The sequence below is a fragment of the Ursus americanus genome, chromosome X (genome assembly GCF_024610735.1).
Source record: "Ursus americanus isolate L20-20 chromosome X, mUrsAme1.1.p, whole genome shotgun sequence".
Taxonomy (NCBI): Eukaryota; Metazoa; Chordata; class Mammalia; order Carnivora; family Ursidae; genus Ursus; species Ursus americanus.
The window spans coordinates 20154377-20292500 of NC_142164.1; the positions used below are offsets into that span (position 1 = coordinate 20154377).

General features: G+C 51.7%; 2 protein-coding genes across 9 annotated transcripts; one reads left to right on the plus strand and one right to left on the minus strand.

Moving 5' to 3' along the window:
• The first annotated feature begins 12674 nt into the window (after positions 1–12674).
• On the plus strand, positions 12675–51629 carry ELF4 (E74 like ETS transcription factor 4). 2 transcript variants are annotated; one of them, XM_045793827.2, is made up of 9 exons: positions 12675–12812; positions 37599–37880; positions 41720–41891; positions 42312–42404; positions 43783–43974; positions 44884–44967; positions 45043–45235; positions 45782–46159; positions 47060–51629. In XM_045793827.2, exons 2-9 carry the CDS (start codon positions 37809–37811, stop codon positions 47862–47864), a joined length of 1989 nt encoding a protein of 662 aa, XP_045649783.1. In that variant the 5' UTR covers positions 12675–12812; positions 37599–37808; the 3' UTR covers positions 47865–51629. The 2 variants fall into 2 exon arrangements, with proteins under 2 accessions (XP_045649783.1, XP_045649784.1); XM_045793828.2 differs by lacking the exon at positions 12675–12812 and adding an exon at positions 12968–13111.
• Positions 51630–55739: 4110 nt separating this feature from the next.
• Positions 55740–118012, minus strand: BCORL1 (BCL6 corepressor like 1). 7 transcript variants are annotated; one of them, XM_087860205.1, is made up of 15 exons: positions 117177–117332; positions 116544–116623; positions 99111–99240; positions 94366–94456; positions 90802–94080; positions 85521–85686; positions 84172–84252; positions 81791–82180; positions 77669–77892; positions 73379–73600; positions 71142–71308; positions 70087–70232; positions 62673–62750; positions 61557–61710; positions 55740–57796 (listed from the first exon to the last, which is right to left on the minus strand). In XM_087860205.1, the coding sequence occupies exons 3-15, from the start codon at positions 99194–99196 to the stop codon at positions 57514–57516; spliced, it is 5367 nt and encodes a 1788-aa protein (XP_087716331.1). In that variant the 5' UTR covers positions 99197–99240; positions 116544–116623; positions 117177–117332; the 3' UTR covers positions 55740–57513. The 7 variants fall into 7 exon arrangements, with proteins under 7 accessions (XP_087716331.1, XP_087716333.1, XP_087716334.1 ...); XM_087860207.1 differs by lacking the exons at positions 116544–116623; positions 117177–117332 and adding an exon at positions 117896–118012; XM_087860208.1 differs by lacking the exon at positions 116544–116623.
• Positions 118013–138124: the final 20112 nt, after the last annotated feature.

Sequence of the window (138124 nt, forward strand, 5' to 3'; positions counted from 1 at the left end):
CCCCCCAAACCCCAGCAGAAACCTGAACAAGTCCTCGGTCGCTTGGTTGGATGATGCTAGATAACAGGGCTTACTGCAAAAATGACCCTCTGCCTTGTAACCTCTGTTCTCTGTAATCCAGGTTATCAGACCCCCATCACTTCACCCACTGCTGAGACTTGCCACAGATACCCAGCATGCATTTGATCTCTCCAGGCCCCCAAGGATTGCAGGGACCTATTTCTAACCAGACAGACAAGGAGCAGTACCAGTTGAATTCTGGCCCTTGAGAGCTGGTCTGGGAGCAGCTGGGCCACAGCACAGTGCGATACAGGGCCAGCCACACCCTGCAAAGAAGGGTGGGGGCTCCGCCAAAACACTGGGTGTTGGGAGCCCACCCACTTGACTTCAATTTCACTTTTCTTTGCCATTTTACAGATGATATCCGATGGCACCTCAGCACCACATCATGGTGGTACTAGCCTTTGCCTGGCCGCCTGTAAGGCACCCAGGAGATGTCCTCATACTTTAGCTGGAGAGATGGACCTGAGTGAAGGAAGCACGTGTGACTGGAAAGGAGTCAGAGTAAGCCTCTTAGTGGAGGATGAGGTCAACATACATGACTTTGTTGTCGTTGTTCTAATCAACAAGGCTCATTTGGGAGACAAGAGGCCTAAAGCAGAAGGGGATGGGGGTGGGGAGTCACAGTGACCTACTGCAGGCTGCTTCCTTGAAGGAAAATCAGCAGCTTCTCTAGAGACCCATTTATACAAAGGAACTCTCCCCTCCCTTCCACCACTACCCCTTCCCTTTCCCGCTCCTCTAAAGTTTGGCTGCTGCAATATCCCCTCTGTCCTTCCCTGACTCCACCTAAAGCAGGGCACCCTTGCTTCCCTGGAGATTGTTGGGACTCAATCCCAGTGCCTTGCTCTCTCGGCAGAGGGGAAGTCCTGCTGGGCCCAGAGGTTGAAGTAGAACCGCCTCTGGACTCTTCCCCGACTTATCAGGGAATTTCTGGCGGGCACAGGCACATGTACACAAAACCACACACATAGACACACAGCCCAAGCCAGTGATGACGTTCCCTTGCCTGGCTGGTTCTACAGATGGGTGTGACCGGGTCAGAGTACAGGGAGGGTCGAAATATTTAGATACTGGACTGCCAAGCCCTGGTTGGAAAACAGGGATCGTCTCAAAACAGATAGTTTGAGAAAGAGAAATGCAGCCCCTGACATCCGGAGGCTGACCTGGGACTGTCGGGGAGGCAGTGGTGTTGCTACAGAGGGCCTGGCACTCACTGTTAGGCCCGGGTATTCTGTTTAACGTAAAAAGATTCACAAGACGTTAGCATCACACATGGCCACTCTGACCATGGTGGATGCAGACAAAAACAGGATCACTTCATAATCATGTGTGAATACAGACAAAAACATGAACGTTGCCCAAACCACAGAAATGACCAACACCCGCCCACCCCCATCCTGTCTAATGTGAGTGATCCCTGCTGCCTCACCAATTACAGCCTGAGCCTCACTCTCGTCTGCCCTCCTCTAGGATAAAATTTATCGAATAAGGCACCCAATCGTTGGATTATTCGTGCTTCTTGACAGCATCCAATCCAAAGCAAAGTCCTGCTTCCTTCAGCCTTCCTCCAAATCACCCAGCCTGGCCCAAATCCTCTAATAAATCCTTTTTAGTACCCTTTTCCTGACACACCCTGTCATTCCCCATGTGCATTCCCCGTCAGGGCAGTGAGCAGTAAACCTAACTTGTCCAACCCCAGGAGTGTCCTGGTGGTCTTTGGCTGCTGGGTGTTGGCAATTTGGAGACAAAAAGCCAAAATATCTGCCAGAAGCCCACTACCAGGCAGAGACCCTCATGAATTTTGCCTCGTCTTGTACCTTTCCCAAGACGCCCCAGTGGAGCCTCCAATGTCTGTGTGTCACTTGGGAAAAGCCCAGGAGTCACATCTGGTGTCTGTGGACAGAGGTGCCTGGCTTCCCAGGCAGGCTCCCACCTACTGCGATGCCTTGGCACTTGGCACGTAACACAGAGATGCTTCTGGAGGAGCCCCAAACATGGGCATTGAACTTATAAATACACAGACTCCTACATGGAGTTATTGATCAGCTAGCAAACATGTGCCGCACGGTTACTGCATGCCACAGTACGATAGGCCCCGGAGATAAGAGGATGAGTAATAAGTAAGAGGACTCCTGCCCTCATGGCCATATAACCTAGTGGTGGTCGCAGGCAGAGCAGCAGGAACCATCAGTGCAACACTGGTGCTGGGACTACGCTGTGTGAGTTCAGATCGGAACTTTGTGACTCCTCACAGTGCTTTACTCTCCTGCTTCTATCTAGTCTAGGCTTTTCTTTCACTGACCAAAGCATTCCATCCTATAGTTGTATCCTGTCATCTCTATGAACAAAAATACGAATATGTTTACTATGCTTAAGTGAACATGTGTAAGATGCTTATTACAGAGGATGGAGCTGATGTTCTTTGCTAAAGAGAATACACCTCTTTCTCTTCACTTTTCCTCAGCCCCTTCCTCCTTCCTTCCTCTCAGAATGTCTACAGTCTCCCCCGCTTGTTTTCCTCCTTCTTGTGGGTCTTCCTCAGGTTCCAGTAAGTGCTCTCTGCCCATGGTTTGTTTTTTTTTTTTTTTCTCCCAACAGTGGAGCGCAGTGGAAAGGGCACTCCTGGATGTGAGTCTCAGCTCTGCTGTTCGAGCCTGGATGGCCCAGGGCAGCTACTTACCAAGGTCTCCGTAGCTTCATCTGTAAACTGAGGGGAACAGAGTAGATTATCCCTCCACCCTCAGTTCTTTTTTTTTTTTTTAAAGATTTTATTTATTTGACAGAGACAGCCAGTGAGAGAGGGAACACAAGCAGGGGGAGTAGGAGAGGAAGAAGCAGGCCCCCAGCGGAGGAGCCTGATGTGGGGCTCGATCCCAGAACGCCGGGATCACGCCCTGAGCCGAAGGCAGACGCTTAATGACTGAGCCACCCAGGCGCCCCTCCACCCTCAGTTCTAACCTCCTGCGTATGGAAAAGTCTCTCAGGTGCTTGTTCACCTTGCCATGGGCTCAGTTGCCTTTCATCTCTAAGGTCTAGAGCAGATGCTAATGGGACTCAAAGCTTTTGGCAAGTGTCTCCCCATATGGCCTCTGCTCTCCCTTTGGCTCAACTAGATTAACAGGTTTGGTTTTTTGGGTTTTGTTTTTTAGTTTATGGCTTGTGATTCGTCTCTGACCCGGCAAGTTACAATCAGAACCCCTACAATCCCTAGAAGTTGCACTTTGCCTTATTTGCTCTCCATGGAGAGGTTGACAGCCTGAAAACTGGGATCCATGAAAGGTGGCATCCTTCAGCCCCTAAAAAATCTTGACTTCAAGCCCAGAATTTCCCCAGGAAAGCTTTATGGCAGGACTATTCTTAGCCATGATCCTACCACATACATCCCTACCCAACCATTTAATGGTTCCCAATCCCCAACAAACACACCCTGCAGAGCTGGTGGCTGGATAGCCACCATAACCCAGGGCAGCCATCAACTTGATGCCGATGGAAGAGCTCACAACACCGCCCCTCATGCCACATAAGCCCTGAGCCCCTAGACCAGCCTGTACACCCACTTCGCTCTTGGTCCATGGCCATTTTCACATGGTTATGGCCTTGGCAGAAACCTGCCCTGAAGTGCAATGACAAGCAAGCCAAGAAGCTTGCAAGTTTACCACCCAGCTCTTACCGTAGAGACAGCTGGAAACTGTATATACAGGGAGGGAAAGAAAATCCAGTAACATGATTTGCTGGGTGGACAACTACCCCTCCAGAGGGGAAGGGGAGCTTTAGGTGTTTCAAAGGAGACCAGCAGAGCTCCTCCAGCTTGAAGCCTACCCTGAGCAGGCCTTGAGGCCCTCAGCCACCTTGTTAAGACTAATATCCCAAGCAACTGGTGTGGGATTCTGGTCTTCCACTCCAGCGGGAGTCCTCAAACTAATGGCACAGTGGGGGTGGGGGGGGAGAAGGGGAGTGCTGCAAACAGGGTATCCTTGGTCTCAAAGTCACTGCCACCTCAACCTGGACTGGCCAGTACCAAGTCCTAGGAGGAAGGGCCACAGTGACCTTTCAGGTGATCAGCTTGATTTAATGCAGGGGTGGAGGGCAGCTCAAGGCTCAGAGCACTCTACACTTGTCCCTTTGGTGGCACAAGCCCTTGTGCAGCCATTCATTCCAACAGGAGGTTCCAAAGAGACCTCAGCTATCAAGGAACTCCCGGCCCAGAGGAGGTCCCCAGACGCCCCGCTCTCAGCAGGCGTGCGCTGTGTGAGGTGGATAATTGCCAAAGAATACCTTGGTGGGAATTTTGCCGGAGGTTGCAAACATGCAGCTCCCCCAGGGCACTCCCTGTGCGCCCCAGAAGAGCGCGGAGTGGCCGGGCTGGGACAGAAGCGCGGAGGTCTCGGTGGGAACTCTCGCCCGCCACTTCTCTCCCAGCTGCCCCACGAAGTCCTCCCCGGGAGTCCTCCCGGAGCCGCCCCTGCTCGCCAGACGGGACGGGAGGAAGGGGGGGCGGGAGCAGGAAAGAAGGGATTGAGGGGGAAGTTTCAAGGGGTGTGCCGGGGAGGGGGGAGGATTCTCATGAGTCAGCGGAGCGGGCTCAGTGTGACTTCATTGCTTCCCGAGAAGAGGCGCCCGGGGGCAGGAGGCCGCTCAGTGTGCAGCAGCAGGAGTGGAAGGTCGGAGCCCCCGGCCGCCTGCGCCGGGCAGGACGTGGGACAGAGCTCAGGGATGGCCAGGTCGCTCGGGGCTGGGGTGGCGAGGGGAGGCCGCGCGCGGGCCAGGAAAGCTCCGGGCAGAGGAGCGGACCTCTCCTCTCCTCCTCCTCCACCCTCGCGGTCGCCAGTTCCCGCCTCGGCCCGAGACGCTGCGCAGCACGCGTTCCGCCTGCAGGTGGCGCCGCAGAGGCACCTTGGGCGCACTGCTGGGGGTCGGGGGTGGAGCTCAGCCCCAGCGGGGATCCGGGGCTCGGAAGGCGCGCGAGCCCAGAACCGGGGGGAAGCGAGGGAAAGGCGGGAGGGGCCGCCAGAACCTCCACAGCCCCTCGGGCCCTGCGCTCCCACCCAAGTGGCGGGAGAGTCCGGAGATCCGACCTGCTGCGCTAGCGCCGCGGCGTGGGGCTGGCTCCTGCGTGCTTCTTAATAGTCCCTTGGGCTACCTCCTGAGCCCCGCAGAGCTTGGGGCGGCTCACCTTCAGCAAAGAGATTGTGGCTGAGGGGCCGGCTTTCCTCTTCGGGGATGGCGCTCTTGACCCGCGGGCAGTAGAATGGAAACTTTGAGTCGCGTCTCGGGCGTTGGGGGTGGGTTTCCCTGAACAGCCACTCTCTAGCCTGGCTCCCCTGAGACCCAGAATGCATCTCCTGAACAGGGGTAGACTGGGGCTGGGGCTGGGGTGCAGTCTGGAACCAGGGCTCAGCCTAGGTGAGGGGCAGGGGTTCAGCTTTGGGCTGGATGTAGGCCGATGGTTAGGGATTCCGCGCGTCTCAGTCCAGTTTTTGGCAGCTATAGAAGGAAAAAAAAAAAGCTAAGAGGCCCATTTGGGGCTCAAACTTGCAACCTTGTTCTTAGTAGATAGGGCTTTGTGTTCTACCTCCTTGCAGGCCCTGAGCTCTAGAAGTCATGATACTGCTGACCTTCCCGTGTTGGTTGATGGTTATGTGGTGGCTCTTTAGTTAACATATTGAGAGTATCAAGGCACAAAAATAACCTGTGGCCAGACACCTTTAAGCTGAAAAAAAAAGAGTTGTTTGGGGCTCCGGCCTCATCCTTTCCAGAGGCTCCAGTGGCTATTCCCATGATACAACTTCACATAGAAATCTATGGGTAGAGTGTGTCTCCCATTTCTGTGCCAAGCTATCAAAGCTATGCCCTGTGCCAGGACACCGCTTCTCCTCTGTCAGTCAGTCCGGCTCCCCTGCTTTCAGGATGTCCAAAGCCATCTGAGAAAGTTATCCTTAGGATTTTCCATAAAGAAGAGGAAAGGGGTAAAAAAAAAAAAACACCAAAGCATCCTAAACGTTTCACTGTGTCTCACTGTGTGCCAGGAGAAATACCATCTGTCTCCTGCCCAGACCTCAGAGCCGGGGCCTCCTTCCTACTGGGCGGTGCCCAGCTATTCCTGGAAACCCCCTCCTTTGGACTAACCCCCTCCCCAAGGTGTCTCCTCCCAGAGCACGACCTAGGAAAAGGATCATATTGTCAAACTTGGTGTCTCCAGCCCCTCTTTGGGTTCCTAACCTGACCTGTGGCGGTCCTCAGCCTGCCCACTCGCTTGATGCCCTCATGCTGGCTTCTCCTCTGGGGAGCAGGGCCTGAGCTGTGGCCTCTCCCTCCAGCCTGGCCCTGCGCCCCACTAGGTGACTGGGAGAGGATCTGATATACTAATTTGTGTTAATGTGATAATGGGCGCTAATGGGGTCATGTGCTAACCACAGGCCAATTTCTAGCCCGGCCTCACAGCCTCAACCCGGAGTCGAGGCTGTGGGGATGGGAATTTCAGGCTGACTAATCTCCACAGCCCACTGGAGGGGGCGGGGGAGTGGGAGGAACCGAAGCCCTGGGAGGAACCGAAGCCCGGGATGATCCCAGAGTGCTGGTGCCTCGGTTTCAGTTTCATCCTTGGCTGACACTTTCCTCCGATGAGTGGAATTGCTTTGGTTTTCCTCCAGCCCCTCTCCCCTCCCCAGCTGCCCCCCTTTTGGATCACTAGCTTCCCTCGGCCAGCCCTTCACTTTGGAGGGGAGAGATGGGAAGATAATTTGGCAGTGATGAGGAAAAAAATGTACACGTAGACACCCTCAGACACACAGACTCACATACCATGCTGCCTTGCAGACACACACACATGCGCACGCCCTCCACAAACACACACGCACGCATGAGGGGACTTGCCACTCACATCCAAGAGTCAAGCTCACATGCGTGCATGGGTGCACACACACACACACACACACACACACACACCCTCCCTGCCATGGTTGCACCCTCACTCATGTCTGAGAGACCCACACGGACACACACATAGGCCGGCAAGGCCCCACAGAGACCTGTTCCACACACAGACCCACACACACACACTCTCACACACTAACCAGCAGCAGCAGCCGCCGAGTTGGATGGCTTCCTCAAAAGAGGGCTGGAAAGTTTGTTTGCTGCCAACGAAGGGGCCTAGACATTCCGTGAAATGACTCATACTGCACCTTTATAGACATTAAGTGTTGTGTTTTTCTGGATGAAACAACAACAACAGCCCTCGACCCCCGTTGTGATGGCAGGGTGGGGAAGCTGCGTGGCTGCGTTCCTGTTGGGTTTCCTTCTGGTGCACGTCTCCGGCTTGCCCTTGCCTCCTGTGGGATGGGGCAATCCCCAAAGAGCAGAATTCCCTACCTCCTGATACAAAGCTCAGCCCCGAACCGCCCCTTGGCAGGATGTGGAGTGGGGGAAATTCGGGCTCTCCAGGCCCCCTCACAGCCTCTCCCGACTCCTCTACTTCATCCCCAGACCCAAGGATCTGGTCTGGCCTGGTGCCCCCATTCTGATGTCCCAGTCGGAGCCCTTCCTGATCTCTCCTTCCATCCAAGCACCCCATCCCCACCTCTCCTGGGTCTGTGCGTACTGCCACTTCCGAACACAACTCCAGGGGGCGCCATTCACCATGTGTATAATATGTAGCACCCCATGCCATGTGACTGGTGCCTCACTCCCTCCCCTGAGCCTCTTCTCCATCTGAGAAGGGAACACCCAGCTTAATGGCTGCCTGTTCCCTGTCCCCCAGCACACTCAAGGGGCCACAGAAATCAGTTGGTGCCCTCCTCCAGGAAAGACTTTCATGTTGACATCCCTCTGCACCCCCATCCCAGTCTCTGCCCCCTAGCAGCAGCCCCTTGGGCCAAGGTCCCCTTAGGCCCACTCGTTTTTCTCTTGCAGGCGGTGAAGGGAGGCTCCTTTGGAGCGTCATTTGGAATCTCCAGAGGGCTATGGAGTACAGTGAGGCTGCCAGCCACACAAGATGAGTGTTGGCCTAGCAGATGGCAGAGGTTGAGGAGTTAACTCTGGCTCACTGGACAGTGCCCCAAAACTCCGGATGCCACGCTGCCTCTGATAGGTGCCCCAGAGTAAGTGCCTGCTCTTGGCCCTGGTCCCAGGGACTTTTCCATGCTGATTCCTGGCTCCAAGATAGGGGCTAGAGGCCAGTAGGATTAGACTTCAGGGAACTTGTCCTCATTTGCTGAACTCTGCTCGAAGCCACTTCTTCCTTATCTTTGGCAAATGAATCAAATGATTGGGTCCCTCCTCCTCCCCCCACCTCAAAAATCTCCCACCAACCCAAGAGCGCTGGCCTGAAGGGCATTGAATCTCTTTCCCAAACACTAGGCCCACTCCCAGCAGTGCATGCGGTGCGGACAGCGCCTCCTAGCAGCCACTGCATCCAGGATGGACATACGGAGCCCTGACTCAAGGCCCACAGCACCTGCTAGGTCAGGTTGTCATCTCATTCCAGGCAAACCACCGGAACTGCTGTCCAGCCTCCAAGAAGTGAAACCCGGGGGTCCTCTGAAGTTTTGTAGGGGATCTTATGGTGTCAGAGCCTGTCCGGGCCAAGGCCTGGAGGGGAAATGTGTAACTCTCCATTTTAATGAGAGCAGCGTGGGGGGGGGGAACCAAGTGACTTTCCAAGAGCCTCAGCCAAAGAAGGTGGCTGGCCAGATGAAAGTCATTATCTGGGAACTCGCTCCCAACTACACCTTCCCATCTGCATGCCTGTGCTTTCGCCTGGGCACAGCAGCTCCCACCCCCATCAGCTCCCATGATGGACCTGGGCAAGAGACGGCCATCTGGGGAAGGAGCACTTTGGTATAACCTATCTCAAGGAATTCTTATCTTTTGCAGCTACCCAACAATCTTTTTTTTTAAGATTTTATTTATTTATTTGTCAGAGAGAGAGGGAGCACAAGCAGGGGGAGCGGCAGAGAGAGAAGCAGGCTCCCTGCTGAGCAAGGAGCCCCATGTGGGACTCAATTCCAGGACCCCGGGATCAGTCCTGGAATCATGACCTGAGCCGAAGGCAGACGCTTCACCGACTGAGCCACCCAGGCGCTCACTACCCAACTGTCTTTTTAGGAGAAACACTTTCTATGCTGCTCAGTCACAACCTGGGACGTAGAGATTTCTGTTTCCCATTTGGAGCTTTCTAGGGCCTTTTCATGTAAGCCCAATAGAGACAAATCCGGAGTTATTGAACATATCAACAGAGGAATGGTTGCTGTTTGCACAGAAAGGATTATAGGGGGCTTCTCAGCTTTACAGGCGGGAGGATTTTTTTTTAAACTATAATTTCTCTCCTGGCTTTTGAATATGCATCTCATTCTGAAAGTCTGATTGATGGGTGACTTTTCTAACTTGTGTCTGTGGTGGAAAGTAAGGGCCATGGCTACAGAGGCTGTGGCACTGTGGTATTTTGTTCCAGCCACAGGTTTGAATAGAATTTGTTGAGGCCGAGGGGTTAAAGGAGGGGGGAAGCAAACAGCCACCTTGTCTGTAAAGAACCTGGGGTGATGTGCAGAGGAACATAGGCACTGCTTGAAAGAGGGGACAAAGAGGGGCTGAGAAAGCTGACAAGGTGGAAAGGCAAGTTGAACACAGGAGTGACTAGCGAGCTAGCCCGGCACAGGCTATGGGCAGCCAGGAGGCCCTCTGCTCTTGGAAGGACACAGGTTCTGAGGCTTGAGAGGACTGAATCAGAGTTGGAGGGTGGGGGTGGGGGTGGGGCAGGCTGGAAGCAGAGAGGCTGAGAGTGCACACACTGGATGGTGCAGCATGGCCTGGGCATCCACGGGCAACTCGAGAAGGGGAATTCCTGCCAAGTCAGGGAATGAGCCATTGGCAGAGACAGCATGGCTGTCGTCAGGAGTAGTGATCTCAGTCCGTGGGCCCCACCTGGCTGGGGCTCACCCAGTGGGCAAATGGAAGAGCTGAGAGCCAGGTGGGGAAGGGCTGGCAGGCTGGGGAGCAGCAAGGTCATGGAGAAGGGCAGCCTGGCTGACCTGGAGCCATGGAGCCGGGGAAGTCACTCCTGTGGACCATGGCTCCCCAAGGGGAGGTCAGCACAAGATTTTCATCAAGGGAGGGTGGGGTTTGCTTTGGCAGCAACTCCGAGATCCTGGGGCTGTGGTTAGTTCCCAGCGTCTGGGGAAGGTAAGAACTTATGGGATTCCCACTAGTGGGCTCCAGATCATTGGCAGGTATTCAGGCCAGTCCCCGGTTAGCTGTTAGCTGGTCGGTACAGTGCCCTCTCCCCCTGCCCTTTCCAAGAGGAAGACCTCTCCTCTGGCTTTTCCATGCCTTGAGGCTTCAGCTCTGGTTTAAACCACAAACACTCTTAGGAGGGATCCACCATTAGTCTTCAGCAGCTTCTGGCCTGGCCTTATCAGCCTTCCTCCTGGAGAGCTGGGGTTGAGAAATTTGAAATGAGGAGGACGATGCTGCTGAAGGCAGCTAACATGGACTGAGGGCTCACTAGGTACCAGGCACCACTGCCATAAACATAGGTCATCTCATTCAGTTGTCACCACAGCCTTTCTTTTCTTTTCTTTTTTTAAAGAGGGATAGCAGGGGTTGGGGGCAGAGAGAGAAACTTAAGCAGGCTCCATGCTCAGCCAGGAGCAGAGCTGGATGCAGGACTCAATTTCATGACTCTGAGATCAGGGCCTGAACCAAAATCAAGAGTCTCATGCTTAACTGACTGAGCCACCGAGGGGCCCAATCACCATAGCCAGTGTAGGTTCTTATTATCCCCAACTTAAAAATAAGGGAAGTGAGGCTCAGAGAGTTTAAGTGACTTGCCCAAAGACACACAGCTGGTAAATGGTGCAGCTGGAATAGGAAACCAGGTCTGTCTGATGTCAGGGACCATTGAACTCATTGCAAAATGGAAAAGTGTGTGTGTTTGTATCTATTAGTGAGTCTCAAGGTCAAGATAAAGGGAGCTTAGGGATGGCTGGGACCTACCACGATTTTGAGAGGGGAGCCTCACGGACAAGAGACCAGCAGAAAATGGTGTGGCTCCAGGATCAGGAATCCCCTGGGGAAAGCATGGCCACTTAGAAAAGAAAAAATGGAAATCTGCTCTTGGTGCTTATTCCAGGGACTTGATGTAGGTAGGCAAGAGATCTCAAGGGCCAGTGCCCCAGTCCAGCCCCTAGGTTTTTCCCTCGGAAACCTATAATCTGCAGCTGCCTTCACTGCCATCATCCACCACCATTCCTGTCCCCCAGTCTTGTGCCAGGGACCATCCTTTCCCAAGGCTGGGGAAGCAGGCTGATGCTGGTGATTGAGCAGGTCCCTGAACTTCAGGCCCTTTGGCCACCCCTGCCATTCATAGGGCCTTCCTCCTCTGAGGGCCCCTTCAGCTTTCCTGCTTTCTGCCAAGGAGCTGCCAGGGCTGAGACTTGGATGGGCCCTTCCTCCAGACCATGTAGAACCATAAGAAGTGACTATTTCTAGCCATCTCCCTCACAGAGCCTCCTAGCTGTGGGACCAGGTGGAGTGTGGGGGCTTGTATGGATGTGGAGGCAGGTCAGAGGAGAGGGTAAAGGGGAGATAGAATGGGAGCCTGGGGTTCATGTGGATGCCTCAAGCAGGGCAGCTTGGCTTTGGAGAGAAGGGGGGCACCAGCTTTTTCCCAGCACCCCAACTCTGGCTGCCTCTGCACCTGCTGTGGCAGTCCCCCACCCCAGCCCTTCCCCTAATTCATATCCGCCTAGTCTCCCCCACCAGGAGCCCTAGGATCACTTCCCTAAGAAGTCCCCCAAACTCTCCAGTCACCCCCAAGCACACGATGATACATTTGGCCCAGGATTCCCCAGTGTTTGGCATCTTGCTCCTGAATTGTACCCTCTGGGCATCTCCTGGCCTCACCACCCGCTCCGCCCGCCCCTGCCCTCCTGTCAGGTCCGCACACAGCAGGCGCTCAATAATCTGGAGTGCAAGGGTGTGGGCCAAAGGCGTCAAGCCAGTGGCGTGTGCAGGCCGAGCGGGCCGGACATAGCCATCCAGGGTCCCCGGGGAATAGATTTCTCTCCGAGGCATTGTGTGGGGGCTTCCCGCCGGGAAGGGCCCCGACAGGGAGCTGAGAGCCCCGGACCCGCCGCCTGCTAGTGGACCGAGGGTCGCGGGCCAAGAAAGGGGTGCGCGACGTGGGCTCTGCGGGGGCCCTGCTCTCGCGGTCGCGGGGGGCGAGCGAGCCGCGAGGTGAAGGAGAGGCCGCGCGGGCCCCTGGCACGGCTCCCCCTGCCGTGCTGGCGACCGCGGCGGGCCGGGGGTGGAGGGGCGCTGTTTCCACCAAGACGCCTCGTCCCTCCCTCGCTCCCTCACCCACCCCGCCCGCCCGCGGTCCCTCCCGTCGGTCCCTCCCTCCGGCTCTTCCCTCCCTCCCGCCCTGCCTCCTTCGCGCCCGCCCCAGCCGCCGCCTGCGGGGACGTGTGTGTCTCTAGTGCAATTTCCCCTTTCGCTCGGGTGTCTCAGTGCAGGTCTCCGCCAACTCGCGCCCCCTCCCCGGGCGCCCCCGCCGCCCCCTCCCTCGGCTTGGCCCTTCCCGGCGGCCACCCAGCTCCCCCCTGCACTCCACCCCGCCCCCCGGAGTCGTTTTATCAGGGGCGCCGCCGTCTCACCTGGTATTTGCATCTCGCCCTCCAACTTGCCATTGGCGGCGCGACGTGTGGGAGAGCCCTGCGCCTCGCCCGCCCGGACCAGCCTGCCCCGGCGCCGAGGTGAGTCACGGGCGCGGGGCCGCGGGGGCAGGCGGGCAGGGAGGAAAGAGGGAGGGAAGGAGGGAGGGGGACGGTGGCCCCGGCGGCCGCGGGGACCGACCGGGCGCCGCGCTCAACTTCCACTTCTCCTTTCGCCGGCGCCGAGAGCCCGGCGCCACTGGCCCGGCCCTGATTCCGAGGGGAGAAGGCGGGCTGGGGGAGGGCGGGAGGCGGCTGGGGACCCTCGCCTGGGCCCCCGGAGTGGGGAGGGGACCGCAGCTACTGACCCCAGCCCGGCGACCGAGCCCGCTTGGCCTCAGGTACGTCGATGGCGCCGGTTCTTCGAGCCTTCGGGGACCTCGAAAAGTTTGCCTGAGGGCGGGATCTGGGACGCTGGGGCCCCGCCGTGTCGGGGTTGGGGGCCCAGGGAATGGTGGGAGAGCCGCGGCGTGTTGAGTCCCGCCCTTGCCTCGCCCCACCGCGTGTGTGTTGGGAAAACCGGGCTTCTGAGCCGGGGTTAGAAACGGAATCGAATTCCCGAGCCAGGGTGGGAGGCCAGTTTTCCCGCGCCCCGGGCCGCGGGCGTTCCGTGACAGGGCCGATCGTGACAGAAGGCCCCCAAAAGCTCGGTGCTCGAGGGCGGGAGGTCAGACCGTGTGGTGGCGGGGCTGCCAGATTGATCGGGCGGCCCCTAGAGCCTCTGGGGCCAGGCGCCTTAGTGTAAAACACACACTCACTAGTGTAAAAGAGACGCGCGCGCGCGCACACACACCTATGACTTGGATGATTGGATCGCCAAAATAGAGACCTCTTGGCAGGGGCCAAAGTTTCCGTGTGAGCAAGAGGCCAGCCTTCCCGCTCCCGCGTTCCCGCTCTCCCGGTTTCTCCCGCCTCTCCGTTCCCTCCTCTGCTGCGGGCGAGGGGATTTAGCAGCCACGCAGCGCGGGGTGCCATGCCGGCAGCGCCTTGCTTTGGGGAACTGCTGAGGCGGTATCCGTTTTATGAATTTCTCGTCTCTCCGCCGCACCCTAATTCTTCTGCTCTTTCCTCGGGACTGTGTGTAGGTACATGGCCTTCCTGACCAGCGTCACCTCCTGACCCCTTGGTACCTCAGCTCAGTCGCGTTCTCCCTGGCTACCCCCCCACACACCCCGCCCTGGGATTTGATGGTAGTTTGATTCCTGCCCCTCATCCCTATGCTCGAGATAGAGGCCTGTCTGGTCCTGCAGCTTCTTCTGGTTAATGTTTGACAGTTCATTGTGGCTAATCATTTTAATTAGCTCTTAAAGTGGGGAGGAACAGTTAACCTTGGACTTCTCGATTTTGGCCTGGTGGGGCCTCAAATGGGAGGAGTGCTAGGGAGGTGGGGAGGTAGGAGCGGAAGTGAGGTCACCACCCCAGGGCCTGAGCCACCACTGCTTGGCCCCAACAGCTGGTGGGCACGCCCATCAGGGACTCACCCCCTGCAAGCTGACCCCTGGCCTGAGTGCCAGGTTGGAGAGGGGTGAAGGGAAGAGATCTAGATCTCCCCCTGGGGGAGACAGGACACTTTGGCACTAAAAATACCTAGGGAACACAGACGCCCGGTGAGAATGCAAATCCCTCTTCCCAGTTAGTTGCACAGGGTTTTACCGGTTAGAAGGCACTTTCTCAACCAATGATTCAGTGGACCCAAAGCAGAAACAGCCTAGTGAGGGAGCTGTCTTGAGTGAAGTGAAAGACTTAACAATCTTGGAGGACTTGTTATCCTGGCTGGTGTGGGGAAGAGGCTGCCTTGCATGTGGTTGTTTCTGGGGCCGGGTTCTGTTCAAAGCCTGGGATGTTTTTTGGGGGGGGGGTTGTTGAGCAGGCTCCACGTTGCCACCCTCACCCAGCCTCTAGCTGTGAGCCGAAGGAGTGGCTTGTTTGCAACTATGTCTGGCATTCCTCCCACTGCTGCACTGTTTGCTCGGTAGTTGCTCTGGAACTGGCGCCCACCCCTGGACAAGCTGGGGGCCTGAAATCCACTTTCCCCCTGCCTAGTGCTAAGTGGTGGCACAGTGGCTTCTGTCTTCTCCGTCTTATGTTGGGATCTAAAAATGAGGGTGTTGTGGTCTGTCATTCACAGACCTGATTGATAGACTATCGAAAAATGCCCCTAGCCTGCAAAATTCAGGGCTTTTGTCTCTGAAGAGGCCCCGCCAGGCGCAGGCTGAGGGGATTGCTTTCCCCGGGAAATCCCTGCTCCTAAGCTTGGCCTTGGCCCTTGCCACCCCCCACCCCCACCCCCAACTTTCTCATTTTACTTTCCATCCCTAGAGCCAGACTGTCTGGGTCTAAAACCCAGCTTTGTTATTTACTAGCTATGCAATCCCAGGCAATTGTATGCCTCAGTTTCCCCATTTGTCAAATGAGCCCTACCTCATAAGGTTGCTCCGAAGATGAAATACATCAATACACATAAGCTGCTTATTAGAACAGTGTATGGCGCATAGTGAGCACCAACCAGCATTATGGTATTACCTAATACAGTGCCTAAAACTCATTCCACTCAACAAACATTTGCCAAGAGCCAGTCCCCATAGCGGGCATCAGTGAAGTGGCAGCGAGAAAATACGGAGTTGAAGAAGATGCCACATGCCTTCCAGGGTTGCGTATAGCTTCTGTTGTAGGCCAGAGTTGGGGTGCAGGGTGTGGGAGGGAGCCAGGGAGAGCGTCTAGGTCATCTATATGAATAACCATAATTCTTTTTTTTTTTTTGACAGAGAGAGAGACAGCCAGTGAGAGAGGGAACACAAGCAGGGGGAGTGGGAGAGGAAGAAGCAGGTTCCCAGCGGAGCAGGGAGCCCGACGTGGGGCTCGATCCCAGGACCCTGGGATCATGCCCTGGGCCGAAGGCAGATGCTTAATGACTGAGCCACCCAGCCGCCCCATGAATAACCATAATTCGAAGTCAGGCTGGAATACATGAGCTAGTATGGGGATCCAGGCATCCCAGACTTGGAGGCTTCTCCTTGCCTGGGGACCCTAGCTGGGTTCTGGTCTGGATGCACCCTTTGAGCTGTTTTGGAAATTGGATAAATGGTGGGGAAAGGGGGACCTGGTTGCTTCATGGGCTGCAGGTAGCATGATTTGTTGGGTCCCAGGGCAGGACGGCATTACTTAGCACACCCCCCAAACATCCCTCTAGCCCTCTGGCACACCCCCACCACCTCTCGGAGGTCCCCTGCTGAGCTGAGAAGGGCTTAGGGCAGCCTTCTCTTCTCAAGCTTGGGCCAGACCCCAACCTGGGCTTGGTTATCTCTCCAGGATTCCTAAGCTGCAAAGAGGTTTTTGGTTTCACTGCCAATTTATTCCCTTTGTGGTTCTCAGACTGAAAACTAGTTCTGCAGGGGAGAAAGGAAGCTCATCCGAGGTACCCAGAATCCCATGGGCACTTTCCTAGAGGTCAGGGGCTTTTCTCATCAACACCAACCTGCCTACAAATCTCTGGCTGCTGAGCCTCGCATGGCCGGTAATAGTGGCTGCGCCAGTAATGCCCTCTAGCTCAGGCCCCAGTGCTGGTTGCCAAGGAACTGCTGGTCGGGGTGCTCATGAGGGTTCTGACCTCACAGGGGCTGCTGAGTTTCAATTCAACAGCCATTTATTAACACCTACTGTGTGCCCAACCTGTGCTAGGCGCTGTGGAGGAGACGAAGGAAGGAGGTGGTGGGGGAAAGATGACTAAGACACTGAAACAATCAGAGGCGAGGACAGGCAGCCAGATCAGTGGCTGGTCAGGTGCTAATTGTGCTTCTCGGAGCAGGGGCCAGAGGCGGCCAGGGCTCTGAGGCCAGGGCTCTGAGGTTGGCGGTTGGAGGAGGGAGGGAAGGCTTTGTGAGGCACGAGCTAGACCTTGAAGGAGGGGCGGGGCAGTGCGGGGGAGATTTGGCTGGGCAGAAAAGGGAGAAAAGACGCCTTTCTCTGTCTTCCCTAGCTACAGACTGACCTTCGAAGCCTGAATAATTGTTTGGCAAATGCATGTCACATAAAAGACCAGGTCAGCCAGTGTGGGTGGCTCAGAGCAAACCCCCGATCTCCACTCCAGGAGATAGAAAGTGGCCAGCCCAAGCCCGGAGCCCAGGGAGCCCAGCATGTATTGATAAGACACAAAGGATAGGCAGGCTTCCCTGCCACCCAAGCTGAGGGGATTTCATTTTGAGCTCCCCACCCCCACCAACACACACACACACACACACACACACACACACACAAGCCCTGGGGGAGGTGGGTGGAGAGAGGGGAAGAGAGGTAGAGGGCACTGAAGGGACAGGAAAACTGACAAACCAGTGGTGTTCACAGCGGGCATGGGCTGGTTGGGTCCCACCTTTCCCTAGGGTTCTGGGATTTCTCTGAAAGCCGGGAGGTTCCAGTGGAAGACAGATTTTCATTTCTTCTGTCAGTTGGGAACCCAGGAGTCTAGAGAGTCCCACATATTTCTGCTCAGACCACCTGGGCAAGGGCAAGGACTAGCCATATATTTGTTCCACTGCTTCTGTGTCTCCCATGGCTGAGTGTAGAAAGGAACCTATTTTTTGCTGCCTTTAACTGGAGAAAAACAGCCGGACACACACATATCCTTCCCTCCCCCGCATCATTTTTCCTCTCTCACTGCCCTCTTTCCCTGCCCCCTCCCCGGCACGTTGCAACACCACGGGGACACACTAGAGTGCCCTGACTTCTTGGCTGGGAAATCATGTCCTAAGGTGAGTTTTTTGGCAGAGACCCCAGCCTTCTATAGGAGGAGAAGGAGGCTCAAAGAAAGGTGTTTCATGCAAAAGGGTCTGCAACGGAAAGTGCTGGAACATTTCTTAAACCAACAAGAAGAAAGAGGTTAAGCAGCTTGCCCAGGTTGAGCAAGCTTTGCCTTAGGTTCCCACCTTCCTGGTAGACCATTTTATTGTTCCAATGCTGGTACTTCCTGCTTCTCAGTCCATCTGCCCTTCCTGAAGCTTCCTTTCCTCTTCTGGTCTAACCCAATATCCTTCCAGAGAAGTGTGTTGTCTAGAAGGGGGGACAGCACAGGCTCTCTGTGTTCTCATTCTAGACCTACTGCTGACTGACTGTGTGAGTATGGGCTAGTCACTTCACCACGCTGGGTTTCAGTGCCCACCTCACAAGTTCGCAATGAGGATTAAGTGAGATACTGCATGTAAAGCCCTCAGCATGGTGCCTGGGACATAGTTACTGTCCCACAGGTGTTAGCTGTTGTTATTCCTGTGGCTGTTGTTGTCGTCACTTCCCTTCACACACCCTTGACTTTGCCAACTCCAGGGATCAACCACTTCTCTGGCAGTGTTGGCAGGGCCTGCCATACCCATTCCTAAAACTGAGAGGGAGATTTTCCGTACCTTTCTGCTAACGCTTTGTTAAGTCTGCCATCACACAGAGGAAGGAAGGGACGTGGAAGAAGATGTGTTTGTGGAATAGTTTTTCCGAGTGGTGGGCAGTGGTCCTTAATGTTTTTATTAACATTGCCATCTTTATCTCTTCGCTACTCTCCTCTTGAGTATCATTTGCTGCAGGAATAAGAAGTTAGTTCCTTTGAGAGAAGGCCTCATGTTGCACCCCTGACAAGAATTTAGCAACCATCGGTCTGTTGTTATTACCCTGCTGAGTGTAGAGTTCTGGGAGCCAACTGACCAGCCACTCCTCACTTTCTCCTTCCTTTTACTAGAATTAGATGATGCGTCCATTCTGGGCCAATGCCCAGAGGCCTCAGGTTGGAGCTGGGGCACTGTGTTTGCCTAGAAGAGTTCCCAGGGGGCTGTGCGCCATCCCCATTCGAGGCCTCCCAGAAAGGTACTTTGGAAGTTCCATCTGCCATCAGTTGGATTGTGTTTGCCCAGGAAAAACTGGACCACCCATGGACCACCCCTGAGCTACTTACTCAGTCCCTTGGTCTCCGCCCCTCAGGTTAGAACTGCTAGGCCTTGGGGGATGGGAGAGTGGGCAATTAGTCTTAACCTCCCCAAATTCCCGATGACCTGATAGCAAGGAGGTACTTAGACATAGATTTAGGAGATAATTTGTCTTTTTCCCATAATGCCCCCAGAGGATAAAAGAGGCTAGTTCAGCTCTGCCGATTCTGTGAGAATCCATGCACAGAAAACACCTGTCTCATTACATTAGGTGACCACTTTCTTGGTGCCACACTGATCAAAAACAACAACAACAAAAACCACCACAGCAGTCTCAGCCTCCTGCTCTGAAGGATCTAAACCCCAGTTCTAGATCTGTAGTAATACACATGCACTTAACCCCATAGTGGGCTATTTGCATACTGTAATATGGTTGCCATTGTAATGATAATTAGCACCTCTATCTCGGTACATAATTATCCTTTCTTTGTAGTGATTAAAGAGCAATTCAAGACTGTGCAGGATTAAGAGACTCTAGTCTCCTAGCAAGTTTGATGATTATAATACAATATTGTTAGCTATATTTACTATTCTGTTTATTAGAGCTCTAGGGCTTATTTACTACTCATTGTAATAGTTTGCATCTTCTAGAGTTTTATGTAATGGAATCATATACTACGTACTCTCTTTTTTCTATGGCTTCTTTCATTCGGCATATTTAAGATCCGTCCGTGTTGTTACATACATCCATATTTTATTCCTTTTTATTGCTAGGTAGCATTCCATCGTATGGAGCTACCACACATTATTTATTCATCAGTTGATGGACATTTGGTGCCTTTCCCCCCCATGTTTGGCTATTACAAACAAAGCTGCTATGAACATCTGTGTACAAATCTTTCCATATAGCTACATATGTCCTTTTCTCTTGGTTAAATACCTAGGAGTGGAATGGCTGAATCATACAATAGTTGTAGGTTCAACGTTTTAAGAAACTGTCAAACTTTTTCCAAAGCGGTTGTACTCTTTTACATTCCGGTCAGTAGTGTGTGAGTTCCAGTTGCTCTGTGTCCTCACCAACACTTAGTGAGTCTTTTTAATTTTAGCCTTTCTAATAGGTGTGCAGTGGTATCTCATTGTGGTTTTAATTTGTACTTCCCTGAAGATGTACTTACTTGTCACCAATATATCTTCTTTGGTGAGGTATTTGTTTAAATCTTTTGCCCATTTTTAAATTGATTTGTTTGTTTTTCTTGTTGAGTTTTGAGAGTTCCTTTTAGATTCTGGATACAAGAACTTTATCAGATGATACGTGCTTTGTAAAGGTTTTCTCTGAGTCTGTGGCTTGCCTTTTCATTCTCTTCATAGTGTCTTTTGAGGAGCAGAAGGTTTTAATATCGATGAAGTCCAACTAATCAATTTTTACTTTTATGGATCATACTTTTGGTGAGGTTTCTAAGAAGTCTTCACCTAGCCCAAGGTCACAAATATCTTATGTTTTCTCTTATAAGTTTTATAGTTTTAGGCTTTACATTTTGGTCTTTGGTCCATTTTGAGTTAATTTTTCTATATAGCAAGAGGTGTGAATTCACATTCATTTTTTTCTTTTTACATATGGATATCCAATTATTCTAGTACCATTTGTTGGAAAAGCTATTGTTAGGCTACTGCAGTTGTCCTTATATATGTGGGCTTATTTCTGGACCCTGTATTCTGTTTGTTTTTTTTTTAAGATTCTATTGATTTATTTGAGAGAGAGAGAGCACAGGAGCAGGGGCAGAGGGAGAGGGAGAAGCAGGCTCCCTGCTAAGCAGGAAGGCTGATGCAGGGCTTGATCCTAGGACCCTGGGATCATGACCTGAGCCGAAGGCAGAAGCTTAACAGACTGAGCCACCCAGGCGCCCCTCTACATTCGTTCTGCTGATTGATCTGTTTATCTTTCCACCAGTGCCAATTTTTTTGATTACTGTAACTTTATAATCATTTTTGTTATTTTTCAAAGTCGTTTTTGCCTATTTTAATTCTTTTGCAATTTCATATGAATTTTAGAATGAGATTGTCAATATCATTTTCTTTTAATACTCAGATTTATCCTACTTACAATAATTGTTATAACAGGTATGTTTGGCTGTGCTTTTGTGATCTTATTTTATAATCATGGGTGACCCTGATGTAACTGTCACATTAGAAGATGCTTAATCTTTTCATTGATATTCTTCAGCTAAAGAGTTCCATAAGTTTACAAAGTTATGTATTTGCAAAATAGGACTGTATTATTTGTCCTTCATTTATGAACCACGTTTGGTGACTGGGTCCATAATTATCTGCTCCAAAAATCATTTTATAGATGCTAATCATATCCCTTTCCAACCTTTTCTGTCTAGACAACATAACACCTCTTTTTTAAAAAACCTGGGTGCCTCATTTGGTTAAGCATCTGACTTCAGCTCGGATCATGATCTTGGGGTCCTGGGATCAAGCCCCATATTGGGCTCTGTGCTCAGTGGGGAGTCTGCTTGTCTCTCTGTCCCTCCCCCGGCTAGTGCTCTCTCTCTTTCTCTCTCTCTCAAATAAATAAATAAAATCTTAAAAAAAATAAAAAAGGTTTTCTTCATATAGTTACCCTCACACCCCATTCTTTTTTTCTTTCAATATTTATTTATTTATTTATTTATTTATTTATTTATTTATTTATTTATTTTTGAGAGAGAACGCAAGCCAGGGGTGGGGGCAGAGGGAGAGGGATTGAGAATCCCAAGCAGCCTCTCTGCTGAGCATGGAGCCAGTCTTGGGGCTTGATCGCAAGACCCCAAGATCATGACCCTAGCTGAAATCAAGAGTCAGACTCCTAACCAACTGAGCCACCCAGGCACCCTACATACCCTATTCTTCTGAATTATTTTAGGTCTTAGACCTGATCCAGGATCATGAAATCTTTCCAGACAGTCCAGTGATGAGATCAGCACCTAATATTCCCAGGGTGGAAACACCAGGATTTTGTACAAAGGGAGATGAGCTGATTGATCATCAGCTACCTTCTCGATGCAGCTTGGAACAAATGACTCTAGCTGGTGTATGTTTCCCCAAACAGAGACAGGGAGCAAGAGAGGCCAAGTAGTATTTGAGGCTGGAGACCTTTGTCCCCCAACTCCATCCCTATCTCCACCCTTAGATTATAGCTCTCAGATCTGTCAGGACCTTGGGTCTCTATTGTAGAGATCTCACTTGGACAGACACTTTATGTGAACTTAATTCATGAGTGCCCAGATCTGTGCTAGAATCAGGAGAAGAGCTAGGTCTTGGTCCCATGGATTTGACTGCCTGTTGGGGAAACAAGTTACACACATGAAATAATTAAAGAACAGTTCAAGCCTCTGTGGCATTAGATCTTGTGCTCAAATTTGGGCTATCAGCATTTAGAAAAGGGGGCTCCATAGGTGTGCACTCTACTTATCAGGGTGCAACCAGCTCCATGGGTCTGGGGACCTTGGTTGGGACCTTGCTGGATGGGCATTATTTGATTAACCAAAACAGAGCAGCAAGGGCATGGCTGGCCTGAGAAACTCCATGAATGAGCCTGGAATGTTCCCTCAGGGGACCATGAGGAGACCACTGGGCTTCAAGCCCAGGCTTGAGTTGGGAAATCATGGGAAACAATGCTGAGTAGGTAGGGTGGGGTCAGACTGTGAAGGACCTTTGGAAACCAAGCAGATGAGTTTGGATTGTAAACCTCTGCCAAGTACGGCTGGTATGGCCACAGCCATAGATCTAAATGTGTGCCCTGGAGTAGGAGTTGGCGACAGCTCAAAGACTGAGGGAGGAGCTCGGCAGAGGCAGGGCCACGACTGGAACTTCATCTTCCTTACACCCAGTCAGTGGGCTTTCTGCTGCACCAGGCCTGGTTGTTAGCTTTTCGAAGGCTTTCACATCCACTCCATACAGCTTCCTAACAGGGACCACAGGCAGGGGGAGTCGGTGGTGAAGGCCAGATCGCTCCATGGCTGATGGTGTGAGGGGAGGCAGAACCCCTGAGAAATATCCACCTGGCCCCAGAGCCACTCTCTAGACTAAGGCAGGGTAGCTCCAGATGGCCTTTTTCAATGAAAATGTGTTAGGAGAGAGGTGATGCATTAACCTAGTATCACCCACTAACACATTAACACTAAATGGTTTGTGATTTTTCAGAGTGGTAGTGAAGTCATTCCTGGGGAGATGGGATGGTGGCCTATGGAGTCCGGGCTGCTACTAGGGTCAGTCAGAGAGCTCTGGGTAGCATGAGGTCTATACTGGAGAAGGGGACAGGAGGTCCGAGGCTGTGGGAGCCATGTGACTTGGCATGCCTGTGGTTACATAGCCCATTAATGGCAAAATTGCCTTAGCAGAGGTTTTCCAAACTTGCCCACCCAAGAGCCCCAAACTATTGATTTATATCCTAGAGGCCTAGAAGGACACAGTCTCATAAATTTTTTTGAAGTATGGCATTTTATCGTAAGTGTGACTGTTGCAAACTACTGCCTAAATATATTTAAATTGACTTATCAGCAAGCACCATGGAAGCTGCTGAAAGACTCACCGGGTTGCCTGCTGTGTGGCTTGGTCAGCTTTAGCAAGCAGGCCCTGTCTCTGTGTGACCTGCTTCTGGACAGATCAGAACTTACACTTTCAGGATCTTTGCCCAAAGTGCTGGAAGGCATATCCGCCACCTGCAGCGTGTTCATTTGCCTGCTGTCCCCATCCCTGTCCCCCTCAAACTTACTTGATGGAAAAATCTAAGCCCTTGTGTCCCTGGGGAAAGTCGTTGTACTTGCTCAGTGGTTAGCTCTGGCCTTATCGCAGCCTTTGGTGGGTGAGTGGATCCCAGGGTGGGATGGAGACAGTGTGGAGCTCATGAGACTCTGAAGTGGGTATGGATTGGCTGAGGCTGTGCCCACAGATTCCCTAGCCTTCCCTCCTCCACCACACTCCCCCTGTCGCCCCTCATTCTGTCCCTCCTTTAGCTTGGAGTGTTTACAGTACTTCCAGTTAGAAAAAAGAAAACCTGCCTGTACTCTCAGAGCCTAGGGTTGCCCCTGTTCATCTCTTGGTGGCTGAGAACAGAAGAGCCGTCAAGGCCTCCAGGCCAAAGTTATCCTTCTTAGTGACCCAAGCATCTCATTCCTGTCCCCATAGCCTGCAGATAGAGATGATGACAATATACAAAGAATGCATGCCCTCCCCCAGCTTGGGCAAGGTGGAGAAAGCGCTATGAATATTCAGATTTCACTCCGGCAGGCAGCAAGCCTTCATCCACACCCCCAGCCTGCCAGAGGTGCAAGGGGGGGTTCCAGGCTTGAGTGCCTGTAGTGACGAAACCACAGCAGGTAGGGCCCTGGGCAGGCTGTCTGGGCTGGGCGGGGCGGGGCAGCCGGCTGGGTGAGGCCCAGATTCCCCAGGCTGATAAGACAGCCTGTAAACACCCAGCAAGGGGAGGGGGCAGAGGGCAGGCGACCAGATGGCAGGAGAAGGGGGGAACCGGAGCCCAGGGCTAGCGGCAGGAAGTGGGGCTTGATGTGGAAACATCCTGTCCAGCAGGGGCTAGACCAGTGGCCATCAGCGATCACTCCCTCCACCAAGGAGGCAAGCTCAGCACAAGGTGGGGCTGCCTGGGCACCAGGCCAAGAACCTGGTTCCCCACATCTCCAAAGGACATGATCAATGGGTCTCTATTATGGGTTATTCTACCACCTAACACTGCTGGTGGGGGGGAGAAATCAGGACCGAGCTACCTGCCCCCGGCTCCCCCACCCCGACCATGGAGAAACTCAGCAGAGAATTTGACTCTCACAGGGAAGTCCCGGTCATCACTATCAGCGAGAGCATCGATTGGAACACCTAATTGTGTCCAAGACCTCCTGCAGCCCTCTGAGAAGAAGCACATATTTGACACGCCATTCTGTTTCATCTTGTAGTACTTTATAATTAGAACCTCAAAGGGTCAGAGCTTGTGGGGACTTCTGCAAGGGAGCACCAGACTCATTTGCTTGACTTTACAGATGGGAACACCGGGATCCAGAGAGGGCCAGGGACTTGGTGACGCTATGGCAAACCTAAATTAAAGCCCCTGGTCTACAGCATTTCCCACTGCCTACCCTATTGCTTTAGGCCCAACCACCAGCCCTCATGCATGCGGCTGGTCCTGCTTTGCACACTCGCTCAACCTCAGCATTTATCCTTGCTCAGGGTTGTGGGGAGGCTGGTAGGAGGAAAGATCCTCAAAATCAGAAATCAGAAGTCTGGAGTCTGCCCTGAACTGCTCTGTCAACTAGCACATGGCTTTGAGTGAGCTGCTGCCTCTCTCTGGGCCTCATTTTTGTTTGTTTTGTTTGTTTGTTTGTTTGTTTGTTTTAAATAAGAGTTTAATTAGGGGCATCTGGGTGGCGCAGTTGGTTAAGCGTCCGACTCTTGATTTCAGCTCAGGTCATAATCTCAGGGTTGTGAGATTGAGCCCCCAGTCAGGCTCTGTGCGCTGGGCATGGAGCCCGCTTAAGGATTCTCTCTCTCCCACTGCCCCTCCCACCCTCAAAATAAAAAAATAAAAATAGTAATAACAGTTCAATTAGATTTAGTTCATTACCATACAATTCATTATACACTCAAAGTATACAATTCAGTGGCTTCAGTATAGTCAAAGCATTGTACTTCCATCACCACAATCCATTATAGAATATTGTCATCACCCCATAAAGAGACTCTATACCCGTTAGCAATCACTCCCCATTTTCTGCCATCCTCTGGGCCTCAGTTATGAAGAGATACTTGCTACAGATGTATTTTGGGAGAAAAACCCAGCAATATTGATTAGGTAGATGGGCTAACCCAGCTTACTGGGAATTTAGATAGGAAGAGAACCTACCTCAAGAAGAATAGGGTGGGCCTGGTGATAAGCCCCTGACCATGGGCTTGCCATCTATGAGGTGCTTAGGGCTGACTTTCCATAAATATTTGAATGAACATGTGAATCAATACCCCGAGATAAGAGCCCAGACTTACATTATGTGTAAGCTGAGAGCAAGTGTATATTTATGGGGCAGGACCATGACATGGGCACTCCGGGTCTGGATCCAGGAACTCTCTGGAAACTGTAGGCTCCTTGAGGTAGGTATAGGAATAGAGTCAGCATCCTTCATCAACAGATCTGGAAGCCTCCTATTCCACTTCCTCTTCCTCCATAGTGGGCCACAGGGGCTCAACTTGTCACCATTTGGGTGCAGACATGGCCCAGAAAGTTAGGATTCACTTATTAGATGGAGCCTTGGTTGGGATTGAGGCCCTGAAGTGGTTGGGTTACAGTCCTGGGAAGCTTTTGTTGAAGGAGCATCACAGAGGTCCTGAGCCTTCAAAGTTGTGTGTTGTGAGTGAGCCCTGAACTAGGGATCTGAGCAAACGGTCACCAGCATGGGACAGTGGGAAAGGCACAGACTTTGAGATCAAGGGCACACAGCCCGGGTTGGAGTTCTGCCTCCATTCTTTTTTTTTTTTTTTGACTGGGAAAATTATTTTGTCTGGAGGTATGGACGGATGTCTAGTCTCAGAACTTCTGGAGTTGCTTCTTGATGCTGGCAGCCTTGCTGACCCTAAGCATGTTGAAGAGCACAGTCTTGCGCAAGGGCTGGCACTCACCCACTGTGACAATGTCACCAATCTGGAGGTCCCTGAAGCAGGGGACCGGTGTAAAGACATGTTCTTGTGGCATCTCTCAAAGCAGTTGTACTTTTGGATGTAATGGGTGTAGTCTTGGTGGATGACAGTGGTCCTCTGCATCTTCATCTTGGTCACCATGCCAGACAGAATCTGCCCTCAGATGGAGACATTACCAGGCAAGGGTCATTTCTTGTCAATATAGGCACCCTTAGTGGCCTCCTTGGGTGTCTTGAAACCCAGACCAATGTTTTTGTAATATCGCGGGAGTTTCTTGCCAGTTTCTCCAAGCAGGACCCTCTTCTTATTTTGAAAGATGGTCAGCTGCTTTTGGTGGACACCCTCTGTCCGAATGTCTGCTATCTTCTCCTCCTGAAAAAAGGTCTGCCTCCATTCTTGACAGGCGGTGTGACCTTGGTCATGTTACCTAATCTTTTCTGAGCCTCACTTCTGCTGTTTTTAAAACGGAACTATTAAAATAGGATTATTACTAAAAAAGATTTCACTGAAAATGAAGTTCAGAGAGCATAGTAGTTAGAAATAAATCTAGGTTCTAACCCCAGCTCCGCCACTGACTAGCTGCTTTGTAAGGATGTTGTAAGAATTAAAGGAGATAGCCTAGGTGAAGTGCCTGGCACAACGCCAACCCCCTAGCTCATACCCAACAAGTGTAAATCCCTGCCACCTTCCGTATGCACCACCCTGTCACCCTGTAATTTTTACTGTTTGGCCCCTCTCCCCAGATGCAGAGGGAACAACTTGGAAGTGCTATCAGAGGGCACAAAAGAAAATCTTATCCACATTTAAACAATACCCACACCCCTCTGCTCCTCCCCCAGTGGGCCCATGGCGAGGCCACAGTGGCCACACCCTCCATCCCAGGCCCAGCACTAGCTCAGATCGGTGCCAACCCCACAAGCACTTGCCCTGAGCTGGCACTGACCTCAAGTGCTTCCACACTCCACCCAGACTAGATGCGCTTTCCAGACACGTGCCACCAGCTTGGAGTCGGGCTTGTAACCAAACCCTGGCCCTGGGTTTGCACTGCAGATGTAGGGAGGGGCTGGCAGAAGCCCAGGTGCACATCCAGATGTTGTCTCCAAGGCTTCCTTGGTGTCCCCCATACCAGCTGTGAAGCAGTATTTACTCCGAATTGCAGGGGTGGAGAAGCAGGCTTGTGTGGGGCGCTATCACTGGGCCACTGGGTCCTATTTGCCCTGGGTGGGGGGTGGCGTGGAGGGAGAGGGGACAGGGAAAAGAGAGACTCTGTTCTCTTGACAGGAGGCCTGGCTGGGCAGGGCTCTCAGCCTAAGTCACAAAAGGATGACCTCTCAGAACTGAGAGAGGTATCAAGACCTCTTCCCATCCATTTTTTGTTGGCTCACCCAGTACCATCATGTCTAGGGGTCCCCTTAACTTCTCCTACTGCTGCTTGGACCTCATGGAACAATATCATTACAGGGGGACCAACGAGATTGTGCCTAGCCATACACGGCCCCCATCCCAGGCATCGGGGCTTCTAGAACTATTATCATGTACTTGTAACCTGTCCTCAGGAGGACCGGCAGCTAGGCAGAGGTCCAGGGCCTCAGGCTTCTCCTGCTCCTCTGACCCATTGCCTTGGGAAGGCCTGGCAGAGCTGGTCACATGCCTGCAGGATCCCTCACAGGCACATAGCCCCAGTGCTAGGAGCTCCACCTTGCCAGGGCAACTGGGAGGTTTTTACAAATACAAGTCACCACACCAAATCAGTAGCAGCTATGGAATGTGATAGCTTCCTGTTCCATCACCCAGAAAATGCGGCTACCCTTGACCCACATGTACTATAATACTTTGTTCTCCATTGTTATCTCTGTCCATTGGTGCTGGGGACAAAATTATGCAAAATTGTCAAGGAGCATTGATTTCAGTGTCACCAGCCCCTCCCAGTTAACCCTTATTGTCAGCCTGCTTTCCCCAAGCTCTTGCTTCAGCCCATCACGCCATCCTAAGACCCCTGGGGCTGCTCCTCAGCCCAGGTGGACATTGACCTGAGCACATAGTCCAGTCTTTCATCCCATCCTCGAAGGCCAGGAGCATTCTGCACCCGGCCCCTCAAGGTGATAGCTAGGTAAGGTTGATAAACCCACTTCTCTTCCAGTAACAGGAGAGGGTTTGGCAGAGACAGCCGCAACTCCCTCCCAGTCCCCACGCCCCCCAGCCCAAGCAGGCTGGCAGTGGAGCTGTTGGGGCGTCCCCTTGTGTAGACAGCTGTCTCCTCAGCCTTCCTGTGAGGGATCCTCCCCTCTTCCCCTCAGGGCCCCTCCCCTCCCTGCACTCTCTGACTTGTGTGGGGCAGGGGCGGGGCGGGAGGGCCTGCAGGCCCTGAAGGGGAAACTGCTGAAACCCCTGGGACAGGAAGTGGCAGAGAGGGGCTGTTTCCTCTGGCAGAACAGGGGTGCGGTGAGAGCTGGCCCTAACCCCTACTTGACTGCCTGTCTGCCGCGGGCCCTGGGAGGCTGGGGAGAGCTGAGCGCCCTTCTTTCCTTGGCTCCGCCCCCACAAAAAAATGGATGCTCCTGGCCCACGGGATCGGAGGGGTGGGGGGCTCTCAGAGGAAGCCATCTCTACTTTGATGGGAGAGGACTTTAGAGAGAAGGGTAGACAGGTCAGCTAGAAGGGTAGGGTGGGGCGGGGCAGGTGAGTGTGGGGTGAGGGGGGCCCACAGTGGCAGCGGAAAACCACAGCTGGGCAGGGGGAGCCTTCTGTAAGCTCTTATGCTGAGAGAAGACGATCGGGACCGTGTCTGCTCAAAACTGTGTGAGTTGGAAATGCAACAGATTGCTGACTCTGAATCATAGGGCTAGAAAGGACCTTAGAGCATCCAGTCCAACCCCCTCACTGTGCCGCAGAGGAAACTGAGGCCCACAAAGCAGAAGTGACTTGCTCAGGGTGACACCATGGGCAGAGCCGGGGCCAGGATTTTCTTTCTGATGAAAATCTGCCGAGTTTGTGTTTGGTGTTCCACATCTCCTTCCTGGCACCTCTGAGTGCTCTGTGACATTCTTCTCAGAAATGAACTTAATCTCTTCACACTGAAGGGGTGTGAAGCCTTTAGTCCAGGAGCCAGTAAACTTGTCCTGCAAATAGATTGTAAATATTTTAGGCTTTGTGGCCCATATGGACTCTGTCACAACTCAACTTATAATGCAAAAGCAGCCACAGACAGTAGGAAAACCAATGAGCCTAGCCGCATTCCAATAAAACTTTATTTGTGGACACTGAAATTTGAACTTTGACTAATTCTCATGTGGCATGAAATATTATTCATCTGTTTATTTTTTCCTAATCATTAAAAAATGTAAAAACCGTTTTTAGCTCATGGGCCATCCAGAACAGACAGTAGTCTGGATTTGGCATGTGGGCCTTAGTTTGCCAACCCGTACTTTAGTCTAAGAAGTCAATCTAAGGTGTCGGGAGGAGGGGGAGAGAATATACTTGGTGGGGAGGAAGCAGGTAAGGCTGTGAAAAGGAGGTGACATTTGCTTCAGATCTTGACCACTGTGTGGGAATTGGAGCTGCAAAAATTGGGGAAGGGCACAGCAGGCCTAGGGCATGGTGTGAACAAAGGCACGGAGGTGGGGAAGTTGCTGCAAAACTTAAATGTGTTCTGCACATGTGTGGCCTCATTGTTATTTGCCAGCCCTGGGTCTTTGGCTGCTGTCTGTTCTCACCAGAGGAAAGGGTTGGCTATATTGAGGATGCTGAGAGACAAAGAAGAAAGGTCCCCTGGGAGTCATAGCAACTGGCTGTGTGACCTTGGGCAAGTCATTTTTCCTCCCTCAGGAACTTGGTGTCTGCAGTTGGACGATAGGACGGGTAGATGCCATGATTTTTCAGGTCCCTTTTAACTTTGCTATCCTGGGACTCTGAGTCAGGAAGAGGCTTTGAGTAGTGTGGGTGAGGGGGAAGGAGGAACCCCAGGAGTTCACAGTGACATCAGAGCTCAAGCTGCCTCCCTGACTGCCTGAACCCTGATAGGCTGTCTTTCCACCTCCGCCCTGCACCCTCCTGTCCGTGCAGGGAACACTGGACTACCCTTTGCTTTTGCTGGCTTGGTAAGTGGCCAGTGGCTGGGGAGTGGTGGGGGTGGGGTGGGGAGGCATTTGGAAGGGGCACCAGAGCAGGCAACGAACTCAGCCCAGCCCCTGCCGTCTGGGGGAGTCCCAGATCTGAGCAAGGAGCCTCCGCGTCAGTTTCTAGGACACGGGCTGGCAGCGGCCTTGACAAAGAACATTGTCCCTTCAATAAAAGTTATCTGACTTAATATCCTGTTGGTGCCGAGTCACAGATTACCCCAGCTTCTAAAAAAACCCACTAATGAATTTAATTAGTCTCTGGTCAGTGTTTCTGTTACCCCCACGTCCCCCTACCAATGGAAGCAGGCAGGCCTTCCTGGGGGCAGGGGTGGGGTGTGTGCCATTTGAGGCCACCTTTCATTCATCACATGCCACTTTCTGCCACAGTCTTGTATCTGGGTTGCCAGCTTCACCAGCCAGGCCTGCTCCTTTGGCCACTGAACACCTGTAGAGGTCCCTCCTGCTGATGGGGTTTGTGTGTGTGTGTGTGTGTGTGTGTGTGTGTGTAGCAAAATGACTCTCCAGGTCCTCTTCTTCCACCTGGGTTTTTCAAGATAATCCCGACTTCAAAATGTCCAAGGCGAGCTCATCTTCTTGCCGTTATTTCCTGCCCCAATCACTTCGTATCTTTTAACAGTCTTTACAGTAAGAACAGGCTCCACATCTTGGGGTCCCTACAACTACTGTATTACCCCATACTCTGTCATTTTATTCCCTTGGGGTGGCTCTGGGCTTCACCTTCTGGGTTCCAGCTGCCCCACTGGGTCTCCTTCCATCTACTCCACTCATACACTCACACCAAACAGATCTGCCTAAAAAACTGCTTGCCTTAGGCCCCTCCCTTGCTCAAGAATCTCCAGGAACTCCCAGTAGCTATCTGTGTTAAGTTGAAATTCCAGCACCTGGTGGATCGTGGGCCTATGCACTTATCCATCTGATTTCCCTGACCTCCCAGCCAATCCCTCTCCCCCATAGCCAAGCTGGTTTCCTCTCTGTCCCGTGAGGTTTACAGTTGTTGGTTATGTCCTCCTTCGCCCTCATCTCACCCCACCATCTCCATGTCCCTGTCTTCCTACTCATCCAGGTAAAGATATGCTATTTGTCAAGTGACTGTAGTCAGAAGGACACAACTCAGACCAGGAAATTGAAAAACATGTTTGGGACATAAGGAGAGTTTTTACCTACATTAACTCACTGGCCTTGCACGACAACACTTTGAGCTAGGGAGGATGTCCCCATTTCACAGAGGAGGAACGTGACCTGGCCAAACCCCAAGGCAAAGCTGGATCTTCTCACGGGGAGGCTCATGCCCTTATGATCTGCAGGGACTTCTGGGGTCCCTTCCTAAGCTGTAGCTGGCAGCTCACCATACTGGGGTTCAGTAGCTGCTCTGGACTAGGCCCATAGCTTTCTTTCCTTCTTTCCTTTAGTGTGTTCTCCTTGTAATTGGCCTGTCCTCCACTTCCCAGAAGAGCTTAGTGACCCTCTTGGTGGGTCCCTGGGGCGGTAGAGATGAGGATGTGGATGTGGCCGCAGGCACCTCCAGGGGGTGCTCTTTTGGCTTTCTCAGGCAAGGCCCCTGGGAGTCAGGGCGGCTGGGGAAATAGGTTCACTTTGTCAGTAACCCTTCCCCCCTGACCCTCCTCCCCTATTGGGTCTTCTGTAGAGCTCTTCTTGCCACATAACCACAACCCCAAGGGCTGGGGCGGGGTGAAGGTGACGAGGACTGGGGACTGGGAGCACCTCTCCAACCAAAGTGGCCTGCCCCTCTCCGTGGGGCCCCCAGCCCCCACCAGGAGCCAGCCCCTTCAAAACCAACAACAAGAAGCCTCCAGCCCCACCCCGTCTATGTTCTGGAGCCAACGGGGACTTCCGGGGGCTTCACGGGGCTCCAAACCCCCTTTGCTCTCTGGGAGGTCACCTGAAACTCATCTTATGGATGAGTGATTTTTAATTTCCAAAATGCTTTCCCACCACCATCTTCATTCACCCAAGCCTCCCCAGTGAGCATCTACTAAACCTGGCTTAACCCTCAGCCGTCCCCCACTATAAGGACGACAGGAACCACAGCCCAGAAAGATGGCTGACTTTTCCCGGGTCTCACAGCTGGTTGGGATACAGCCAGGAGAGGGCTTCCTTCCTCCTCCCTGCAACCTGGGCAGCACACACGGTGGGTGGGGCGAGCTCACCGATCTCCTGGAGAAAGGGGGACCCTGCCACCTCCTACATCCCTAATCGCCCCCTCCACTGGGACACCTCAGGGCCTGGGAAGGTAGAGGCTAGACTGGAGCTACGAAAGGACAAGGGCAGTTGGAGATGAGCTCTGGGCCTCACTTACCATTGGAGTTGTGGCAAGCCCTACACTGGAAGCAGGCAGTGACCCAGGGCCGAGGAAGGAAACTGGGTTTCTTGTAAATAAGCAAAGAGAAACCCCAACCAACAGAGCTTGCAAAACCTTTATTTTTTTCCTCCCTCTTCCTGATTTCATTTCGAATGGAGGGGGTGGTGAAAAGGAATAGAGGAGAAGGAGCTGACAAAATAGTTGTGGCTGGGGCCCTTTTGCTGGGCATTTGCTCAAGGAGGAGGGCTCTGCTCGCTGATGGGAGTCAAGGCTGTGGGGGACTCCCACGGACCGATTACTTCTGCTCGTCCATGGCTACAGACTGGACCCCTGGCTCTGGCCCTCTGACTCTTACATACCGCTGGTCACGTGGGGCAACATGCAAATTTGCTTCTGGATGACTATTAGCCAGAGGAGGGGCTGTTTTTAAGTAGAGGGTACAGCTGTTCCTGGGGTAGTTTCCATTTTGTTTGTGGTTGTGGGGGAGGGGCGTTGAGAGAGTGGGAAATGGCATGAAGGAAATTGTCACTTCCTTTCCAGAGAATTCCAGAAAGGTTTCATGGAGGACTGGGTATTTCAGGAGTGAGGGCTGGCTCTGAGAGGATGAGGAACTGGAGAAGGAGAACTCCGCTTTGTGGCCTGGCTGACCATCTGGCCCCCATGTTTCCTGGCGTGCGTGAAAATACCACGGGTGTTACTAGCAATTCTGTGAGAGCCATTGGCTTAGCTGAATGGGTGTAGATTTAAACTCGCTCCACGGAGACTGTGGATGTGGCTTTCACATAGGGGCTGCTTCCTGTATGCAGAGGAGGCCCAGATGGGTGGGTGCTGGACACCGCTTGACGTGCTCCAGTGACAGCCCCAGCAAGGGTCTGTACATCTGAAGGGGGCCCAGCTGTGATGACGCAGGAGCAGCCCAAACCACTTCTATTTTGCTATTTTGGTTTTGAAATGCAGTCAGAACCACAGTGAGCCAGAGGTGTGCATTTGCAGCCTGGGGATGTAGGCGCCTTCGCTTGCTTGCTCCCTCCTGTGGCACACATTCGCTCACACAGAGTGTCCGGGGCCATCTGCTCTCCAGACGCTTTGCTTTCAGCGCAAGTAGGACAGGCCCTGGGAGCCAGGGATCCTGCCGTGGCCTCCAGGGGAGTGAAGGGAGTGGAGCTCTTGCCACCCTGGAAGCTGACTCTAACTGGAGCCAGCTGTGATCTGTACAGTGATGGGGTGGGTGGGGAACTTCCCAGGCAAGTCTATGACTTGAGCCAAGTGTCTGTGTGTACCCACCTAGCGCCCCGCTCACCGTCAAGGCAGTGTCCGGGGCTCGCCACCGAAACCGTGTCTCAATGTGTCTGTAAGGACATCAGGGAGGAGCGCCCCTGGTGTGGGCCTCTCTGGCCTCCAGCAGGGCGGGCCTTCTGTGGTGGTGGTTTTTTTGGTTTCAGGTTCCTGGGAGAGAGAGGTTATTTTGAGGGACTTGGGGGGGTGGTTCACTCCTCTGCTGGGGAGAGTGAGTGAACATGCAAATGAGCCTCTCCCCACCTCTCACTTTCAAATCCTCAAACATCTGAGGGGGGAGGGGCAAAACTTTCTGGACTGGAAGGTTCCATGGTGGGGCTGGGATGGGAGTTTTCCTAGCCTCGGCCAAAAACGTAGGACAGCTACTTCCTCCCCCCTAGCTGGAGGCTGGAGCTCCGGCAGAACAGGACATCAGGCTCAGCCTTGGGTCCTGGGTGCAGCAGCCTCGCAAATGCCCCCAGTCCTGGGTCAGCAGAACCCGCACCAACCAAGTCCTGAATTTAGGTACTTAGACGTGTGGACCCTTAAAGAATGCAATTGGATTCGTCTCTTCTTTTATTTCAAAGCTCTCTGCATCGATGGCCAAGGATTCCATCTAGTACAGTGCGGGGCTCCCTTCCCTCCCCCACCACCTCCATATTCTGCGGCTGACGTTTTCTTCCTGGGAAACATAGGACTGACTTTTCCGTGGCCGGGGTAGGGGGGAGCCGCGGTGGCAGCCCGTCCCAGCCCCCGTGGCCGCAGACTGCTGGAGCCAGAACTAGCTCGGCTTCGTTGTTCTTCTCACGAAGGCAGGAGTGGTGGAGGAGGAGCCCACGACAGAGCTTGTGGCACTGCTGGCCCGACCAGAGACCCTCGTGCACAGACCCCAAGCTCGGAACGCACGAGCACACCCTGCACACAAGTAAATCTGTGTGCACACCCACAGTGAGAACTGCTATTGTAAATTACAGTGCAAAAATATACAGTAACACACACAGAGCACACATTTCTCTCTCTCATAAGCCTGGGTATGCAGCACGCACCCCACAACCAATGTACGCACGGGTGTTTTTTTAGAGAGGGGCTGAGCAGGGAGAGGCTGAGGGGGGGAGAGAATCTTAAGCAGACTCCCTGCTGAGCACGGAGCCTGCCTCGGGGCTCGATTTCACAGTCCTGAGATAGCGACCTGAGCTGAAATCAAGAGTCAGATGCTTAACTGACTGAGCCACGCAGACGCCCCACATGGATATACTTCATGCCCAGAAAATACACCTCACTGGTACTGACTGACCAGTATCATTCATTCATTCATTCGTTCGTTCGTTCATTCATTAGTTCATTCATGTTTTTGTTCTGCAAACATAAATTGAGTGCTACATGCGAAGCACAGTGCAAGGTGCTAACGTTTCACTGATGACCAACACAGTTGTCCCTGCCCTCAAGGAAGCCACTGCCTAATGGGAGAGGTCAGGAAGGTGCACAGAAGGTCTGCAGGCAGAGAGCACCAGTGAACTCACAAACATGAAGTGCTGTCTGTGAAGAGAAGCCAGAGATGAGCAAACCTGGAGGGAAGGGCTGCAGCGGAATGACCTCGTTGGGGGGAGAGGGGGCAGACACCGGAGTTTCGTGTTTAGACAAAGTGGGATTAGGTGAAAGTGATCCCTTTCATTTGATTAGTATGAGAATGCTTCCTGGGGGCAGACAGCGGCTTGAGGGAGGGCGGGGAGCTGCGGAATGCAGGCCTTGGGGCGCTTTGGCTGGAGGAGACAGACCTTCCAAGCATAAATGGCCCTGGGAGGCTTCTCAGGCGGTCCACAGGAGACCGGGTCACAGGCAGGGCCGGGTGGGGGTAGGGTGGGGTGGGAGGGGTGGAGCTCAGGCCAGACGATATTTTCCCCAGGCCTCCTCTTCATCCTAGCAGGGCTGTCTCATTGACCCAGAGGGAGACTCAGACCTGACAGGTTGAGTGGAGCGACTTCTTGAAGTTTTGTGTTGGGGGGGTGGTGGAAAGGTACGGGGAGGGGGATGAGGGTGGGGGTGGTGAGCGGGCGGAGCCAGCCCTGTGGGCTAACGGAAAGGAAGTGGGAGAGGCCTGGGTGTCTCCTGTGGGGGAGAGCGGTCATCAGAGAGGTCACCCATGGTCCTCCTCCTTTTCCTCCCCTTTGCCCCTCTCTGAAGTTCCTCATTTCTTTCCGGGCCAGGAGAAGGCTTTGCCACCCTGGCACTGCCAGACCTGGAAGGAAGGTGTGTCAAGGAGGTAGGAGTCAAGTGTGTCGCTCCTGCTGTGGTGCGTGGACTCAGTTTTTCAGGTATTCGTGGTTGAACCGGGCTGTTCGGAGCCCCACCGCATGTCCGCACACACGAGGATACCATTAAAAACAACCTGAAGGGCCAGAGCTGTGGTACCTGCAAGTGGCAAAGCCAGGGTGCTCGGGAGGCGAGGAGCAGAGCGGGCCGGCAGGAGGGCCGTGGGGGTGGGAGCGAGACACGCGTGACACCACAGCAAACAGCTGGAGGCCCGGTGCCCAGTGAGTGTGTGAGGTGCACGCTGTCAGCACCAGAGGCACTGGGGAGAGGAGAGACATGTGGGCTGCGGCAGACAGGTTTCCTGGAAAAGTGAGGGGGGACTGAGCCAGCCCGGGAGGATGGGGAAGCTTCTGTGGGCCCCTCCCCGAGCTGGGGCTCTCCTCTCAAGTTCCCAGGGTGACAGTTCAGTCTTGAAATTGAAAGCAAAGCTGAACCAAGAGCGCAAGCCCACACAAGGCACAGAAGCCATCTTCTCCAGCAGGTGGCGGTGGTGGCGGAGCAGCGATAAGTGCGCAGGGCCTGTGGCCCACCTGTCTCTCTGTCTCGGGGCTCTCTGGGGGCGTGGCCAATTCCGAGAGTCTCCTCCCCAGGAGCAGGGTCAGACCTGCTCACAGTGAGACGTTTCTTCCTCTATAGACTCTGCCCTTCAGAGCTAAATGGCCCCCACTTCCAAGGTAGACGGAGCCAGGCAGGGTCTGGAAGAGCACCTGGTACCCATGTGTCCCTGACCCACACCCTCTCACACAAGATTTTTTCTGAGCCAAGGGAATTTTAAGGATTCTTCATGCTGCTGTCCCATCTGTAAGGACAGTTGGGGTGCCCTGATTTCCCCTGTGGCCACACCCTGGGGATTAATCTTCAGGGTGGAGAGAGCCCAGAGTCCCTCTATCTGTTACCTCCAGAGGAGGCAGGAGAGAACAGAAGGAGGATTCTTCACGGCCAGCTCAGGTGCAGACAGACAGCTGCTGACAGACTGACACTGAGGCTTGGCCATTTCCCACTGGATGCAACTCAGTTAACTTCCTCTTTTTCCTTTTTTTTTTTTTTTTTTTACCTGCCTCCTTTCTTCTTCTCCTCTCTTCTTCCAGCATCCTCCCCTTTTATCAGTCTGCTGGGTGGCAGGGTCCCTGCTGTTGGCTAGCCGTCCTGGGAACAAAGCTCAAAACAGGTGACTTACTCATTGCCCCTGTCTCTCCCTTCTCCCTAGGTCACTCCCATGGTTGGCCCAGCCCAGCATGCAGCCTTGAACCTGGCATAGGCCACCACCTACTCCAGGTCTCTACACCCCCTATTTGACTGTGACTCGGGGTATAGGCTCTAAGTTCCAAGGTACCTGAATAGCATCTCTTTGTCAAGAACACCCCCGCAGCTCCAGAGGGCCCTGCGAATCCTGCTGTCAGCTCTCTGAGAAGACAGCATGGCTATTACCTTGCAGCCCAGTGACCTGATCTTTGAGTTTGCAAGCAACGGGATGGATGATATCCACCAGGTATGGCCCCAGAGAACAGAGCCCGGTCAGCCAGGCAGACGATTAGATAGACGCAGACAGGCCAGCAGACAGCAAGCCACCCAGCACCCCCAACTAGCCAGGCAGCAAATATTGATCAAGCACCTACTAGGTCCAGGCCACTGGGCCCGCATGCCAGCCAGACTGTGCGCCGGCTCGTCACTCTTGCAGCCAGTCCGTAGTCCTCGGGTGGTCACTCCATGTGCAGTCACCAAGCCAGCCGTGCGGCTACGAAACACAGCAGCTGGGCTATCAGTCGGTCAGCAGTGTGGGCTGAACATGCAGGTGCGCATGGACCCTCATGTTCACGTCTGTCCCCTTCCCTTCACCTGCAGTGTCACAGTGAGAAAGCTGCCAGGACAAACACACAGCAAGAATGAGCTCTGCCAGCTGGCCTGACAGGGCAAAGACCAACCCCCGGCCCCTTCAGACTCACGTCTCTAGCCTGGTTGATGGGCCCTTCCATAACCATCTTTTCAGCCTCGATCTGAGGATTTAGATCTGGAAATGGGGTTCTCTGGTGGGGGAAAGGTGAAAAAGAGGACAGAATTTCAGCACTTGGGTCCCCACCGCTCCGTATCTTGCTCTGTACTGGGGCTGAGAGGGCAAGTTTTCCATGCACTGGGCTGTACCCACTGGATGGTGTCTTGGCACACCCATCGCTACCCTCCACTGGTCTCCTTCCACAAACTGGAGAGGAGGCAGCCAGGTACGGTAGAAAGAAGATTAAGAGTCAGGAGTCCTGGTTTCTGATCCCAGTTTGGCCACACTGTCACGTGGGCAAGTCCAGTGACCTACCCTATCTGGCTGTCGTCTTCCCCTCTTCACCAAGAGGAGATCCAGTTGGATTATCTCTAAGGGCACCCTAGCCTAGTACTGATGCTCTCTGTGCTGAATCCTTGTGAGGACAGAAAACTTCGTCCAACCTCTAGCAGCCTACCCAGGGCTGCCCCCTAGTGGGCATTGAGCACATTGTACTTTCTGTCCCTCTGAGTCTTAACCTCAAATTGTGCTGTCTTACCCAGTATGTGTGGTGTGCCTAGGCTCGTGGAAGGCACCATGGGAAGAGAAGGGAGGAAAAATCTAACCATACCTGGCTCTCGATACTACTAGTCATTTTTGCCTGTTTCTGGTCAGCTCAGCAACTGTTACTGTTCTTCATGGAGGCTGTTCTTCCCTCCCAATCCCACACCTGCCCCTCCACCCTCAGCAGACAGCTTCTCCTCCAATTCACAGAGAAGCTCAAAGCCAAGGACACCCTCTGTTCCCCTCCCTCCTCCTTTGTACTGATAACATCACTGTTACTGTTTCCTTCCTGCTGATCCGGGACAAAGAAGTATCCCTCTTCCTTCCAGCGGTATCTCCTACCCATACGTAATCTCTTCTCTCCTGCCTCTGAGACCTCAACCCATTGGTCACCTCCAATGTCTCTCTCTTAAATCCTTCAGATCTTCCAGACCTTTCTCCTCAACCTAGAACATCTTCAGGTCTCCCCAGCCCTAAAAGAAACCCTTCTCTCCCTTCTACCCACCTCCTTCAAGAAACCACCTTCTTAACTCCTTTCTGTTCATCAGTACGGTCTCCACCCTCTGTGCTTACGTTCTCACCTCCTTTCTCTCCCTTTTTAGGAAAAAAATTTGTATTGAAAAATGTATCATTAATACAAAAGAGTGTATAACTCATATGAATAATTATAAAACGAACACCCATGAACTCACCACCCAGGTTAAGAAATAAAAGCATTACTAGTCTCCTAGAAGTCTCTGATACCTACAACACTGGATGAGAGCGGACTCTACACCAGGCCTGTTCTATGTGCTTTTTGCACATTGATCTGTTTACACAACCCTATGGGGTTGTTTAATATGACCACCCCAGTTTTATAAATGAGGAAACCAATGCACAGCGAGATCAGTTAGCTTGCCCGAGGTCCCACTGCTGCTAAGTAACAGAACTTGCTTTCAAACCCAGGTTGTCTGGCTCTAGATCAGGACAATCCAGTGGAATTTTCAGAGATACTAGAAGTGTCCTGTATTTGCCCTGTCCGGTACAGGGCCACTGGTCACCGGAGGCTGTGGAGCACTTGAACTTTGGCTAATGCAATCGAAGGACTGGACTTTTAATCTTGAGAAAGTTTTACATTTACATTGAAATAGTCACTCATGCCTATGAGTACCATATCGGACAGATGGCTCTCAACTCCGTGGCCTTCATCACTACACCCGACTGCCTGTCTCAGTCCGTCCTCTCTGAGATCCGTTGTAATGTGCCTTGGGACCCCAGCAGTCCCCTGAAAGTGCTCTAGCCAGGGTGACTGCCCAGTGGTCAAACCCAACGACGTTTTATCAATTTTTATTTTTCTGCATCCTTCGGGAACATTAGGCAGAACTGAACATTCTCATTCTTTTTTCATGAAAAACGAATTAACAGCCCCATGAAAGAAAATTTGGAAAATACAGAAAATTTGAAAGAAGGGAAAAAAGTCACCCAGAGTCCCACAAACAAAATATAACTATTATAAACGTTCTGGTATAATTCCTTCTATACATAATTTTGAAAAAGAGTTGCAGGGCGCCTGGGTGGCTCAGTGGGTTAAGCGTCTGCCTTTGGCTGAGGTCATGATCCTGGGGTCCTGGAATCGAGCCCTGCGTTGGGCTCCCTTTTGAATGGGGAGTCTGCTTGTCCCTCTCTGTCGCCCCTCCCCCCTTCCACTCATGGTTGCTCACGTGCACTCTCTCTCAAATAAATGAATAAATTAATCTTTTTTTTAAAAGACAGTTGCAGTCACACTCCTTTTTTTAAAAAAGCTTTTATTTATTTATTTTAGAGAGCAAGAGCACGAGCAGGGGGAGGAGCAGAGGGAGAGGGAGATGGAGAGGGAGATAATCTCATGAGCACAGAGCCCTACACGAGCGCCCGATCCCAGGACCCTGAGGTCAGTACCGGAGCTAAAGCCAAGAGTTGGACACCTAACCGACCAAGCCACCCAGTCACCCCAATCACTCTCCTTTTTTCATTTAGGTTTGTTTGATTTGAGAACAACTATGTCCTCCAGGGGGCAAATTCTCATCCTGATCATTGTGTCCACGCTAAGGGATTTAGTGACCACCCTTTTGAGCTCTTGGACTCATATTTTTGACTCACCGATATGTATCTCCGTGTTAAATATCTCAAAGGTACCTCAGACTCACCATAGCCAGACACTGTTCTCCTTCTCTTTCTCCAAAAAGCTGTTTCTCCTTCACCTTCACATGAACAGTGTCCCCTGCACCCAGTGAATCAAGCTGGAAATTGGAACCCTCTCCCCCATCCAGACAGGGACTGGGCCCTAACCTTCTACCTCTATAATGTTTCTGTTCTTCTGTCTTCATTGCCAGAGACTAAGCCTTAAGATGTGCACAGTCAGAGCCTCTAACCCTGGATACCCAACCCTGACTGTAGGCTGAGTCCCTCACCTGGCTATAGATTGAGCCCCTCACCCTCGCCATTGACTAATCCTTTCCAACTGGCCTGAGAAGGAGCCTAACCATTCTCATAGACTGAGCACTAACCTTCGCCATGGATTAACCCAGAACTACAACCAACTAAAGATGCCCGCCCTTGATTGAGTGCAGGTGGTACAGAGCTAGCCCATCTCTGTTAATCAAGAATCCACTCAAAGCATCACCTAGTGAGGTTGGACCCAGAGCAATGTCATCCCAGACAAGGGAGAGCCTGAGGGCTCCAAGAATTAGGAATTGCAAGAAGGGCCAGATTCTGGTAGGGAGGGCTTCCTGGGAGAGGCAGGTGAGCCTTAAACCGGATCCCTGTCTTGTCCATAGCTGGAAGACCCCTCAGTGTTCCCAGCTGTGATCGTGGAGCAGGTACCCTACCCCGAATTACTGCATCTGTACTCAGGACTGGAGCTGGACGACGTTCACAATGGCATCATAACGGATGGGACCTTGTGCATGACGCAGGACCAGATCCTGGAGGGCAGTATTTTGCTGGCAGGTTTGTTTCCTTCCTGGGCAGGGAAGTGCAGAAGAGAAAGGGGTTCTGTCTTCAGGGAATATCGTAGCCCACAATGGCTTTCCATGACCCCACGCAGCAAGGGCAAGACCCGCCAGAGTGGGAAATTAGATAGGGTGGTTAGGACAAGCAAAAGGTAGCACCACTTCATAGAGGAGGAAACCATCCAGACGGATCCGTGGTCTTTCAAGATGGAGTGGGACTAGGAGTGGAGACCGGCTGGGGTGAGTGTAGAGAAAAGGGGGAGAGTTACAGTAGGTAGCACGCTAACCCCTTCCAGGTCCCTTGGCTCCTTAGCACTGTTCTCTGGCCTGGCCCCGATGATGGCTCTACCCCTGCCCTGAGCCCTGAGGGAACTTTTTTTCTGCCCCCTGCACCCCACACCGTGGAACCTGGAACCAGATGACAATGAAGCAACCTCACAAACCATGTCAACCACTGAAGTCTTGCTCAATGTTGAGTCTCCCAGCGACATCCTGGATGAGAAGCAGATCTGTAAGTGTGAACCCTGGTGCCTTAACTCAAGGCAGCAGAAGATGCCGTTTAAAAATATCACATCCGTGTACTGGATTCGCAGGCACATGTGTGCACAGGCATGTGTACTCACAGCCACTGACAGCCGTGTAAGCGTGCTCTTGAGCTGGGGCGGGAATGGGGGGGGTGCAGAGGGGCACTGTAGACAGGGGAGAGGTGGCCAGGGGTACTTTACTTTTCCAATTTTTAAATTGTAGTAAAATACACCTAACATAAAATTGACTACCTTCACCATTTTTCAGTGTCCAGGTCAACGGTATTAAGTACATTTGTATTGTTGGGCAACCATCACCACCGTCTATCTCCAGAAGCTTCCAGCTTGCAAAACTGAAACTCTTTGCCCATTAAACACTAACTCCCCATTCCCCCCTCCCCTCACCCCCTGGCAGCCACCACTCTCTGTCGCCATGAATTGGATTACTCTAGGGACCTCACAGGAGTGGAATCACACCGTAGTGGTCTTTGGGGACTGGCCTATTTCATTTAACATAATGATGTCAAGGTCTGTCCATGTTGTAGCATATGTCAGAAATTCCTTCCTTTTTAAGGCTGCCTGCGATTGGCCAGGGTGACTCTTCGGTCCCCTCTGCTCTCTTGCCGGGCCCCCCAGGAAGACTGTGCAGGGCTTGGCTCATTAGAAGTATGCCAGGCTTGGAGCTCAGCCCCTGTACCTCCCCAGAAGGCCCCCAAGGTGGGCTCCTGCCCCAGGCCCCCCTTAGGCCTTTGCCCGACTCATGGACAGGAGGACCTCTGGCCCTAACTGTCCTTCCCCAAGGGGGATGCTGGGATCCCACGGGGTGGGGCGGGGGAGAAAGCCCGAAGCTGCCAGTTAAGAGTCCCAGCACTTCTGTTCCTGACCCTGTCACTAATGTTCACTCAGGCTTCAGCAAATACTTACTGAATGCCTACACGTACCAGGCACCAACTTGCTGTGTGACCTTGGACACATGCCCTGCCATCTCTGAATCTCAGTTTCCTTATCAGGAAAGCAGAGGAGTTGGGCTAAGTGATATCTAAGGTGCCTTCCAGTTGTAGAACAAGTGAATGACTAAATCGAGGTGGCCCTTTACCCTGGGTGTTGCCTGGAACTCCCCCACTCCCAGCAGTGGCTGTAAATGTGGCAGCCGTGATTGGGGCCAGCTCATGCCCACAACCCTGCAGATGTTTCCTCTCCTCATGGTGTGAGACACATGAGGCATTTTCAGGTGTATCCTGTATCTGGGGCTGCGGGGACCAGCTCCTCCGCCCTCCCCAGGAGACTGCCATTCTCTTAAGTGCCGGGAGACCACACTCCCACCCTGCACTGGGCCTCAGGCACCTCAGGCCTTTCTCTTTGCAGTCAGCACCTCCGAAATGCTTCCAGACTCAGACCCTGCTCCAGCTGCCACTCTGCCCAACTACCTGTTTCCTGTCTCTGAGCCTGATGCCCTAAATGGGGCAGGTGACACTGATGACCAGGAGGGGCATTGTTTGGAGGAGAAGGTCCCCAGAGAGGAAAGTGCCAAGAAGACTGGAAAATCAAAGAAGAGAAGTAAGAGAGAGAGAGAGAGTGTGTGTGTGTGTGTGTGTGTCTTTGTGTCTGTGTGTCTGTCCATCTTGTCTGCCTGCGGGGGGTGGGGGTGCGGTAGGAGGGGGCGGGTCAGGGAGACAATAAGGGATGAGTGGGTGAAGGCTCACAGACACATTCAGAGGACAGCTCTCTGGTGTGACAGGGATGGATGAAAAGTCCTCCCTTCTGTACAGCCTGGCCTCATCGGTTGGCCTGCCCATGCCTCTCCTGCCAGCCCAGCATATATGTAAACGCTTGCAGAAATGCCAATGATCCCAAATGGGTTGAATCCTAGTCTGGGTGTTCGGACACCAGGCTTGGCCCCATGGCCAGGCGCTGGCCCTTTGGGGCCCCCTGCCTGTAAAAGACGCCTTATGCGGTGTGCTTATCTTCCTCTCAGACCTTGTGGAGCTTAGGCCATTTGTGGGAGAGGACTTTGGGCTTTCCCAAGCCCAATGTTATTGATTTCCTTAGGCAAGGACTGCTTGATAGTGCCTTGTCGGTGTGGCAACCAGAGCCCCAGTCTCACACTTACCTGTACAAAGCTGCACCTTTAGGCCGCCTTCTCATTTCCAAAATCAGGCTAGGCGGATTGGGTTCTTCGAAAGCTGACTCATTTGTCAGCACTACACTGGTTGGCCACATCGGCAGTGGTGTTCTGGTGTACCTTTGGGGCCTGAGCGTGAGGGCGGGCCACCAGGCGGGTACAGGAACCTGAGGGCTGTGGTTGCGGAGAGCGATCCTGGGCCTCTGGCCCTGGTGACCTGGTTCTTCCTTGTCTGCCGTGGCACCCCACTCGGTGAGCTCCATGGCCCTCCCTCTTGGGAGCCTGCCCTGGAGCACTCCTTGTGCTCTCAGCCTCATCATGCTCCCCCTGCCTTCCCCTCGCAGTCCGGAAGACAAAAGGCAGCCGCAGTACCTCCCCTGTCACTGACCCCAGCGTCCCCATCCGCAAGAAATCGAAGGACGGCAAAGGTACAGCTGGGAGTCAGGCCAGGTGGGAAGGGGTCGGGGTGCCCGGGCTGCTCCTCATCACCTGCCGCTCTACAGGCAGCACCATCTACCTGTGGGAGTTCCTCCTCGCGCTGCTGCAGGACAGGAACACCTGCCCGAAGTACATCAAGTGGACCCAGCGAGAGAAAGGCATCTTCAAGCTGGTGGACTCCAAAGCTGTGTCCAAGCTGTGGGGGAAGCAGAAAAACAAGCCCGACATGAACTATGAGACGATGGGGCGGGCGCTGAGGTAGGAGCTGCCGGGGCAGCGAGTCCCCACCTGCGAGCTTTGTCAGGCTCTTCTCGTCCAGCACGTCCCTCCTGCTTCGGGCCGGCTTGCCCCTAAGCCCGTCCCCAGACCCCTTCTGGGAGGCACAGTCCCCTCCCTCTGAAAGATCTGTGCTAGCCTTTTCTCTTTTTATAGCAGAAGAGCCTTTTAGGGCCTCCCACCCCCACGAAGGGCATTCCGCCGGCCCGAGCGCTAAGGAGACAGGCCCGAGTTACCCATCACTAATCCTGCAGGCTGGGGGATGGCTGGGCTCCCCACCAGCCAACCCCTCTCATCCTTCACTCCCCTTTGTCCTTTGCCCGAAAGCAGGGTGGGGCTAGCATTTGAAACCCCTTTTCATGGCCCTTTGTGTCCTCAGGGCGAGATCTCAGAAATTTCATAAAAACCTTCCAAGTCTAAGAGTTGGCCTTACCCCTTCGCTTGACCTGGGGCTCCCATCTGGCTGCCTGGCCCTGGAGGGCAGTGAGTCCCTGCCTCACTCCCCACTCCCCGCCCCTTGTCCCCCAGATATTACTACCAAAGAGGCATCCTTGCCAAAGTGGAAGGGCAGAGGCTGGTGTACCAGTTTAAGGAGATGCCCAAGGACCTGGTGGTGATTGAAGATGACGAGGAGAGAAGTGAAGTCACGGTGGCCTCCCCTCAGGCCCCCACTCCCTCCACCTCCTCCACCGGCAGCACCCGCCGAGCCAGCTCCAGGGTCTCAGCCAGAGCTGCTCCGCCGAGCAAGGGAGGCCCTTCCTGGGAGAAGCCAAAGGTTCAGAACGTTGGCTTACAGCCGTCTGCGAACCTGGAACTGGGACTGTCTGTAGATGAGGAGATCCCCACTACCTCCACCGTGCTGGCCTCTCTGCCAGAGAGCCAGGCCAAACTCACCAAAGCCGGGAGGTAAGGGCCCCAGAGTCATTGCAAGGCTTCCTGTGGTACCTCATATGGGAGGGTGGGTGTGGAGTTTTCAGTTTGCAACCTCTTGCCAATTTCTGCTGTGTCTCCAGTCTCACGGGAACCTGACAGAATCCCTGGGAAGCCAGTGGGGCGCTTGTTGGTCAAGAGAGGAAAAGTGACTTGCCCACAGTTGCACACCAAAATAATGGCAAAGCCAGCACTTGACCTGGGCGGCATCTGTCACCAGCTGGGGCTATTTCCAGTGATCTCAGAGTGCTCCCCCCGCAGCCACCAGGGACCTCCACATTGGGGCCCATCTCCCCAAGCCTCCTCCACTCCAGAAAAGAGGCAATGGAGAATGTGACAGAGATGCCCATTCTGCTTCCCTCACGCCCTCCAAGCCCCCCTGGAAAGCCCTCGCTGCTGCTTGTCCATGCCAAGCGTCTCCACATTTTCCCTGAGAAGGTTGGGTTTTGAGTTCCGTGTATGTGGCTCTCACCACACTTGAGGTTGAGGTGCCCTTCTGAGGAGGGAAGGTGATAGAGCCGAGTGGTGAGGAACAGGAGCTCTCGGGTCAGAAGGCCTAGGTGTGGGTCCCTGAGACTAGCTGTGTGGTCTAGGGTAGGTTACATAACCTCTCTGTGCTTCCCGTTCCTCAAACTGTAAAATCAGATTATTAATCTCATTCAGTGCGCGGGCTGTTTGGAAGATGGAGGGAAACACCGCATGCCAGTCCTTTAGGCTGACTCCTGACTTGTACTAAAGTGCTCAGCAGATGTTCGCCGATGCAGCAGCAAAGACAGAGAACGCCTCCAGCCAGCTCTGTTCCTCCCGTGCTCTCCTCCCTAGCCAGCTGGGAGACGCCTCCTGCCTTGACCAAATCTGTGTTCTGTTTCTTCTCAGTGCTTCTTCACTGGCCAGCAACATCCACCTAGGAGTGGCCCCAGTGGGGTCAGGCTCAGCCTTGACCCTGCAGACAATCCCACTGACCACAGTGCTGACCAGCGGGCCTCCGGCCAGTACTCCTGCTTCAACACAGCTTGTTCTCCAGAGTGTTCCGCCTGCTTCAACTTTCAAGGACACCTTCACTTTGCAGGCTTCCTTCCCCCTGAACACCAGCTTCCAAGAAAGTCAGGTGGCAGCACCAGGGGCTCCGCTGATTCTTAGTGGTCTCCCCCAACTCCTGGCTGGGGCCAACCGTCCGACCAACCCGGTGCCATCCTCCGTCGCAGGGGCTGGACCGGCAGGGCCCAGCTCTCAGCCCCCTGGGACTGTCATTGCTGCCTTCATCAGGACTTCCGGTGCCACCGCAGCCTCTGGGGTCAAGGAGGGGCCACTGAGGCCCTCCTCGTATGTGCAGGGCATGGTGACTGGAGCCCCCATGGAGGGGCTGCTGGTTCCTGAAGAGACCCTGAGGGAGCTCCTGAGGGATCGGGCTCACCTTCAGCCACTTCCAACCCAGGTGGTTTCAAGGGGTTCCCACAATCCGAGCCTTCTGGGGAACCAGACTTTCTCATCTCCCACCCGCCCCACTGTTGGGCTAACCCCAGTGGCTGAACTTGAGCTCTCCTCAGGCTCAGGGTCCCTGTTTATGGCTGAGCCTAGTGTGACCACCTCTGGGAGCCTGCTGACCAGATCCCCAACCCCAGCCCCCTTCTCCCCATTCAACCCCACTTCTCTGATTAAGATGGAGCCCCATGACATATAAATGAAGGGGTCGGGGGAAGTGTGCCTCACCAGGCCAAGTTGAGCAGCATTTTTATGTGGACTTCCTATAGCAGAGACTGACTGAAGCAGGACACTTGCCCTTACTTTTCGGTGGGATCTCAGTACACCAGATCCCCTGTCCCTGACCCCTGCCCAGTGTCACCATGGCCAAGCCATGCCCAGTTTGAGGGTCCCTGGCATCAGACCATGGCCTTCAAGAGCACTAGGGGATATGCTCTTGTCAGGGTAATGGGCTGACTGGGTGATGGAGGGAGTACCTCCTGAGAAGTTTGTGGCCAGGGTTGATGCAGGGGCTCCGCGGGGGCAGTCCTTTTGTGGGGCTGTTTCACCGTCTGCGTTCCCTCCACAGGGAATTTCCTATCCCATATGTGAATATCTCTGTATGTATTTGTGTGTACTCGTGGGTCTGTATCTTGGTTTCTTTGGGGAGGACGGGGGTGTAGCTGTGAGGTCTTCAAGGGTGTGTGTCTCTGTGGGTCAGCTGCAGAGATGGGGATTTTTTTTTTAAGGGAAAGCATTCTCTAGTTCCCTTTGGACAAACCATTCAGTTGCCCTGAGGCTGTGGGGTACAGGCTGGATACCCCAAATTGGGAGAGATGTCACAGAGCTGGAGCAGATCCAGGGTAGGAGAATTTCTATGGGCATGTGTGCTGGGGAAGACGGAGTTCAAAGGGACAGGGTCAGACCCGGATACAAAGTCCCCACACAGGGCTGGATTAATTGAATGTTTGTGCCAAGGGCCTGAGCTGTAATACCAGCCTTCACTGGCACATTAGCCTATCCCCCCTGATCCGGGGATCCCTCTTGATTTTCCCCCCAGTATCTCCCTGCTATCTGGCGTGGCTGGGGTAGTAGTGTAGCAGTGGACACTGGGGCTGCCTCCCTTCCTGCTCATGCATGCCTGCTGCTCAGCCTGCCTTCTACTCACCTTGTAGGTTTGCCAACCCCCACGATGGCTACCACAGACCTCGAGTGGACCGTTGGCCCTCATCTCCAACTCTTGCACCTAGCCCTCACTCATACACCGAGAAGACAGGAGCCAGCAGATGTGAGCCCCCATGACACTTCTGTCTCTACATGGTTCCCTGCTTCCCTCTTTCCTCTTTCCGAGGACGTTTCAACCCAACCTCTCTTAAGTGAACCCCTCGGCTTCACTCCTCCTTCCCCATCTTGGAATTAGCTTGCCTCTCTCCAGCCATATTTGGGGGCAAGGCTAAGAGCTAAGGCATGTCAGCCTCAGAAACGATTCTGTGATCTGGTGAATTTGGTTAATGTGAATCAGTGCCCCAGGACCTTGGCTATGTTCTCAGTAGAAAACCAACCACTTGACCCAACTACCTCCCCAGGTTGTTTGATCTCTCCTTCTGGTCGCTGCCTAGCCTCCTGTGTTCTCTCCCGCTCTTTTCTTGTTCTTCCTCCTTCTCTCCCTGGAACGGAACCATTTTTGGGTGTGCAGGTGTATTTATTACATGTCTCCAGCACTTGGCATTAAAATGACTTTTTCTAATCTAATCTGTTTATGATGACAAATTCCTGATGGTGGAAAGTGAAACATCCCGTGAAAGAGTCCCCTTCAAAAAAAAAAAAAAAAACATTGCACAAAGGCACTGCATGGGTTAGGGGTGGCCCTGCCCCCCCCCCAATTTCACAGAACTCATCATCTGAAGGTCATTGATACCGTTACCGTGACATCAAATGTCTTCTTCACAGTTCTCAGTCCCCGTGAGCCCTGGCGGCTCGTGACACTACTTGCAACCCCCCTCCTGCAGCGGCCGCACCCTGGTGCCATACCTGTGCTGGTGCCACACCTGCCGCTTTAAGTGTGGGCGCCCCCCATGGCTCTCTTCCATTCTTCTGGCTCTGGCTTGGCTCTTTGGGGACGGGTCTGAAGTCAAGAGCGGCAGCCCCTACTTTTCTCCTCTGCTCCTGCTTCCATTTCTAGCAGCCAGCTGGACATTTCCGTCCAGATGCCTATCGTGCCTCAAAGACAGCCCCTCTATCAAAAATGGATTTTAAAAAAATGGATTTTAAAGTCTTCACACACACACACACACACACACACACACACACACACAACCTTTCCCCTCAAAAAACAAACAAAAAGCTGTCATGACTTGCCTATTTCTGTTCATTGTACCACCATTTTCCTGACCTTCTAAGCTTGACATTTCAGAGCCATCTGATGGCTGCCTTCATTTGACCCTGTCCCCTCCCCCATCTCCTGAAGTCCAGGCCATTTGTCGTGTCTCTGAATCTGAAATCTCACCTTTCTTCCACATTCCGGGAGCCTGCAGACCAGCTCAGACTTACCTAGAGCTCATCCCCCCTCCCAGACGCATCAGCACGCACCACCGTGTGACCTGTCTCATCCCCTCCGATCTGCCACGGCCCCAGTTCTGTTCTTTCTCTGCTAAAAAGCCTTCAGTGGCTCCTCATTGCCTGTAGGTAGGAGTGATACTCAAAATACTGAGCCTCCCATCTGTTCTAGGCAGCTGGGCATTAACCCTGTATTTGCTGAATCTCGAGGCAGTCCAGGGGTCCTGGAGGAGGGAGGAGGGAGCACTTTATGGCTCAGAGCTGTAATTCCAAAAGCAAGGTCCCAAGTCATTGACCTGGCAAGGCCTTCACCATGAGGTCCCAACTGACTTCCCCAGTGGTCGCTCACTTTGTTTCCCTGACCCCCAAAGTACTGCTCCAGTCAGAGTTAGGGATTTGCTGGCCTTTCAGCTTGCCTCTGTTCGAAGTTTCCCACCTTTGAGGTTTTGCTTTACTTGGTTCTGCTCAACCAGAATGCTCTGCGCACCCTGCTAGTACTGATTAAATCGTATCCATCCTTTAAGACTTGATTTGTGGAAGCTGCTTCCCGAGACCAGCCCTACCCTTACGTGAGTTCTTCATTTTAAATTCGTGGCAATTGCCACTCTTTGGGCAACTGATTGCGAACAGCCTGTGACATCTCCTCTGTTATAATCACAAACTGTTACTTAAATCTTCAATGACCTGGACCTATTGTGTCTCCCCAGTTCGTGTGTTACCTTCTGAGGGGCGGAGGGGGGGCGTATCACCCAAAGAGCAGGGCACACAATGAAGCATCTAGTGAGCACCAGCGAATATTACTGATTGAGCTGGTGAGAGATGGGGACCATCTGAGGCTAGTGACCTCTGACCTCCCCTCTGCACAGGCACTCACCCCAGGTGCTCCACTGCCCAGGGCCAGCCCTCCCTGGCTCAGTGCCCTCATGGTACCCCCACTCCCAACCTTGCACCCAAGAGTTGTTACTACTTTGAACATCCCCTGACCCTAAAGAAACTTCCCTGTCCAGTTTCTTTTCCTAATTCAAAGTGTTAAATTAGCTAATCGGGTCAACTAACCTGTGCTGATCTAGTTATGGGAGAGGGCTGGAGGAGACCCTCAGGAGACAGGTTCGTGTTCACCAGAGTCATGTGGCAGCAACATCCTTGCCTTTGCCATGGTGTAATGGAGTCAGGAGACATGCTCCTCACCGCCTAGCAGCCGATGTATTGCTCCTTCCTCTGGGCTCCCACAGCACTTTGTGTATACCTCTTATTGTAGCACTTAGCACATGGTAGCTCCTTAGCTGTGTGTTTATGTATGTTGCCCCTCCAATAGACTGTGAGCTCCTCAAGGACAGGGACTGTGTGTTAGTCACTGATGTATCCCCAGCGCCTAGCACAGTGCCTGGCACACAGTAGGTGCTCAATAAATGTTTATTGAAAGAATGAATGAATCTTGTCTCTAATCATGGGGATTTCAGCCCTAGACTGTGGCAGGCAAAAGGGGGAGGAGAATAGTCCATACCTGGGGGCTTTCACAGCCTTTGGACCCCTCAGGTAACACTGCAGGCAGCTGCTTCCTTGCCCGGGTCTATGCTCCCCCCTCCCAACAAGGATCCACGAGGCGCCCGAGCCTGAGGCCGCTTCCAGCTGTGCTGTGCTGTGCAGTGCTGTCAGCGGGAGCCGCGGGCGACTCCTGAACTCCCGCCCTTTGCCCCGCCCCCTTCCCCGGGACAGCTTCAGCAGTGTTTCCTCACCCCTGGGTGGAACCGAGTGGCGGAAATGTCAGGCCCGACGGAAGGGGCGGGGGACAAGTTATTTTCACCATCAGAGGTCTTTCTGATGCCATAACGTATTTTAAAGGCGGTTCGGTTGTCGCTGGTTCCAAAGCTGCTGGACCCGAGGTGGGTGAGCTCATTCTCCTCCCGCGCTCTCAAGCCTGAGAGGCCCAGAAGGTCGCAGCCTCCTAGAGCTTCGGCCCCAGGCGCGCCGGACACGGGGACCAATGTCCAGCAGGTGGCGCCGTCGAGCTGGCGATGGAGGGCTTGACGGCCCAAGAGAGCCCGGGAAGGGAGAGGTGGCTGGGGTGGGGCCGGCTTCTGCCCGTCCCTCCATGCAGACTCTGCGTCCCCGACTGCCCCTGGGCGGCTCCGGCCCCCACCAAGGCCTTCCAAGACTCCGGAGCTTCGAACTTATCCTCCCCCCCACACACACCCCACCCCTCCACTTTCCAGGGGGAATTGAGCAGGACTCTGAACGCCCTCTCCCCATTGGCCCGCCGCTCCCGGCCCCGCCCCCCCCGGCAACCCCCTCCCCCAGCCTCCTGGAGCGGCAGGTGAGCACGCTGCGGACCCTGTCTGGCGCGCCGGCCGCCGCTCTTCCCCGGTGGCGGGGGGGAGCCGCCGCCGCCCCCCGCCGCAGGGCGCCAGGCCCGGCCCGGCCCGCCTCCCCACCTTGGCCTGCCTTTAGCTGCACGCCCGCGGGGCGCCGCTTTCCACCTGGAAATCGGAGAGCGAGCGCGGCGTCTGATTGCCAGCAGAGGGCCCCGACCGCCCGCAGCGTGAGCCCGGGCTCCCTGCGGGGCCGGTGCGGAGCCGGGTAGGCGTCCACACCCGGCGGCCCGACGCCACGGCGTGCCAGCTCCCCTCGCGGTGGAAACCCGGGTCTAGAATACGTGGAGTCCTGGCCCGCCCCGCTGCGGGGTCCAGAAGGCCCGAGCACCGCCCCTCCCCTGGGCAGCTAAGTAGGCCGCCCTTGGGGCGGACCCCGTTCCCCCTAAAACACACACACACACACCACACTCACACACACACGTCTTAGCCGGGGCGGGACACAATAGAACACCGAACAAGCTTCCCTGTCACAGGTTAGATTATGGAAGGGGCAGTTTACTGCCCAATTCGCCCCCCTCCAACTCAAATGCGGATAGCGGATGGTCCTTTCGCCGGAAATAGAGAGACTTGAACAGGGCCTCCCTTTAACCCTGCACCCCAAAGAGGAACGTTCTGGTAAAACCATCATTAACTGTAGGCCCATGACCTCGGCACGTAGGAGGAACTAACTTCAGCCAAACAGCCGTGTTTGCTCAGTACGATTCTCCTCCTTCGTGGGTAAATGGAGCCCTATTTGGCAGACGGAGGAATGAAGACAGAATGGTTAGGTTCTCACCCGAGGTCAGCCTAGGTGCTAAGTGGTGGAGCCGGCTCCTTCCCCTAGGCCGCATCAGAATAATGAGCAGATCCATTTAATAAGAGGGAGGCCACCGCCCTCAGCCCCGTCTGGAGCAGGGATGCAGACCATATCACAGCCCATACCCCCTGCCTTGGTCTTCCCACCCTGGCAGAGGGGCAGTGAGGGGTCTCTAGGAAAGGTGTGGGGAAAGGAGCCCAAAGGCAAGAGAACAAGGAACTGCTGGTTGGTTTTGCTTTTAACTTGCCTCCTTTCTGCAGGGAAGTAAAGGGCTGTGTGTGTCCACACAGCCAAACCCAGATGCCCATGGCTGTCCACGGCTCCCCAAAGGCCCCTCACCTATTCCTTTGGGGTCATTCTGACTCTGCCCGCAGCATCTTCCCTCCTGCCTTAAATGGAAAGCCTTACAGTTAAGTACCCTCACCACTCTCCCTTTGTCCTTTCTTCTGAATCTCAAGCGATTACCTTTCTTCCCCTCCGTCTGGCCCACCTCCAACACATTTTTACCAGTTTATTAAAACAAAAGCAAGAAACCCCTCTATCGTTACCCAGTTTAAAGTTTTCCCATGGTTCCCATCACCTAAGGCAAAAGTCCAAGCCATGCTCCTTGGCATGCCTGGCAGGACTCCTGCACCCTCCCTCCCCATCTGTCCTCTCCAGCTGCAGTGACACTCAAGCGGGTTGTAGTTTCCTGCACATACTACCCTCTTATTTGTCTCTAAGCCTTTGCTCTGATTGTCCCCTCAGTTCAGAGACTCTTCCCTGCCACCCCTAATTCCTATTTTTTATAAAGATTTTATTTATTTGAGAGAGAGAGAGAGAGAGAACACAATCAGGGGGAGCGGCAGGCAGAGGGAGAAGCAGGCTCCCTGCTGAGCAAGCAGCCCAACACAGGACTCCATCCCAGGACCCTGAGATCAAGATCCAAGCCGAAGGCAGATGCTCAACCCACTGAGCCACCCAGGTGCCCCTAATTCCTATTTTTCTACTGAAGTGTCAACTGGGCACCCTCTCTCCCAGGAAGTCCTTCCAACCACCCCAGTGCTCCTGCCTATGCACTGAATCCTTGCACTCACCATATAGCTTTCGTGACCTACTGACATATCTGATTTCTTAACTGCAAGTTCCAAACAAAGGACTGAGCTCAAATCAGTGCAGTTATATGGTTATTTGGGAACATGAGAAAGCAACTGTTCTAGAAGCATCAAGATCAGCAAGGGGGTAAGCAAAGGCCAATAAGGATTAATGCTGTGGCTCAAAGGAATGGATATTCCTCCATCTGGGCAGAAAGACCTGGGTTGAAGTGTGCTCCTAGGGCTTGAGCAAAGGGCAGCTCACAGTTCACTCCTGGGGTTGGCGAACCTCCAGCTGGCCAGACCCACAGATCCCCTCACCTGTACACTGACAGGGGTCTTCAGAGACTTAGGCCACAGTGAGAGGTCCTAAGAATATAGCTTAAACATCCCAGGCCTATCAAACATCTCCTTCCCCTCAACCAGTAACAGGCCCATTCTGGAGCCAGCAGTCAGAAGGAATTGGAACTTCTACCATGGTTTTTCAGAAGTGGGAAGAAAAGGTGTAAAATCCAGGATGGGCATCTTGCCTCCATAGTAGCTGGGTCTTAGGAAGCCAGAACCATGGAAGGACTGCACTGTGCAGGTGGGCAGGGGGAGCACGGGCACAACAGTGAGGGAGTAATAAGACTGTGGGGTCAGATGCGGGTGTGGGCGGCCCAGGGCAAGGGAGCCGGCGGGCAGGTGATTTCCTTGAGTTACAGAGGATCATTCCTTATAGCCACCTACGAGGCCTCCTCCTTCCAGTCCTGCTACCCCTATGGCAAACAAGGAGCGCACACACACACACACACACACACACACACACACACACACGCACGCAGGTACTCCATTCTCCCCACCGCTCCCCACCCCCCCAAGGATGTGCCCCTGCCTTGCCTTTTCTTTCCAGCTCTTGCCCCAGTGGCCCAAATGTTCACTAGCCCCGCCACCTTGTCCTCATTCGTTGTACCCAAACTGCAAGGCAGGATCAGGGGTTTCCCACTGACTTCATCAGGACGCCCATCTGCTTTGACCACAGAAGAGCCAGTACGGGGAGAAGAGTAAAGACCGGAGACAGAAGCCCTGACGCAGGTTTTCAGTATGCAAGTGTTTTTGACTCCACAGCCAGTTGCTTAAAATGAAACATAAAGGGCAGCCAGAGTACACACCCAAATGCAAAAAGGTAAAGGCAAACATAAAATAAACCACATAATACCATGAACCCCCACAAAACCAAAAATTAAAACCCAAAACCCCTCAACTTTATATATATATATATACATATACATATATATACATATATATGTATATATATATATATTTTTTTTTTTTTAAAGGGAGAACAACTGTTCAAAACCAACTGGGCAGTATGGTGGGGGTGGGGAGCAGTCCTACAGAAGGGGGCCTAGAACTTCCCCCTGGGAACAAAGAACAAACACAATACAAAGAAAATAACCACCAATGCTCCTGCATGGGTCAGGAGTCTCCAGAGAACAGATTGTCCCATCCTCAAACTGGCTTTTTTTTTTTTTTTTTGCCTTTTTTTTGTCTTTTTTTTTTTCCATTTTCTTCTTTTGTTGTTGTTGTTTTAGCACCTGTACAATAAAACTGTACCATCTCCAACCAGAGCCGGCCACAGCGAGGCCCTCCTGCCTTTGGATGGTACATACTCTCTACAAGGATTGTTTGGAAAAAATAGCAATTGGTAGAAAAATAAGAACAACGGTAGGAAAGACAATGCCACAGATGGGGCAGGGGCAGGAAACGGCCCAAGCTCCTCCCTCTCTCCCTCTTTCTCCCAGAACAGACCCAGTGCTGGAGGCCAGGAGGGAGGCCTGGCAGGGCCACACAATCAGCCCCAGGTCCCTTAGTGGGAGTGGAGCCCAGCTGCAGCCCGGCCTTCTGCCCTCGTCTAGGAAACAGCTGGGGCCTGGAGCTCACATCTGGCAATCCATCCCAGAGCCCTCTGCAGATTCCGAAGGAGAATGGGGGGCAGAGGGAGAAGCAGGGAGGAGAGAGGAAGGGGGTGCTGAGTCTGGCAAGGGGGAGAGGTGAGGGTCAAGGGCTGGGAGCTGAGGGGCTCAGCATCCAGAAAGGGTGAAGGCAGGAGAGGGTGGGTGGCTGGAGGAGGGGGCGGAGATGCGGAAACAAGCCCATATTGCGCACTCTGCGCTCTGAGGGAAGCAGTGAAGGAAGTGTGAGGAGGGGGCGACCTTAGTCTGCAGGCCCACTCTGGACTCTCCCCAAACAGTCACCCATTAACCCCCCACCCCTCACAATCCACCCCTCCCCAGACACACGAATCTCAAGACAGTAGGGCTGCTGCAAAGAGGGGGGTAGTGAAACAAAAACATGGGGGGGGAGCACCAAAACCTCAGGATTACCCTCAACCCCCAGCTCCAGGCCAGCACCAGCCGCCTTCATTAGTCACAGGTTCTCGCCGCCCGCCCCCCCCCCCCGCCCCTCCTGCCCCCTCCCCAAACCCGGGAGTCACTTTGTCAGAGGGAGGGAGCAGCTCCAGAGCTGATCAAGAAAGACAAAGAAAGGAGGTGAAGAAGAAAGTCCCTCAATACAACAAGTTGTCTCAAATCGTCACAGTGATACAGACTTATCAGAAACCAATGAAACAATACAAATTAAATACTAATAAAATAAATACTATGGAAGACAGAAGAACACAGGGGAACGGAGGGGGTGCTCAGAGATTTGGGCTTTTCTCATTTCTCCTCCAGACAGGCCGAGGCCACCCAGGGCCCAGGTGTGGTCTTGGTCACACACAAAAGAGGCCAGTCCAAGGCACCCTGGCGCCACCTCCCACCATCCCCGGGACCTCTTGTCCTCAGACGTGGAGTTCAACTTTCCACCCCCATCACCAACCACAACAACAAAGACGATGACAGGGAGATGAGAACTAATCATAACGGGAAAAAAAAATCCAGTCACTAATGCTGGCATTGATAAGGCGGCTTCTTGTTGGTCCGTATTATTGCCTCATTCTGCAGTCTGGTGCTCGGTGGGGGAAAGACATGGGAGGTGGGGAAGGGCGAACTTGGGAGAAGAAAGAAGAAAAGGGAGGGGCTGTTTCCCCGGTCAACTGTTCCAAGGCTGGAACTCCACCTCGGACCCCAGGAGCCGAAGGAGCTCTGGCTCGTACCGCACCAGCTCCACAGTCTCAGAGGAGCCTGGGGCCGATCTGTCCTCCATGCCTCCGGGCCTCTCAGCTGGGGTCAGAAGCTGACTGGAGGCCACCTGGCGGTAGAACTCGGCCTTGGGCAGGGTGGCAATTTCAAAGTGCGGGAACCGAGCCTGAAAGATCCTGGAGGAAAGCTTCAGCCTCTTCAGGACGTCGGTAAAGAGGAACCAGTTGCAGGGCCTGGAAGAGGGAAGAGTAGGAGTTAGGGAGGGGGTGCTGGCGGAAGCAGTGGGTTGCCAGGAACACTCCGGAAGGCCCAGGAAGGCTGCCAGTCTGGCTAGCCCCCCCACCAAACTGAACCCTGGCCTCCTTGGGTGGCACCAAGGCAAAACTCTCCAGCTCCAGCACTCAACCCGTGACTGACCTAGTCCCAAAAAGTGGGAGCAGGAGGAGAAGGGACCTTCCAGAACTTAAAGCTCAGAGCAGGCATCCCCAGGCCTTCCCCCGCACCACACAACCTGGAATTTACCATCTATTGGGACCAGTTCTTCCCCTGCAACCGACCCCTGCTACCCGGTCTGGTCTGGTTTCCCTTTCCTGTTCTCACTCCTGCTTCCCCTGCCTCCTTGTTCTCCGAGACCTTCCCCAACAGACGGGGAGCCGTGGAGAAAGGCCTAAACTGCGGGTAATCTAAAAGGCATTTCTCTTTGGCTCTGGAATGCATTAGACAAGTTTTTTCTCCAGCGGCAGCACCGTCCTTTCCGCAGGGCTGGAGCTCACATTACAGCCAGTCTGACTTTGCTGAGCACGGCCAAGGCGGCAGCCTGGGGACAGCTGGGAGGGGTGCTGGAGAGGCTGCTCAGGGGCCACACGCTTCTTGCTTTGACCAAACCAGGAAGACACGCTGCATCCCCACGTTAATGGTCCCCATTCCACGCCATTCCCTCCTCCCATGGCACTGTCCTGCTCCCAGTGGCTGCACTGGCCTCCGAACTGGCTTCCCTCTGCCAAGAGTCACTCTGCTGCTCCCCCACCCGCCCTCGCTGGATCCTCTGTTACTATTCGTTTTCTAAAAAGAAAAAGCCAACCTTCTCACTTCCTGAACTGCTTTCCATGGATTCTCAGTACCTCCAGCAAAAAACAAAAACAAAAAACTCCAGAAAACAACAACAAAAAAAAAAAACCTCCAAATTCTTTACCATGATATTATGGCAAGACCTTTCAAACATGACCCCATCCAACCTCTTCAGCCCAGTCTCCCCCCATAACACACACACACACACACACACACACACACACACACACAGAGACACACTCACACACAGTGTATTCCCCCCCCCCCCACCAAGTGCCAGCCATTGGATGAAGGACAAGCCCTGTTTTCTGAACTTGCCAAACTTGTGAGCCTTTGCTTGTACCACGCCCTCCATCCAGCTCTGGGGCCCAGCTCGGATGTCGGATCACTGGTGAGGCACACCCCCCCCCGGGAAACTGGCTGCTCATGCCATCTTCCACAGTCGCATGGCACTTGGTTCACACCCCTTTTATAATACTTCTAACACAGCCCATTTCAGAAAGGCTAAAAAAGCAATGTAAACTGTGGTTCTTGCTGTGGCACAGGAATGGGGCTCAGGGTGGATGGGAACGCCTGTTAGTCACTTGACACCCTGCTGAACTGTGTGACATTTTTGTAGTAATCAATCTGCTTTGGACATTTTGTCTTTTAGTCGAGCTAACTGTATACTCGTCTGTCTCCTCCACCAGACTGGAGAGGCTCTGAAGGCTGTATTCGGGCCCTCGGAGTTTGAGCCGGTGCGCCTGCTGAAGACACGGCTACAGGACGGCGTGTTCTGCACAACACACACCACTTCTACCCAGACTTCTCCGGAAAATGCAACGCTCTTCCCAGTGAGGGTCAATGCGCTTCTTGCACCATCAGGAAATGGAGAGCTCTGGGTTCAGAGAAAGGGACTAGAGGTACCATACACATGCACCATCGCTTCCAAAGAACGGAAAAGAACCCTCAGAACATTAACAGTCGGCAATCTGAATTCAGCTTTGCTCTGATGATTCGGAAGGCAGTTCCGAACCCTGCAGGGCCTCAGGGTCATCACTCTACACCCTCCCTACTTCTTTTTTTTTAAGATTTTATTTATTTGAAAGAGAGAGAGAGAGAGAGAAAGAGAGAGCACAAGTGAGTGGAGGGAGGAGCACAAGGGGAGGGAGAGGGAGGGGGAAAGAATCCCAAGCAGACTCATCACAGAGCCCAACTGGGAGCTGGATCTCATGACTCAGAGATCATGACCCCAGCCGAAACCAAGAGTCAGGAGCTTAACTGACTGAGCCACCCAGGTGCCCCTACACCCTCCCTACTTCTTGGAGAATCTGTATTTCCCTTTGTGTTGCAGCTGTGGGGAAGCGTAGGTTCCGAAGAGGCACGGGAGGATGGGAGGCCAGAAGGTCAGGAGAACCAGCTTTGCCCGGACCAAACTCTCAACTTAAAACCTGCTCGCTGCCTGGCTCACTGTGTGCCTAGTGGCTCTTGGTCACCTCGCGTTCCATCCACACCTGACACACACTACCCTGGTCCTTTTACTGCCTACGGCCCAACATCCTGTTTCAGAGAAGGAGGTGCTGAATACTCTGGAGGAATTAATTAACTGTGCAATACTAGATCCCAGAGGCCCTGCCCCACCCTCAGGAATCAGCTCATGCCCAGAAGAATAAGGACCAAAAGCCCCTGAAACTTGATCCCTACCACTGTCATCATATCATATAGGCTATTTTTATTCTTATCAGGCCCTGGGGGAAGGGATGCACAGACACTTGTGGCCCAATGGTTAGAGTCGTCAACTTGTGGGACTCACTTGAAGGGCTCCCGATCCCTCGTCCTCCCCAATCTCTGCCATGTGCTCTTCATGTGCTTTCACTTTTTATTTTTAAGATTTTGTTTATTTATTTGACAGAGAGAGAGACAGCCAGTGAGAGAGGGAATACAAGCAGGGGGAGTAGGAGAGGAAGAAGCAGGCTTCCCGCCGAGCGGGGAGCCTGATGCGGGGCTCGATCCCAAGTCCCTGGGATCACGCCCTGAGCCAAAGGCAGATGTCCAATGACTGAGCCACGCAGGCGCCCCCATGTGCTTTCACTTTTAAACAAAAACAGGGTCTGGTATTTTAAAAATAGATATCAAAGGAAAAGTACCCTTAAGAGTGTTTGCAAAGGTATTTGAACTATGTGAAGACACCAAGAAGAAGAAAATACTGAATGATGGAGGCTAAGAACAAAAGGACAGGTCATCCAGCATCCTCCTAAGCAGCACGGCCACATGCTACCACCAAGTGAAAGCCGACCAGAACCACGGCCCCGCGGGCTGTCCAACTCCCTTCTGGATCATCAAGTAAAGATTAAACCGGGTTCAGTCTAATGGTGTCAGGTATATTCTAGTCTTCAGAAATGGGTGACGCCTGTTAATAATATACACAGTAATCTGAGATGACAGCGCCTGTGCCATCATGTCACCAACATGAAGGCTACAAGAAAGCAGCCCGTGGATTACTTAAGGACCCCAAGCAGCCCCTTAGCTATGGCAACCATATGTCGTGGCTTTTCCAAGAATCTCAATTTCAAATATTCTGTCTGGCTGTTCCCAGAAACCACAAAAATGTTTCAGAGATTCTAATAGTTCATTAGCCCAAATATCTCCCAGATCATCTCTTACACCCAGGAACAGCAGCAGAACCCTTCAGAGAACGAATCTAGATTTAGGGTTTGGGAAGAACATACAATCAATATATCTAGAGCTTACAGCCTCTGTTCCGAACATAACTGAGCAGGGTGGGAAAGCCAGGCTGGCCTTGTTCATATGTCAGCTTTCCCAAGCTCCAGTGTTTGCTCACCAGGTCTCTGCTTCCTTCTGGAGAGCTCCACCCTTCCCAGGGAGGCAGGCCAGGGGTTGCCAGGATCCTGGCACTCGGTCCCTGTAGATCTCTTAGACACTTACCCGCGGGACACTGACACTTGAAGGTTGTAGCAAGGGAGAAGAGGCTTGTCTGAGAGCTCAAACATAAAATCATCCTCTTCCACATCATCTCCTTCTTGATCAGAATTCCCGGGAGGATTATGTAGGAGGTCACAGGCAAAGCCATCTTTTTCCTCTGTAAGGACAGCACATAGGATATTAGGACTTAGCTACATGCACAAAACTGAAGAAAAGAAATGCTCCAACAAGAAAAGGGGCCTGAAGGTGGGTGGGGCCCAGTTTTGCTGATCCTATGGCTCCCACCTTGGGAGAGCCCATGGAAGTTCTATCCCTGGAAGACATTATTTTGTGGCCAGAAATTCATTATACTCCTCCACCTTTCAGCTGGAAAAAAGCCAGGTGATAGGAAGGGTGAGCTGCTCGGCTGTTAGAGATGAAGCCTGTCGATACTACCAGCAGTCAAAGACAAGGTAGAAACACCTGCCTGGCCTGCTGGGCTCTCCGAAGCCCAGAGGGGCCGCTCAGCCAGTTCCCTTCCCCAGCCAGCATGTCTGGGTGTGGCTCACTTCATTCCATCCCAACCTTCTCCTGCTCCAGCCTCCCCAGGGCTTCTGGGGTGGGCACCTCCCCCAAGCTGCAGCCCTGGCCCAAGGGGTGAGTGCTAGCTGACGGTCACAGATAAAGACTCTTTCAGGAGAGGAAAGCCTGGGTCAGAGGTTAAGGGCTTGGGAGAGGGCAGCTGTCTCAGAAAGTGTGCACGGTTGGGTAGGGCAGGGAGGGAAGGAGAGCAGCCAGGTGAGGGGCTGGGCCAGAAGAGAGGACGATGCACAACAGGGGCTTCTGGCAGGGTTAAGACAAAGCGAGGGAGGAGAACGCCCCTTGGGGGACAGAGAGGGGAAACAACACCCAGGGCAGAAGTGGGAGAGGGCTGCTAATGAGGGGTGGCTTTGTGGCATCTGAGTCTTGGGGGAGCGTGGGCTACGGTTTGGGTTGCAAGGGTCTGTAAGTTACTAACAGGTGGAGAAAGGCTGCCTCCACAGGGTCACTCCTGTCTTTGAGAAGAATCCATGAAACCCAAACCAATCCCCCATCTCTGAACCATAGACTAGCATGGGAGGAATCCAACTCCAAGCTTACCCAACACAGAACTGCTGTAAAAGTCCCAGGACACACCAGGGTCACCCTCTGCCCGGCCCTGAAGATCCGAGAGGTGATCTGATGGAAGAAGAGAACGCAGTAAGACGAGGGTAGGCTGGAGAAGGATCTAGAAACAAAGTATGTCCATAGAAGGTTAGGAGGACGGGAGAAGGGAAGAAAGGACCACAAGAGGGCCTGGGAGCTACCATAGAGAGATACGTTTCCTGCTGTTAATCAGAGGTTGCCAACCAGCAGCCAGGAGCCAAATCTAGCCCACTGACCACCTGGGGTTTGGCCCAGTGTTTTAAACCCAAAAAAAAAAAAAAAGTTAATTAACATTGAAGTTCTTAAAATTGAGAGATTTCACCTAAAAATCCGGATTTCCAACTTTTCTTGGAAAAAAAATCAGAAAATCTGGCACCATTGTGTCCCACATTCCTGCATGTCAACAGTTGGACATGTGCGCTCTCTGCTCCACTGTCCCCACCCAGCCTGCTCCCCTCTCCTACACCATCAGCCTGAAGGCATGTAGGTCTGCGATCCCTGCTCTCAGTGGTTTAAGGAACAGACTCTGCCAGCAGAATCTTAGACCTTTCCCAAGATTTCAATTCCCTGCAGGTCACAATGTTCATATAGCCAATCAGGATCTCTCCAATTCAAAGTAAGATAAGGAAGCATAATTCCGTCTGTTTCATCTTTGGAAAACATGGGGGAGAGGGCCAAGTTTATCCTCATTAAAACCTTTTGCTTCCAACTCCTAGGTATAGACTCAAAAGAATTGAAAACAGGTGTTCAAACAACTTACACACAAATGAATGTTCATAGCAAGTCTACTCACAATAGCCAAAAAAAAAAAAAAAAAAAGAAAGAAAGAAAGAAAGGAAGAAAGAAAGAAATTAAGGAAAAAAAAGTGGAAACAACCCAAATGTTAAGCTGATGAAGGGATAAACAAAACACGGTCTAGCCATATAATGGAATATTATTTAGTTATAAAAAAAAACAAAGTACTGACGTATGTTACAACATGAATGAACCCTAAATACATTACACTAAAAGAAAGAAGCCAGACACAAAAGGCCATATACTGTGTGATTCCATGTATATAAAATGTCCAGAACAGGCAAATCTAGAAAGATAAAAAGCAGACTGGTAGTTGGAGGGAACAGGAAGTGACTGCCTAATGGGCACACGGTTTCCTTTTGAGGCGATGAAAACGTTCTGAAGCTCAGCGGGGATGGTTGCACAACGTTATGAATGTACTTAATGTCACTCAATTGTACACTTTAAAATGGTTAAAATAGTACATGTTTTGCTCTAAGTAGTTTGCCACAATAAACACATTTTAAACCACCTGCTGCTTACTTGACCTGAGGACTGACAGCAGGTTGCCGCTTCGCCTCCTTATTTCCTGGCTAAGCAGCATCTATGCAGTTGTCTCACCCCACGTGGACAAAAAGCAGATTTTCATGACAAACTCAACTGCGTCATCTGTAGGCACGTGGCCCGGTGGTTGCCAACATGCCACCTAGCACCGCTGGCAAGCTGACTTAGCTCTGTATGCTTGCTACCTGCCCTCAAGCGACACCTGGGCAAAAGGACGGGCCAGAGTCTAAAGGGCACAAACGACGTGAGGGTGCCCTTGGGAAGCCAAATCCCAAGAGGACGGTGGCAGCCCCTCCTAAAGGCACGAAACTAGTTTCCCCCTATGAAAGGCACCACCGCACTCCAATAGCCTCTCCTTTTGGGTCACACAACCTATCAGCAAAAATGCCTATTAGCTGTTGTGAGCTACTGAAAGAAATAACTTTTTAGCAACCTTCTAGGAGATGACGGCTTTCTTCTGGCAGGAAAAAGCAGCCAGAGAGAGCTTTCAAAATAATGGCTGAACAGTTACAGTGGAAAACCTTTAGTCGTGTACATTAGATCTTTTCTATGGACTCTGCAAAATAACTCTGAGGTCATGACGGGCAGTTTGGGCACTTTTCTGTACCCTGTGCCCCTTGAGCCTTGGAAGGAGTTTCTTCCAGAAGCATCAGTTAGGTAGGTGCCCGTTCTGTGCCTGGCCTTGTGCTAGGTGTCATGGGAGATGAAGGCGTGAGATCGTCAGTTTCCAGAAGGCGGGCACCACGTCTGTCTCGTTCATCATTGTCTCCCCATGGCCTAAGCCCAGGTTCCTGGCACATCATAAGAGCTCAATAAATATACAGGGAAGAAAGGGAGGGAGGGATTACTATAAGGTGAGACCAAAAGTAGTGTGCTTGCTTAACCAGCAGGCTGAAACATGCCGGGGGGGGGGCAGGAGGTCACACGATGACTCTGTCAGAGCAGCCCTCGCTCACCACATTCCTGGGGCTGCTCTCTAGGGACTGCCTTCAGAGCCCCCGGCTTGGCACAGGCCACTAACTTTCCTCACCGACAGCTAATCTTGGTCATCTGCAGGTGAATCTGCCTTTCTGAGGCAGCCCAATGTGAATCGGCGGGAGCAGAGAGGCGGCCGTCGGAGCAGGCCCACAAGCTGCGCACCAGAAGCAATTGCCCGGCTTCTGGGATGCTGCAGCTTCTGGTCCCGCTGCCTCACAGGCCTCCACGTACCGTCAGGACGAAGAGTGCCTTTCCTTTCCCTCCACCGGCCCTTGCCCACTTTCAGTCCTTTACTCTTTTCCTCTCCTCCAAAAAGTGCCCTCAGGCCGGCCACCCTGCTCCTGGGCATATATCCACAGGAACTGACAACAGGTCCTCACAGCACTATATGCGCACACGCGTTCCCAGCAGTGCCAGTCACCACGGCAGGAAGGTGGACAGCACCCCAACATCCCTCAGCTGGTGAGGCACTGAAGACAATGTAGCAGAGCCACACGATGCCATACTATTCAGCCTTCAAACATGCCACCACGTGCATGGACCTCGAAAACGTGATGCCATGTGAAAGAGGTCAGACACAAAAGGCCCCGTGTTGTACAAGTCCATTTATATGTCATGTTCAGAATGGGCAAATCCACAGAGACCGGAAGTAGATGGGTGGTTGCTGGGGGCTGGGGAGGTTAGGGGAATGGAGAGCAACTGCTTAGTGGGTGTGGGCCATTTTGGGGGTGATGAACATGTTTTGGAACCAGATAGAGGCAGTGGTTGTACAATGTTGTGCATGCACGAAATGCCACTGAATCGTTCCTTTCAAAGTGGTTGATTTTAGGGGCACCTGGGTGGCTCAGTCATTAAGCGTCTGCCTTCGGCTCAGGGCGTGATCCCAGAGTCCTGGGATCGAGCCCCACATCGGGCTCCCTCCTCCACTGGGAGCCTGCTTCTTTCTCTCCCACTCCCCCTGCTTGTGTTCCCTCTCTCGCTGGCTGTCTCTCTGTTAAATAAATAAATAAAATCTTTAAAAAAAAAAAAGTGGTTGATTTTATGTTCTGTGAATTTCGTCTCCACAAAAGAAAATGTTAAAGTACTCAGTGTAAGCATTCACCCTGGCATCAGAGTTTCTCTCTTTCTCAGGGTCCCACCATACCACTCCCTGTGTCCTCCAACCAAGTCACCAGCTGAGGGACATGAAAGGGGAGAGAACCAAAAACAAGTGGTCTTCGACACAGGGTCATATGGCAGAGGTCTCGGGCAGGAAAAACAAAACCTGTGATTCCGTGACCTCGAGGGGTACACTGCTAACCCTTTCATCAGTGGAAGAAAAAGCAGTCCCATCCTTCCTCGGATGCCCCAAACCAAAATGCAACAACTCCCCTCGGCCGCCACATTCTTTCTGACAGAGGAAGGACACGAATCTGTTTTCCCTTGACTAGCCTGGATATTATTCTTTTCTTCAAAGGGTCAAAGGCAAATCGGTCACATGCCTGCCTGTAATTTGGCCCAAGGAGGAGGTCTTCCAAAGGCCTCTCCAAGAGTCTGGATGGCTTGGCGCTCCAGCCTGAGGACAAGAGGGAAAGGGCTCCGCTGCCTGACCTCCAGTACCCAGTGCCCTACCTGAAACCCAACAGGAGTTCAATAAGCACACAGATGAATGGATGGATGAGGGGCGCCTCCATACCCTTCCTGATCTCAGGAGAAATGGGCCTCACCTTAAGCCAACTCAATACAGAAAAATCTACACTTACAACCCAGATGAATTGCCAGCATCTTCTGCTTTGCCAAAGGATTCACTACAGGATATTTGTAAATAGTGACATTCCTTTGTGTATTTAAAAGAAGATTGAATTCTCAGACTTTTCCAAAACAGGGGCCTCGCACAAGGAGAGGGAAGCTGTACACCACCAGCAACACTGAGGCTCTCACTCGTCTTTTCCACCTGCAGAAAATGGAGCCCTACAGGGATTCGCCTTCATCTTCTGCCCAGTGGGATCTCCACGGGGGGGAGGAAGAAGACAATTAATCTACAGAGAGTCTGGTCAGGCAAATGCTTGGGGATGAAAAGCAAAAAGCTTTTTAAATACCTCAGCCAGCCAGGTAAGGTTAAAAAAAATAAATCCAGAAGTCCACCCAAATGCATCCAAATTTAGAGGCTGGGGAGGTGGGGCAGTGAGGGAAACGCCTCCCAAACTTCCAACCCCATGGTGCCTCCTGCAGCCACTATGCAGCCCTATCCAGTGGTTCTGTGAGATTCGCTGGGGGTCGGGGGGGGAGGGTGTGTCGCAATACAAAAAGAGAGAAAATTACTCGTTCAAAGAATTAAGCTCCTGGCAATGTGCATACAATATTGTGAATACACTAAGTACCACTGAACCATTCACTTCCAAATGGTTATATGAGGTGAATTTCACCTCAATTAAAAAAAAAAAAACCTGAGTACTGTCTTCTCATCCCTCTAAAACAAACTCTGGGCCCAAGTCCCCTCTCCCAGGAGCCGCTGACCGCTGCCAGTGCCTGCCTCCCTGGGGTGTTGGGCCGAGGCCCTAGGCCTGGCTTGCTAGCACTGTCCCAAACAGCCAGCCAGAGATCTGCCTTTGATGGGCACTTGATATCTTCGTGGAAAAGAGGTAGCCCTGTTCTGACACTCCTTACTGTACCCCATTATGAAGCTAAAGCTCTATGCCTATGAATTTGAGAAGCAATGTTAAGATTTCAATGAAGGTGTTTAGCCTGGACAGGCAACCAAGTGCCAGAATTAAGAAAAGTCTTCTCTTGGGGCGCCTGGCTGGCTCTGTTGGTAGAGCATGCGACTCTTGATCGCGGGGTGATGAGTTTGAGCCCCCACACTGGTTATAGAGATTACTTTAAAATCTTAAAAAAGAGAGAGATAAGTCTTCTCCTGACTCTGCAACATGGGCTGGCGTTCGGGTTAGTTTAAGGAGGCATCGAAAGGGTGGCTAGTAGTTGGGATTAGCTAATGGAAATGAGAAGGAAAAACGTGTTTGCTTCTAAATTTTTAACTACTGAAAATGGTTTCAACATTTGAATCCCTTTGGGATTTTGGAGAAGGGGTCAGGGAAGAAAAGAGTTTGTCTGCTCACAAAGGTGGTCAGAGGTAGCTTTATTTGGATCCAGAGGGCCCCGAGGCCCTCAGAAGGGCAGTTTCTAGCCCTAAAAGAAGCCCCTGGGTTAAACCTATTGATCAGAGACAGAGCTTCATGCAGTGTTTTTATCATATTGAGAAGTTCTGGGTGTTCATCTGTGCCAGCTTCTTCTGGGAATCGAGTGCAAACAGTATGTGTGTATGTGTGTGTGTGTGTGTGTGTGTGTGTGTGTGTGTGTGTGTGTGTATAAGATAGTGCACGTAGCACATGGTATGGGAGAAAAGGCCACAAAGGGTGGCTTGCCCTGAGCCCTGTGCCCCCATGACAGTGCAGCCAAAGTGAACAAGAGTCATCACTAGTTCAGGACAAATGACTAAATGAGCATCCCCAAGCTGCTCTACCTTTCCTGGACAGGGGCCCGGGACCCCAGGGCTAGGAGGAGGGAAAAGGCAGTACTGCCCCTAGCCAGAAGGGCTGGGTCCCAAAGGGAGGCCTGAGGTTTGTACACGGTGACCAGTGACTGCAGGGTTTAGTTGGTTTGACTGGGGACTGGATGGAGGCTGGCTGAGCAGGAGTCAAGGCCTCCCTCCACAGCCTCCCATCACTTCCCCTTTGCCTTTTATTAGTATCCAGGTGGTGCTTCCCATCTAGTCCTCCTCCCATGGGGACCTTTAGTTCATGTTCCTTTGTGTCTCCCTCCATCATCGCTACCTAGTTAACCTTTGTTCGAAAAATAAATGATCCCCTGATTGGGAATCCAGAAATGCATCTTCAGGGAGGTGGGGACTAACAAGGGCCAGGCAAGAATGAGTGGCCTTGAGCAAACCCTTGGTCCTGTGGGCTCCTGGTCTGAGAAGGGCTCAACCACAAACACGGAAGCCTCCACAGAGGGTCAACGAGATGACTGCCAGCTGCTTCGCCTGTCCAGCACTCTGGCAGTCTGAAGAAGAAACTGCTAGAACAAGGGCTGAGCTGTGATGCACTAAGGAAGTGGGGTTCCTTCATTCAGTCAAGTCTGAGGAGATTCCCACTGAGCATGCGCATTCTAGACTTCCCTCCTTCCCTCTGCCCTGCTGCCCAACTCGGTAGAGCTATCTAACTGCAGACAGACAGTGGCTATCCACTCATGAGAAAATAAATGCACATCTTCTTGTGGCCCTTGCCATGGCCCTGAACACCGGACACTTTTCCAGAGGGGCCAGGTGAGGGAGGAAGAAAAAGGAACAGGGGGGTGCAGAGGAACGTCAGTTACCACAGGCAGGGGCTGTGAGAAACAGAGCATCAGGGGGCGCCTGGGAGGCTCAGTCGGTTAAGCAGAGTCTGCCTTTGGCTCAGGTCATGATCTCAGGGTTGTAGCACTGCACCCTGCATCGGGCTCCCTGCTCGGCAGGGAGCCTGCTTCTCTCTCTCCCTCTGCCCCTCCCCCCTACTCATGCGCCAGCACGTTCTCTCTGAAATAAATAAATAAAATCTTTAAAAAAAAAAGAAATACAGCATCAGGAGGGGTCCCAAGGGTTCTACTCTGATCATCAACAAGGAGAAAGTACAAAGACAAAAGCAAAATGCTAAGTATCATTTCTTTGTAACGAACATCCCACTCAGAACAGGGGTCAACACATGTTGCCCCTAGCTCAATCTATTAGCAGGGTCGCTGTCTCCCAAGGAGGCCTTCCCCACATACCTCGCTGGGAAATGGGTCCCTGTGGGCTGCCATGGCCCTGAAGAGGATGCGTGCGATATGGGCACTCATGGCATGGGAACAAGAGGAAGTGGACCTCTGGGCTTTTTAAAGTGCATAGAGATTTCTGAGACAATTCAAGGAAAGCCTGTAAAGAGGGCTGACGCCCCTCATGGGAGCTGTTTGAGATGGAGGGAGATGAAGAATATCTCCTCAGGAGTTCAGGAATGAGAGGCCAGCCCCAAGGATGATGGCTTCAAGCCTGGGCTATGCTTACCACTGAGAAAGCGCTTCATGGTGTCGCTGCTGGCCAGCTTCATGGCTGTCTGTCCCGAGTAGGTGGCCAGTGTGGGGTCAGCTCCATAGGACAGCAAGAGCCAGATGGTCTCCAGGTTGTCATTGACCACCGCGTCATGAACTGGCCTGCGAAGGTGATACAGGATGAGGACAACGGGGCCCAAGTGGGAACCTGGGTGTCTAGCCTTGGGCTACTTCATCAGGGGAAAGTAACATAAGATGAGCCTAGAATAATGTGGGTAAGAGTTAGGGCAGAAGAACCACCTCTGGACTGCACCCCCCATCAGATCTCCCCACTTCCTTGTCCTCTCTCTGCCTCTTTCTCCTCCCTCCCGTTTCTCTCTTAGGTTCTCCCTATATTTTGGGACAGGCCCTAAGGTACCCTTAGCTGCACTGGTTGCTCTGGAGTTTGGGAGAGAACGGGCCCCCCTGACCGAGGATAAACTTAAAGCAGATGCTGGGGGTATGAACAGAAAGATCTGGATGACTGCCTTGGAGCCAGGATCAGTGGAGTGGCCTGCATCCTCTGACCCAAGTCCCCTTACTTGGTAAGCAGCTCATGTCTCAATCTGGCCCAGGAAGTAGGCCCTCCGACAGAGGTGAATGGGTGCAATTTCTTTAAGACACAGCAGGTGTCTTTTGTTTTTAAAGTGTACAGACATCAAATCAAGAATCAAATCTGGGACGTTACCCTAAGGTCAGCCTCCCAGTTCCTAAAGCCCAAGACTCTGCCAGAGACAGATGCACCACCAGGAGGATGTGAGGGACGGCTGAGTGGTGCTCCTGGTAAAGCTGTGTTTGACAGGATGATCCCTAGATAACCCCAACCTCTCTTTAGTAACCAGTGTGGGCTGGCCGGCCAGGAACTCGTCCACTCCTGCCCTAAACCGCTTCCCCCTGCAGTCTATAGCCGTCTTCCTGAAACACTTCCTGATGAGGCCTGCTGTGCTGTGAAGGTCCAGGCTGCAGCAAGTTCTCTGGAGTAAGGGGCTGAGCTGGGGGGGTGGGGGGTGGGGTGGGGAGTGGCCTTCTTGCCTCGTGCCATCCTGCGCGCTGCAGTTCACGTTGGCCCCGTGCTCCAGCAGGATGTTCAGGATGTCAGTCCAGCCTCTGGAGCAGGCCTCATGCAGGGCCGTGTAGCCAGCGTTGTCACGGTGATTCACGTCTTCGCTGTCCTTCTGGAGGCAGTAGAGAACAACGTCCTGTAGGAACAGGGACAGCTCCATGAGCAAAGAGAGGCCTAATTCTTGAAATCACCCGTTAGGCTTGAAGCTCTCCAAATGTCCAAAGAGGAAGTCTTAGAGCTTGCACTTTATTCCAGGGACTAATGGGCAAGTCTCACAATCTTTCGTCAACAAAGTCAGTCCTGAGGTGCCATGGCTAGGGCCTTGGCTCTGAGCTATTTCCTTTGCAGTGGGTAGATGTGTCTTATGGCCAAGGATACTCACTCATCCGGTTGTGGGTTGTTGGGGTGAGGTCCGCAGAGGCTCACCTGCCCACGTGGAGCTCAAACTCTCAGGTCTCAACTCCCCGAGCACTGGTTACCTAGTCTGGAGCTTTGCAAGACAGCACCAGACCAGAGAAATGAGGCATGTGGTGGCAAACACAGCCTCTAGTGTTAATTGGAGAACAAGGAAGAAAGAATTGGTTGAAGTCCTATCCCTGGACGCTGGTTTTAATTGTTTTAAGCACTGTCCCTGGATGTTTATCCCAGGGCAGGCAGTTCTAGCCCTCCCCTCAAATCAGGATTATTCTGAATACAACCCAGTGTGGTCATTCATTCACATAGTAAATGATTAGCTTCCCTGGGCTACATGATAGGACCAGAGGTGGGACTCCGGGATGAGAAGCACCCCAGCTAGTTGGGGGTGAATAAGCTGAGGGGGAGGGGAGAGGCAGCCCCTCTTCTGAGGGAAAGAGGCAGGCCACAGTACCAGGGGCCTATTATCCGCCCTCTCCCAGGCCCTGGGGACATGGGCGGCTCAGGCATCCTGACTGACAGCCAGCTCACAGGCTGGCTGGCTAGAACAAGTGAGAGAACAAGCAAGCAAGTGTGTGCCTGTATTGGAGGTATAGGAACTATCCCGCTCCCTGTACTCAGGAGAGCGCAAGGCCCCTACCCTCCTCACCAATGCAGACAATGTTCACCTCTTCCCTCAGGCCTCAGACTCCTTCTCCCTCCCTCCCCTGACGGGCTGCCCAACCTGCTCCTGTCCTGTCCTGGGTGGTTCTCCTAAGGTCTCCTACTTGCTGGTTTGGCCCCAAGTAAAGGAAGATTAAACTTGAGGGCAGGGGTTGGTCATCTTTTTTCCTCAGATCTCCCTTGGCACCTACCCCGGCCCCCAAACTAGGCACTCAAGAAAGATGGGCAGTTTGCCAGTGAGACACTGTCAAGGCAGTTCTCCTGTGCCAACCAGCCTGGCTGGGAATGCAACCATCTTTAAGTAAGTCAGTTATAGGGTTCGGAAGCCTTAAATCAAGGCCTACTCTAAAACCCAGCAGCTCCACCCTTAAGAGCAAATCCTTGGAAAATAATTGGGGTGGTGGGCAAAGATACATGGTCAAGGAGTTCATATCAACAAAAATGTCTAACAACAACATTTTATTATGGTCACCAAGTCAGGCTTCCACCCTACCCTGGCACTTGGAAATCAAAAAGACCCTGGTGGGAATTCAGATTCCTACATATGTAATAGTTGAATGGTCCTGGACACATCATTTAGCATTGCTATCCTTGATATTCTCACGTGTAAAATGGGGCTAATAAAACCTACCTCCACAGGTCAGTGGTGAAGATGAAATAATATGAAGCAATCAGAGCTCTTAACATGACAAGATCGGTCGGTGCCCAGCCAATGCCAGCTTCCTTTCCCGCTTGCTTTCCAACCCCTAGGGAAGTAGTGTGGGTGCAGGGAGCCCAGCCCCGCCCCGCAATGCACCAGACTCTTCGGCTACTGGAAGCCCAAATGAGGGCAAGCTGGAGGGTATGAAGTGTGAGCCATGATCACCCCTGTTCCCCTCTAAGTGGGGGAGCCACCACAAAGGAAAATTCAAGACGACATCAAAATCCCGTTTCTGGCCTAGGAATGGGTGGGATTATGAATGTTTCAATTCTTTTCATTCCCACACTCCCTGAGAGCGGCTAGGCGGCCCCAGAGGCCAACTGGGCAGTAGAAGTCCAGTGGAGGTTGAAGCCCCAAACAAAGCCCCACCCAGGCCGCAGAAGAGCCAATGGGGAGAAGCTTCTCCACCGATGCTCGGGCTCTCCCTACCTTATAGCCGAGACGCGCCGCCCGCTGCAGGAGGGTCTCGCCCGCGTTTTTGTTCACTATGAGCCGACGTGCCTCTGGGGGTATCTGCCGGGCTGTAGGTGACTCAGAGGCCTCCTCTGGGCCAGCACTTCGGGACTTAGAGGGTGTGCATGGTTCTGTGGGTTTCACTGGGGTGGGAGATTTGGGAGATCGTGTCTTCTGTTGGCTCCAACGACCTTTGCCCTGGAAAGATGAGATGAGGTCCCGGATCAGCTCAGGTTCCCATCCACTCCCAGCCAGACAGCAGATGCTGAGGGGCTCAAATCCTCAACCACATAAGCCAACGAATGACCAAGGGATCGGAAATCAGAGACTGAGGGAACTTCCCAGCTTCCCCTAAGCACTCCGCATGCCTTCTTTACGGGCCTCAATCCCCATTTGTGAGGTTTTGATAAGTCCTATTTCTAAATGAGTGAAGCAAACTGAGAGTAAAGAAAAGTGGAGACAGGTATCTTTGACTGAAGAGGCACAGCTGCTAAGGCCTTCACTCTTGTAGCAAAAACCTGCCTTCTAACCTGCCCTGGCCTCCTCCCACCTTCCTCCACACCACGGCCCTAGCTCACATTCATGCCCACCTTGGCTGGTGGAAAGGACTCGGGCTCAAGAGTCAGACAGACGTAGGTTTGGAATCTTGCCTCTGCCAGCCACTAGCTACAAGACCTGGGTTAAGGCCCAACCTCTGTGAACCTCACTTTCTCCCTTGTGGGTTCTTCACATGGGGAAGAACTGTGTTCGAGGAACTGTACTCAAGGAACCAGGCCCAAGGAGCCTCATTTGCACCTGGACCTAAGTTAAATGATGAGATTCTAAACTGGGAGCTGGGGACACCTGGGTGGCTCAGTCAGTTAAGCATCTGCCTTTGGCTCAGGTCATGATCTCAGGATCCTGGGATTGAGCCCCGTGTCTGGCTTCCTGCTCAGCGGGGAGCCTGCTTCTCCCTCACCCCCCACCCCCCACCGCCTGGCTTGTGTTCCCTCTCTCGCTGTCTCTGTCAAATAAGTAAATAAAATCTTTAAAAAATACAAACATAAACGAATTAAAAAAATAAACTGGGAGCTGATGTAACTGGATAAGACTCTGGGGGGCCTTGGGAGAGGTGGGTCTGCCTTGCATGTGGGAGGGACATGAATCATTGGGCAACCAGAGGGCTGACTTTGTCCTCATCAGATTCTAAGATGGCCCCTGATGATCCCTCCTGGTATTTGGGCTTTTATATAGCCCCTCCTACACTAGACAGGGCTAACCTATGGTAGCCAACAGGAGAGTGCAGAGGAGACAGTGTTTGACGTCCAAGACCACTTCCTAAAAGACAGTGTGGCTTCAGTCTTGCTCTCTTTTGGACCACTTGTCCTGGGGGAAGCCAGCTGCCACCTCATGAGGACACTCGCAGTCCTGTGGAGAGCACCACAGGGCAAGGGAAGGAGGTGTCTCCTGCCAATGACCAGCCATGCGAGGGAGCCCCGCTGGAAGTGGACCCTCCTGCCCCAGTCAAGCCTTCAGTTTAATGGAGTCCTGGCTGACACCTTGACTGCCACCTCATGGGAGACCCCAAGCCAGACCCCAGCTAAGCTGCTCATGAATCCCTGAACGCCAGAAGCTGTGGGAGATAATATGTTTGTTGTGTTAAGTTTGAGGGTAATCTGTTAGACCACAATAGACAACTAATACATACCACTTATCCAAATCCCTCAGAGCATTACCAAGGTCTCATGGAAATCCTATGTCTTCTATAACATTCTACAATACTCTAGTGTTCCTTCTCCGCATACCCAGGGCACCTAGCCTGAAACAAATAATCTGGTTCTTGATGCCAGACTTTTAACTTCTTTCCACTATTTCATGGACAAGTCTCCCCCCCCGCCCCGCCCGGCTAGGTTTGAAGCTCCTTTGGGGCAGGGTTTGTATTGTCATCTTCTCTTTTGTTCCTTACAGCACTTCACTCGGGGCTGGACACATCATCACAACAAATACTTGTTGCCTTGATTCAAGCCAGCTCTGTGCAGAGCCCTGGGCAGACAGAAAAGTTACCTAGAAAATCATGAAGCCCAGAAAGGGATGGCAGCAGGGAAAAGACCAGAGCCCAGGGCATTTGTCCCCTCTGGTAAATTCTAAGACAACCAGAGCTGCTACCCATCCGCATCCCCATCCCCAAAGGGCAGAGAGGTCCAGTCACCAGCAGAAAGGTACTGTCGATGAGGGTAGCGTGCCGCTCTAACGGCAATACTGGAGGGTACTGGGTAAAGTGCCTTGGCTTTCGCTAAGCCAAGCCAGGAGCCAAAGCGTGACTCTCCTTCTGAGGGCAAGAACCACCAGAGACAAGGGAGGCTGCCTGGGGGGGGGAGCAAGAACAAACGGGGGCCCCCACCCCCTCCCCTCTGCCTCCCTGGCTCAGAGCCCCTGTGGGAAGAAGCCTTTGGCCAATGCCCCAGCTTTAGTGTCACAGGCGCGTCCCCCGCCTTTCCCCCATCCTGCTTCCCACTACAAAGCATCGTGCCATGGGGGCATCCAGAGCAGGTGGTGGTGACTGGGAGAGGAAAAGAGGTGGGAGGGAGAAAGGGAGGCCCTGTGAAGGGATAAAACCTCTCTGGGAGGAACATTTCAGCAGACACACTGCCAGGCGGAATAACCAGACACAACTATCAGCGTGTGCTGCTGACTGTCAGGCAGCCAGTCACCTTTGTGTGGGACGGGGCCATCTGAGTGTCTGGGGAGGAGCGGGGGGAAGAAGAGGGGGATGCCCACCTTTCACCAGAGCTGCTCAGCATTGGAGTGTGTCCCTGCCTGGAGGCCCCCACCCCCAGCATCTCCGGGATACAGACAGAAGCCACCCATTGACAGGGTGGAGGCACATGAAAAGAGCCAGGGTAGTGAGACCTGCTTCACGTCCCCACTCTGTTACTCGTGACCACTGAGTAACCTCATGCCAGCCCCTAACCTCCTGGAGCCTCGGTTTCCTCACCGTAAAACGAGGACAGCAGTACCTACCTCTAACAGCCACTGTGGAAATTAAGAACGACCACGGGAACGGAGTACTCAGCACAGACCTGACTTCTTTATTCTCCCTGCCCCGCCCCCTCTTGGGGTCTGAGGGAACGGTCACTGCTACCTTGCCACTCCGTGCCTCTGTCCTCTCATCCCTGCCTCGACCTGAAGCTCAAGGATGTATACCAACCTCAAAGAGCACTTTACCATTATCAAAGCCCTTTACATCCATTGCCTCCTTTGTTCCCCCAAGCACCCTTGTGAGATGGAAAGGACATGGAGTATCATCTCCATTTTTAAAGATGAGGAAATAGGCTCAAGTACCTTGTCTGAGCTGGAACCAGATTCCAGGAGGGGGAAGGGAAAAGGAGAGGGAGACAAGCACCTGGGTCTCCCTCCTTGTGCCAGTGCCACTCAGAGATCCCTGCTCTGGAGCTGGAAAGAGCTGGAAAAATCACAACCACCAAATGAGCCCACTGTGACCTTTTTTTGTGCGTGTGTGTGGTTGCCAATGACATTGGAGCCTGGATCTTTGCTTCTCTCAAATGTAAAGCTCACTGAGGACTGAGGACCGTGTGATTTTTTTCAAATGGTATGATGTGGAACCCAAAACTAATGATGTGAACATCAGACCCCCCAACAATGTCAATTATGAACAGGGATTCTAGAATGCTGTCCTGGCTACTGATTGGTGAGTGCCCACTTACCTGCTCCTCTGCTTCCCTGAGAAGCAAAGGAATTAGTGAGTTGGCAGTGGGAGGGCAGCTATAACTCCTTCAGTCCTACCCTCAAGAAACCTTTGTCTGGACATCAACATCCTTGCTTCTACAAGTTGTTTTCTACCTTGACTGATTCAGAAAACTCAGTATGACTGGTTTCCAGGGAGTTAAGCCCAGACAAAAGCTTCTTGATTGGATGTTAACAAGCTATTCAGGCTAACATCCTGCCATATTCTTCAACTGTTCCTTAACTCAACGGAGATCCAAGGGCTGTTGAGGAAAAGCCATTAAGAACCAAACCTGAGAGTTTGCAGACTCTTATTGTTAACTGATAACTTTCGATCCCATTCTGCAAATGTAACCCCCAGCTCTTCTAGAACTACTTCAAAATACTTTAATAAATATGAGTTAATTTGGTCCTCCCCATCCACTTACTCACTCACTCACTCACTCATTCACTCACTCAGATGACTGTTGACCAAGGAGCCTGTGGAAAGCCTGCAGCTCCAGCCCGCTCCCTTCCCATCAACTCCCCTCACTGGCAACGCACCTTGGCCTCTTCTGAGACATTTGCCATGTGCTTGGTCTTGCACTTTCGTTTTCCTGATGGCTTTTCCGAATTTTCAAGGCAGGCTGGCTCCTCCAGGTTATTTGGGAGGAAACCGTTTGGTGAATCCGAGATCCCCTGGGCTTTGTTGGGCAAGAGAAGGTTCCTGTTCCTGAGGCGGTGCTCCGAACTTTGGGAGGAAGTCTTCTGCTTACGGGCCTTTAAATCTGAAGGCAAGAAACAGGAAAGAATGGATGTCAGGGAAATGGAACACACAAAAGCAATGCCTTCCTCTAAGAGGAATCACAAGGCTTTGGGGAGTCAAATCTCAGTGCCGAGTTGTGTAACAATCAGCTACCCATGTCTAGTGTGGTGCCGACAACCCACTAAATGCTTCTCCAGTGGACACTGCTTCAACATCCAAGTCCCTCCTCTCCAAGCCAGTGACGACTCCCAGCCCTGCCAGCAGGGGGCAGCCCATCTGGTAGTCCCCAAGATGAGGGTAATTTTAAAAGGATTTCCCCATAGCCCAGAGCAAATCAGAACTTTTTCTTCAGCCTTTCCCCCATCCCCTTTGTCTCTTTCTCCATTTCAGTATGAAAACAAATTTAGCGGCTCTGCTGAAGCGAAGTATGAAGTATACTGGGGTGGGACATAAACGGGAAGTCTTCCTTCATCGCCTCCGCTCACCCACCTGACTGCCTGGTTGGTCACTCTCTGAGGACACCAATATCGAAGCCACAGAAACTCCCTGAAACCAGAAGGCGCCTTGGGCATACATAGCTGATGTGCAGTCCCAGAAACCTGCTGCCTTCCCTGGTTGGAAATCAAGTCACTGGGATACACTGGGCAACATCTCTAATTCTAGCCACAGCTCACTAGACAAAGCACTTTCTAGTTTCAAAAAGCGTGGCTGTGATTCAAGGGGCGCCTGGGGGGCTCAGTTGGTTAAGTGGCTGACTCTTGGTTTCCACTCAGGTCATGATCTTGGGGTGGTGGGACAGAGACCTATGTCAGGCTCCACGCTCAGCACGGAGTCTGCTTGAGATTCTTTCCCCCTCCTTCTCCCTCCCTCTCTGATCCCCTCCCCAATCTAAAATAAATAAAATCTTTTTTTTTTTTTAAGTGTGCTGTGATTCTTACAGCTCTTTACAGACAGATCCCTGAGTGGTGCTGGGAACTTCATTGCCAATAGCCTCATCCCACAGGTCAGTCTTAAACCTCAGGTACAGGGGGGATAGATTGGGTTTCCTCTGACTTCTTCACTAATATTAGTGTCACGTGGTTTTGCCACTAGCTGTGTAATTGGCTGGAGGCAAGTCATAATCTCCCACAGCCTTGGTTTCTATGTCTGTAAAATGGAGAAGGTATATTCCACATCAGAGGACTGGTATGAGAATTCAACGAGGTAACATATACAAAAGCCCTTTATAAGATGTTATAAAGAGGGAGGCATCTTTATCATATGATCACAGTGCAAGTTCTTTAGGGAGAGCAATGCCCACGTGTTCTTTATTTCCCCCACAGGACTGAGCACATGGCAAAAGATCAGTATGTCTAGGAAACAAATAACTGCAGCCTCAGTTTCTCCAATTTGTGAACCAAGGGGGTTGAGCAAGATCCAAGAGTTCTTAGCTGGCCTCCCTCGACCGTGGCATATGTTCTCACATGTGACGTTACCAAGGGCAAATCCAGATGTGGGAGCCATCACTAGAGTATGAGGAATTGGCTCTAGGTTACGCACAGCTCTTAGAAGGCCAGCTATCATACCAGCGCTTTCTCCCAATTAGCCCCAACCCACCAGTGGGTCCCCACACCTGTCCAAGAACTGCTGTGTTAGATGGCTTCTAATGGCAATTCCAACCAGAACATTCGAAACTGGGGCTTTTGATGCAACAAGTCTGGGCTGAGGCAAAAGAGGAAGGAAACAGAACTGTGCCTTGTGAGGGAGGACCTCAGGAAACACAGGGAAGCCATATTACAGCATTCGCGGCCACAGGAAAGCAGCAGCTCCCTACTCCGTTTACCCAGGACAGGGCAGGCTCCGGAGTTTATTCAATTGCACTGGAGCAAGAACTTCATAGTAGCACAGAAAGAAACAGAGTGGAAGTAGTAGCTGGGTAAGTGGAAATGACTCTTCCTATCCTCTCTGCATGTCAAGGAGGGAGAGACCAAAGTCTAGGACAAAAGGAAAGGTCCTGAGGGCACCTGGGTGGCTCGGGAGGCTAAGAGTCTCACTTCAGCTCAGGTCACGATCTCAGGATCCTGGGCTGGAGCTCTGTGACAGGCTCCACGCTCAGTGGGAAGTCTGCTTCTCCCTCTCCCTCTGTCCCCCCACCCCCTTACCCTGACTCGTGCTCATGCTCTCTCTCAAATAAATACATCAAATCCTTTAAAAAGCCAGAATGGTCACGAGGCTCACAGAGAAGTACGGTGACCTGTCTAGTTTGGCCTCTGCCTGACTCCCTCATGTCAACCTGAAAGATAGGTAGTAATAGGAAGGATCAGAGCTTTCCTGAGAAGAGACATGTTTGCCAGGCAATCCCTTCATGAAGATGTCACCATTGGATCTAGACGAAGGTAACCAAACCATAAGCCAAAGCCAAAAAGCTTTGATTCAAAACCCTTAGACACAGGCACGGAGGGAGAATGACCTATGTTCCAACACCTGCAGCTGCCCCCAGTCAAACAGGACGCCTTGCCAAGCGGTGTTCCCCATGCTCCCAGAGGTGCTTACGGAAAGGCTACCTGTCCACAGTGCTACAGAGATCTCTGCTTTGGGTGGAAAATGGAACCAGGTAACCTTGAAGGTTCTTCTCATTCCAAAATGGCAAGTTCCGCGGGAAGCATCCAAGCTTGTAGGAAATCAGCTCTCAGTAAAGAAGACTGGGCGACACAAAAGCTCCTCTTCATCCTAACACAAGTGGCTAAGACTAACGGCCTGACGCCTCGTTCCTGACCAATCCGTTATGGCTCTGATAGGAAAAAGGGAAAATTAACCCCACTCTCTCCCACAGTTGATGATTAGCTCCATTACCGTCTGCAGTGTAGGGATGGTATCGTATACATCTCTACTTCAACTGAGCTGGAAGTGAGGTTTAGCCTTCTTTGCATTATAGCAAACCCAGAATCTACTACCCCCTCAGAAGGCAGTTACTCTGTTTTCAGTAACAGGGAGACTGTAGATATTTCCCAGCGGCTCAAGATAAATACATTATCAGAGACAATCAATTGTTGCTTCAAGGGCAGAAGTCAGAGAAGGAGAGATAGATATGCTCTTACAGAACCCAGAGACATACTTTTTGCTCATCTATAAATATGTTACAGAAATGGCGCCCCCCCTCAAAAAAACAACCAGAAATGCGTCCAAACAGTACTTAGCAGAACATACGGATATTAGCCTTGGTGACAGTCTGTACCTCCGTGATTACATATTATAGCATCTGACGTAGCCAAAGAAAGCCTGGTTTTCTCCTTGGTCTGCCTGCTCTTCCAACTCGGGTCCAACAAAACTGTTGCCACCTTGGGTCACCTCAAAGCTTCACTCTGCCTCTTAATAACCTTTGTAGCTTTAATTGAGAAAGCAAAGTTGTGCTGCTTCTACTTGAAGTTCTTCTGTTAAGTTGAGGAAACATTGTACTTCTTTTTAGTGTAGGGGCTGGAGGCATCCCAGGAAAGGCAGCCAATGCCTCTTTCTTCTTGAACCCAGGATTCTAGGAGACAGAACCCAGCCTCCCAAGACCCAGCTCCCTCAAGCCAACCGGAGAACTCCTTGGTATCGAGTTGTCCCATGCCAAGGATGCCACTGTGGCCTTGCCCAGAGGTTCAGACTCTTATATGAAATCGGAGGGCTCGGGCCTTCATGTCCTCCGCTCCCCTGCAGGTCAGTCCAAACTCATTCAATCTGAACCCCAAGCCAAAACCTGGGGCCTGGAGTTGAGTGACCCCCTCTGGCAGCTGGAGCTCACAGCACCAGGCTTTTATGGGTGCAGAGGCCTTTGGCTGGCGAAGAGAAGGCACAGGTGGGAACACCCAGGATGCCCGAGGGTCCCCAGGAGCCAAAGTCACATGGCTTGGGGATGAGTGACAGCAGCTCGCTGGGCAGCAGCCCGCAGCCAGCCTTACCTGCTCTCCCTTTCCGCCGCTGCTCTTCTTCTTGCTCTGTCAGGTACTCCCCAGTCTGGTATTTTCGGCTCTTCTGTCGTCTCCGCTTCTTCCTCTTCACCAGGCCCTCCTCCTCATCTTCCTCCTCCTCCTCATTGGTGTCCCACATTTGCCGGGCAGCCTCTGTCCTCCAGGGCATTTCTCGGGCTCGCCACAGGTGCCGGCGGCCCTGGCTCAGCAAAGTCTTGTCCTGGGCATGGTGGCTGCGATACTGGGTGTCCCGTTGGGTCTTTCTCACCTTTCGACGCTTAGCTGGGGTGGGGGTCACATCTTCTTCCTCCTCTGTGGGGAAGACTTCCTGGCTTCCCATGTCACTGTCTGCCATACCAGCAAAGGAGCTACAGATGCTTCCTGTGGACGGGATGCACAGAGGACGGTCAGGTACCTCTTCAAAGGACAAAGAGTATGGTGTCGAAGCAAGTGCCCTGGATTAGAAGCTTGAAGGTCTGGGTTCAAGTTCAGGCTCTGCCAGTTATTAGCTGTGTGCTCTGGGAAAGTTCTTTCATTTCTGTTTCCTCCTCTATAAAACAGGGAAACTGTTCTCTGCCTTACTGGCCTCACAGGACTGTTTGCAGGCTCAAATGAGATAATCGGCCCATAAGCACTTTACAGAGTCCGATATACCACACAAATATCGAGCATCCAAGCCACACCACACACCCTTCCTCATCCATGTTGCTGTGACTTTAATTCATTGCATGAACTCTTAGTGCTTACGAGGTGCCAAGCACTATGTGAGGAGCAGGAGGGGGCCACAGGTCCCTGCCCTTTGAGAAATTAGGGTTCAGTAGCAAGTGAGGGAGGGCAGATTGGCAGGGCACCCCCGCCCCTGCTCACTATGTGACCACCAGTCTCACTGACAGAGCCACCCTGGGCAAGCAGAATCATCACAAAAGAAGAGTCTCAGGAAAAGCAAAGCAAGGAGTCCCTTTCCTGTGACACAGTCTGGGTTAGTCCCGCCCAAATGCTCCTCCTCCACCAGTCCCTCTTCCCTTATGTTGACCCCACCTACTATTAAGTGGCCGAGAGTCCAGGGGTGGAGCTCTCTCCCTGCTCGCCCATCTCCTCCCCACCGCTGCTGTTCCTCACTGCTGGGCAGGCACTACCCTCCCCTCTCCCCACCACCCCTGCAGGATGGTACCTTTCCTGCCCTCCTCCACCATCTTGCCAAGAAGCCATTTTCATCCCCACTCCTTCCTTTAATTCTGCTAGCCACAAAAGTATGACAATAAATTGGCCTGGTTTAGTACAACAGCAGATCTGATGATCTTCTTCAGAAGCAGCTCTGAGAGACACCACCATCTTTCTCCCAAGGACTTGCTATTAACTTGACAATCCCCAAACACAAGCGAGGTCAGCAGAAGAAAGAAATTTTTGAGGCAACACAGCAGTCCTTAACTAAATCTTCAAGTCAATCAGACCGTTTAAAGACAGCAAATATCCAGCAAATTTTCCATATACAGACCAGGCAAGGAATGAAGTGTTCTGGTTAATCTAATAGTCTAGTTAATATGGAATCACCATAGAGATCACACAGGGATCACCAATTTCCAAAGAATCAAATACAGTACAATGTGTTTAACAGTAAAACGAGACTGGGCGTAATGTAATCACTCTTTGATGATTCAGAGGACACTTCAGGATTTTGCGAGGCCTCCAGGCCGTCATTATGAGCCCCAATTACCACAGCGCTCTCCATGTGCTGAGGTGCCAGTTAATAGAATGTCAGCTAGCCGAGTTTACATTGCGCCCTGCTTCCCCGTTCTATCCACTTTGCATGGAAATACGGGTGAACCAGGGCAAACACTCCTAGCACTACATACCAACGTGGAGACAATAGCAGGGGCTAGAGAGAGCTATCTTTTTTTAGACACCGAATACAAACTCAGGGGACCAAATGTGATTCTACCGGCCCTGACAATTCAATGACCATATCCGATTTTGATGATGCCTGTCACATTAGGCAGTAAGTCCAAAGGTTGTATGTCCGTGCCTGAGACTGGCCCCACTAATCACGAGATGCCAAAGTTTGGAGTAGGCCAGTTTTCCTGAGTGGCACAGGCCTTTCCTCTTTCCACCATTGGCTGCCAATAAGAGACGTCAAATCCCTGCTTGGAAAAGCCCCGTTTGGAAAAGCAAAGCAAGCAGTCCTAGCATCGTGGGCCGTGTTCCCCTTCCCCACCCTGGGCTCTCTTGTCTCTGCAAGGAGCTGGGTGGGTATCTTAGCACCATGAGTCAAATTCTCAACTCTTCACCTGGGCCAAGGGCAAAATCGCTCGGCCAGATTTCTACCTCTCTCTGCAGAGAAGGGCCAAGATGGGCACAGCTTCAGATTCACTCACCAGACTGACTGCGCGTCCGCGTGCTCAGAACCACAGGGATGAAGTCACGGAAACTGCTCTTTGCTTTCTTCTCCAAGGAACCTGGAGTGATGTGCGGTTTCAGGGCAGAAGGTAGAAATATCACAATCAGGAGTCCAAGGACTGAAAGCCCCCGAGAGTCTCAGGTGGAAAAATCAAGGGAGGGTTTGTGTTTTCCCCGGGGTTGCATTCATTGGCTCTCCTCATGCTGCTCTCACCTATGTACATCTCTTGGAGAAGGAGCACTTCCCGGTGGTTTCTGAAACTGGGAGTTGGGTCATTTTTGCTGACACCAAAGAAAAAGGCTGTGTACAGAATCAATTGGCCAGCATGCCAGCAAGTTGAAGGCCTGGCTGCCTGCAGGACTACGAGACTGCTGCATCTCCACAAAGTTAGAACTAAGCCGGAGCAGGTCCCAGGCGAGGGCAACCTCAACGGATTGTAGAGGACTGCACAAGGCAGGAAGATGGGAGCAGGGAGTAGTGGACAAAGGAAAACTGCCGTATAAGAACAGACTAGAGGGGCGCCTGGGTGGCACAGCGGTTAAGCGCCTGCCTTCGGCTCAGGGCGTGATCCCGGCGTTACGGGATCGAGCCCCACATCAGGCTCCTCTGCTATGAGCCTGCTTCTTCCTCTCCCACTCCCCCTGCTTGTGTTCCCTCTCTCGCTGGCTGTCTCTATCTCTGTCAAATAAATAAAATCTTTAAAAAAAAAAAAAGAACAGACTAGAAAAGGGCAGGTCATGTCGGACGGGCGAGGCCATGAACACAGGCTACTGCGCGCAGGAGCACACTGGCATCTCTCTCGGATGAGGGCACCAGGGAACCAGCAGCAGAGCACGCAGGTCAAGTACACACCTGCCTACTCCAAACACACTGTGTGCACCTCGATACTAAGGGTTCAGGATTTCCCTAAACACTTCTGGCTAGCTAGCTGCATATTAATTTTTTAACTTTTTATAATGGGAGTTTTTGGATATACCAAAGTAGAAAAACGGGTGTCATGAACCCTGTCCTGCTGTTTTGGTCCTCAGGAGCCCCATTTCTTCTCTGAGCCTAGACCCGCTGCAGGGTAATGGGTCGGCTACTCTGTCGTAGGAGTGACTTCCATTTGTCTGAAAACCACCTTCTTTGACCCTCAGAGTGTACCTTATTCTAATGACCAGGGTAAACAGAATAAGCCCCTTCCCCCTCTCCCTTGCCTTTGATTTCAGAGGTGTCAATTTTATCTTCCTTCCATAAGGAGGAAGTCTCACTTTTCCGGACAGTGCAGAGCCACCCCCAGCCCCCAGCCCACCACTGACCTGCCACGGGGATCCCTGAGCAGCCTACCTTCCTCATGGCCATCGGCTCGCTTTCCTGGAGACTGGGAATCTGGCTTCGCTGCTTTCCGGTGCTTGTGCTTTACCCGGACTCCATTGTGCTCTTTTCCTGAATCTGAAGCCCCCCTGGGGCTTTTCTTGGTGGGTTCCTGGGGGTCACTAGGCGGCTTCCGGCACTGTGGAGAGGTAGGGACAGTCAAGTCTGAGATCAGTTTCACTTCTTAAGAAAGCTTTGCCAATGGTAAGTCCGGTGCCCCGTTTTGACAAACGGACAGGAGCTGCCCAGGTGGGGGCCCGGGGAAGGGGATTTCTGGGCCTGAACCCCTCACCCTAGCTAATCCCCACAGACATCCACATGCCATCATTTTTCCAGGTCTATGGAGGCTGCATTCACAAGCCACATCAACACCCAAAGTCATTTTCAAAGGTGCAAAGTCGGCCCGTGCTTTCTACAACCCAACAGCAATAGAGACAGGCAGAAAACAGAAATGGCTCTTCAGCAAGTCGGGGGGCCACACTGGTCAAATACCCTCACTGTGAATGGTATGGACACCAGCAACTGAAAACAATTCTTAGCCCACGCCAACTCCAGAAAAACAGTCTATCTCCATGTGTAATAAAGTCAATGAAGGCGAGAAGAAAGGCATGACATGGGAGCAAACTCACATTGCCCCGTACTTATGGAAGACAAGGAAAAGGCCGAGGCTTTATTAATAAGGCCACTTGATACTCTGCAGTACTTTCAACATCTCACAACGTTCTCTTCTCTGGTATTTGATTTGATCTTCCTGACAACCCCGAGAGCAGAAGCTGATATCATCCCCACTGAACAGACAAGGAAACTGAGGCTCCAAGACTAGATGTTAAATGCTTTGTCCAGGGCAACACACAGCCCCAGGTGTCCACACACTTGGGGGCGGCTGCCATTTACCAGGCAAACCTGCAAATGAGCTCATTTGTGCCTGCAGTGAGAAAGTGGCAGAGCTGGGACTGAGACCTACAGCTCCTGGCTTCCCACTTGGGCCTCTCTCTGCAGGAGCTCTCACTTTTCTCCTTCCTCACTCCTGTCCACAGTTTTTGCTCAGCCCCACTCACTCAGATAGGCACAATGGCCGTGCTGACACAGTGCAAGGACACTCTCAGCCTCACAGCTGCATACGCTCACAAGCTTTGAGGTCTCTCCATGCCACCAAACAAGAAATGGGCAACGTAGGGATTTCCAGTATTCTAGCATCCAGGGAGTGCAGAATAAGCAAAACATTTTATTTATTTATTTTTAAAGATTTTATTTATTTGACAGAGACAGCCAGCGAGAGAGGGAACACAAGCAGGGGGAGTGGGAGAGGAAGAAGCAGGCTCCCAGCGGAGGAGCCCGATGTGGGGCTCGATCCCAGGACTCTGGGATCACGCCCTGAGCCGAAGGCAGACGCTTAACGACTGTGCCACCCAGGCGCCCCGAAGCAAAACATTTTAACAATGAAAGCAGGCCCTAGGAAGAAAGGAAGAGTTGTTTTCCACCTAAGCAGACCCACATGCACCTTCCAGAAGGTTATCACTGTCTAGGTCCAACTAAGGGGATAGCCGATGTCTTATCAATAGAACATTTTCTGGGGTGTTGGGGGGGGTGTCTCAATTCCCCAGGGATAGGGAGTGACTGTTTCCCACCAAATTCCTAGGACTGCTTGCTGGTTCCTATAAAATCAAAGTGTTAAGAAAAAGAAAGAACCGGGGAGGAAAGAGAAAGATGGGGAACTGTTGCTTAAAATCTCACCTTCAGGAATGGCCAGAGAAAGACTACTTGAAGTCAGGGGAATAAAGTTAAAAGCACATAAATCTGAACATGTCCTATTTATTTCTGAATATCACCTTTAGCTGGCTCTTTCAAGTGCAGATCATTAACTTTTATTTCCTAAGATAGACAAAAACAAGTAAAACAGAACATCTAGAAGGGATTTCTGTCGGTATGTTCTGCAAGGGCAGCACCGAGGTAAAAATGTATTTGCACGCTCTAACTTAGGCAAAAAGTTGGGTGGATGGGGTGACTGTGTAAGATGAATGTTCTGGTTAACAGAGTTTTGAAAGGTTTTCCAAAGAATTTTCCAAAGGATGAGAAGACAAGAAAATACACCCAAGTACCAGATGAAGCAGAACTCTCTTTGCTGATGATTCAGCCAGCCCTTCAGGATTCCATGAGGCCTTGGGGCAGGTGGTATAGGGGACAGGAAACTATTCTGATTCTTGGCCATACCCTGAAAGGGGCTGTTTTGAATTAAGCCCTGATCTGACTTTGCTTATCAACAGTTTCTTTCTCCGGAAAAATGGAAGATAAGAAAAGAAAGATCTAAGTTATTTACTCTCCCCCCAAAATGGACATTTGCTAAATCACTACAGGAAGCTGCGAAGGGCTGCTACAAGGCCCCCGATCTTGTAACTTTATTCTTTGCCCTCGGCATCTGTCAGTGAGCCCAGTGAACTCTTCATCTAATATAGTAAAGGGCAGTGCCTGCCTGTCATCAGGTCGCCTGCAAGACATAAGCTCCATGAGAGCAGGGAGCATGTGTATTTTGTTAGCAACACTAACAATAACCACCAGCAGCCACAAACATTTACTGAGCACTTACTACCTGCCAGGCACTGTTCTAAGCATTCATATATATCACCTCATTTACTTTTTATTAACATCAGCTTTATTGACATGTCATTTTTTGAGATATACCATACAATTCATTTGATCAAATTTACAATTCCATTGCTTTTAGTATAGTTGCAGAGTCGTATAACCATCTTCAAGTTCCAGAACTTTTTCACTGCCCCAAATGGAAACTCCATACCCATGTCCCTACCATGATTCTACTTTCTGTCTCAATTTGCCTATTCTGGACACTTCATGACATCATCTCATTTAATCTTTACACAGCCCTACGAAAGAGGTACTATTACTGTCTCATTGTACAGATGAGGAAACTGAGGGCTGGTGAGATTAAGCCACTTGACCAATAGCACACAGTTAGGAAAAAGCAGGACCAAGATTTAAACTCGGGCACTGTGCGTGGCTCCGGAAAGCATCATCCTCACCACAATGCTGTACCGCCCTCCTGAAGATGTAGCTCACTGCCTGGGAGGGACTAGCATGTACTAACCACTCGCAAACACTTGCCGAATGGCCTCCGAAACAGTTATACATAAGGAGAGGAAAAGAGAGGGTGGCACAGCTGAAGATGGACATGAACTCTGGAGCCAATGACCAGAGTCTGATTTCCAGCTCTGCCATTTAGCAGCTGTGTAACTTTGGGTAACGTGCCCATTCAGTCTGTTTCCTTCGTTTTCTTATCTGTAAATTGGGTACAGCATTCACCTCATAGGGTTATTGTAAGGATTAAGTTAGATGACGTCTGTAGAAAGGACTTGGCATATAGTATATAAGCTACGTGTGTGTGTGTGTGTGTGTGTGTGTGTGTGTGTGTGTGTAGCATACAGTACATGTAATGACATGAATTATTATTCTTTTTACCACCAAGGACAAATCACAGTCACTAAAGCAAATGCTATATATATGCTCTACTACGTCATGACCTGTGATCCTACTTGGCATGTCTCTGCCATACAGAGGTGGCTGTGAGATCATTGAGAAAACCCACCCAAACTCTATCCCTGGGGTTCTTAATTTGGAGCCCATGGTCAGGCTTTGTGGAGGGGATGGGCCCATGAACTCCTTGAAATTACTGGCAAAATTCTGAGGTCATGTTTCTATGGACAGGGTCTTACAGTTTCCCAAAATGCTCTATGGTCCAAAAAAGAGTAAAAGCTTCTGCCACAAACCCAAATTCATGGTACTCTGGCTAGAAATCTGTTCATTAATGTATATCAACATTCAATTTGAAAACGAAAAACCTTAAAAAAGAAAAGAGCATGGCTGCATTCCAATAAAACTATTAAAAAAATGAAAATGAAATAAAATATTGCAACCAGCAGTTTGAAAAAAAGGTGGGGCAGCTGGGTGGCTCAGTTGGTGAACCATCTGTCTTCCGCTCAGGTCATTATCTTGAAGTCCTGGGATTGAGTCCCACGTTGGGCTCTCTGCTCAGCGGGGAGTCTGCTTCTCCCTCTTTTCTCTCCCCCACCCCTCTCTCTCTCAAATAAATAAATACAATCTTTTTCTAAATTTTAAAAAAGATTTTATTTATTTATTTGACAGAGACACAGAGAGAGAGCACGAGCAAGGGGCGGGGAGAGGGAGAAGCAGGCTCCCACCAAGCAGGGAGCCCGACGCAGGGCTCAATCCCAGGACCCTAGGATCATGAGCTGAGCGGAAAGCAGACACCTGACCGAGCCACCCGGGCACCCCTAAATAAATACAATTCTTTAAAAAAAACATTCAATTTGAAGGCTTCTTAACATAACTTCAAATCACTCCATATTTTTTACAAGTTTCTTATTTACTTAAATAATCTCTACATCCAACACAGGGCTCGAACTCATGACCCCAAGATCAAGAGTCACATGCTCTTCTGACTGAACCAGTCAGGTGCCCTTAAATTGCTCCACATTTTTGAGAAGCCCTATCTTCAACTGCTTTGAGAGTCTCCTTGGATCACCAGCAGTTTCTGGATCCCCTCTGAACACCACTGGATTCAAGTTGAACCCTCTTGGCCCATCTTTTTGCCTAGATCCCTACCACCACTAAGAACCCAGATCCAGATGCCCACCTGTCTTGCACACCACATTCCCAATGGGCCTAAACACAAAGCTGCCACCCCAAGCACTGGGCGGATAGGAAACTGGCGGCTGAGCCCAGAAGCCAAATTGGCCTTGGCCCCACAAAACTCCAAGCATATCCTGAGCAGGCTCCTCCAGTGGTGCAGAGAACAACCCTGTCAAAGGCCCCTTCCCTCCCCTTGAGAATCCCAAGTTCTCAAGGCCAGCAGTCATCTCAGAAAAGGAAAAGGAAGAATGGTTATGTGGGGAAGGGCCTGTTATTAATTGATTTCCCTCGTCAATCCCTTCTTCCGCTTTCCAACCTCATCTGGGACAATGGCTTCCCTGGCCTCAGGGACCAAATCATTTCCCACATCCTACAAAATACAAGCCAGCCCCTCCTCATGCTAAAACACCATATATGGACAGTGTAACTTAGAAAGGGGACAGCAGGTCATTATTCACTTTACACAAGCCTTCCAATCAGTTTAGTTCACAGAGCTACTCGAGAACACCGCCGTGGGAGGCTGACATGTGCAGGATAAAGCAGACCTCCGGTGTCCGGGCCCTGCCCTTGACCTCAGCCCCGCACTCACCTTGGGTCCATGGGAACTCCGGGCTATGACCTTGGCTTGTGGCTGCTGCTCCTCACCGTCCTTCTCTTTGCTGTATTTCATTTTCTTGGGCGGCAGAGATTCCGTCACCCCATCAGTCACCACTGAGTCTGGCTGCCACTTGTTCTTGCAAGCAAACACACCTACACTTTCCTGTTTCACTCGAGCCTGCCCGGCCTTATTCCGAACTTCAGCTTGGCCCCTCTGGGGAGCTGCTGGGAGGCCATCCGCCCGGAAGCAGGTGGCTAAATTGAAGACCACATCACCATCCACCTTCTCCATTTTCACCCGCCCCAGGTCCACCTGGCTTCCAAGCTGTGAAAGCTCTGTGCTGGAGCCCCTCTTGCTGCTCGGGACCACATCCAAGATGAGTTCCTTGGGGCGGTTGTCATGAGGTAGCAAAGGCAGCTCGGGCATCTTGTGCAGGTTCTGGGGGGTGGCCAGGACCAGCTCATGGGACATGTAGGTGGCCAGCACTTGGTTTTTAGGCTTCGTGTCTCCTGCCAGCTTCAGGCCACAAGCCCCCTGGGGACCTTCTATCTTAGGAGTGCTGTCGGGGCAGAGGTGGCTCTCTGATTCCTCGGGCCCCTGATTCACTTTTATGTCCCCACTGCTAGGCTGCACAGACAGTGCCAAGGTCCCTGTCTGAGGGCTGAGAGTCAGGAGGACAGGGTTGACTTGTTCTTCATAAGGCTTGGCAGCAATCCGGCAAGTTTTGTTCTTTGTGCCAGTGTCCTGCTCTGGAGCAAAGGCGCCCCCAGGCCGTGGCTGCCCCTCGGGAAGTCCATGCACAGCTTCGCTGGGGCCAAGAGACGGCACACCAGAAAACTCAGAAACAACGCTGGTGGGCCTGATGGGCACCCCCTGACTGGGGGTCAGCTGCCCGGCACTGGAAATGCCAATGGAAAGCAGAGACGCTTGGTGGTATGGTGACCAGCCAACAGGCAGGACCTGGGTGCTGGTGGGTTTCCCGTTGACTGAACACCGTGGGTAAATATTTGCTGGCCCCGTGGGCTTCCACAGAGAGACCTCCTTGGTTTGGCACCCCGGCAGCCCAGGGGCAATGCGGGCTGGGGTGTAACGTTTGACTGTGCTTGGCTGTCCCTCAGTCCCAGCCTGGCTGCCCTTCTTGCCACAGGGGGGACCGGTGCTCTTAGGCTCTCCTTGATCGATGATGGAGATGGGCTCCTGCTTGGGGAGATGGCGGGGGTCTCGGTTGATGCCCAGGTTAGGGTCTTTGTTCAGCAGCAGGGATGCAGGCACTGGGTTGGCCACTCCCACGTAGGTGCCAGGAATGGTGCTGATCAGCGCAGTTGAATTCTTCACCCAGGTGCTCGGGTCCCCATTCCTCACGATCTCGGGAAAGATGACAAAGGGCGAGGAAGTAGAGCCCAGGCATGAGGTGACATTGCTCCCAGCAGCCTGGGTTGTGCGCTGAGACCTAGACAAGACCGTGGAGAGGAGGGCCTTGCTGCTGGTGTGCACAGGGGTCAACACGGGCATGGGGGGCGTCTTGCGTTGGTTCGGCAATGGAAGCTTCTGGCGGTTGGACTTGGAGGAGAGGTCAAGGGGCATCTCACTGCACTCAGGTGGAGAGGCCATCTCCCGCTCCAGCTGTGGAGGTGACTTGAGGGGAGAGAAGGTGACGGAAGTCCCTTCTGTTTGCTGCTCGCCGCCACTTGGCATCTTGGCGGGGTGCGGTGGGGCCGAGCTCACGCTGGGGGCTGGCAACAAAGGCTGTGGGGTTGGAAGCACCTTGGCAGAAGCAGTAGAGAGGGAAGTATCTGCCAAAGGCCCGGGGACCCCATCGGGCGCAGGCTGGGTGCTGGTGCTGCCGGATGGGGACGCACAGGGAAGCCTGTTCACCTCCAAAGAGACCAGTTTGGAATCTGAAGTCAGAGGCCGGGCCACAGAAAACGCATATGGGTAAGACCGGAGCTCTGGGGAGGCCAGCACACCAGGGAGACACCTGTCCTGAAGGTAGGAAGGCAGGACAGGCAGTGTAAGAGTAGAGGAGACCCCCAAGGTGGTTGGCAGTGTGGCCACACTGAGCGGCTGCCCACAGCTCGGAGGTGGGATATATACCAGCGGCTGGCTTGGGGTCAGTACCGTCCCTGGCTGAAAGGACAGGGGCACTTTTTGCATAGCTGGTGCCTGAGCTGCAGGAAAACATACTCGACTCAAACTAAAGGAGGCTGGGATGGGTGCAGAGGTGGGAATGGCAGCTGGCGTGGCAGCCGGCATGGGCGTGGGGGCCGGAGTAAAGATCGGGGCCGGGGTGGGTGCAGGCACCGGCGTAGGAGCAAAGGCAGGGATGAGGGTGGGGGTAGAGGGTGGGCCAGAAGATGGAGTTGGGGTGGGCATCGGCACTGACGGAGGGGCAGGAGCTGCTGGAGGCGTGGACGCCGGCATGGGAGCCAAAACTGGTGTGGGGACAGGCGCGAGGACCAAGGTTGGAGCTGAAGGGGGCACAGGAGCCTGGATCAGAGCCAAGGGAGGAGCTGAAACTGGGACTGAGAGGGGGGTAGGGGCCGGAGCCGACAGGGGAACGGGACCCGAGGGGGGAGCCGAAGCTGGCACAGGCACCAAGACTGAGGCCGAAACTGAAAGGGGGTTCGAATCAGAGATGAGTGTGGGCACCGACGGTGGTGCTGGGGCCAGAGCCGGAACCGGCGCTAAGGGAGGGGAAGGGGCCGGAACCGAAGTGGCAACCTGGACGGGAACTAGCCCAGAGTGGGGCACCGGGGTGGGGACGGAGAGGGGAACCTGGAACGGATCCGGAACAGACGGGGGGACAGAAGCCGAACTGGGAGCAGGGGGGCAGATGGGGGCTGGCAGCGGACTGAAGTTAGTGGTAACCAGAGGCAGGGTTCCCTCCACAGGGACTCCAGTTCCCAGAGTTGCCAAAATGAAAGTATTCTTCTCCCCCACGCCATGCCGAGAGTCCAAAGCCTTCACCCCAGCTGCTGAGCAGTCCACCTGCTTGCTCATTTGGGTGCTGAGGGGAGCCCAGGAGCAGTCGGCCCTGCTGTCACCAGCCTCGGAGGCGCCGCTGTCAGGAGCAGGAAGCTTGAGCCCCTCTCCTGCACCGCTCAGCGGCACCAACAGGCCCTCAGCCTCCGCCACATTCCCAGCATAGTCCATTTGTGGCTGGGGGTCGTCAGCCTTGTCTTCTGACTTGTGCCCAAGTTTTTCTGCTGTACTGCCATCTGGGTCTGCCCCCCGGGCATTGCTGCCACTTCCAACTGCCGTGAGCTCCACCTGCAACGACAGAGCAGCGTGCCCGTCTTAGCTAGCTCTCTGTGCTTGGTGCAAGTGTCCCGAGGCCCAGGAGAGGTGGCTGCGGGTCCTCTTTGCAACTCGACCAACCGGGTCTCAGCAGAAGCAAAGAGCAGCTGGCCAATTTCTGTCTCACATACAGCAACTCCTGGGAAATACCCTGTTCCTTCCTGCCCCCCTTCTTGGGATGGCAGACTGGGCACATCGCCTGGGGAAGTTCAGCTCCGCCCTTTGGTGGGTGACATGTGGCTCCACATGGCCTCTTACCTTGGAAAAACTGCTGCTGACACAAAACTCCTGAGATCCAAAGCGCTGGCAGTCACCTGTCGTGGACTCCTCATCAGAAAGAGGTGCTCTTCTAGCATGGGAGACACAACCAGAGAAGGGCCATGAGGCCTAGTCTTTGGGCCACCACTACCTTTGGCAGAATACTTCCTGCCTGCCTGGGTTCCCATAAAACCACTTCCCTTGGTGGCTTGGAGGAAATCACAAGGAACTGGGGGGGACAAGTCAGAAGCCAGAGCCTCCAAGCCCAGCTTTGCAAATCCCTGCAAAGGAGCCCAATTTGACTAGACTCCCCTCCTTGGGCTGTGTATCCTGTTCTCTGGGGCTCTCACCAGGAGTGTGGAGGATGGCCCAGCACCTTTGCTTTGTCCCAAGCTTACCTGTCAAGGTGACCATCCAGGAGGTACTGGGCATTGCCAAAAGGGGAGAAGTGAATCACAGAAGATCTCAAAAGGCATGCAAACCAGTCTTCTCTTAAGTGCAATCTTATTTTAAGTCTATAATGGAAGCTGGCTGCAGGTATCATAAGGGTAATCCTTTTCTAAAACAAATAGCCACCTCCATTGTGTGTCATGTTCTAAATCTGAATCATCACCTATTCACCTGATAGGGTTGCCTAGAGCGGATACACATTTATTAGTGCATATAATGATACTGATTCGAGGCCACTGGGTCACTGGGTGCCGAGGGGCATTTCAAGGACACGGCTTCTTTCCCTCCAGGGTACCTCTTCCCCTATTCTAAAGTACCACCGAGCTCCAGCCAGCGCCTGCCCTCCTGCCTGCATCCCATGCCCTGCCAAGCTCCCCATTCTCCCCTTGTTCTCCCAGCACTGGCACACTCACTCCCATCCCAAAGGGAGGCCTTCAAGGCCACGGACCCCAAATTCAAGTTGGTATATTGCAAAGGGAAGGGCCCAAGGCCAGAGAGCTGGGTCGCAAAGGAGAAAAACCTAACTGAACCCCAACCTACTCAAAAAGTCTTCTCTAAGTTTTCTGTAAGAACCTTAGGGGGGGAAGAAAAAGACTAGGAGGGTGAAGTTGGAGAGAGGACAAACACCCACTAAAAGTTTAGTTTTTTGGATACAGCAGAAACCCCCCACTGTCTGCCCAAGGGAGGACACCGATGGGGCAAGAGCCCAGGTGAGCGACTGAGCAGAAGGTCTGGGTAGAAGAACGAAGCTGCAGCAGAAGCGCTGTGGTGCAGTTCTGAGGGGGCAAACACGGGAATGCTCTGTGTGCCTCCGGGGAAGTGGACCGCCTTGGAGTTTGTCTCTCTTCCTCGCCCGTAGCTCTACAACAGCCCGGGAAGAAGCCAGCATCTGCCCCACCAGCCACCCTAGCCTAGGACAGTCCGGGAGCCTGCAGCCAACCCCCACAAAAACGGGGAGGGTCCTGCTAACTTCCTCCCTCTCACTGGAACAGGGCACCACTGATGGACTCCAAAATTGTACCTGGGCCAAGAGAAGCAAAAAAGGCAAGGGAGATCACCGCAGGCCTCTCCCCATCGTTTCAGGGCTCCAGGAGGGACTAACAAGGGAGGGGGGGATGTAGAGATCTGTTCCCTTTACAAGGCAGCTAGGCTGGCGGAAGTGGGAGGGTTCCACTGCTGGCGATGACTGTTGGTGACAAACAGAAATGACTGTAAGGACAGGCACAGGCTGGAGAGGCAGTCAGGGGTCTCGAGGAAGGGGAGGAAGGGGAGGAAAGGGAGGAAGGGGGGCCCTGAGGGAAAGGGAAAACATACTTGGACATCGGCTCCTGGGTGACCAGAAAAGCGAGCCCTACATCCAGCCTTGGGCCAGGGAGAAGCATGTTCCTATGAGACTGGCCAGCAACGGTTTTGGGAGAAAGGCCGTGGCAAGGGCAACGAGTGGCACTACACCCCCTTCGCCAATCCCACCTGAGGGGCTGTGGGGGAGAGATGTTAGTTATTTCCATTCTTTCCTCTCCTGACCACATGGAGGGGAGCAAGCTGCCCTTGCTGGGCTCCCACCCCACATAAAATTACCTTGAACTGAACACAGAAAGCCCGCCCCAAAAGCAGCCACCTGCCTTCCAAGGCAGACCAGCAGAGCCAGCTGGCCCAGGGACTCTGGGGGCGGCAGCGGCAGTGGAAACAGCAGTCCCGGTTACTCCAGCCATGCCCGGGCCCAAGTGCCGATCCCCAAGGCTCTGGGGAAACGTCGTGTGGCCACATTTCACATTCTCTGAGGAGAGGGGTGTGCAAAGCTAAGCAAACATTAAATTGCTCCATGGAGAGAGGAGCCTGGGACAGGAATAGCTTGCAGGGGAGGGGTGCACAAAGAGAAGTGGGTCAACCAGACAAGGTTAGGAGGGTGCAGGCGGCAGGGAGGAGGGAGCAGGGGTCAAAGCAGGCTTCAGTCAGGACTGAAAATCAATCCCACCACTTCTTCCCAGCAGAGATGACCCTAGGCTGTTGCGCTTCAGGCTTTGTTGAACTTAAACCAGAAATGACGATAACCTTTCAGGGCTGTTTTCCTAATTATGAAGGGCTAGCACCACTGTCAAACCAGAGCTTTTTTAGTGCCCATTGGGCCCTGACCACACCACACACATCAGGCTCCTTATATTCCAGCCCCTGCAGACTTTCCCTTCATTCCAGCCAGGGTCTTCCCCAAACATACCGTGTGGGAAATACCAACCCTCACCTCAAACTCCTACCCATTCTTCAAGCCCCGGCTCTGACATCACTGTGTCTGGAAAGCCTTCCCTTATTCCCCCAGGAAGTCTACCATTCTTGCATCTAGCCTCCCACAGGGCCTTTACGTGCCACTCTGTAGCACTCACCATCAGTGTCCCATGACTGCTGGTTTGCTCTTACTGGATTTAGTAAATGTTGGTTGGATGAAGGAATGAATGGATAGAACAAAGGAAGCAAGCAAGCAAGAAAACAGAGAGAGTGAGCCAGAGGTGCGACTACAGTCAGCCACCTGGGGCCCGCAGAAAGCTCCTGTCCCTGTCCCTGCAACTGCATCAGTCCTCCACTGCATCTCCTGAAGCTGGGCAGTTTTCTCAAACAATTTTAAGAGTTAACCCCCATATGCAGCTTTATACCCAAAATGTGTAAGTTCTACAAGTTGTAAAGGGCTGAGGAAGATGGTTTCTAAATAAGGTGAGATCACATTTCGGAAAGCAGCTCTAGCATGGCCTAGACTGTAGAGGAAGGCGACAATAAAGGGTAGATGAGATCAGAAGTGACAATGCTTAAAAGGTCATCTTAACCACTAGGCATATTTGGTAATTTAACATCCCAAGAAAGGTCCATAAAGAGGAAAAGGCAGGTTTGGGGCTCACTTCCTGTTCTTTCTCAGCAGGGATTTAGAATGGACAGTGAACCAAGGCAGCTTGTGCACTGATCTGTCAAAGGCTCTAAGTCCAGATCTCTGCATCCAAGGCTCAACAGCCTGTACAAGTTGCTGTTGCCGTGTTGCCAGTGAATGCTTACGCAAATCAATACCACCACCCTGCCTTCCCCCAGTCCGCCTCTTGGTCATTGTCTAAGGCCATAGCTCACATGCAAAGGAAAATATCTTTCTCATGCAGATCTGAGAGGAATTCTGTCTTATTTTCCTTAGTCCTTACTTTTATATTCTAAAATCAAATTCTGTCCATCTCTAACTTGTTCCTCAGTATAGAGAACATTAAACTATTAGTCACTAATGGCTTTAAAAAAAAAATAAAAAGGTCTCTTCTCCTAACCTGAACCTCAGACAAGCACACACTTCTCCAGTTAAGAGTAGAAGAAAAAAGAAGATGCCCACAAAGACACACTTTCCTTTACCCTTCAAAATTACCAGCCTTCCCCCATGTGCGCACGCAGCCACACACACATTTCCAAGATTCACCCAAGGAAACACCGGATTTGAATCCTGGGAAAAGCTGTAACGGTCCGTGTTCTAGGGGACTGATCTGATGCATTTGGATTTAAACAGTCGATGGACTGAAACAACAGCTAAACACCAGCAAGCATGCCTTTTCTAAAAACGAGAGAGGCACTGCAACCAACACAAAGCTCTTTCTGTGGCCAAAGGTCATGGGAGTCAAATATAAAATCTGAAGGCCATTTTGGGTGTCCTTCCTACGGAGCATGATCAGTACATGGCAGAGCTTGGTGAACCAAATATTTTGGTGAACAGAACATTTAAAACACACACGGATTGGGCAGGCATCACCAACTCTCAATTCCATATGACAACTACATTAAGCAACTGGATCTTCCTGAGATACTTCATAAGGATCGCACTGCGAATCGTCATTAGCCTCGTGAGGCAGGAAAGCGCTGATCACCAGAATACCCACTAACAGTTCCCAGTATACAGCTGAATAATAAAACTGCCTTTCTTCCAGGCTTAGATCAAGGACCAAAAATATCTTATGCGTATCCTTGAGCACTGAACATGGATGCAGCAAAAAACTGCAATCGCCTGAGCTTCCCCTAACTCCACAGTCTGACAGTTCTTAATGAGTAGACAAATGTTAGTTGGCAAAAGGTCATCTGTTGGCCTCCTCACCTTCATCTGAACGGGGACAGCATGGCAGGGCAGGCCACTCACACGGCCCCAGCTCCAACCCATCCCAGGAAAATTAGAAACAACCGAAGCCTCTTCCCCAGGGTCCCTCTCAGGGCCCTGCCGCAACTGCCTCTCTAGTGAGTAGGGACCGCTCACTGGGGGCCAGCAATGGCCACCTTCCCAGCCTCCTCACCTCTCCTCGTTGATGCCACACATGCGAATCCGGTCAGAACTGGTCCAGTTGTGCACGCCACTGTAGAGCGGTGCTGTCGAGATCATGACAGCCACTCACCACCAGATAGGACCTGCTGTGGCCGCTCCCCCTGAGGAAAAAGAACTCCAAAAAATCAAAACTCCTAACAGGGACAGCTGCTTGAACCACCTTTAACAGGGAAACATTTAAATAAAGGCAATTATAGCACCCAAATGGTAACACAGTCTCTCCCACAAGCCAGCCTGCTATGGAAAATTAAGGTCCAAATGGGGATGAGGGCACCGGCTTTCCAGGAATCCATAGGTTTTGGGATGGAGACAAGGATGCTGTTAATCACCTAGAGTGATTTTTAAATTATCTTAAAGACAGATATGCTTGAGTGTTCGAGGAAATTCAATCTATTCCAGACAAACGAGATGACAGTATATTTTTCCACACACATTTAGCCTAACCAAATACAATTAGAGGGTTGTTCCCATATATGAACAATGCGTTGAAAGACTACTGGGGATCTTTTTCTCGTCAACTCTCTAATCCATGGGTACTGAAGTATTTGAGTGACGTACCAATTTAAGTTCTCCAGAGGAAGCACATGCTTTCTTTAAGAGCCCTTCAAAAATACCCTATTCTGATTTCGATTTAGGAGTTATATAGATATAACACACATATTTAAGCTGGTTTAAACTCCCTCAAAATCAGATGCAATACTCCTTGTACTCTGACCACACAACAAGCAAACAAAGAAAAAACAATGTTACACCACAAACCACACATTGCTGTCCTTGTCCCTTTCTATCAGTCTTGTCATCCCCATGGCCTACCACCCCCTTCAGCAGCTAATGTCCAGCTGTTGCTGTAGACAACCACTGCACAGCTAATTCACCTTCTAGAGAAAATGAGGCATCAAGAAGAAGACGTTTACCCAATGAGCTTGTCTTGAGACCCTTGAACTCCCGAGTTAGCTAAAAGTCTTCTTCATCGAAGCTCAACTGAACAGAACCCTCCAGTGATCAGAATCTTTTGCTGTTCTCCACTTTCCCAAGAAGTAAATCAGCACAATATAGTCATATCCTGGGTCTGTTTCGCTTATTCTTTATATAATTTTCAGAGACTGTCCATATTCAACACAAGAGCACTTACTCATCCAACAAATACTTATTGAGCTCCTACTATGTGCCAGCACTGTCCCAGGTACTGGGGATTCAACAACTACCAAAAAGACCCCAAATCCCTGCCTTCATGGAACTTATATTCTCGTGGGATGAGACAGACAACACACATGTTAAACGACTCCTGTTATAGGAGGACAGAAGATGGTATAACACAGGCAAAGGGGCATGGCGATGGTCAGGGGGGCGCAGAATGGGCTACAGTTTTGAAAGGGGGTAATCGGTATAAGCCTTGCTGAGAAGGAAACATTTAAACATCCTGAAGGAAGTGAAGGGGTGAGCCGTATATCTATCTGGGGGAAGAGCATTCCTGGCAGAGGGAACCATCTCTGCAAAGGTCCCAGGGCAGGAGGCTGCAAGCTAAGATCAAGAAAGAGCCAGAGGCCAGGTGGCTGGTGCAAGGGAGGAAGGCAGTACCAGGACAGCAGAGCCACAGCCCCCCATTCTCTTCCTGGTCCTCACCCTCCTCCCTCTCTCCGCAGCACAGCTTACTGCTGCCCGTGCCTTTCTTTGTATTTGCCCCTCTCTTGGCTTTCCTGACCCAGTGCCTGTTTGCTTCTCTAGGGCCTTCTCTCTCTCCACCCACCCCAGAACCCTAGCCCTGGTCTTGCTTGGTCTCTCCTCACCTCTGCCAGCCCCCATCTCTTCCCCCTACCTCTTTTCCTCCCTACCTCCATCTCTCTCTCTCTTTCCCTTCCCCCTTCCCTCTCAATTTCTTTCCTGTTCCTCTCTATTACTCCTCCTCACTTCCCTCTTCCCCCTATTATTCTCCCAGCTGTCTCTCTCTTCCCCTCTTCCTTGCTTCTCTTCTCCCTCTCTCCCATCTCTCCTGGTGCAGTCTGCACTCCTCCACCTTCCTCCCCTTCCCACCTTTCTTGCCCTGATCCTTTCTCCCTTTCTTTCCCCATTCTCCGTTTCCCTCTGGCTCCCTTCTTGCTTCCCTCTCCTCCTCCTCCTTCCCTTCTTCCTTCCCCTTGTGCCCCTCTCCCCTCTACTCTTTGTCCTTGCCTCAGCCTTCAGTCTCCTTTTCTTGTCTTTCTGTCTCCTTCTGTCTCTCTTGCCCTCCTTCTGTCTCTGTCTCTCTAGCTCAGTCTGGCTCTCACTGGCTCTTCCCTACCCCACCTCTCTCAGTGTGTGTGTGGGGGGGCACGTGAACCCTGCCCCTCCTTCTCTCCAGCTCCGGAGCTCCCCCAGTTGCAACTCTTCCCTCCCCGCACCAAAGGCTCCCAAATCTGTATCTCTAGCCCTGACCTCTCTCCTTAGACCCAGACCAGAATTTCCAGCTGCCAGCAACTCACTGTTAATTGGATGTCCACCGAGCCCCTCAAACTCAATGTGTCTCAAACCGAACTCATTATCTGTTCCCATAAACCTGCTCCCCACCCCCCACGCCCAGCATGTTTCCTATCTTAGTTAATGGCACCACTATCCGCCCCCCCCGAAATTTCAGCAGTGTCGTTTTCAACTCCTTCTCTCCCCCCACCATCGCTGCCCACAGCCAATCAGGAGTCAAGCCTTAATAATGCCATCTCCATCCTCTCCTTCTGCCCCTCTTGCCACCACCCTGATGCAGGCCCTCATCATCTCTCACCCAGAATATTACAATAGCCTCTTAACTGGTCCCTCTGCCTCCAATTTCTTGATTTTACAATCAGTTCATCTTCTAAAGCACCAACTCGATCACGTCACCCCCTCCCTCCTCAAAAGCTTTCAGTAGCTTTCCTGTCTTCAAAATCAAGCCCAAATTTCTTAGCACAGCATTCCAGGCCCTCCCTGACCTGGCCTCAAACCTCCTCTGGCCTCCTCTTTGGCCACATCCTGCTATCTCCCTGTGGCCTCTGCCATCCCAGCTCCTGACCCTTCCCTGAACAGATCATCCAGTTTCAGGACTTTGCTGTTTCCTCACCCTGAAATGGCTTCTCCTATGTCCCTCCTCCTCTCTGTCACCCCTCAAAGCCTGGCTTAAATGTCATCATGTCAGCTCCCCAGCCCCAGCCCCTAATTGGTTAACTCTTCCCTCTCTGGTTCTCCTCAAATGTTTCATTCCTACCTCTCCCACAGCACCAATGACCCGACCCATACTCTTCTCTGTGGTGTGGTTAGCTGGGGGTGTGGCATGTCGGTCTCCCCCACCAATCAAGCTACTTAAGGTAAGAAATACCATCTTTTCTGTCTCTGGTTCCTCTGCAATGTCTTACTGATAGTTAAGTACTCAGTAAATGAATCCTGGATGAAGAATTGAGGTGATGACCCTGAGAAATTACAAGAAACAAAATCAACCCCCCCAACATGTCCGCCAAGCTTAGTTACCATAGAAAAGAACGCTGTCCTTCACTGAAAGCACCACGCATTGCCCATAGCACACCCTTCTCAGCTGCCCCATTCCAGCATAGTTCATCTTCTCTGAGCTACTTTGCACCTTTGTAAATTGCAGGTAACTGATGGATATGCAAACTCTGTCTTGTCCCATACAGTTTGGATTGACTTCCCTCCCCATTGTGGAAAAACCAGTTTGCCTCCATTTGCAATTCAATTCCTCCACCCCATATAAATCTGTGCTTTTGGACTTTTTCTTTGAATTGGCTCTAACATCTGTCTGGTTCCCTTGTTGATTAACGAGTAAAATAAAATCTTTAACTCGTGTTCATTTTTATATCTGTACGAGACTCATGATTTTACCATTTTCTGAAAATTATCCTTAACATTCCTAAGACAGTTATGTGGGTTAACACATAATTTTAGAAAGATTTCAGCAAGGGGTAAGACAAATGGATGGACTGTCTGCTTCAAATCAGTTCATTGATTTGATTCCCTGAACATCCTGGTCAATCAAGTTTTGACTTTTTCTTAGAATATCTTGGAATATCCCAGTTCAAGAAACAACAGCTCAGGGGCACCTGGGTGGCTTAGTGGGTTAAGTGTCAGACTCTCGATCTCAGCTCAGGTCTTGATTTCACAGTCATGAGTTTGAGCCTACATTGGGCTCCACGCTAGGCATGGAGCCTACTTAAAACAAAACAAAACAAAACAATACAATACAAAACAACAGCTCAGCCTGTTGACCAATATACCAGGTACTTTTAAAAAATCTTTTCTCCCTATGAAGCATTAGAAGAGTGAAGCAATGAAAGGGGTCATACTCGCGTAAGATGAATTTTAACACAAAGTATAAGTTTTAGTGCCTATCTGAATACTTGTAGGCAGCAGATATAAGTCAGTCACCATTGCTTTTTCACTCTGGGGTTTATTTTTGTTCTATTTAGAGGGGATTAGTTGTTTGTAGGGCCTGGGACAGAAATCAGAGTTGGGGGAAATGAATCCTGGCATATGAAAACAGAACATATAAAATATCACCACCTAGATAAAAGAGTTTTTAGACCCCCCGAAAACCACAACAACAACAATAAAAAGAAAACGAAGTAAAAACCAAAATAATTACCAGACAATACCACACATTTTAGGACTACCTGGAAGCACCCCTATTTTCACGAGATCCTGAAGATAGAATATTTGCTTCACCTTGGCTTCCCACTCTTCTGTTAGAAATTTCCCAGAGTAGCCCCTCTTCCTATGTAGAGCCCACTACTGCTATTAACAGTAGCCTCTGCAGAGAAGGGGAGGAAAGAGGTAGATATCACAGATAAGAGGACACTGAGCTAAGTGGTCTACATAGGAAGGCAAGACTGGTCCTCCTGAGCCAGAGAGTAAGCAAAGGGAACTTGAAAGAGGCACCGATGGTGTCAATGTCCACACAGGATGGGAGGAGTCAAGACGGCCAATGTACACCAATGTCTCCCAAGCCAGAATCACCAAGGAGCTCATTCAAGATACAGATTCATTAAGTCCAAGCCCTGGAGATTCCGGTCTAGGAGGCCTAGCGTTTTGTTTCACCATTAGCATGTCCAATCAAATTAGCAACCACTCTTACTGTACACTCCTTCTCAGGAGAGGTGAGCAAAAAGGAAAAACCTTACAGACACACCACACTTGGTAGGTTCTGCTGGTGTGCACACTCGTGTACTGACTTCCTTCTGCTCACAGAGCCTGCACTCACGTGTGGTGTGCTTTCTCAATCTCTCCCTTGCTCTCTCCGATGGGAACTATCACATCAAAGGCTAAAGGCAAAGTTCCTAAAGGGAACTTCGAAGAAACCTGGTAATCCTGAGTGACCCAGGAAGCATGGGCACAAAGATATGGAATACCTCAAAGGATTTTCCCACATATCACAACCATGTAATTGTTAAGAAATGAACAGCTGCATGGCCCCTAGAATCAAATGCTGATCACTCTCCGGAAGGCAGTGGGACCACTGTGAGCTATCCCACTTTGGGGGGAAAAAAACTCGAAAGACACATTCAACTCAGTGAGAACAAAGGAGAGCACATGCTCCACCAGCCCAACCTGGTGATCAGCAGGGCTTTTAAAATAAAGAAATACAATGTTTCAATTCAGCAGGTACATGTACACACACTTAAGTAGAGGGACTGACCAATGTGCAAGGGGATGAATCCAGGGAGCAGACAGCAGAGAGCAGGCAGCCAGATACAATCAGCACACTACAAAACAGGGGAAACCAAAAAGAAAATGGACTAACAGGAGAGCAGTAACTTTAAAATGATGAAAATAGCAGCTAAGCTGAGGGTGAGCAGATAGAAGACAAACCATAATGAAGCAGAGATCTTTCCCCAAAAAAATCCAAAAGAAAAAGAATAGCTGCTAGAAGACAAGGGCAGGTGTGAAAGGCATAAAAGAGAAGCCCACAGAATATAAGAACCAAAAGAGAAAAAATGAAATAGGGGAACCTGAAATATTTCACCATCACGGGCCAAACTGAAACACTGTGGGGAAGCACTGAACACAGACATTTTAGAAAAGTTTAGAGAGAATATGTTATCAAAAGGGGAAGAACATCAAATTATAATCCAAGTCAGGGTTAGGGGGAGCTGGTAATAGGGGATGGGCAGCACTAAAGGCTCAAGGAGATTTTGCCGATTGGGTAGACATTTTTTGTTTTGTTTTGAAATGAAGATGCCAAAACAAGCAGATTTCACAACAACTACAAGCAAAAGTATGGTCGTCGTGCGTATGAGGAAGGGAAGGACACGAAAGGAGATAATACAGCATCTATCTGACAAAATGTCTCTACCTTGGTAAAATGTTAACCTTGAAAATGGCTGGACAGGGTGTTTATCCAGTGAACAAGTTCCCCAGAATCACGTAGCTTCCTCTGGGGCCAAAGACCCCCTATGTGCAGAACAACTGGCACTGGCAACATATGGAATACAACTAGGCCCTTTATGCGTAGCATGAAACCTGCCCATTTATTCATGGTTGGACTCTTACCATCCAGCCAATAAATTAGAAATTCAAGATTAAGAAGGTCTCAGTTAAATCTGGTAGTACTCCCCCAGGCTTCTTTTGGTTCACATTGTCTGGTGACCTGGAAGCAATTATGATTTTAAAAAATGAAAGAGCCGGAAAATATTCTTCTTGAAGCCTGGCCCTGAATCTGTCCTCAAGAGAATAGGCGTGGCCAGTAGATAGTTTAAGGAGGGTTGGGTCAGCAATGACTAATGTGTAAAGAAAACCAACTTCGGGACCTATTGCTCCAACAGAAATCCAGAGCTCTGGGTAAAGCTCCCATAAGACAGAGACATTCACATTCAAATCTCACAGAATCAAAGGAGAGGCCAGTCCATTACCCCACTTTGGGAAAAGCAGCATCTAAGGCACCCCCAAGGAGATCCAAGAGACCACTGACATTTAGATCCTGGGGCTGAAGGGAAGAGGCCAGGACTACCACCTAGTCACTGAAGTGCCTTTACAGAGAGGTCAAAACGTCTCAAAATCAGTGTTTTCAATAGGAAAGTGTATACAAACCCAACAAGGATAACTTTACCTGGCATTAGATATGGAATGCTGACCACAGACCTTATTTACCCTCCCTGTCGCTCTGCCTTCTTCCATGTATACTCAACAGGAGACTAATGCTCCTGTTTTCCCTACTTAATCATATATCCCAAACCTCACCCCCTAATGAGGGAGTTCTCCCAATGTAAATTGTCCTAATTTAATGATTTCCCATGTAAAAGTATTCTAATATTCTCCACAGGCTTTCCCTCTAATATCTACATCCACTCACCTCTTCCTATCATTAACCAAGTATCATTCCTTGAAACTCAAGAGTCCCTATATATGCCCCAATCACTTTACTTTGCCTTCCTTCATGCAAACAGATTCCTCTACCACTACATACCACCACACACACCCACCCACCCACCCACACACACACACACACACACACTCACTCAACTGGAAATAATCTGCTGGGCAACTGAAAGGAGGAAGGAGCCCTCTGCACTGTTCATCCCAGCCTTCTGCCTGACTAATCTACTGTAGCACTTTCTAGTTCCCCTGGGGTTTTTTTCTACCAAATATTTCTACTGGTTCTACCCCAAGGGATAAGTCTTATAGGAGACATTGCATCCTCTTCCCAGATACATTTTATTCTTCTACTTACCAAGAAGACTAAGTAGTTGCCTACACACGGCTCTAGTTTGGACACCTTCATAGACTCTTCGGTACCTCCATGTTTAAAAACCTGGCCTATAAACATTTATGAGACTGGATACAAAAGAATTTTAACTATCTGTTAAACACATGAGAGCTTACTCATTCAAATGAATGTAGTTACCTCCAAAGTAGACACCTTGGGAGGCTAGATGTTCATCTCAATAGAGCGGCCAGGGCTTGCGACCTCCCTGAAGCTAGCTCTTCTGTGAATATTACCACCCCAACCCTTTCCAACCCAAACCATACCCTTTCTCAATCTCCTCACTAGTATTGGATCCCCACTCATTCAGAGACAATTTGATGTTTTAAAACTGCCAAAATCCATTCAGAGCCATCTAGTCACACAGCAGCAACACCCTTGAAGAGTGATATAGTCTACTATCCACAGTCTAAACTGTGTGTGTGTGTTGGGGAGGGGGTTGGGAGAGCATTTTCAGCCCCTGCTTGCCAGCCATCTCAGGTACCTCATTATGTCCGTTTACTATGTGATCTGCAAAATGGGAATAAATGAGTTCTTACTTAAAGTTGAGAATAGGAGGCACCTGGCTGGCTCAGGTGGGAGAGTGTGCGACTCTTGGTCTCAGGGTCCTGAGTTCAAGCCCCACATTGGGCATACAGCTTACTTTAAAAAAATGAAATGAAATGAAATGAAATGAAATGAAATGAAATGAAATGAAATGAAATATAACATAATATAATATAATATAATATAATATAATATAATATAATATAATATAATATAATATAACTGAGAAGAGCACAAATACCCTTAAAAGGAACAAAGGTAATCAATTCCAACAATGAAGGTGGCAAAAAGCAAAAGTTTTAATCTCTCACTCACATTTTCATACCACCCATTCGTTTTTACCCCTGCCATAGTTTTTTCCTGTTATTACTTCCATCTCCTGCTGTAAGGAAGGAATTTTGCCCCATTTAAGGCAAACACCTAATCATAGCTTTATACCAGACCTAGGATCTAGCCATAAGATTTTATATAACTTCTAGATGTCACCGATATCTAGAAAACCTAAGCGATCACCACGAAATTAATCAGTCCTTTTCAAAATGCAAAGCCACCTCAAAATGGCACTCTAAGTTACTAGGGTCATTTTGGTTTTTTAGCACTTCTCATTTCTCCTAGATCAAAACGAAGCATTGGCTTTCCGCAGGCTTGGTCTTCAGCAGAACCATGTGAGTATTTGGTGTGTCTTTCACCCTCCAAAGTTGAATCACTGCAATCTTGAGACCTGAATCCCTTCTGGGATGCTTGTGTGTCTTCCGTGCCATGGACTGTGGTGGTGGCCCTCGGGCGTCTCCATTTCAGTACACGGGATTCGTGATAAGGATTTTTCATCTAAAGAGAATTCCTCCTCACCGAACTTTTACCTTTTTTTTTTTTTAAAGTCTCCTGGACCTCTCACACAAATATTTGGAAAGGCCATTATCAGACTATTTTTTCTACTCTCTCCAGACTATGGGCTCAACTCATTTTGTATAAATTACTCATATATATATATATATATAGCATAATGTATGTATAATACATAGTATGTACACACACACACACACAATGACTTAACAGAGTTTCAAACTCTCAGTACTGACTCATCCTCCTACCCATCTATAGGTTCCCCAAGGCTAGAAAGAATATTTTCTGCTTCTTTTAATAGCCACTCCCAATAGTGTCTAGCATGATACAAGGCATACAATATGTGCTCAGTAAATACTTGTTAAACTACTGGGAAAAACGGAAATTCTCTCTAGGTCACATGGAAAGCAAGAATCCCACGTAAAAAGCACTGGGTCTGTGGATGCCTTTTACTTCCCTTGCTCTCTCATAAACTTTCTCTTCTTTCTTTTCCTTGCTTCCACAACAAAGACAATCATAGAAATAAAATCGGGCCAGGACAAAACAACAAAGTCAACTTCCAATTATCTAAGCGTAGTTTAGCCACAGCTAATTTTTAAACCCAGCCAACTTATGGACTGCCTTCTGCCACTTACAGGAGATGTGTACGCAGGGAACAACTCATTTTAATGTCTGCCTAAGCAGAATATAAATAGGAAGGTGAATCTGCTGGGTAGGGGGGGCAGGTAGAGAATAACAATCCAACTCCAAGCCAAAACGAAATTATTAATTTGTTAACTTATCTACTGTTTTAAATTGGCCTGCTATCACTCTCTCCCTATATTGGCATAGCTGCTTGTTGGCATCAAAGTCCACTCTGGCTGCAAAAAGGATCTCTATTTTATAGCCCATATTTTTTTTTGGTGTTCAGAAGTTTGTTTTGGTGATACCTGAGCTATTCAAAACATGTTTTCTCCCATCCAATCGCTGATGAACATCCTTGTCATAGAGCCATACAAGACCCAGGCTCTATCTACCAGCCTTTGTGGAACTTCCAGATGTCAGAGACATCTGGAAAGCCCAACCAGTCGTAATTAAATACAGCAGCCCTTTTCAGAAAGCAATGGTTTTTTAAAATGTCACCCTAGTAAACTACACTTGGGTCATTTTTTAAGCATGGCCCAAAATGTCCCCTGAAGTTTCAACTGGATATACAGGCTTCAGTTCCTGCCCTAAAATACTGAGCAGAGTTACAGCACAGCTGTTGAAGAAGCTGCCAGTTCCACCTCAAAGGTGGATGCAATAATGGAGTGATGAGCCAAGCCATTTCTTCCTACCACATTGTAAATGCTAATTATGTACTAATACAACAGGAATATGGAGAAAGAGCACAGAGAATCAAGATACATGGGGAGTGCTCAGGAGCCATTGATAGTTCTAATTCTGCCTCCATGTTTACCGTAAAGTAATATAAAAGGTCACAGGACTCAATGGAATCAGAAAAACTAGATTATAATATAATAAAAGATGTCATTTATTGGGCTCCTGCTATGGACCTGGTCTGCCATGTAGATATCATCTTGTGCAATCCTCATAGTCCTGTGAGACTGGGATCTTCATCTCCATTTTATAGATGAGAAAACAGAGGTTCAAGAGAGTTGAGTGATTTGCTTCCTGTCACGCAGCTAGGAAGTAGAAGAGCAAGGACTCTAACTTAAGGCAGTATGTCTCCAAAGCCCTCCAGGTAATTCTGAGACATGCTAAAGTTTGAGAACCACTGCAAGATACTAACCTGTACAAGGAGCGACCAAGTTAAACTGAGTAAAGCCTCGTCATCACAAGACACCTAATCACCTCATGGATCCAGGTAGAGAGTACACTGACTCATCCTGGGGATCACAGTCATGTACAATACACTTCTCTATAGAACTTGGAAAAATGAAAGTCGGCTTGTTTTCCTTGTCCCCGGACACCAACATTATAACAAAACTTGACTGTACCCTTAAATGGCCCTAACACTAAGATTTCTAGGCATACCTTAGCAATGAAGTAACCAAATTTTGTTTCTTAGCCGACAATCGGTAAAGAAGCCTGAAACACAAAGCTTTGCTGCCCCTCAGTACTCTTAATTCTTCACAGACGCTTAATTTAACATCTTCTTAAAAATCCAAATGAAGACGTATCGTGCCTCACATACTCTCAAAGAATAAATCTGAAAATTACCACATTTTACAAATAATAAATCATCGCTCTTCAAATTCATCACAATTCATTGACCAGGGAAAATATGACTTTGACATGCAGCCTGCAGCCACTTTTTAAACAATTATCCATTTTTAAATGTTTTATGGGGAAAGGGTGGCTTTGGCTTAAAAAAGAAAAAGAGGGAAACAGAACAGCATATTTGAATTATGGGGATAGAAGCAGAGTTAAATTTTACTCTTGACCAGAATTCAACTTCAGTTCACCAAAGAAAGTTTTCATCATGAAAGACCGCTTTCAAGTTATGAACAGTGGGAAAGGGTACGATTTAGAAAGAGAACAGTTTCTACATTACTTTAAGGATAACCATTCAAAAACCGGCATTAAGAAAGCCTAGTTAGTATGTGAGATTATGTAAAATACTGTACTAGCATCCTAGTGGCCGAAAGGCAGATTACCTATTACCTCCCTCGTTGGTTATCCTGACGCTAAACCTTCTGGCAAGCATAGACTCATACCTAACTGGAACTCCAGCATTAAAAAACTTCCTTTCCTTCTGAAAACTCGAAGGTCTTGGGTCTTCCTTCTCCCGTTATGTAATCATCAGTGGCTTGTCCCCTTTCCCGTCTGCTTTATCCCAACAATGCCCACTTTCCCCAGGGCTCTCTGTTCCACTCTAGTTAGTGTTCATTTTCCCACCCAACTTAACCATGAACTCCTCCTCTCTCCATCCCAGATGTTGGCTGATGCTGGAAAACAGCTCTCTACCCCACTGTGGCCATTCCATTCCATCTCAAATTAAGCTCAGCCTAGAATCAATGAACCAGTCCAGATGCCCAACCCCTGACTAGCTCCTCTCCTCCATGCGCCCACCCCACCCTCCAGTTCTCGCCCAAGGCTCTAAGGCCACTGTTCTTTATCCTGTTTCACTCTGGAATTTCCATAATTCACCTCCCTATATCTAGAATTCCTTCCACTTGCAGACTGGAAAAACTGGTGTATTCCCACTTTCAACTTCTTTCAAGGCCATTCTACTTAGGTCGGTAAATTCCTTCCCCCATCCAGTACACTTATTTTAGTCTGAACTTTCTAACTAATGCTTTGACTTGTAAGCTCTGGATCTCAGCTCACCTCTGCTTCCTGGGCCCTCCCAGGACAAGAGCTATCAAAGGCAACTTTTTACCTTCCCTGACACTCACTCCACATGACATGTAAGTAAACACCTTCTTCCTTTGGCTCCTTACTCCACCCTCTTCCACATTCTGCACTTTTTTAGCCTATATACTATCTCTAAGTTCTCTATTTCCCTATGGGTAAATATATGTATATTCCTTCCTACATACCAGTTTCTCTCCAACCCTATTTTTACCCAAGATCATCCTTTCTCTTGCACCAACCGTAGTGATTCTAGCATGAAAGTGTAAAGAGCCTTAAAGGTTCTTCAGACTTTACTTTGGAAAAACTCAGCCTGGAATTTTCAGGGTTCCACTATTTCCTTAGTTGGCCCTGACATGAGACCAGTGATGATCACTTTTCTTCCCCCTTCTCTGACTAAACAACCCTCTTCCTGACTTTTCTTTTCGCTTTCCTTCTTCCTAGTATTCAAGTCCTTTTCTCCCATAATTGTGTTCTCCTAAAAGAAGCCCCTCTCCAAAACCCATAATCCAGACTCATCATGTGAGATTCTCTGCCACCTGTACTAAACATTTTTTCCTATGTAGTGAACTACAGCATGAATAAAGCAAAAAGACCCCTGGATGAAACCCTTTTGCTTCCCCAAAAAAAGTCTAGGCCCCTGGGAGTCTATGCCCTACCAGCTCTGGGTAATCAGAACAGCCAGATCTCTGAGCGCCCTTGGTGCTGCCACCATTTCCTCTGGAACTCCCCTCCACTCTACCCAATCCAGACTCCAACAACAGAACTTGCCAGGGACTTAAGCTTTCCTCTGTCCTATCCCAGTAATTTGCTGTCTTTTCCTTATAGCCTATTCTAAAGAAACAGTCCCCCTTAACCCCTTCCTCCATCAAAGACTCTCAAAGCCAGAACAGAAAGAACCCTTGCTGCATAGCTAGTAACAGGGTCAGCCTTCTTAAAGTCAATTTGAATCAGGCTCTGTGCCCAATGGCCTGTGCCTCTTGTCCTCCCCATCTATCCCAAAGGCAGCTGCCCCAGTTACCTTATCAAAAGATGAGTCTGCCTATCAATAGCCACATGTCTTACTCAAAACGACCATTTCCCTCCTAAACTCTATCAACCTTCAGATTCTCTTGAGTCACCAAGTCCCCTGCTCCTCCTAGCTCCCCCAGTCCACCTTACTAACTTTGCCTCTCCATCAAAATTTTACAGGTTCCTTCCCCAAACTTTTGCTTCTATTTGGAGCCTCTGGGTGATTTTTGGGATTGGGTTATCCCATTTAATCCCCACTGGAATCCTCGAAATTTCTTTCCTATGTACTGTCCTCTTCAGTACCACATGGTGACATCGCCATCCAATTTGAGTACCCCTAAACCCTCTTCCATCTCCCCCAAAATAAAGATCCCTCTATCCCAACATTCAAGGATAGGTCAGGTAAACAGAATGAGATGACCTTTAAAGTCCCTTCCAACCTTGGGATTTTATCATAAACCTAATCCACTTCCAACACCAAATGCATCCCTTGTTCATTTCCCCCAACGTTTCAGCAGCGTGACTTTGAGAAATAGCCTTCTAAGTTGAAAGAGCCATGCGGCCAACCAGGATAACACTATCCTACAACTGCACCCCTTGAAGTCTCACCAAAGATTTTTGCAACTGTACTCCACCTCTGTGCTGTGGGGACGACCTCCAAATTGCCTTGAGAGTATTCAGCCATCGCACGAAGTTAGCAGGCCCCCTTCCTACTCTCGCGTAAAGAGCCCCTAAACCCAGGGCTAGACGCGTCCTCGCCAAGCGACGCCTGTCCTTACTGTCTATTCTAGGAGACACCAAGAATGAATAAGTATCACCCCATCGACAGCTTCCTACAGCCAACACTGAAAATTTCAAAACAATAAAACAAAAACAGCGCTTGCACTGAGGGAGGGGGGAGGTGCAGGCAGAATAGAAGGGCACCTCCACTGGCCTGAGCAGTTGGGTCTCCCAGGTTTGCAGTGTGCTTCCCTCTCGCCTTTCCCCTAGACCACATCTTTCCCTACAACAGTCTCCCGCCCCTCCATAACACGAAATCCCCAGCCGAGGTGCAGTCGGCTCCTCCCAGTCCTACCCCGGACGTCCCTCCGGCCCAGCCTTCCCCTCGGCGGGACCCCGGTGAGGAGGGCCCCCTCCACCGTCCAGTTCACCTCCCTGTCCCTTCCCGGGCCTCTGGGCGCCCCTGCAGGGCTCTGTCCCGAAGCAGAACCTCGAGGAGCCAAGCCCACGAGGCCCGTCGCGGGACCCACCCCCCCCTTCCTTCTCCCAGCACCTCGTCCTCCATGCACCCGGCCCCCGGGGCTCTTCGTCGTCGTCGTCCGGGCTCGTACCGCCCCCCGTCGGGGGCTCCACCCCCCGCCTGCCCCCGCCCCCAGGACGGCCCCCTCCCCACCACGCACCGCCTGCGCCCTCTGCCCCGGCACGGGACTCCCTTTGGCCTCCGTTCCCCGCCCAGAAGCGGCGGCGGCAGCGGCAGCAACGGCTGCGGCGGCCCCAGCAGGAGCAGCAGCGGCGGCGGCGGCAGCGGCGGCGGCGGCACCAGCGCCGCCCCGGCCCCGCCCCGCCGCCCGCCGGAGCCCCACGCCCCGCCCGCCCGCCCCGCCGCCGGACTGCTCCCCCCGAAGCCCACCACTAAGCCCCCCCACTGCCCAGCCGCGATCCGCTCGAATCCAGCTCCGCTGGGCCTGCTGTCTCTTCCTCACGCCCCTTAGGAACCGGGGTGGGGGAGCCCTGGGGTTCGCGGCCATCCCTCTCCCTCCTTCAAGGGCTGGGGGATTGCCCCCGATCCCGAAACCTGGCCCCGTAACCGGAGCCTCCCTCCTTCCACCCCTCAGCTTCGCTCTCAGACCCCTTGCCTCCAGGCCTGGCGCGGAGCGGGTGGAGAGCTTGCACGCCGGATCTCCCCCTGGCTTGCTGGGGCTAGTATGAATTGCCCCCATCTCATCCTCGTTCAATTTAAGCCCCCTCCCCGCCGCGCCCGGCCCGGCGGCCCCCGCCCCTAGAGCGAGGGCAGCGGAGCCAGGGCGCTCCGAAGTCATCCCCCGCCTTTTTTCCAGGGACTCGGATAATTGCCCCTGCCCCCATCACAGCACTCCCACTCCCGAACCCAGGCCCGGCCGCCACCTAGGGGTACCCCTTACCCTACGGTTCCCGAACCCCAATACCGGGGAGAAAGCAGCCCTAAAGAGCAACCGTCGCACCTCCCCTCTGAGGTTGTGGGGTATTTTCTCCAGGTCTCTTCAAGACTTCATCACGGACAGCCACCCCCCCCCAAAAAAACAAGCCCTTTCTCGCCCTGCCCTCCTGGCCAGCCTCCCTTCGGATCATTGGATCCTTGGATGGGGGGGGGTCTTAGGGCCAGGTAGTTAACAAGACCGTAGCCTCCACCTCCCTTTCTGAGGAGTGGGGTAATTCCAGCGGTTCCCCCCACCCAGGATCAACCCGACCCCCGTTTCCATGGAGACCCCCGCCCAGCCAGGAAGAAGACTCTCAGATCGTGGCGAACAAGTCTCACCTGGCTAAGGGAGAAGGGGGTGAGGAGGGGGTAGGGTAGAGCAGGGATGGGGTACGAAGGTGGGAAGTGGAGGGGAGCTGTCCCGAAGGGAGGGGCGAGGACAGAGAGAGCTCCAGGGAGCGCTACGTCCGGGGACACGAAGAGGACGGCGCCCCCGGGGGGCAAGCAGAGCGGCCGCGGGGCGAAGAAGGGACAGGGCTGGGAAAAGGCTTAAGATAGAAAGAAGCGGGTGGGGGGGATACGAGAAAGCCGGGGAGTCAAAAGGGGTGGAGGGGTTGGGGGAGAGAAAAAAAAGACGCACCTGTTCCCGGGTCGGCTCCGCGGGGAGGCTCAGGCCGCCACCCGGGCTCCCTCTTACCCACTCTGAGCCGCCACCCGCCTAATACTGCCCCGATCTGATGCCCCCCTCCGCCCCTTATCGCCACCGACCTCCTTCTCCTCTCTCTCGGCGGCGGCGGCGGTCGGACTCTAGGAACTGAGAGGAAGAAGGGAGGGCTCGGCAAAGCGGAGGAGAGACAGAGCCACACACTGGCAGCAGCCGCGGCCAGCGAAAGAGTGAGGGGGAGAGCGGTGTGTGTGTGTGTGTCTGTGTGTGCGAGCGAAGCCTGGTGGAGTGGGTGCCGGTCGCAGGGCTCGACGGGAAGTGCAGTCCGGCGGGGTTCGCGGGCGGCGCTAGCCGCCGCTCCATGGGACTACAACTCCCAGAATGCCACCTGCCGGGGGGGGGGAGGAATGGGGAGGTGGAGGCGAAGGGAGGGAGAGAGCAAGAGAGGGAGGGACGAAAGCAGGGAGCAAGCGGCGGCGAAGGGGGCAGAGCCAAGCAGCCCCGGTGACACTGGGAGGGGAGGGGAGGAGGAGGGGATCGCTGCGAGGACCAAGCGGATTCCGGAGAGGGAGGCAGCAGCAGTGGCTGCAGCAAGCCGGGCAAAAAGCTAGACTCCCAGGAGAGGCGGAGGCGCTCAATCCTAGGGGCTGCAAGAGCCCCACGCCCCCAGCCCTCAGTGTCCCTCGAATGGGAAGGTTGAGGAAGGGAAAAGATCAGGGCGCCAAGGCCAGGGGTTTCTGTCTCTTCCCCCAAAGCTCTCCACCATATGCCCCTACCTGACTTTCTCAGGCCACTGGTGCCCGATCCAGTGTGCAAATCCAAAGACCCCAGACCTCCTCCCCTGCCGGGCAGCACAGAACAGACATGTTCTGTCCCCTTCTCCCAGGGGCCTGAGGGAAGCTCCCCTTGCTGGCAGGGTGTGACTCCCCCCTTCTTCCCGCCCCCCCCCGTCGTCGCCACCCCCCATGTCCCTTCCTAGAACGCCTCCCCTGAAACCTGGGCTCGCTTCTCCCTACCTTACAAGAAACGGAGTCCCTCTGGGGGCGACTACCCAGCCCCCTCCCTTATACCAGGTCCCTACCCACCAGTATCTCTTTAGCGTTGCCCCCCTCACCGAAGTAATAGTGGGGGCGACCCGAGTTGGACTGGTGGGTACTTTCCCTCAGAGACTAGCCATCCTTGGCCACGACGACCCTGTGTAGAGATAGAGAAGCACATTAATACCGCCCCCCAAAGTTCGGATCCTCGTGGAAATGGCTTACAAGGAAAGAGGGGTTGGTAGTGGAAGTGAGCTGAGGGTGAATCTCAGTCCTCAACCTTGTTCTAGGCGTGGAAATCCAGGGATTCCTCCCTTTCCTTAAAAGCCATCAAATAGCTGGGGGGGGGGAATGGGGGTAGGTTATCTAAACCCCAATGTCCACAAGACTGGAAGCGACGCTACATGTAGGAATAAGATACGAACTAGGCTGCTGCTGCGGGAGGGAGAGTATACCGCCGCTCCCTTAAAACGCCGTCGTTCACCCCCAAACACATACCCCTAGGAGAGTCAGATGGCCTAGGAAGGGGGGAGGCGGTGGGAGTGCAGGAGAGTGGAAGGGTTGTGGCAGGGAGGGTCCGCGGCCCCCTGAGAGCAAAATCCAGATGCTAAGAGGTGGGGGGGGGGGGTGCAGCATAATTGCAGACGGTGTCTTTCCTTGCTTTTCCCGGAATCGCCGCCGAACACCGTCTAACACTCGCAGTTGCTTACCAGTCAGTCCCCTAGCCCCATTTGTGCGCGTGTGGCGGCTGGAGCCCGGGAAGCCCGGGCACAAACTCCGCGGAAGCTGGCCTTCGCTGCCGCCGCGCTGCCGCGGGCCTCCCTCCCTCCGCTGGCGGCCCCGCCGATCTACCTTCGCCCCCGGCCGAGGCCAGACCCCGCTCGCAACTCCACGCCCCTACTCCACCCCCGGCTCCCCCCTTCGCCCTCTCCCCGCGGGTCCGGCCCAGCCCCTAGCGCCGCCCCGCCCTACCGCTCGGTCCCGAGCCCAGCAAGTGCCCCGAACTCGCCCCCCGCCCCCACGCCCAGGCCAGTCCCGCGGGGCCTGGTTTCCCCCTCCCGCCGCGCCCCGCCCCCGAATCCACGTCCTACTTCACCACCCAACTCGGCCCGGTCCGGGTTCGGCCCGCGCCCAGGCCACCGGAGTCTCCGGTTCGGTCCGGTGTACGGCCACCCACCCCGCCCTTGCCTGGGTGCCGGCCTGGCCCGCTGCCTGCGCCCGCCTAGCCGGCCCAGGCGCGCGGTCCGGGTCTGGGTCCCGGTGCCGGCCTCGGTCCCCGCGGCGCTGCCGCGTCTCGCCACGAGGGCTCGGTCCACGCAAGATCCGAACCCGCGCGGGGTGGGGACCGCGGAAAGCAAGTTTCTTTATCTTCCCTCCGCCCCCGCCGCAGGGCCGCGCCATCCCCCACCCCCCACGGCGCCCCCTTCACCTGGGCAGAGCCCCCCGGCCGCTGTCGCAACTTTGCTCTTCTCCACGCCGCCGGGGAAGCGGGCGAAGCGAGAGGAGGAGGGAGGTGGCGGGGGGTGCTGGGATCAGGCCGCTGGGCTCCGGGAGGACACGTGGGGGAGGAGGGGAAGGAGGAGGAGGAAGGGGGGGCGGACCTGCAGTTCTCGGGGCTCCCCCTGCCAGCCCCGGGGAAGCCGGAACCTCTCCGGGCAGCCACAGACCCCGCACTGGCCACGGGGGAAGAACGGAGCCACCTTTCCCGGCCAGCCCCCAGCTCCAGGAAGGGGGGGGGGGCGAGCAGCGCCTCTCGGGGTCGGAGAGCGAGCGTTTTCGCTGGTGCTTTATGTGTGACTCTCTATCTCCGTTTAGCCTCCGTGTATGGGGAGGCGTGGGGTCTTGCATGCGGGGGGCGCCCCCGCCGGACGCCCCGCCCCTTCCCTGGCCCCCCACTTCCCTAACCCGGGCGACTTCGGTGCAAGGCTCTGGCGCTCGGGCACTGAGGCCGCCCGTGGGCGCAGCCCCAGCCCCGGTGCCGAAGTGGGACAGGTGCTGGGGAAGGGAAAATGCCGGGGCTCGCTGCCTCGCCTAGCGTCTCCCGGGCGGCCCACCCTTCGTGGCAACCTTCCGTGCTGCAAAACCCCTGGCCGCCTTCAAAGGACAGCTCCTGGCCTGGGCGTGGAGGCACATTTTGCGGGGGTTGGGGGGTGCCTGGACCAAGAGGCCCGAGGGAGGAGGGAGGAGGAGGGGAACGAGAAAGGTCTGTAAAGGGGGAATCCTGCATGACTTGGGGCCGATAACCTGGCTCGAGGAAAACTCAGCTTCTGTCCACCCCCCGCCCCGCCTTTCCCGGGCTCCTCAGCCACCAAACCAAGGCCCCTTGACCCTTACCCTTTACCCTAACGACTCCCCGCCTGGCCAAAGGAATAAATCCTTGTATGTGTTTACATCCCAGGCCATCCCTCCATCCCCAGGATTGAAGGGCTGAGAAGCCTGCGGTCCACATTGGAACTCTGATGACTTTACATTAACTCCGAAAAGGAGAGCAGCCGAGCTGAAGCTGCCGGCAGACTTGCTTTCAGTCTAAGGGTGTTTCTTAGCAGCTCCAACTCTGAGCCCGCGGTTGGGACTTCAAAGGCATAGGCTCAGCCTAGTGGGTATTAGGGGAGGTGCCCAGCAGTTCCTGGAGGGTTCAGGGCTTTATAAACGTGGAATGTGAAATGAATAGCAAGAATTTGAAAAAAAATCTTTATGTGCAGATATATTGATATTATTTATTATATATTTATCTATACTGAGGAAGCCAGAGGGTCATTTGGACTAGAAGGAAGCCCTGATGGATTAATGTCTTCCTCCTCCTCCTCCCTGCCCCCCTCCTTTGTCCCAGGCCCAGAGAGCTTCCATCTCTAAGCTATGGGGTGTCTTCTCTCAGTTGGAAGGACTTTAGAGATGGCAGCTGAGACTTGCCTGGTATGTCTCCCTCACCTGGTTTGAAGGAGGAGTATTGCGGAGGAGGGTAAGCCACTAAGGTAGCAGTGGCTTTGCTGTTGTCTAAGGCCTGGTGTTCTATGACCCCTCTGGCTTGTCCTCACCAGCCTCAAAATCTACTGCCAGCAATGTGGACATAACACTTGCCATTTTACTTTGCTTTGGGAACTTCTTCACTAGCTGTCTTACTTGGCCATTCCCACCCTCCTGTGCATCCCCCCGCCCCCAGCAACACACACACTGTAAAAAATGTTTGGCCTAAGTTGCACTAAGGAAAAGTGAAAATTTGAAATGATTCCTTTAAACTAATCAACATACGAATTCTACAGGCATTATTACGGTGTGAGGGATCACCTCCATTGGGCCTGATAATGCAGGCCCTACCAATTCTGCTTTGATTTAAATTGGCTGTCTTCACTGATTTTAATTCATCTGGTAATTACTAAATTTCCACTTCTCTTAAGGGCCTTAGGGCCTTGGGGCTACTTTGCTCTTTGGTTTGAGGCTGAAATGGATTCTGGACACCTCTGTTTCCCACTCATCTGTATCTCACCATTTGGCTGCATCATTTATCTGGCGAAATGAAGATTGGGGCAAGATGGTTATTTCCTGGTTGAAGCTCTAGCTTCTCTGAGCCCTTCCTGTTGGGGGCCATGCTTCCTGCCCTACAGGAGGTGATGGGAAATCAAGGAGCAGGGTGGGGAGAGCTGTGGGAAACCTTGTAAAGAGTAGAGATTAATGATTATTTTATTTGAGGCTAGAACCACAACATAATCATAATAATAATGATACCTTTGTACAATGTCAGGATGTCTATAAAGCCCTTTCACTTGTGTTCTTTCATTTGTTTTCTCACTACAACCTTCGATTTTGTAATTGAGAAAACTGAGTCTATGAGCATCTATGAGTGGCTTGCTCAAAGTCACATGGCTAGTGAGTTCCTGAACCAGGACTCAACCCCAGTAATCCTGACCCCACATCCAGAGTTCTTTTCAACATGGTATAGCACCTCCATTTAATGCCAAAATGTTCCTTTTCATGCAGATTTTTAAATAATTGTTTCTTCCATCAATAACAGCTACTTGCCTGGGCAACTCTCAGAGAGTCAGCTTAGTGTGATGGAAAGAGGATTGTTTGGAGAGTTCTAAGAACCAGATCCTAGTTCTGTCCTGTGGATGGCTAGCAGTGGGGCCTCAAGCAAGCCCTAACATTCGAGTAGGGCCCACCCAATACCAGGCACTGTGTTTTGGGTCTTCCTCCCAATTCTAAAATATGGAAAGCAATACACCTGTCCTACCTCTCTCACAAGCACACCCCTGAGCATCAAATGGGATAGTGGGTGGGAAAGAATTTTGTGCACCATAAACTACTGGACTCACACAAGTGTTACTACTATCAGTGTCGGCATCACCAGCCTCCCTAGCACAGAGACCTAGGGGTGACACGGGGCCTGGGCTCTGCCCTTCTGGAGCCACCAGACAAAACAGGGCATTTGGGGTTCATGGGGGGTAATTTAGGCCTCAAACCAACCTCTGACTTAATTCATAGGATAATTGCTCCAATTCTCTGCTTTGTTCTGAAATCAGAGGCCTTCCTTGTGTCTCTGGTAAAACAGCCCAATCCTGTGACAGCAACGAAGATAACAACAATGACAGCAATTTCAGGTGCTTAGATCGCTGGAGTGTCAGAAGGAAGTGAATTTGACGCTTCTGGTCATTCCTTCATCCCCTGCCCGCCCTCCTTGGTCGGTTGAAGGTGAAGTCAGGTCTGGAACTCAGAGTTTCAGGACTCTAAAAGGGCTCATTTTAAGCCACCACAGTTGAAAGCAGACTAGGGGAGAGAAGCGTACAGAAAGGGCCTTGCAAATTCAGGAAAGAAAGAGTGAGGCTGGTACTAGGTCAGCAGGGCTAACCATAAGTTATATACACTGTGTGCTCTATAGTGTTTCCCTTTATGCCCTGGGAAGGGCCATGGGGGAGAATCCATCACCCCCATTCAATCTTCATATATCTCAAATGCACAAACTCTACTGTAGAAGGTTGGAGATGCATTCCAACAGCCCACTCCATGCTGAGGAAGGCCCGTTCTCTGCCGTCTAAGAGCCCTGGGTCTAGATGGGGAGACAGCATGTCTGGTTAAACTTAACTCTGTAAACAACTAACAGGCTTTCTGGACTTTATAGCCAAAGGGGGGAAAATGAAGAAGGGGGTTAAAATCACCCTAGAGGCCTCTCGAGGTCAAGCCTCCCTGCTTCCCCAAGACTCCTAGGCACTTAACAAGGTTTTTAATCAAACAGACAGTGTTAGAGATGGAAGAAACTAAGAAATCATCTCCCCTCCTGAAAAGCTGGCGGTAGCTGCCCACTGACAACAAAATCAACTCCATAAGCCTTCACCTAGCTTCCACGGCCCTCCCTGATCTTGTTCCAGCCTCCTTCCCATCCACGTCCCTCACAAAGCCTCTGTTCTTACCAAACCAGCCCTCTCACCATTCCTTGGACAAGACAAGCGCTTTCTTGACTGCTCCTTCAGCATTTTCTATGCCCTTCTGGGCTTGTTGAAATCCCACTCAACCATTACTCAAGCAGGTTCTTACATGCCACTTTCCCTGACCCCCACTCCCTCCCCATGGAAGTTGCTCCTCAGGGGTTTTCCCCACCATACTGAGCTTAGCCCTTTATTAAGCACTTCTATACTCTGCCTATCTGTCTCTCCAACTAGATTTCCACTTCCTTGGATGAAGGGACCCAGTATTTCTCAATTGTGTACCACAGCCTCCTTTCTCTCCCCCAACATCCCCTACCATGGCATGGAGTAGACCTTCTACAAGTATTTGTTAAGTGAATGAATGAATGGATGATTTAATCTAATCCTCTTATTTCATAGAGGGGAAACTGAGGTCCAGACCTGGCTTCCCTTCTTGCCCATTGAAGACTCAATTTTAAGTTTTAGCCTCCTTTAGTCTTTCTCTTTCCATTTAGTGCTTACACACAGTCTCTAAAGTTAGACAGACATGGTTTGAATCCTAGCTCTGCCACTTCCTAACGATATCACCTTAGACCCTTAATTTCTGTCTGAGCCTCAGTTTTCTCTTATGAAATGAGTGCTAATAAATACTTCCTGCAAATGTTATAAAGATGAGTTCTTGGATGTTAAGCACTTAGAACAGTGCTTAGCACCTAATAGATACCCCATAGTGGTTGTTCTTTTTTAAGCATGAGGACTTTTTGTATTTATTTATTTATTTATTTTTTTTTTTAAAGATTTTATTTATTTATTTGACAGAGATAGAGACAGCCAGCGAGAGAGGGAACACAAGCAGGGGGAGTGGGAGAGGAAGAAGCAGGCTCATAGCTGAGGAGCCTGATGTGGGGCTCGATCCCATAACGCCAGGATCACGCCCTGAGCCGAAGGCAGACGCTTAACGACTGTGCCACCCAGGCGCCCCGTGTTTTTTATTTATTTTTTAATTTTTATTTTAAGTAGGCTCCACACCCAACGTGGGGCTCGAACTCACCACCCTGAGATAAAAGTCGCATGTTCTACCAACTCAGCCAGCCAGGTGCCCCAAGCATGAGGAGTTTTTAGAGTTCAGAACTTGGGAGCACCTGCTTAATTCAAGCCTGGGGATAAAAGCACAACCCAAACATAAAGAAAAAGAAAGTGGATTTTTGGCAAGGGGAATGGAATAAAATTTAGCAAGACCTTTCAACAAAACTATTCTCTCTTCCCCCAAAGAGGCTAAAGAATATTGAGAATAGCACCCACTGAAGGGGGCCACATTCAGTGGGTGCTCACCCAATTCCACTTCCTCTGCCTGTGGTGGTGATTCTGTGTAGGCTCAGAAATGTTGGCATGGGACCGAGATACCCTCCTGAACTTACACATCTCTATGCTCACTCCTATCCACATGCCTACACTTGAGTTCCTTTCCACCTGGCCAAATCCTTCAAGCCCCACTTCCACGGAGCTGTATCTGAATGCTTTTGCCTCTGAATTCTTGGCCCCGTAAGTAAGTACTTCTTAGCACTTAGTGATTTTCTGTGCTCTGTGACTTCGTTCTACCTCTCCATCTGAGGGCAGGCACTTTGCCGTAGAAAGCAGCATCCCCCACAGTGCCTGGCAGTGTCCGAACAGACAGCACTCCATGATTAGTTGGGGATTGATTGATAGTAGGCATTCAATGGGGGCATGGGTCCCCTCAAGTACTGCTCAGCATGCAGTTCCCCAAACTCCCATTCCCCACATGCACACCACTTCTCAAATCCACCACTCACATGATGCCCAGCCTTTTCAGGAACCATCTTGTCTCGTAGAACTTGTCAGCATCTGGAAGGCAAGGGCTACGTTTTACTGTGTCCTCCACACAGCCCAGCACAGCACTTCCAACATTCACTGAATGGAGGAAGCACATAGTTTCGCCGCTATAGATAACTTGGTAAATATACCATTCTTATTTCGGGTGTGTGTGTTTATATGTATTCTTGTGTGTCTGTTCTTGTTCATTAAATTGCAAGGGGCTCTAGAGGAAGAATTGGGAAGAAAGTCACAAGATGATCAAACAATAAGTTGAGACCTGGGATTTCAATTTTTTTTTTAAATCCAAAGAACAACGTTCTGCCTTCCACATACATTCAGCCTAAACTCTCACAGAAAATTCTCTCAAACTTTAATATACATAAGAATCACTGGAGGGAGCTTGTTAAAATTCAAATTCCAAGGCACCCTCCCAACCAGGGTCTTCCTGAATAGGTCTGGGGTGGTGCCTCATACTCTGAATTTCCAACAATGTCTACTGGGAATTAGAAACCGGAGGTCTCTTGGACTACACACTGAAATACATGGAGTACTTTTCCACTTTCATCTTCACCAGAGATTCCCAAACTTGTTACTACCAAGGGTCTGATTATGTCTTTCCCCTTGTGGATCCCATTAAACACAGTTATACATTGCTTGGTATGTACCAGACACTGTTCTGAGGATTTTACAAACAGTAATGCATTTAATACTCATAACAATCTTATAAGCTAAGTACTATTATTTCCCTCTTTTATGGATGAAGAAATCGAGGTACACAGAGGTTCAGTGACTTGCCCAAAGCTGTCCAGTGACTAAGTTTTCTTTTTTTTAATTGAGGTCAGATTCACTCACGTAATATAAATTAAAAACTACCATTTTAAAGTGTAAGATTCACTGTCATTTAGTACATTCACAACTCGGTGCAACTACCACCTCTACCTAGTCCCAAAATGTTTTCATCACCCCAAAATAAAACTTCATACCTGTTAAGCAGTTACTTCTCTTTCCTCCCTACCCCCAGCCTCTGGCAACCTCCTATCTGCTTTCTATTTCTATGGATTTATCTATTCCAGATATTTCATTTGGGTGAAATCGTATGATCTGTGGCTTTTTGTTTTTGGCTTCTTTCATTTAGCATATTTTTTTTTCAGTAGGCTCCACACTCAACACAGAACTTGAGTTCATGACCCTGAGATCAAGTGTCACATGCTTTACCCACTGAGTCAGCCAGGCGCTCCAGCATAATGTTTTTGAGGTTTAGCCACAGTGTAACATGTATCAGCACTTCATTCTTTTTTATGGCTGAATAATATTCCATTGTATGGATATACCACAGTTTGTTTAGCCATTCCTAGCTAATAAGTTTTGAAGTTGGGATGTGAATCCGGGAAGTCTGGTTCCAGAGCCTGGGCTCTTAACCCTGTGTGTTCAAAATATGTATCTACTTAAACAGGATGTATTTTTTTTTAAGATTTTATTTATTTATTTGACACAGAGAGACAGCCAGCGAGAGAGGGAACACAAGCAGGGGGAGTGGGAGAGGAAGAAGCAGGCTCCCAGAGGAAGAGCCTGATGTGGGGCTCGATCCTAGAACTCCAGGATCACGCCCTGAGCTGAAGGCAGACGCTTAACCGCTGTGCCACCCAGGCGCCCCAAAACAGGATGTATTTTCAAGTAATAATTTGCCATTTAAAAATGTATCAGATATGGAGTGCCTGGCTGGCTCAGTCAGAAAAGCATGGGGCTCTTGATCTCGGGGTCATGAGTTCAAGCCCCACATTGGGTATAGAGATTACTTAAAGAAATGAAAAACTTCTAAAAAATAAAAAAACAAAAATGTATCAGATACAAATAAAGCTATGTCAGAACTTCTGATCATCCCAAAATAGTCACACCGAGGTCATTGAATTCCAGCTAAAGCCAACAACACTTGATGCTGTAGTTAACCCCTGCAGCATTGCGCAGGTATGTTTCACTGGACGGTATGAAATACAGACATACATCAGGGACTCTCTCCCAGGCTTTTATGGGTTTGGAGACCCTGAGTTGGGATCCACTGATGACAAATCCCTGCAAGGTGCCCAGTCAGCAAAGAGAGGTTGCATCACGTTGCTCGGAGGACTCCCTGGACAACTTAGAAAGTGGGCTCGTGCATGTTAGAAAGATTTTCCACACCAAGCAGCTAAACAAGAAAGGAGCTGGAGGTTAACCTTCACTAAACTAGAAAATCCCAAAATCCAGGAAGTCATTCTGCCTGAATGTTCTAGCTAACTAACCAGAGTTCTTCCACCAAGGATCCACATGGCCATATACTGAGGACCAATAAGACAGCCCTTTAACTGTGCCCTGAAAGGTGACAGCCTAAGTTGGACTTACCAGAGAGGACTTCCAGATACAAAACATCTGCTCTGACAGAACCTGAGGTGAGAATGCTGTTCCAACACAACACTGATCGCATGATTTTTCTCCTGACTTTTCAAGTGTGTGGACAAAAAAATAAAAAAAAAATAGGCTGCCTCTTCTGCAGTTTGTAACACCTGTGCTCCATGTCTGAGAGCCCCATTTGATGTTCTGAGCACTTCTCTCTCCAAAGGGATCCTTCGTCGCCCCATCAGAGATTGAACAACCAGACTAGATTCAAAACTGTTAGCCCTGGCTTCACTCTAGCAGAATAAAATGAACATCGAGGTGAGTCTTGAAGGGGAAAAGATACCACAAAACATGTTGCTTGAGAGGTGAGAGAGGAATGGTGAGCAATGAAGGCTTCTTCATTTTTATAGCCCCAGGGCCTAGCAGAAGTCCTGGCACAGATGAGAAAGCACTCAAAACATGTTTGTTGATTGAATGACTGAAAGAGAACCTTCTTCTTGGTCTGGAGGTCATTATAGAGGCATTGTAGAGCTGCTCTGTGGGGACAGAGAATGGAGTAAAGTTGGCATGTGCCTGGAGTGCCCTGCCAGGACCTACACAGACCATGTTTTTCTCTGCCTGAAAATTTCTCCCAGGCAAAGTTCTCAGAGCTGCAAGTCTCAAAAGTAGATTCCTCTGAGCTCACTGTGTGCTTTATTCTACTGAACTCAAGTCAGAGGGACTTAACAGTGACATAGTGTTGTAGGGAGAATCTGATGAAAGCACCTATATTAAAAGCATGCCGAAAAAGATAGAGAGCCAGGGATTTCTTGCTAACTTAGCCATACTGGCTTTGCGTGGTCTAAATGACTCTTTGTGCCATTTGGCCAGGTAGCTTTGTATCTATGGGTCTTATCACTGAACACAAACATGTGTAGACATCCCCCCCCACAACACACACATTTTATAATGCAGTAAACTCCTGTTTGCCAAAATCCAAATAACCACAACTCTCAGAGAATCAGAATGTTCCTTTTGCAATACAGTGCGATAATCCCTTACATTTGCATGGGGTTTTGCTTGTCATAAAGCGCTTCCCCAACCATGGCCCCGTTTTTTTGTTGATTGATATTCAGAATGGTCCCGAGGCTTTGCGAGAGTCTGGAAGGCCTTGTGAAGAATCAAATAGTAATGAGACGTGTGGTGTGAGTGGCCTCGGCCGTGTGCTGGGCCTCTGAACACCAGCCTTCTTGTGACAGAGACATCAGGGGTACAATGACTTGCTGCTACAGACTCGCAAGGATGTACCTGCACTTGGGGGACTGGGTTGGGGGGACAGGACTCCTGCAACTAAAAGGAGCTGAGATGCAGTGATCAGAACTGTAGTGGCAGCAAAGAAGGCAGAAGGCTTGGAGCACCCCTCCCTCAGTTCCTTCCATCAGTCATTAAATGAGCAGTCTGGATGCTTGAGCTCCTTTCCCCAGCTAGTTCTGGCTATTGAGGGTACAGAGACAAACAAGCCTTGTCTCCTAGACCTCTCTGGCCACATGATTCATGAGGTCTCCCCTTCAAGTCTCTTCTTGTTCATTATAGCCCTTTTTGCCAGGGGACAAATGTTGAGGGAGAGGTTCCATCTAACCACTCCCTCCCATTTCCTTTTCTCTCTGTCTCTCTGTCTCTCTGTCTCCGTCTCTGTGTTTCTCTCTCACACAAGCTGCGTACACTTGTGATGCTTCACTCAGGGCCTCAAACGTCCCAAGGCTAACCTGTCTGTGTCATGTACCTCTATTAAGGAGAGTATTGAACAAACCAGATCCATGGGAGCAAAATGAAAATTTGTAATTCAGAGTAATAATAATGGTAATTCCTCACTCACATCTGTATAGAACTTAATCATTTACAAAACACTTCCATTCCTATTCCTTTATTTGATCCTGTGTCCTGTCATCATCTCATACTCAAAGAGTCTTCCAGGGGCGTCTGGGTGGCTCAGTCGGTTGAGTGTCTGCCTTCGGCTCAGGTCATGATCCTGGGGTCCTAGGATCTGATCGAGCCCCATGGGGGGCCAGGGCTCTCTACTCAGTGGGGGGCCTGCTTCTCCCTCTCCCTCTGCCGGCCACTCCCCATGCTTGTGCGCTCTCTCTCTGTCAAATAAATAAACAGAATCTTTAAAACAGCAACAACAAAACCAAAGACAATCTTCTGATTGTGATCTCCATCCGTGAATGAAGCAAGACAAAGGCAGGGCTAAGAGTCCTGACCCTGGTTCATTTTTTGCACTTTTTTCTTTCTCTCATCCCTCTTTCTCTTGATGTGCTGTCTGTGGAAGTTGCCTATGACTTCCCAGACTCCTGGGAAGCTGGAACCCCAGGGAAAAGTGCTGCCGATCAGTAGCCCCCCAAGCTGGCCTACAAAGCCCTTGGCTTCCGCCAGAATCAGTACCATGGGGAGAAGACTTTCCTCTTTCGACAGCCCCAAAGTGAGCACCAACCCACCTCAGCAGATTAGGCAGGCCCCGGAGAAGGGGAGAGTTTCAATAGAACAAGGAAAGGAGTGTGCCATGAAGCTTTTAGTAGGTTTTGAAACAGGGCTTTGAAGCTGTGGAGGCAGCCACTAAGTGCAGGCTTTGCAGGGTGCAGACATACCAAAAGAACCTGGGCTTGCAAGAGAAGATCCTAGTGAAGGGCAAAGAGGAGCCCCTAGTGTATCCACTGGGTTTGTAGACCTTTTTTTAAAAAAACCTATTTCATTCATCCCCATTACCTCCTCTACTTCCCCATCTTCTTCATTCCTCCAGTCTCTTCACTGAGCCCTCTTCTACCTCATTCCTCTAATGTAGCCACAATTTTCTGAGCTAAAGATGCTTTCAATGAAAGGGCACTCCAGAGGGTTCTCAAGCCATCCCAGCTAAACGTTCTCAAACTCCCCTAGCCCTCTCTCTACAAGGTTCTTAGCCCATAGCGATGGCCACACCAGTCACACCCTCCACCTAGCCCAGAGCTGGCCCCACATGGGAATGCCTGAGAAACTAGGGAGTAATAGGGGGTATAAAGCCACTGTTCTCTGGTAAGGTTTGCAGCAGAAGATCAAAGCCTGTCCTCCTTGGTAGGAGGGGGTCAGGGCTGTCCTGGCACAGGGGCCAAACAGCAGGGGAAAGCTGCTTTTAGCCAGTGGCCAGGTTAAAAAGAGATGGTGGTGCAGAGTGGCTGCCACCCTGGGTTGGGGATGAAGACCCACGACCCCCTCCCTTTATCCCTGGTTGTGACCGGCAGACAGCTGAGGCTTTCAGCCTCCCCCAGGCTTGGAAACTCCCTTCCATCAGGGAAGGAGCTTCATTCCAGCCCAGGAGCCCCTGGCTGAGCCCTCTTCCAACCCCTACCCTGACGTCTGGTGCCAGCCGAGTTAGTATTGTCGCTCAGGCAGTGGCAGCCAGTGCGGGGTCGGGAGTGTGTAATTGCAACCACTTCCTGCCCCAGCTCGCCCTAGGGCTGGCCCCGCCCCTGAGGACAGTCGGGGCGGGGCCCAGGTACCATGAGGGAGTCCGATTGGTGGTGGGGGGGCTGCGGAGCAGAGCGGCTCTCAAGGGAAATCAGCTGAGACTCATAAAGGGAGAGGGTGCCCTCGGTTCGAGCCAGCCTGCACGAAAGGGCCGGGGCCTCGGGGCATTCTATTGGCACAATACGTCCCTGCAAAGAAGGATCCAGAGAACAGTCCCTCTTCGACCGGTATACGACCAGTTCCAATATTAGCTTTATTCATGAGATCTGAACATTCCAAAGCCCCAAAGGAGAGGGGGAGGGGAGAGCTGGGGTCCACACCCATAGGGATGATCTCCACTCTGGCTTTGGCACTGCTTTCTCTGAGCAAGTGAGGAGAGAGAGAAGACATTAGGGGTGGGGGCTGCTGAAAAGACCCTGGTGGTACACAACACCAGAGTGTGCAAATGCCTCTCTCTTCCTGGAGATCCCAGGATTTGCTGTTTGTATCATCGGTCTGTCTACCCAGGCCTTGGAATGCCCATTGTGCACAGAGCCAGTCCTACAGCGGGTGGCCTGGAGGTACAAAAAAAGTAGAAAGGCGGCTCTCTCCCTTTGGCGAGCCAGACATCAACTGGGCACTAGAGTGGCGAGTGGGTAAAGTGTGCACTCTGTAGTCAAAGATGGAGATTGTGGTATTAGCTGTGTGACCTTGGGCGGCTTGCTTATCTTCTCTGAGCTTCAGTCTCCTGGTGTGTAAAATGAAGGTACTAATACTTGACTTACAAGATTGTGGTAGCAGCAAAGTCAGACACATAGGGGAAAGCGCTTTGAAAGCTATAAAGCACTCTACAAAGGCAAAGAAGGGATGCTCATGTTAAGTGGGGTGGAGGTGGGAGGGAGGACCCTGATGGGGGAAAATGAGTGGGCACCAACAACTAGGGTGCAAACTATCCACAAGAGTGTTAAAGGAGCACTCTGTAATGGGCCAGCCAGAGGCAGGTGGGGGTTTAAGTCTGCATAGGCTTCCAGTTAGAGGTGGGTCTGAGAGAGGAGATCCCCCCAGGGAAAGGCGGGCAGGCGAGGTGGAGAAAAAGCCGTAATTTCTCTCCTTTTGAGAAGGACTTGAACGGTCCTGGTTGCCTTAATCATGCCCATGTGAAGAGAGACCAGCAGTGGGTAATGCGTTTTGTTTGGGGGGAGGGGGTTGACTGTCAGCCCTCTGAAGTGTAAGGCAGCAGCTGGAAGCGCGCCGCTTACTTACATACCACGCCTGCAGCGTGCACACGGCTCCCTGGAATGAGCCCGGAATGTCTCCTCTCCTCGCCCTCTGCAGACGGAGAAGAGACGAGGGGAGCTGGGCGAGCCGAGCACATTAAATGACAGCTGCAAACCTGTAGGCTTCTCTGTCCCTTTCTGGCTCTGGGAAAGGCTGTCCAGGCCCAGGGTGACCCCTGCCCTCCCTTCCCAGATCAGCAGCCACATGGGGGGGGGCATCCTCATTTGCTAGGTGGATGTTGGGGGAGGGTGTGCCCGGGTGTAGTGGTGGCACGTGTTTCAAGGATGCACCCACGTCTATGCATGTTAGCAGCCACTTGTGCAGATCCAGGCAGTTGTCTGCATACACACATGTGTCATACATGTGCATGCTCCAAGCGGTGAGAAGGCGGAACTGACATTTCTGCTGCTGCGTGACTTTGGACCTTCTCATCTGTAAAATGAAGAGCATTTGTTGTACCAGAGCATCTCAGAGGGCCCTCTCAGCCCGAATGTTCACTATTTCTACATGTAGGGCTATGGCTGCTTAAAAAGTCAGGGCAGTGGGAAAAAAAAATCAGCCGAACCAGTTGTGATGTTGGCTGTCGACACTTTAGATGTTTAGGTTTGGAGATTCAGTTTTCAAAAGGCCAGTACTTGGCATCATGTAACATCTGTTCATTTTCCAAGGAGTGGTCTCACACTGACACCAGGACTGCGACATGATTGTGTTTGTCTCTTTGCTCTGTTTGTGTGTTTACACATGTGTGAGTGCATCTCTGGGTGCATGTTTAAATTGCATCGCAGAATATTAGAGCTGAACGAGATCCTGGAGGTCATCAAAGTGAATCTCTTCCATTTTTAGTTCATTTATTCAACACCCCTTTTGTGAGCTAGGATCTGTGCAGGGAGCTGCAGAGATAAATAAGGTATAGTGTTTTCCCTCCAGGAGCTCTCCATCTAGCAAGGGGGAGAAACATGTAAACAAATAATTACAATACAATGTGATAATAGAGGTATAAATCCTACTATGCTATGGGAGCATAGAAGAAAGACTAATTCTGCCTGGGGGTGAAACTGTCTGGGACAGTCTCTCAAGCACTCCACAGCTAGTGAGTTTTTACCTTCACCTTCCTACTTCCAAACTATTCGTCCTTTTCTCCTCACACCCTTTCTCTCAGGAAGTCTAGGGAGATGTCTTCAGCACCTGAAAAGGATTGGCCAAGTGGCATACTAAGATCCACATGGCCCACTGGGATCCATCCTGACCTATACCCCTCTCAGCTACGGCCAAGAGAGGCTCAAAAGTGTGGCTAGCCGAGGTTGCCTGTGGCACCTCTCAGCTACGGCCAAGAGAGGCTCAAAAGTGTGGCTAGCCGAGGTTGCCTGTGGCACTGATGTAGCTCATTCTGGCGTGGAGATGGAAACAGAGAGGGAGGCCAAGAGAACTGAGAACCCAGTCCTTCCTGCCTGGCCAAAGGGGTGTGCAGAGAGGAACAAGATCACCTCCAACAGGGCATGCCCTTTGCGTTTTCTGCTGCCGGACTGGAGCGCATTAGGCATCCCCTCTCCCTTGCCCCGTGCCCCTGGTGAACAGCAGTGCCCGTTAATGAGATGGTTGCTGAGGATAATGGGGCAGCCTTAGTGTGGAGGGCAGATTAGAGCGAAGCTATCCAGCAGAGGGAGGGGAGACAATAATTCTAGACTCAGCACCAGGTTCCACCCTCTGCCCTACCTGCCCAAGAGATGGCTGTGGGAGGCTAAGCTCCCGCCTCCACCTTCACCCCATCTAGCGTCTTTCTCCCTCTCCGCGGGCACAAGGCAAACCACCCTCGGGGCCTACCACCCCACCAGGGCGGGAGCACTCCCTCCCCCCTCCCACCCCTCGATCCATAAAGCTCGGAGATGCTACGGCGAAGGGAACCCTGGGAGTGTGCCTTGAATGACCCCCAAACACATCTGGATTTTTGGAGTTAAGGCCAGCCCCCGAAACGGACCCCAGGGAAGGGCGCCAGAAAGAGGGGGCGGGGGAAGGGGGAGGCAGCTCGGAGTTAAGGGCCTGCCTTTTAGGACTCCCGGCCCCACGACTAGGACCGTCCCAAACTTCCTGTTTCTTCCGGCCGCCCTGACCCCGGGGCTGCAGCTCCGAGATAGCTCGGGGCCTGGAAGTGCATGCTGGGTAAGCGCAGACGGACGGAGTAGGCGAGCAGCTCGCTGTCGCCGCGGCGCAGGGCCGGTGTGGGCGCGCGCTCGGCTTCCTTCCCCGGCGGTCACGCTTTGCATGTGGGATGGGCAGCGGGCAGGTGGCAGGGAGGCCCCCACGCCGAGGGCTCGGGGCGGAGTCTTCGCCGGGGCGGGGGCGGAGGGGGAAGGGGAGGAGGCGGCCCGAGGGGCGGGGGTGTGGGCCGGGAGTTTCTGCATTTTCAAGGGAAGCCGAGTTGCCTTCGTCGGAGGCCGAAGTTCGAGCAGACCTCGCCGCGCGGAGTGCAGGAAATCCTGGAGGGGCAGCGCAGCCGGCTCGGCCCAGGCCGGCCCTGAGCTCTCGCGCCCCCATGAAAGCCCTAAGGGGGTCGTTTAGGCTGAGTAGAAGGAAGCCCTTCTTTGCTCAGCGGGGAGAAAACTTAACGGAACTGGTGACCCACATCCCAAAGGCGGGCCACATTGAAGATTAAAAAAAAAAAGTGCGGGCAAATGCTTGGCTCCAGAGAGAAACTAAGGCGATCTCATCATTGAAGGGTGGAGGTCGGGACGGACAACCGATCCCTCAATGCCTCCGTCCTCAAGATGGACTGCGTGGGGCGGGAGGGGCTGAAGCAGGCGACACCTGACTGCTATTCCTGAGGGGCCTTCCCCCCAGCAAGCCGCTTTCTTCCCCCAGTGCTGCTCCCGCTTCACGACGGTGAGGAAGAAGAGGGGCTGTGGAAAGACAGATACATAAAGATGGTTACTTCAGAACAGAGGGTTAACCCCCACCTCTACCCATACCTTCCTTTCGGCCCGCACCCCTTGTGCGCAACGTGCATCTCCCACTCCCACCACCTCTCTCGATATTCCCCACTCTCCCCAGCTCTGCCAGATGTCTGCATGCAGGTGAGGAAGCAGTTATGAGCTCACTCTGGGGTCGATGTTTGATATAGGACCAGGCAAGGTGGGAAGTAGGGCACACAGGACACACAGGGGCCCACTTCACAAATTATGGCTCCCATTTTGAAGATGAAGAAACCGAGGCAGCTCAGAGAGCTTCAACATTTGCTGAGCTCACACAGGGAGTTAGTAATAGAGGTTAAAACATAGCTTGGAGATGGTGGTGGTGGTGGGGTTGAAGCTTAAGACTCATTAAGCAATCACACCCCCCACCAAGTCTCTCCAGACTTCCTTCCCGCTCTTCCTTCACCACCTAAGGGAGGTGAATGCCACCTTAGCAGTCTTCTCTTATCCTCCCTCTGATGGCACACCAATCCAGAGTTGTTTGATTATGCTTCTGTCACCCATGCTCAATTATGAGTACCTTAATGATGGAGACAGGGTCTTAATACTTACTATGTTATCTCAGTGCCTGGTAAGGTGCCTGGCACATAGAAGACACTCAGTAAGCATTTCTTTACTGAACAATAGAAAGCAGGAGTCCAGACTCAGGCCCTTTTCAAGTCAAAATGCTCCTTATCCACTGATCCGCTTACACACCTGGCATAGAAGTACCCCTTTAGGGACAAGATCTTTCTATTGCTACATGTGGCTGGTGCTTCATTCTGCACGTAGAGGAGCTTTCAAAAGTATGCACAGAAGGTGAAGGGCCATCTTGGGCTGGCTGGTTAGTTCACCTAGCCAGGGACAGGCTCAAGCTGCACAGTTACAAATCTGTTATGTATGTTATATTCTGTGCCCTGGTGCCCTTCTCCCAAACCAAAATATAGCAGGCAGTGCAAACATTTATGCAAATGAGCCAAGAGCCCTGCTGCTTTAAAAAATAAATGATGGAGCCCGTATCAGTAGTTGCAGTGTGTCTTGGCAGGGTTTGGAACGGGCCCTGCCCGCCCCTTGCTAGTTCTCTCTCAGGATGCCTGGCACAGTGAGAAGCAGTGTCCCCTACCCTTGTCATTCCCCCCTCCCTTCCAAAACTACAAACAGCCACAAACCACATGGCCCACAAGCAACAGAGATTTGTGGCCTTTGGAACCTCCCAGGGCAGGGGTCAGTCAGGAGGTCAACGGGGGTGTAGGCATCACACAGTCCAGAGTCATTACTCTAATGCCCTCTGGGAGAGTTTCGAATCAATGGGCCTATTTGTCCTCCCTCCAGGGAGGACTGGGGGTAGGGCAGTGGGGGTCCATTATCAAGCCCACCCCCACCCCCCATAAGACTGCCTCTAAGAAGCTCACTCTCAGCCTGGCATCCTGCAAATCTCACCATTACCCAAGAAAGACAGAAACCGGAAGTGGGATGATTTCTGTGGGGATGGACAGATAGGACAGGTCCTTTGGATTCTGTTAGAAATCTAGGATCTAGACTTTTATTTGGGAGGCTGTGGCACTTATGAAGCAAGCAGGATGACTTTGGGCTCCCGTTGACCCACATTTTGGTAAGTAGCCAATTTCAGCAAGGTTGTACCCTGGCCCGTGATTGTCCTTGTTCCTTCTGGGAGAGTTTTAGAATCACTCCCTGTGGGAAAGAGGTGGGATAGCCTAGCAGTTAAGGGCCTGGACTTGTGCATTGTCCAGATCTGGATTCCAAACCCAGCTCTGCCACTAACCAGGTGTGTGATCTCTTCAAGTTACCTTCTCTGAGCCTTAGTTTCCTTATCTGTTAAACTGAGATAATTATAGTGACTACCACATGAGACTGTTATTGGGATTAAATATGATGCATACTATGTACTTGGCACTTTGTAGGTACTCAATAAATTGTAGCTGTGGTGACCATTCTTACTAGGTTTTATTGCAAGCAAGTACTGTTCTTGGTACCAGTCAAGCCTGGGGCATTTCTCAGCTCAAGTCCCTCCCTAAAATCCTGGAAAGATGAGATTCCATCTGGCACCCATCCTCTCCCAGCATTTGGATAATTTGTTATTGGGGTTGGCCTGGGATATGCCTAAGGTACAGCAGGTGTGGCTCTGGCCATAGGCAATATGCCCCGAGAGGATTTAGTTTTACTGACTAAAATGGTTTTAGGTGGTCAGCTGGGGGGCTCAGGGCAACTGTCCCTCCATAGGGTCTAAAATGCACACTCAGGGTATCTAGGGCCTGGCTAGTACCCTGGCTCTTGCCACTAGCTAAGTGTGCATTTACAACGAGGCAGCTTTGAAAATATCTTGTCTGATTTACTCGAAAACTTCCATCTTAAATGGCCTTTGTTTAAAATTTTAGCCTGGTGTGGGATGAGAGAGAGAGTTCACGTTTAATTCCAAATTTTGGCTGTGGGAGCTGGTAGGATGGGGAGCAGCAGTGCTGGGCTAAGTACTAAGTGCTGAGCAAGGTGGGCAGGGAAGCACAATCTAGTTCTGCCAGAAGTTCAGGAAGATGTAGGTCCAGCTCTGCTTTTGCATAGCACTTTCATCACACTTTTAGATTCGTCCTTTTTATTGAGTTTGTACTGCAAAGAGTTTGTCTCTCCCACGAAACTCAAGCTCCCTTAGGTTGCAGTTCTCATCACCCCCACAGACCAGGAACCTTCCGACGGCGGGGCCCGAGTCCCGTCCCCCACCCCCGCCCCCGCTTAGTCTGTCCGTTCCCCAGCCTGGGAACTGAGAGAGCTGCCTCCGTCCTCTGAGCGTCTCCCCCACCCGCGACCGGTGCATTCCTTGGTATTCGAGACGCCCGGAGGCTCAGCACCCGCGGCGGAGCGATTGGCGCGAACAAGGCTGGGAAAGGATGGTGCGGGTGTGGGGGGGTGAGGGGGGCGAACTCCCCCGGACCTCTGGCTGGAAAAAGGAAGGGGGAGCTGCACCCGCGCCCGGAGGAAGGGGGCCACGTGGTGGGGAGCGGCAGTAGGGTGCCCCCGAGTCTGTCCGGGCCCTTTTGTCTGTCCCCCGCGCCGAAGCCCCCTCCCCAAAGAGGGCTGGCAGCGGGGGAGGAGGGAGGCCGGGCGCGGGGGGGGGGGGAGAGGGAGCGAGCACTATGGGGGCTGGGAGAGGCTGGAGGGGTGGAGGGCCAGAGGCCGAGTCGAAAGGAGCGGCCGAGCTGCCCGAGTAGGCCAGGAGGAAAAAGCGGAGGAAGGAAACCCATCCTGCCCCCAACACCCGAGTGTCTCCTGTTACCAACCGAAAGGTGCAGCCTCAGGAAGAGGTGATCGGAGCCGTTGAGAGCAGGCAGTCACGTGAACCGAGGAGGGAGCGAGCGAGCGAGAGAAAGAGAGCTCCAGAGAGCCAGCGAGAGAGAAAGCCGACAGACAGACCGACCGACAGACAAAGAGCCCGAGAGGGAGGCCGGCGGGGACCACAAGAGAAAAGAGGAGCGGGAGGGAGGAGGACGGCGCGCCTAGTCCTCCCCCTTCCTTTCCCTCTCCTCCCCAGCCTCAACTCTCTGGTCACACACTTGGGGGGCCCAGTGACTGAATGGGGACCGGAGAACCTGTCCTCCTGCCAAAGGGGCCCCCTGTTGCTCCGCTGTCTTACTGCCCATGCAGATAGGTTTGAGGCTTCCTCACTCCCGGAAAGACAAAATCAGCTATCATTAGGCCTGGTAAATACTCCTTTCTAGCTTGCAAAAGGACAACTCCCTGTTATCCGCAGGGGCTCCCTCAGGGTCCTGGGAATCCTGGGAATCCGGAATCTCCCAGAAGGTAGAGATCCCCCAACCTCCAAGTCCCGTGAGTCCATTCCACTGGGCAAGAACAAATGAGGCAAAGGCTAGGAGCCCACTGTGTCCGGCACTGTGCTAGGTCCAGGGGGCTGCTGAGATGGACAACACAGCGGAAAGGCTGTGGCCTCCCTTCAGGTGCTTCAGCTTTCCAGGGAGAGGAGGTCACAGATAGAAATGGCCAACTGTGATGGGGCGCCTGGGTGGCGCAGTAGTTAAGCGTCTGCCTTCGGCTCAGGGCGTGATCTCGGCGTTCTGGGATCGAGCCCCACATCGGGCTCCTCCGCTGGGAGCCTGCTTCTTCCTCTCCCACTCCCCCTGCTTGTGTTCCCTCTCTCGCTGGCGGTCTCTCTGTCAAATAAATAAATAAAATCTTTAATTGAAAAAATGGCCAACTGTGAAAGGGGCTCTACCCAATGCTAAGAAAGTGCTAGAGGGAGTATGGAAGAAAGAGAAAGGACTGAAGAACTCCAGGGCCTCTTGGAGGAAGTAGGATTTGAAGGAAGCCTTGAGGGCTGAGGAGAGCTCTGGATTTGGGGGGATATGAGTGCAG

Bases quoted from the DNA above. Each gene is read 5' to 3' on its own strand.
- ELF4 (XM_045793827.2), top strand. From the start codon at position 37,809: ATGGCTATTACCTTGCAGCCCAGTGACCTGATCTTTGAGTTTGCAAGC. The intron at 37,881-41,719 runs GTATGGCCCCAG...TCTTGTCCATAG, and splicing joins GGATGGATGATATCCACCAG to CTGGAAGACCCCTCAGTGTT. The intron at 46,160-47,059 runs GTAAGGGCCCCA...GTTTCTTCTCAG, and splicing joins AAACTCACCAAAGCCGGGAG to TGCTTCTTCACTGGCCAGCA.
- BCORL1 (XM_087860207.1), bottom strand. From the start codon at position 99,196: ATGATCTCGACAGCACCGCTCTACAGTGGCGTGCACAACTGGACCAGT. The intron at 82,181-84,171 runs GTGAGTGAATCT...TCCCGTCCACAG, and splicing joins GCGGACGCGCAGTCAGTCTG to GAAGCATCTGTAGCTCCTTT. The intron at 73,601-77,668 runs GTGCGTTGCCAG...TCATCTTTCCAG, and splicing joins ATGTCTCAGAAGAGGCCAAG to GGCAAAGGTCGTTGGAGCCA.